Source organism: Peromyscus leucopus, chromosome 8b (assembly GCF_004664715.2).
Source record: "Peromyscus leucopus breed LL Stock chromosome 8b, UCI_PerLeu_2.1, whole genome shotgun sequence".
NCBI lineage: Eukaryota > Metazoa > Chordata > Mammalia > Rodentia > Cricetidae > Peromyscus > Peromyscus leucopus.
In genome coordinates this window covers 70,151,552-70,295,730 of record NC_051086.1, presented here as the reverse complement: position 1 = coordinate 70,295,730, position 144,179 = coordinate 70,151,552, and the positions used below count along the sequence as shown (strand labels likewise).

Here is a 144,179-nt window from a genome sequence, read left to right as displayed (position 1 = left end):
ACCTGACGGGAAATACTTAAACCACTGTAAACCGTGACTTGAGGCCATCTCTGGAAACCGAGAAATGGACATGGCCAGAGCCCACCCACCTGGCCAGTATTTAATTAATGCTTGCTTCAGTTTTGGTTTTGAATTGTGGTAGTGGTCTTATTCTCAACCACTTGGATTAACACTAATGCTGAAATTGCCTCATTTTGGGCAGAAAATGAATATTGGCCAAGAACTTGCAGTAATTTTTTTTTTTTGGAGAGATTACCAACAAATATCCCAAAAGCTAGAGACTTCAAAGAACCAATTGGATTGTCCCTCATATAGTAAAAGGAACACCAATTTCTGGAGTTTCTACATTCTATACTGATGCAAAGAAATCAGGAAAGGTGGGGGCTGGAGAGATGGCTCAGAGGTTAAGAGCCCTGGCTGCTCTTCCAGAGGTCCTGAGTTCAATTCTCAGCAACTACATGATGGCTCACAACCATTTGTAATGAGATCTGGTGCCATCTTCTGGCCTGCAGGGATACATGCAGGCAGAACACTGTATACATAATAAGTAAATAAATCTAAAAAAAAAAAGTGGGTCTTCGCTATTCTCGTGGTATTATTAGATTTTCCAGAACCTCTTAATATAGTCACTGACTCTCAATATGCAGAAAGAGTTGTTTTACATATTGAAACCTCTGAGCTTATTCAGAATTAACTTATTTATTCAACTACAACAAGTAATCAGAAATAGAAATCATCCATTGTATGTAGCACATATCAGATCACATGTAGGTCTACCAGGGCCTCAGGCACAAAGTAATGATGAAATTAATCAGCTATTAATAGGAAATGTGCTAAAAGCCTAAGAGTTCCATAAAAAAACCACAATGTTAATAGAAAAGGTGTGAGGAAAGATTTTTCCATCACTTGGCAACAAGCCAAGGAAATGTCCTACTTGTTCTTCAGATAGCCAAACTCCATTACCTGCAGGAAGTAACCCAAAGGGTACTCAAAGAAATGAAATTTGGCAAATGGATGTGTTTCATTTTGCAGAGTTTGGGAAATTAAAGTATGTGTACCATATCATAGATACATATTCAGGATTTCAATGGGCAACTGCTTTAAGTTTTGAAAAGACTGATTCTGTAATTACACATTTATTAAAAGTTATGTCCATTATGGGGATATATGTACAAATTAGGACTGAGAATGTTCCAGCATAAGTCTCTAGTAAAATGAAACATTTTTTTGCACATTACAACATAAAGTATATTACAGGTGTGCCATACAATCTTATAGGACAGATAGTTATTGAAAGTTCTAATCACACTTTAAAAGATATGCTTAATAAACAGAAAGGGGGTAATAAAGACCCCAGAGATAGCTTACACAGTGCTTTATTAACTTTAAATTTTTAAAATGCTAACAAAAAAGGGACAACAGCTGGGGGAGACATTGTGTAGTAGGAAAAACTGCTGAATTAAATCAGCCTGTATATTTTAAAGTCGTGTTGACCTCAGAATGGAAACCAGAATATGTGTTATGTTGGGGAAGTTTTTGGTTTTGTTTCCACAGGAGAGGAAAAACTATGGATACCATCAAAGATTGACAAAGATTAGACTTCAACAGGAGAGACCTCTTGGTTATAAGACTAACAAATGCCTCTCATTTGATCAGGTATGAAAAAAAAATTTATTAAAAGACAATACTTTTTCTGTTGCCAAAAACATTTTGTCTTAACAAAGATATAACCTGCCAAAAAAAGGAACTCCCCAAAGTTAGAGTTGAGCCAGAGTTTTGTTTTTGTCTTTCCAGGAAGATAGAGGTATACAACTAAGGAATATAAAGACCACTGGAAAAAGTAGACAGCTGAAGAAGAAGGATGAATCCTCAAGAGAAAATGTTCCAATAAAAAGAGTACATGTCATAGCACACCTCTAGTAGACTAGAATTTCATAAATCTTCTCAAATGCTTGTTTTTGATGCACTCTACAAACATAAAAGGCAAATTGTCCCCAGACAAACGGTAAGTAATTTTTAGAATGTGACACCCACATTCCCAAGAGGCAGTTGGGTGGTTTTTGGTCATTTGGTGGGTTATGGATGTTTGTCATTTAGGGGGTTAGTTGCAAATTGCTATTGGTCATGGTCAGGGAGGAAACTAAACAAAGGAGGTCGGATTAAAGGGTTTCTTTCTTTCTTTTCTTTCCTCTATCCTTTCTCTCCTATTTAGTGTTGAAAAAAGTAGGGATGAGGGATGAAAAGAAAAAGGGGAAATAGGAATGATAAGATAAATGGGTAGTTTTTTTTTGTTTTTGTTTTTGTTTTTTGTAGCTGGAGAGCTTTTCTCTCTGGCTCCCACCAAGTCCCACCAGTCCCAGAGCCCACTTATAAAATAAACACACAGACTCTTACATTATTTAAACTGCTTGGCCATTAGCTCAGGCCTATCATTGTCTAGCTCTTACTCTTATATTTAGCCCATTTTTATTAATCTATACTTTGCCACGTGGCTTGTGGCTTACTGGTACCTTACATCTTGCTTGTCCTGGCGGCAGCTCCAGCCTGTCTCTTTCTTTCCTTCCTCCTTCCTCAATTCTCCTCTCTGTTAGTCCCGCCTATACTTCCTGTCTGGCTATTGGCCAATCGGTGTTTATTTATATAGAGCGATATCCACAGCATTTATTTATTTATTTATTTATTTATTTATTTATTTATTTATTTATTTATTTATTTTTGGTTTTTCAAGACAGGGTTTCTCTGTGTAGCTTTGTGCCTTTCCTGGAACTCGCTTTAGAGACCAGGCTGGCCTTGAACTCACAAAGATCCACCTGCCTCTGCCTCCCAAGTGCTGGGATTAAAGGTGTGTGCCACTACCACCGGCTATGGGTAGACTATTGAACCTACTAAAAAGCAATTACTAGTTTCAAATATTTTACATTGCTATGGATATTTGTGTATTTTGATACAAATTTAAGGTCATTTTTGTTATAACATACTGTATATTTATTTCCACTCTTATTTAAGGTATTGTACCTATGCAGCTCATTTAAAAATGTTATCGAAATTTCCTCAGGGGCCTACCCTGAGGAGGTTTCTCCCACAATCCTGGGGAAGATGCTACTAATGGCAGGGGTAATCTGAGGGAATGAATCTAAGTACATCGAACTCTTTCATCTGTCCACTTTATTCCTCTGATATTTGTTTCTAAACACACAGCTTCAATTCTGTACTCTTGCTTAGCCCCTTTCTGTCCCTTTTCCTTCTGTCCTATTCTAACTAAGCTCTTTTTGCCTCATCCTCATATTCATCTTCATTTCTCTCTATCTTGGTTCATTCCTATAATACTGATCTTGGGGTCCAGATGTAACATGAATCTTAAAAGGTCTTATTAATAAAAAAAAAAAAAAAAAACCAGAGCCAGCTATTGGGGTGATTGCTGAAAGATCAGAGAAACAGAACAAGACATAGCCAACCTCATCTCGCCAATTCCTCAGCTAATCCTGTTTCCATGAATCCTAGGACTAAAATCCTGAGTCCTCACCCCTGAGGGTCTCAGTTGAACTGCTTAAGAAGCCTCTAGTTCCTGGTCCTCACACCTTATATATCTTTCTGCTTCCTGCCATCACTTCCTTGGATCAAAGATGTGTGTCCTTCCTAAGCAAAGACATATGATCTCAAGTGCTGGGTTTAAAGGTGTGTGCCACCCCGCTTGGCTCTGTTCCCAGTATGGCCTTGAACTCACCAAGATCCAGACTGATCTCTGCCTCCTGAGTGATAGGATTAAAGGCATGTGCCACCACTGTCTGGCGTCTATGTCTAATCTAGTGGCTGGCTCTGTCCTCTGATCCCCAGATAAGCTTATTAGGGTACATAAATTATTGGGGTACACAATATATCACCACATCTTCCCGTTCCTCTTCTGGAACCAGTCTACCCCTTGCAAGCAGTGATTCTCCTCTAATCCAATGAAAGACTTCCAAGGTCCCCAGATAAGGCCAGGAATAAGTCAGAAAGGCAATTTATGTGCTCAAAATGTATTCTTATGTATAAGTTAGGTTAGGTGAAACATTACTAGTCTATCATAAATGTTCTCAACTACAATCTTACTTGTGGTTAGATAAAAAGAGTCTATAAGTCATTAGAATGTAACTGCCTCTCTATTTCTATGTCAGCATAAACTGGCAGGGTGGGGTAACTCTGCTCGGAGCTATGACACCTGCCTCATAGCTACATTGCACCTGGTATGCAAAAAACCCTTTTGTTCTGAGTCAAAAGCTCTGGAATGCCATTTGGGATGTGAGAGAAAGGAGGGTCTGAGCTTCATTTGCACAAGAAATAAAGCCATGCCTAGGAGACAGGTGGTGTCTCCATAAGGGTGTTTACCTTAATTCAGGAGACAGTGGTTGATCTGTTTGCCATTTTGGCCTAGGATGCTTGAGAATTATTTCAAATAAAATAAACTGTTAAAAGTTCTTGGAACAAGTCATGAACGCACATGAAATTCATAACAGAAGACTGCTAATATATTAAAAGCCGAATAACATCAAATACTCCTTGAGATTTGGCTTAATCTTCTGGAAGGCCTTCAGCTTCTTCTAGGTATTAGCTTTGTCATAATCAGCTAAATTTCTGCTTTATATTCCTGCTGCAGCCCATTTGCATCTCCTGTTTTTTCATTTAGTTTAAAAAAAAAAAAGGAGAACTAAAATTGGTTAGTATATCAGAAAAAGGGAATTTATATGCTCAAACTACATTCCTAGAAGTGGTTAGGCACAATGTGAAGATTTTTTGAGAGGAACGACGCCCCTAATCCCATCTACCTGCTTTTTTTATAATAAGGGAAAGTCTGGAATGTAAGGATTTGATCCTTAATTACGTCATCAGCCTTCGCCGGCTTCCCAGCCTAAAAAGAGGGTGAGCCCTTTGTGGGCTCATTATACTACTATAATGTTAGTATAAATCACGAGTAAAATAAAAATGCATATATTTCTTTAGGGCTTTAACTCTCCCAGTAACTCTGCTGTGTCAGAGTGGGAATCTCTAGGCAGTTGTGTCACAGCTTGATATATCTGGTGTGCAAAAAACCCTTTTGTTCTAAGTTAAATGTCAGAAAGGAAGTTCTAGAGATATTGCTAAGGTTGTAATTGAGCGTAATTTGCACAAGAAACAAATCTATGTATCTACCATCTGCCTGACCTAGGCGGTATCTCCGTATAAATATTTACCTTAATTTAGGACATCAGAGTTTAGTCTGAAAAGCTTATTCTGTCATTTGACCTTGGATACCTGAGAGGTATTTCAGATAAAATATACTGTAGAAGTTCTTGGAAGCACACGTAGCACACAAGAAAACCGTTGCAGGAACTGGCTAATATATGTACAAAAGCTAAATATCACCAAGACTCCTTAAGCTTTGGCTTGACCTCTGGAAAAGTCCTTGACCTTCCAGGTAGCAGCTTTTGTCATAGTAGCTGAATCCCTACTGTTAGTTATGCCGCGGCGCTGCCCCTCGTGGCTGCTGTGCTGATTAAAAGAATCATAGCCATGGTTACCTTTTTAGAGCTTTATTGGGGGGGGGGAGAGGGGAGAAAGAGAGAGAGAGAGAAACAGAGAGAGACACACACAAAAAGGAGGGGGGAGGGAGAAAGGGGAGCCGACGGGAGGAAGGAGCAGAGAGGAGAGGGGACAGAGAGCCCACAGAGGGCTCACCCTCTTTTTAGGCTGGGAAGCAGCGAAGGCTGATGACGTAATTAAGGATAAAATCCTTACATTCCAGACTTCCCCTTATTATAAAAAAAGCAGGTAGATGGGATTAGGGGCGTCGTTCCTCTCAAAAACTGCTTCCAGCTGACTTTGGGACATTGGTTGGCTCTGGGGGGAATGGAGAAGCAGAGTTTTCCGAGGTAGACAGGTGTTGTGGGATGCTGTCTGTCATCCGTTTGCTCTGGAGACATGTATCCCTCTTGGCTGTGGCTGGGAACTGTCTGTTTGACAAGATGCTGGTGACATAGAAAAAACTTAGAGAGATAAAAGAATCATTATTATTTTTGGAGTTGGCATTTAGCTGAGGTAGATCTGGCCTGCCCCTATGGATTTTGAAACATGTTAAGCTTTATCAGAGACAGATTATTTTAAAGCACCTGTTTCCTTTATTAGTTTGGCATCCAGGAGACAGGTGATCAGTTGTTAAAAGCATCTCACAGTAATAGATGTTTATATTAAAGTCTTTTTATAGCACCCAGACGCTTTTGGGCCTGGAGGTGTAAATACCTTTTAGCTGTTACAGTTTCTTATTTGAGGATCTCTGGACTTTGGTTCTGTGGTGGTCCTGTACGATTAGCTGAACAGTGAGTTAGAACAGGAAACTGGGAAGAGAAAAGCTTGTGGTACATGAGAATTTATTTATTTATTTATTTATTTATTTATTTATTTTGGAATTAGGGACAAGGCAAAGATCAGGGCCCTGTCTGTATGCACGTGAGAAACACAGGCAGTGGATCTGGAGTGAAGCAATGAGCTCTTATTTTAGGTGGAAATCTTTTTTCATTAAGTAACTCTGAAGGTGCAATTAAATCTGGTGAGGTGCTAAGGCTGTCCTCTGTACCCGACAATAAAGGAGAGGTGGCATCCCAAAACTCCCAGGACTGAGTCAGTGGCTCTGGTGTCCAGAAGGAAAGAAACAGATCGCTTCCCTGCTGCGTTCTGGGTTCCCTGCCATGTCTGTAGCCAAGCCTAGGTCTTAGCTTGATGTACCCATGCATCTTGGTGCCTGGGGGCAGCAAGCTGACTGTCTTTCTAGGCGGCACTTTTAACACGGCTGTTGATGGCCTGGCAGGACATTTTCTAGCCCGTGGCCTTTTCCTCAATTAAAACAGGGACCCAACAGCTTTAGGGAGTCAGCGAGTGCCAGCACTTGGCAATTTTGTTTTCGGGCTTTTATCTCTTCCCTGGCACACCTTAAATGCCACAGATGACTCTTTTGCCTGTGGGGTCAGGAGCCTTGCTCTCCAGATGCTTAAGTTTTAGTCAGGGAGGTCTGGGGAACAAGAGATGGATTTTACTCCGAGTCCTGAACTTTTTTTTTTTTTTTTTTTTTTTTTTATGATTGGTGGCTTAAGGACAGCTTTTGGAAGACTTGTCTGAGGCTATAAGCTGATTTTTTGGCTTAAGAGCCATCCTGACTACTGTAAATTTATGTGCATGGATCTTAGCTGCTTCCAGACCCGTCTGTGTTTCTCAAGGCAGTTTGAGAATGAGTGGGTGGAGTTAAAGGTGAGTTGTAGAAACCGCCCAAGCCTGCCCACTTAAGCCCACCCACTGCTGGCGGAAGTCAGAGGTTGCACGTGGGGATGCAGAAGTGGGGAAGGAGAAGGGTTTAGTTAGAACTTTAGTAGAAAGCTTGGAGATAAAGTAACTCTTATTTGTCCATTCGCTGGCAGAAGTTCCCGCAACTCTGTTATGGGGCCAGATTTACGATGCTATGTGGCCACGTTTACTGGTGCCCACCCCTATCCGCCAATGTATCCACCCATTTGTCCCATGACTGTAGCTGAGAGGAAAAAAAAATTAAAATAACAAACCGGGATCAGACTACAATCTTGGGCATCCCCAAAGAGTGGAGAGAGATCCATGAGTCAGCTCAACTTCGCCATCCTCTTCATCAAGGGATGCGAAGAGCTGCAGCTGCACTGCAGTTGGTCCACCCGGTAGACCAGGACAGCATTTACTTTCTCATCAGAAAGGGACATGTGCCGTTGCGAGTGCAGCCCAAGGACAACCCCCAGGGTGTCCATCGCAAAGAATATAGCTCAGACCACAGCCGCAAGAACAGCGGACTTACTCTAGTGAAGAATCATGGCGGTAGTGGTGGGGGTCCAGGGACGTGCGCGATCGCAGTCTCGCTGGATGGGGGAAGAAGCGGCAGTTGTTACAGCAGGTCCTCGGTGTTCGGTGGTGTATCCATCACAGCACCAATGTTAGTTATGCCGTGGTGCTGCCCCTCCCGGCTGGTCGTTTTATGCCGCAGCGTTGCCCCTCGTGGCTGGTCACCGCCCGCAGCGACCATGCCGTTGGAGCAGCGTGCTGATAAAAAGAATCATAGCCATGGTTACCTTTTTAGAGCTTTATTGGGGGTGGAGAGGGGAGAAAGAGAGAGAGAGAGAGAGAGAGAGAGAGAGAGAGAGAGAGAGAGAGAAACAGAGACAGAGAGACACAAAAAGGAGGGGGGAGGGAGAGAGGGGAGCTGACGGGAGGAAGGAGCAGAGAGGAGAGGGGACAGAGAGCCCACAAAGGGCTCACCCTCTTTTTAGGCTGGGAAGCCGGTGAAGGCTGATGACGTAATTAAGATCAAATCCTTACACCTACGACATACTCCTGTGGCCTGCAGCAAAATGTAACAAAAAGTTCTAGTCCTTAAAGGCTATTATTACAAACTGTTTAGGATAATCAAGAAATGCAGATTAGTAGTTAGTCATCTACAACAATCAAACGTAGTCATGTTAGGTATATTTTTAAGGTTAAACAGAGATATATTTTAGATAGATAGAGGGTCTTCAAATTCTTCAGAGATCTACAGAATATGGCATTTAAAATGTTTTAATAACATAAGGCTTTTTATGACTGTGAGATATGTCTGCTACTGGCAGTATCAATATACTTCAGAGAAGATGATAGAAATTGAAGAACCTCCATATGGAGTTTGCTTTCAATGTGGCAAAGCTAGCCATTGGGCAAGAAACTGCCTTTGCCTCAACTGCTGACAGTATTCTGCCCAAATTGGATGAGCAAGACACAAAGGAAATGAACTGCCAAACTTTGCCAAGACAAGGTAGGCCAGTCCTTTAAAATTCCTGCTTCATAGAAAAATCTGTCAGATATTCTAGGCCTGTAGGCTGAAGATGGATGCCTCAGCATCGCAGAGGAACCTTGGGTGACTGTCCAGGCAGCCAGCTGTCTCTGTCATTTCTATAGTTTTGGAAGTTGCTTGCTCTGTGCTTCCTTTTTACTCAGGTAATATTTTATCTTTCTTGGGTCTCTCATAGAGGTTGAAGATTAGATAGTTAAACCATTTTCTTTATTACCAAATTCAGAAAAGGAACTTACAAAAGAGATGTAAAGTTTAGAAGGTTAAAATACATAAAAGCTAAAGTTGTTTATCTAAAAAAATGTCTTAAGGTCTAAAAGGATATTTTAGACTGGTAATATATGTTATGATAGAAATTGGTTTAGGTATAAAACTTTGGACCCATCAAGATAGGCTAGATAGTAGAGTATTTTCCCTGAATTTGCCAAATACAAATGGACTGGACATTGTGAATTTAATTCTTTTTTTTTTTTTTTTTTTTTTTTTTTGGTTTTTTTCGAGACAGGGTTTCTCTGTGTAGCTTTGCACCTTTCCTGGAGCTCACTTGGTAGCCCAGGCTGGCCTCGAACTCACAGAGATCCGCCTGGCTCTGCCTCCCGAGTGCTGGGACTAAAGGCGTGCACCACCACCGCCCGGCTATTATTATTTTTTTAAGAGCAAGACTGCTATAATCTTTTTCTTTGTAAGTTGTTAATCTTAGGGGCTTTGCTATTGTACTGGAGAGCTGACTACCACAAAAACCAACACAGTGAAGAAGACATATGGGCCTTTTCCCGTGGATGGTCTTTTCTCCTTTCTCCTTTTTTCCTTCTTCCTTCCTTCCTTTTAATTTTTATTTTTGTGTGTGTAACCTTTAGAGACCTTCCTGTGTCCCACTTACCCCATCCCTGAGGTTACAGGCATGGGTGCATAACCATGACTAATTTTTTTTTATGGGTGCTGGGGATTCAAGCTCAGGTCCTCACGCTTATATCGGAAATGCTCTTACCCGCTGAGCTGTCCTACCAGCCTTCTTTCTTTTGGCTGTCCTTCCTTCCTTGCTAGGGACTGAACCCAGGGCTTTGCAGATGCTAGGCAAGCTCTATGCTATACCCTCCCTTAGCTGCTCACCCTTCCTCCAAAAGCGTTTAAATAATTGACAACTATAAAATAATATGAGATGATAATCAACGATTTCAACAAAAATCAAAAGGAGGGAACAGACAGTTGCTGTCTAAATAATCATGCTCAGGAAAGCCCTCTTTGTGAAGGAGGCCTGCGCAAGGACCTTGGGGGAGTGAGACAGGCATCCACATGCAAATCTAAGGAGGAGCATTCATCCAGCCATGCAAGGTCAGGTCTCTTGTTAGGTCAGCTTTGACATGAGAGTAAAAAACAGAGCAAGGCAAGAAACAAAGGACCTCTCTCTCTCTTTTCATTTTTTTAAATCCCAAAATTAACCCTGAACATTCTTGTTGGGGCTGGCTGTGTTTCTGAAATCAATCAACTTAACCAATGTTGAAGGTATTGCCTTATGGAATGCAAAATCATTTCTAATCCTCTTCTAGCTCCACACTTTTCCTGGTATTATCATTCATAAAATGAACATGCCAGTCTGTTGTTAACAACATTTGCTGCCAGTTAGTCTCTATAAGGAACATTTGTTTTCATCATGGGACCTTCTTTGGTTGGCATTATTTAGGTATAATTTACATGTAATAAAATTCACCCGTTTTAAATATATAATTCTTTGACATTTATACATAGTACCCGCCACAGTCAACATACGGAGAACATAGTTTGATGTTGTGGATTCCCTTCTATTTCTTTGAAGTCAATCCCCACCATCCACCTGCAGTCCATGACAATCAATGGTTTGCTTTTGGGGAAAGATAACTTTTTTGTTTTATTTTGTCTTGTTTTTTTTTTTTTTCAAGACAGGGTCTCACTCTATAGCTCTGTCTGTCCTGGATTTCACTATGTAGATCAGTCTGCTATCCTGGAACTCACTGAAATCCACCTGCCTATGTCTACCAAGTGCTGGGATTAAAGGTGTATGCCACTACACCCAGCTCAAAAGATTACTCTTAATATGATGCAAATTCTTTTTTTTTTTTTTTTTTTTTTTTTTTTGGTTTTTTTTTTTTTTTTTCGAGACAGGGTTTCTCTGTGTAGCTTTGCGCCTTTCCTGGAGCTCACTTGGTAGCCCAGGCTGGCCTCGAACTCACAGAGATCCGCCTGGCTCTGCCTCCCGAGTGCTGGGATTAAAGGCGTGCGCCACCAACGCCCGGCTATGATGCAAATTCTTATGAGGACTTTTTGTTTGGAAATTCTTGACTAAGATACTTTGAATACAAAGATAAATAAGCATCAGTCTATGTCCTTAAATAGCCGAAAATGGAGTTGCGTTTTATGTAATTTTATTATGCTCTCTATACATGATGCAGAACTGAATTTCAGAATGAATTGTGCACACTGAAGAAGAACGAGGAAGGAGAAAGATCACATATGCTCCCGAACTTGGAGAAGACTGAGCGAAATCTTCTACCTTCATGAATGCCACAAATTATGATTTCATGAAAAGGCACGCATTTATGATCACAGGATGTTCCAGGTATTTCTGTGATAAACTTAACAAAATCAAGCAAACCACACCGACGCAGAACAAGTACAAGCCCGTTGGTGCCCAGTGACGGCTCTGGGTTATTTAATGTTCACGTGGACCAGTTTGCTGACCAGCCCAACACAAAGGCAACACCCTGAGGTCTTCTGGCTTAGGTAGGACACTTACCTCCCTGAAGGAAAGCAAGCAAGAGATAAGGGAATAAAGCCCTGCAAAGGCTCACAGAGCCCTGTGGGGAGAAGTCATGAGAAAATGGATGGCACATTAAAATTCATGAGATGCCAGTTAAGTTCTCTGAATAACAAAGTGATTATTATTATGCAAGGTCAGGCTTTTCTTTCATCTTTCCATAAAGACACAAAATCATTATCATGATCTGCCACGTGTCTCTCCTTTCTTATTTGATGCTGGGCAGGCTTATTAAATGTTCCGCATTCCCCGGGGAATGGCCCGGTGGTAAGGAATGATCACAGTGCCCATGGCTTTGTATGGTCCTAATTGTAAGTGCGGCTACAGCGGGGGAAGGAGAAGGGAGCAAGGGGACACACAATGGCAGGGCAGGCATTTTCTTGTCAGGACAAAGAAAGGAGTCTTTTCTTAATTTTACTGGTTCTTGCATGTGCTTTACATCGGCCATTTCCAGAATGCGTGGCAGATAACATGTCTGGAGTCTCTGTGGTGAATCCAACGTGGGCCATAGTTAATTTCAAAAGAGAAGTAACATATGCAAATTAAGGAAGAGTATTAACGTCAGGAGGGGAAAACCAGGAATAATAATCCTGTAAAAATGTGTATGGCTGAGGCTAGCTCAGTAAAGTGTTTGGAAGACCAGAGTGAGTGCCTCTGAACCGACGGGAAAATACCCAGTCATAATGGTGCCTTGGAGCACCTACACATACCTACACACCTACACACCTATACACACACACACACACACACACACTCACACTTATTAGCCTGCCAGCCTAGTCTGCTTGGTAAGTTTCTGGGCAGTGAGAAACGCTGTTTCAAAGGAAAAAAAAAAGGAGGGCAGTACCTAGGAAAGGCACCAGAGGCTGTCCTTGGGGCTTTATTTGTGTGTACACAAATGTGTATAAGCACACACACACACTGGCGCCCCCACACGTGTATGTATAGTGGCTCAGAAATTTACCCACATCATAATTCCAATATGCAAAGAAAATCCTGCTTTTTATTTTCTTAGATAGACCCCATTTTACTGGCAAGTCTCCCTCTCACTCTATAACGAGAAGGGAAAACCAAACAAACTTGTCAATTTAAGGAAACAGTCCTTCTTAACTCAAATAAGAAGTTCCTTCCTTTTGAGTGCTGTATTTCCTTTTGAGTGAATGCAAATGTTTACACTTCTCCCCTCTCGGCCATGCTCTTGCTCAAAATCCACTGGATGCAGTTGTTTAAGAAGGATTTGTGAGCTGCTGATGTTGAGAAGACGGGAGTCCTCAAAAACATGGGGAGTCTCAGGGTCCAATATGTCTCTGCAGCAGAGTGGCATGCCTGTGGCCTGGTGGTCCTTAGTGGGTCCTCCGAAGTGACATGTCTTAAAACCAGACTCTGTTCTCCTCAGTCACCTGCACTCTTTCATGTGTGCATATCCACACACAGACACACACACACACAGACATACACACAGACCCACACACAGACACACACATACACAGACACACACATACACAGACACACACATACACAGACACACACATACACAGACATACACACAGACCCACACACAGACCCACACACAGACTCACACAGAGACCCACACACAGACATACACACAGACCTACACAGACACACACAGAGACCCACACACAGACACACACGGACACATACAGAGACCCACAGAGACCCCCCCCACAGACATACACACAGACCCACACACAGACACACACAGAGACACACACAGAGACATACACACAGACATACACACAGACACACACAGAGACCCACACACACAGTCATACACACAGACCCACACACAGACACACACAGAGACCCCCACACACAGACATACACACAGACCCACACAGAGACATACACACAGACACACACAGAGACCCACACACAGACATACACATAGACCCACACACAGACCCACACACAGACACCTCCCCCAGACACACACACAGACACACACAGAGACCCACACACACACAGACCCACACACAGACACACACACAGACACACACATACACAGACACACACACAGACACACACACACTCACACACAGAGACCCACACACAGACACATACAGAGACCCACAGAGACCCCCCCACAGACATACACACAGACCCACACAGACATACACACAGACACACACAGAGACACACACACACAGACATACACACAGACCCACACACAGACACACACACAGACACACACAGAGACCCCCACACACAGACATACACACAGACCCACACACAGACACCTCCCCCAGACACACACACAGACACCTCCCCCAGACACACACAGAGACCCACACACACACAGACACACACAGACACACACACATACACAGACACACACATACACAGACCCCCACACACATACACAGACCCCCACACACACAGACATACACACAGACCCACATAGACCCACACACAGAACCCCCCCACAGACCCACACACAGACCCTCACACAGACCCACACACAGACCCACACACAGACCCTCACACAGATCTACACATAGACACACACACACAGACCCACACACAGACCCTCACACAGACCTACACATAGACACACACACACACACAGACCCACACACAGACCCTCACACAGACCCACACACAGACCCCCCCACACCCACACACAGACCCTCACACAGACCCCCACACAGACCCCCCCACACACCCCCCCACAGACCCTCACACAGATCCACACACAGACCCCCACACAGACCCTCACACAGACCTACACATAGACACACACACAGACACACACGCATACACACATAAACACAGACACAATTAAAAATAAAATTAGCTGGGCGGTGGTGGCACACGCCTTTAATCCCAGCACTCGGGAGACAGAGGCAGGCAGATTTCTGTGAGTTCCAGGCCAGCCTGGTCTACAGAGTGAGTTCCAGGACAGGCTCCAAATCTACACAGAGAAACCCTGTCTTGAAAAAAACCAAAAGAAAAAAGAAAAGTAGTTGTACCACTAAATATGCATACATTAAATATGTATAAAATGTAAATAATACAGAGCATGTGGAGCATGCCTTTAATCCCAGCACTCAGGAGGCAGAGGCAGGTGGATCTCTGTGAGTTCGAGGTCAAGCTAGGCTATCTTCTCAGACTTTGTCTCAAAAAAAACTTTTAAAATTTTATAATTCAATTTTTCCACTTTTTCAATTTTATAATCCATACTTAAAAGTTGTTTCGTTTTAGAGAAATAATACTGTTTAATTTTTCTTTTAAATAATGGTGCTGCTGAAGTTTCTCAAACCCAGCTTGCCACCTTCAGGCAACCGCAAGATTTACAGAGACCATAGCTAGAGATAAAATATTAATTTTTCATCTTTCTCAAAATTCCTTAGTTAATAGTATTTTGAGCTGGTAGTTCCTTTGTATTTTGCTCTGTTTTGAAGCTTTCTCTAGCATTTACTAGAATTTTCTCAACTTCCAAATCTGCGTTCATTTGTTGCTAGTTACAAAGAGCTTCCCATGGCTTTAGCGGCATTGTGCTCCTCGGAATGTCTCCTTGACAATATGTACTCTCATAACTACGACCACAACAGGGGAGCCACCTTGCTGACCCTGATTACTTTTAAGGGAGAAGAGATCTATATCTGAGGATGGCTGTTTTCTTGAATCCCTTCCGTTAGATCTTTTCTAACAACAGCAAAAATTTCTTTGCTAGCCCACTTGAGAGTTCTTTATCCTTTCTGTCAATCCTTGCCTCATTACAGCTCCCCTCTCTTTGCCTTCTCCCAAGCCCCAGATGCTTCTATCAGAGAGAACTAAGCAAACAGAGGAGGCTGGGCTTGGGCCCTTTGCTCAGGGATACCCTTGGATCTTTGTTTTCACCTTGGTGAGATTTGGGGAGGAAGACCATCACTTTGCCAGCCAAATGAGAAAAGAAGGGCTCCAACTGGATAGGCCCTCTGGATAGGCGAGACAGTTGTTTAGCTTGAACTGTTTAGGGGGCCCCCAGGCAGTGGGGTTGGGATTCGTTCCTGATGCATGAACAGACTTTTTGGTGCCCAGTGCCTATGGTGGGACACCGTGCGCAGCCGTGGTGCAGCGGGGAAGGACTTGGACCTGCCTCAACAGAACGTGTCAGGTTCTGCTGATTCCCCATGGGAGACCTTGCCTTGGAGGAGGTGGGAACAGGGGTGGGGGTGGGGTTGTGGGGGAAGGCTGGCGGGCCAGAGAAAGGAGGAGAGGGGGATCGGTGGTTGGTATGTAAAATGAATAGAAAAATCTCTTAATAATAAAAAGAAAAAAGAAGGGAAAGAGAAATACAGAGAATCAGTTTGATATTTAAGGACTGAAACTTGACCCAAATGTAAATTTATAATACCAATCTTGACAGATCTTAAAATGCGACTTCTTTGGTGCCTGTTTCAATGCTCCTAAACATACTTTCTATATCTTAAGTAATTTCACTGACCATGTCTTTTCTTTTTCAGGGGGTCTCACTATGTGGCTCTAGTTGATTTGGAACTTGATTTGAAGACCAGGCTGGCCTCAAACCCACAGAGATCCTCCTGCCTCTGTCTCCAAGAGCTGGAATTAAAGGCGTGTGTCACCATGCCCTCCCCAAGCCTTTTCCTAGTCATCACACGCACTGTGTCAGTGGCATCTTTCGTCATCTCTTTTCTCTCTTCCTTTCACTCACCTTCATTCATTCTTACCAGTGATCAACACACTCAGTAAGTACACTTTCAGTCTGTGCTCTAATTCACTTTTCATCCATGTACAGCACAGACTCTGTCTGCTTTTCTTTAGGTGACCAAGACAATCCTTGTTTTAATAAAATTAGTGAGTTAAAAAAAATCCATGTATTTTGATACTATTGTTCACTCTTTCTAAGAGTCATGAGACACCATTATTAGATTTCTACACATTACCGTTTGTCTGGGGTTCCCCCCCCTTTTTTTTTTTCTTTTCGAGACAGGGTTTCCCTGGGCAGCTTTGCACCTTTCCTGGAACTCACTTGGTAGCCCAGGCTGGCCTCGAACTCACAGGGATCTGCCTGCCTCTGCCTCCCGATTGCTGGGATTAAAGGCTGGCATCACCACTCTCTGGTTTTGTCTGGTGTTTTTAACTCTGCTTGTTATTACAGAAATAACATACATGATATTTTTGCTTCGTGTGTTACTTTTACTTTAAAATATTTTATTATTTGTTATTGTGTGTGTGAGTGTGTACAATGTGTGGGAGGGTAGGTGGTAAGTGTGCACAAGTGCTTTTGCTCAGTATACAACCTAGTGGATGACAATTGGAGGGCCCTTTAACCATCCTAGCAGGAGCCCTGTATTTCCCTTTCTTCCCTGAAGATGACGTAATCATGTTATTGCATTTTTGTAAGTCTTTACAATTGAGCCGTCAATGCGCAGAAACAGATCGCTTGCAATCAAGACCGTTTTGAAAGACTGCTCACTGAAGCAATGGCAGCAAGGTGCAATCCATACTTTTATTCTTTAGTTCCTCTTCTTTTGATCTTCCTCCTGACTCAAAGGCAACTAGACATATAGATTCAGTGTTGTTGAGATGCAGACCTTTCTTGCGAAATTCAACCCACACACTTTCCATCTTCACTCTGCATTTGTGTTTTGTTTGCTATTGTAATTTGTAAGCTCAATGGTAAAGCAATAACCTTTCCATTAAGAATAGCCCTAGGTCATTAATGGTAACATTTTACTTGGCCTTGGCTGTGAAAAGAACAGTGTTACCATTTGGGACCTTTGTTTTAATTTTCCTTCATTCTTGGCTTCCAGTTTTATTCTGGATATTTTACTTCAGTGCATAAAGTCAATTCTCTAAGAGTTACAAACATTAGAAGAAAATGCCTCATCTAGGTAATTTCATTTCTCACTCTAGTATTGTATTGCAAGTATGATTTTGAATCCCAGCTTTCTTATCTGTCTTTCTTTGTCACCAAGAGAAAGTTTTGGAAGTTTCTTTCTCACATGTGAAAACCAGAGAGTAGTAACCTCTAATCCCATCACTCTGGGCAGGCAAACCTCTGTGAGTTCAAGGCTAACCTGATCTACATATTGAGTTCCAGGTCATCCAGGGCTATATAGTAGTATATAGTGAGACCTTGCCTCCCCCTCCCCCCCGAAAAAAGAAAAAAGGAAGAATATTTTGTCTTAAACATTTAATTACAAATTGCTTTGTAAGTGGTAACCATTATTGGTTTGAAATGATCCTGCTTATTTTCTTGGAAAGTGACTTTGTGAAATAGCTGTTCCTGTACTGAGATACTGAGGTCACCAATGTCTTCATAGACTTAATACAATTGTATATTTTGCTCTTTTCTGACATAATAGTTTGAATTCCCAATAGAAATCAGAAGGTTCAGAGATGGCTGCAATGCTTTGGAGAAACCTAAGATGTTTTCTCATCACCAGGGCTATTGCTGGAGTACCCAAGCTGTTAGATGGTTACACCTAATTTGCTATCATTTGAAATCTGACAGACTTGCATTTTAGGAGTTGCTGATCAGTTCCGTTGAAAAGGAGTTGATACATGTACACTTTAATGCAACGTCTTAGATTCTAATAACCTGACATCTTTTTCAGCTTGGTCAAAGAGTTGGGTTCATAGGTGAAGTGGTAGATTTCTGTTGCTTTCCTGTAAAATTTGATTAATTTGAACAACAGGAACTACTGAAAAATGCAAGATGCAGACGGACCTGATGACATATACCTGTAATCACAGCAATTGGGTAGCTGAGGCAGGAAGATCAGGTTAGCCTGGGCTACATAGCAATCTTGTTTTGTTTTGTTTTGTAAGCGTGAGGCAGTTTTCTTCACATTTTGTTACAATTGACTCTACTTAGAGAATCAGCAGGTATTTTAACTGAAGGAGGACTGGTCCAAGACCATCTCTCCTTCCTTTTCTTCCCTTCACCTTTCTTCCTCTCCCCTCCCCTTTCTTTCTTTCTCCCTCTCCCATTCATCTGGGCCAGGGTCTCATTCTGTACCCTAATGGTGGCCTGGAACTCAGCAAGTCTCGTGCCTCAGCCTCCCAAGTGCTGGGCCATGGGTGCAAACCACCATACTCAGCTTTATAAAGTTTATGCATGGTACTGGGGACTGAACACCGAGGCCTCCCATACAGTAGGTAAGCACTCTACCACTGAACCACGTCCCCAAAGTTCCTTTTCTTAAACACACACACACACACACACACACACACACACACACCACCTCAGACATTGTGTTTCTGTAGAATTTTCAGCAGTTCTGTTTCCTAAGGAATATACTTCCATTAAAAGTCAGCTTAGTTCTAAAACAGACGTTATTTATTCATCTATCCTCACCAAATCTTGATTGCCCACCTTGAGTCACTGCTACCTGCTGGGTGTACAATGAATAATAGTAAAGTCTGGCTCTTGTTGGCCTTTGCAGCGACTTGAAGGGTATGGAAAACATGCAAATAAATGTAAATGCAGAGTTCCTTGAAGGTAGGGAAACAGCACGAGAATCTGAGTTTTGAAAACTACAGCACTAGAAGTTGGATGGAAACTCAGTAACTGTGGGTCTTGATAGGGAGACAGGGTAGTGAGTTGCCCAAGGTCACAGTGTAGGACGGCGGCAGCTCCTGGGAAAGGGCCGCTTCAAATGGTGTATGTGCAGACAGGGGAGGCTGTGGGGCCGGCGTGGCACCTAAAGAGGTGTCGCCCTGCCTTATTTCACTCCAGAGTTAAGAAGAAGAAGGAAAAAGTGACCCAGCCCCCAGGCGACCCGGCGTGGCTTCGCGGCTCGGGCGGTGGCACGTGGCAGCGGGCGGGACGCCCCTGGGGGCGGGGCTTCGGGGCCCCCGGGAGCGCGGGCCCGTGCGCGTCCAAGCGGCCGCCGCCACGTCATCGAGCCGCTCCTCCTCCCCGAGCTGCCAGTCGCACGCGCGGAAGTAAACACTCCTGCGTCATCAGGGCGCGCCCTCGCCTGTCCCCTCCCATCTCCTCAGCTCGGTGGACGTGCTCGCCTCCTCTCCGGACCGGGTCTATGTCCCGGTTTCCCGCCGTCGCGGGCAGGGCGCCAAGGCGGCAGGAGGAGGGCGAACGGCCGAGAGAGCTCCAGGAAGAGCGGCCGTCAGCTGTTCGCATCGCTGACAGAGGTGCGGTCCGCGGGACGCCGTGGCAGCTGGCGGGAGTTGTTGGCGGGGCGAAAAGTACATTTCTGGGTGGCAGAGGAGATGGGGAGCGGGCTCAGACGTTCTCTTGGTCTCTCAAGCCTGAAGGCGAACTTTGCGTCCAATGAGCACTTCGGCTTAGAGGGGGGCGGTCCCAAACTCAAGTTGGGTGAAGACCTCGCCGGGGGGTAAGAAAGTGGACCCGGACGCCCAAACGCGTTCTGCTCTTCAACAGCCTCATAAAGCCTTTGTTCTCTACCCGTTCATCCCCCTCCCCTTCGCCGGGCCGCCAGCCTGCCTTTGGGTACGGTATGAAGGGAGCCCGTTTCCAGGAGCCAGTTTCCATGGTTACCCACCACTTGGCCTTCTGGGATATCAGTCACTCTGAACAGGGACCTAACTTGAACCGTGAATCAGAAGCAAATACAGGTGGCTTCTTCTTCTGAGAGTTGTTGCGCTGTGTTCAGGTTTTTGGTCTATTGTCTAATAAAACTGAGTTTTGTGCTTCTGTGTAGGTATATGTTGCCTAGTGCTAGACTGACTTTGTCAAGTACAGTGAGTTACTCATCAACAATGTTAAAGTTGTTTGGTTTTTACCAAAAAGTTACTCTGAGTTTATAAACTTTGACTTGTGATTTGTACATTGGTGACTTAATTGAAAAGTCATGAATTGATCTCTCCAGTTGTGTGTTTCCTTTGCTTTTCTTCTTTCAGTCCTGAGACGTCGTCAGGGATCGTCACAGGACTTTAATCGCACAATTGTTTTTTGTGTTGCTACAGAAGAGAAAGGATGCACATCGCAAGAGGGAGGAACAACTCCAACTTTTCCTATTCAGAAACAAAGAAAAAAGCTCATTCAAGCTGTGAGGGACAATTCGTTCCTCATTGTTACTGGAAATACAGGAAGTGGTAAAACAACTCAACTCCCTAAATACCTTTATGAAGCAGGTAATTTTATTCTTGGATAAAACTGGAAGTAGGAAAGAAACAAAAGAAAACTTCTTTAAGGTCTAGTAAAACTGCAGTAGGGTATAAATGTCCATTTTGGCTTTACTTCCCCATTTCCCCCTCCTCCCTATGTGTTCCTTTGCTTTATTTCAGGCCCAGGAATTGTTGGTGACTTTTTTTTTCATTTTTAATTACTATAATTGTAGTAGATTATTTTAAGGTGTGTTACTTTTGTTTATGCTGCATTTTTTTTTAACTCTGAAGCTGTGTTACTGTACCTGTGTAGAACACCTGATGGTCTAATAAAGAACTGAATGGCCAATAGCAAGGCAGGAGAAAGGATAGGCAGGGCTGACAGGCAGAGAAAATATATAGAGGGAGAAATATGGGAATGGAGAGATCTAGCAGCCAGAGAAGGAGGAGGACCCCAGGGGCCAGCCACCCAGCTATACAGCAAGCCACGGAGTAAGAGTAAGACTTACAGAAGTAAGAGAACCGGAGAAGCTCAGAGGCAAAAAGGTAGACAGGATAAGTTAAGGAAAGCTGGCTAGACACTAAGCCAAGACTCAGTGTTCATAAGTAAGAATAAGCCTCTGTGTGTGGTTTATTTGAGAGCTGGGTGGCAGGCCCCCAAAAAAGTAAAAAACAAACAACAACATGTAATAATAGAAGAAGGCTGGGTGTGGTGATACACACTTTTGATCCCAGCACTTGTTAGACAGAGGCAGGGGCATCTCTGAATTTTGAGGCTGATGTAGTTTACACAGTGAGTTCCAGGCCAGCTATGGTTATAAGGTGAGGAAGAAAAAAAAAAAAAGGATAGCAGGTAGATGCTAATTTTCTTCTTAGAATAAAGTTATCTTGTTAGTCAGTGAGAACTGAAACAATTGGGAAGGGAAAAGATAGTTGATCTCTGCTGCTGACTTTTTTTTTTTATTCTTCCTCCAGAGCTTTATCAGGTGAATATTCTCAGATTCTATCAGCATCAAGCTAACAAATTACCAATAAAGTGTCTTGTCATTATGACAACATTCTCTGTCATAAGGTTGGAAAGGAGCAAAATCATTTTGGATATAATTGATATTAAAATAAAAATTAATTTTGGGGGCTGGAGAGATGACTCAGCTGCTTTTTTTAGAGGACCAGACTTGTGTTCCCAACACCCACATTGGGCAGCTCACAACCGCCTGTAACTCTTATCTTTGGGGTATGTGACAGCCTCTTCTGGGCTCTTGGGGACCTGAATGTGCACATTCAAATACAGAAATATACACATACTATACATAAAAACATAGCTTTTAAAACTTAATTTTTTTTGAGAATGGCCTCCATATGCTGTTCATGCTGGCATCCATCATGCCTGGCCCTTATATTAACCTAATCTGCCGCATTAAACCTAGTTTGACATCTGCTAAGGCATACCATTATTTTACATGTTATTAAAAAAAGTCCTGCCCACTATACGTTGCATCTCCATTTTCATAGATATTAAAATGGTTAAAATACTTACAGAAATTTATGGAAGGGTGGTATATTTAAATCCACTTTTACTTATGTGGCATAGAAAAGTTTAGGAAGTGTGTGAAGGTTCTTGGATTTCAGTTTTACAGTTCTTACGCCAGGTGCAGTGTTTACGCCTATAGTACCAGCTGCTTGGGAGGTGGGGTCAAGAAGATCAGTAGAGCTTAGGAGTTTGAGGCCACTATGACAGCATAATGAGATCTTGTCAAAAAGTAAAGCAAATAAACAAACAAACCTACAGAGTCCTTGGCTTATTCTTCTAATGTTTTTAAAAACGGAAAATTTTGAGTTTTTACTTTTAGAATGGCTGTGGATGTGTATTTTTTTTAAGTAATTTCCTTTTATATGCTATCAGTATGTGTGTGTATAGACACGTGTGACAGTGTGCATGTGGAGGTCACAGGGTGACTTTAGGGAGTCAGTGCTTTCCTCCTGCCGCTGTGGGATCTGAGATGGAACTCAGGTCATCAGGTACGTGTGTTTACCTGCTGAACCATCTTTCTGGTCCCTGGATGTGCATTTCTATTTTAAATTAATAGTTAGATTTCTTTGTAGTATATTTGCAAGTGTACTACCGTATGTTGCTAACTTGGGAAGATTTTCTTTTGAAACATTCATACTATGTGTATTGATCGACCAGGAACAATTTTAATTTGTTCCTAGGAGGAAACCATTGCTAACTAATTGTATGTGTTTCTGTTTCTGGTTTGGGTAGGATTTTCACAACATGGTATGATTGGTGTGACTCAGCCACGAAAAGTAGCTGCCATATCAGTTGCTCAGAGGGTTGCTGAAGAGATGAAATGCACTTTGGGATCTAAAGTAGGATACCAAGTTCGTTTTGATGACTGCAGCTCCAAGGTACAAACATTTCACTGGTGTACATTTAAACTACGGTAAACTTAGGTCCCTAGCCCTTACGTTTGTCTCCCTGTGATCTTGTGTGTGTACATATGTGTGGAGGTCAGAGGATAACTTTGAGTGTTGTCCCTCAAGTGCCATGTGTCTGTTTTGTTGTTTGTTTTTTAACACAAGGCTCTCACTGCCCTGGAATTCCCAAAGTAGGCTAGCTCCTTCATAAAAACCTAGCTCCTTCAAATAAACAAATAAATGAATCTTAAGGGATTTGGGTGTGGGGTGAGGTGAGACATGGTCTGGGAAGACAGCTCAGTTGGTAAAGAGCCTGCCTTACAAGCATGAGGACCTGAATTCAGTCCTCAGAATCCACAGAGAGTAAGTTTTGTTTTTTACTTTTTATGAATGTGTTTGTCTGCCTGTGTGGTGTATGTGCACCATGTACATGCCTGGTGCCTGAGGAGTCCAGAAGAAGATGCCAGATGCCTGGAATGAGAATTACAGATGGGATTTACCTTATGGGTGCTGGGAACTGAATCCCACTCCTCTGAAAAAAAGCAGCCAGTGTTCTTAACCACTAAGGCATCTCTTCAGCTCCTAGAATTAATTTTTGTTGCATATTGTTAAGGCTTTATCTCTTAGGCACCTAATACTCTATTTTCTTCTTCCTCAACTAGTTTATCCATTATCAAATGATGGCAATGTTTATTTTCCTTAAGATACTCTTTTTTTTTTTTTTTTGGATCATAAGTTCCTTGATGTGTTGGTTGTACTTTAAAAAAATTATTACTTAAAAAAAAATCTATTTTATGTGTATGGGTGTTTTTGTGCCACATGCATGCCTGATACCTGAGGCCAGAAGAGGGCATTGGATTTCCTGGAATTGGAGATAATAGATGGTTGTGAATTGCCATGTGGGTACAGGGAACCAAAATAGGGTCCTCTGCAAGAACAGCAAGTGCTCTTAACCCCTGGTTCATCTCTTCAAACCTGATGTTGGTTGCATTCATATTTATTTATTTATTTATTTATTTATTTAGGTTTTTCGAGACAGGGTTTCTCTGTGTAGTTTTGCGCCTTTCCTGGAGCTCACTTGGTAGCCCAGGCTGGCCTCGAACTCACAGACATCCGCCTGGCTCTGCCTCCCGAGTGCTGGGATTAAAGGCATGCGCCTCCACCGCCCGGCGGTTGCATTCATATTTAAACTGTTTTGTTGGAGTAATAAAATGTACATAAGATAAATATTATCATTTTAATCATTTTACATGTATAGTTTGGTAGCATTGGATACAGTCACAGTTTACAATGTTGTTTAACTATCATTGCTATTTTCAGAACTTCTTTATAATCTCAAACAGAAACTGTATTCAGTCCTTGTAGCTCTGATCTCTCTATGAACATGCCTAGTCAAAGTATGTAAGTGGAATAACGCAGTAGTTTTACTTTGTGCCTCTTATCACATAGCTGTTTTCAGAGTCTATCCAATGTATTAGTTTGGTTTTTATTAATATACCAACCAAAACTAATTTGGGGAGGAAAGAGTTCATTTGGCTTATAGGTTACAGACCATCATTAAGGGAAACCAAGGCAGGAACCTAGATGCAGGAGGCCATGGAGTGCTGTTGACTGGCCTGCTTTCCATGGCTTGGTTTCCATGGTTTGCTCAGTTTGCTTTCTCATACAGCCTCCTAGGACCATCTGTCCAAGGATGGTACTGCCCACATCAATCATTAATCAAGAAAATGCCCTAGCTGGGCGGTGGTGGCGCATGCTTTTAATCCCAGCACTCGGGAGGCAGAGCCAGGCGGATCTCTGTGAGTTCCAGACCAGCCTGGACTTGTACCAAGTGAGTTCCAGGAAAGGCGCAAAGCTACACAGAGAAACCCTGTCTCGAAAACCCCCCCCCAAAAAAAAGAAAAAAAAATGCTCTATAGACATTCCCAGAGGCTAATCTTTGGAGACAGTGTCTCAGTTGAAGTTTCCTCTTCTCAGGTGACTATAATTTATATCAAATTGACAAAAACTAGCTAGCATATCCAGTGCTGTGTTTCAGTATTCTTGAAGTCAATGGAAAACTTGATAAATAACCAAGTCAGCAAAGTGTTTTTAGTTTCTTTGCCATGCTGGGGATAGAACCTAGGACCTTGTGCATGCTAGAGAATGGGTGCACTGCTGCTGAATCAGCCCCCATATCTTGTCTGTAAGTGTTTATCTTGCCACATTCCACAGACCTCTTTGTAGCTTCTTATTGGTGACTTGCTTTATCACAGGACACTCTTTTAGTTCCTATTTATACAGGTGACATGGTTATAGTTAACCATCCTTGTTAGTTTTATGTTCCTGTTAATGTAGACCTTGGTAGTTTGATCTGTGCATTTGAAGGTGGGGAATTAGTTGACTCTTACTGAAGCTTTGTGATGCTACAAGTTGATGTACTCTGCTTTCAAACATCAGGAGACAGCAATCAAATACATGACTGATGGATGTTTACTCAAACACATTTTGGGTGATCCAAATCTTAACAAATTCAGTGTCATTATTTTGGATGAAGCCCATGAAAGAACTTTAACTACAGTGAGTATTTCAATTTTTTTTTTAAATGTAATTAACAAGAAGTTTATTTGTTTGGGGTCTCTTTTTACTGTATTGAGAATTGCCTCCTCTTACATTTTAATCTATTGAAATAGAAATTCCTTGGTTATGGGTGGGCATAATGGTATATGCCTTTAATCCCAGAAGGCAGAAGTAAGCAGATCTCTTGAGAGTTTGAGGCCAGCGCGTCTACAAAAGAGTTCCAGGCCAGCCCATGCTACATAGTGAGACCTTTTCTAAACAAACAAAAAATAAAATAGGTTAGATGGGCTAGGGATGTATCTCAGTTGGTAGAGTGCTTGCCTAGCATGTACAAGCCCTGGGCATGATTCTCAACACCACATAGAAATGGGCATGTGGTACACTCCCTTAAGCCCAGCACTCTTAGTATTCCTCATACTCAGGAGGCACAGGCAGGCAGATTTCTGTGAGTTGAAGGCCAGCCTGCTTTACTTAGTGAGTTCTAAGCCAACCACAGCTACACAGTGAGACCTGATTTCAAAAATAAATAAAAATGAACAATAATAGTAAATAATAAAATGTTGGCATTTGTGACTTACTAGATTTTCCTTTCAGGATATCTTATTTGGTTTACTGAAGAAGCTGTTTCAGGATAAGTCTCCTAACAGGAAGGAACATTTAAAGGTGGTGGTGATGTCAGCAACTATGGAGCTAGCCAAGCTCTCTGCGTTCTTTGGAAATTGCCCCATATTTGATATACCTGGAAGGCTCTATCCAGTCAGAGAGAAATTCTGCAATTTGATTGGCCCACGAGACAGAGAAAATACTGCATATATTCAAGCGGTATTACTTAGCAATCTTTTTGTGTCTTGTGTGTGTGATTTTATTTACTTGGGCAGTTTGGTAATTTATCTTGTTATTTTTACAAATTTCATTTATTCTTGTGTGGGTATGATGTGTTGGGGGTGTTCACATATGCCATGGCATGCGTAGAGTGCTCAGATGACAGTTCTATGTAGTTTATTGTCTCCATCTACCTTTGTATCAGTTCCAGAAATTAAACAAAGGTCATCAAGCTCATGTGGCAAGCACCTTACTTACTGAGCCATCTGGCCTTCATGAATGCTAGGACTTTTGGGGAGCCTGATTCAATGTTTGTTTGTTTGTTTGGTGGAGCAAGAGGGTATGGTAGTGGAGGAATGAGTGTTTTATACCAAAATATAATTATTGTGGTTTTTGCTTTTTTCTTTAGATTGTGAAAGTGACCATGGATATTCATTTGAATGAAATGGCTGGAGACATCTTAGTTTTTCTGACTGGTGAGCATTCTCTACTAGGTTTAATAATATCTATAATTTGTAAGCCAGGTATAGCATTACATGCTGCTAACCTCAGGACTCTGAACACTGAGGCAGGATGACTGCTGCAAGTTCAAAGATAGATTAGGCTATATAGTTCAAGACTAGCCTGGGCTATGTGATAAGCCCCTGTTAAAAAAACAAAAAGGAACAACAACAAACAACCCTCAATTCTTCAGTAAATAAGTAAGTAAATAAGTGATTTTGTGGTTTTTGAGCCAAGGTCTTTCTTTATATATTGCCCAGCCTATTCCAGCAGAGCAGGCACACATCACTATACCTGGTTAATATCTTCCTTTTGGAAGCAGGAAATATGACACCAGAGTGGACAGACTGCTCCTTCTCCTAGGATATGTGGGCTCGTTTTTCAACTGTTGCCTTACCTTTTTATGATTCTCTGCTAGATAACAGGAACACAGAATGCCAGGCTCATGAGGAAATACACGTGAGCTACACCACCCTTTTATAGAAAAAAATTAACTCTGGAAAGTGTTTTCTTGGGGTGAGGGAGGGTTACTGTAGACAGAGCTCTAATTGGCTAAGTAATCCTGGTTCTGAATAACTAATTCTTTTATTCAGACATTCCAATTGTCATTTCTTGAAGTGATGAGATAACACAGTATTGATAAGGTGTGGAATCCATGCATTGTGAATAAGTCTGTAGCAGATTTGGGGGGTTAAATCCACGAGTAGTATAACTTTTTAACTAGTTGTGTCCTAGCAGAAATAAGTAAATTCATTGCTGTTGGCTTACTCTGCTTTGTACTAATGTTTGAAGTGAGACATTTAAAACTGTCTTTTCGACTTTTGGAAGTTAAGTTCAAGTTTTTGCAATGTACCTGAATTCAGTATTTCCTGTACTAGTTTCTCCTGTGTGTGAGTAATTCACTCTTCTTGAAACTGTATTAACAACATAAAAGGCTTGAAGATGATAAACACTTTGCTCCTTTAGAAATTAGAAACATACTTTTGCTTGAATTTTGTTGTTGAGGTTGGGCATATCTTACATGATCAAAAAAGTGATTTAGAATAACCTTAAGCTAATTTTAAACTGAACTTTAAAAAGATTTTTAAAATTTGCAGTTCAATTCCTGAAGTTTTTCCATCTTATTCCAGGCCAGTTTGAAATAGAGAAGAGCTGTGAGCTGCTTTTTCAGATGGCTGAGTCTGTTGATTATGATTATGATGTACAAGACACCACACTAGATGGCTTGCTGATACTGCCATGTTATGGGTCTATGACAACAGGTAATTCCTTACTAGCAAAGAAAATATGACAGGCTTTTATAGACTTTTTAAAAAACGATTTAGTTTTTTTATTCATATGTTTCTATGTATGTCAGTGTATGAGTACATACTTGTGGGGGTCAGCTGAGCCAGCAGAGGACATTGTATACCTTAGCTGTAATTACAGGCAGGTATGTGTTGCTTGATATGGGTACTGAGCACCAGACTCTGGTCTCCTGAAAGAGTAGCAAGAACTCTTGACCACTGAGCCATCTCTCCAGCTCCCTTTTAAAATGTTTTTATTAATTACTGTATATATACAGAAAAAAATAGAAATCTTCAGTATTTGGGTCAAAAAATTTCACAAACTGATCTCAGTTTTGTAACTCCTAGGTCTTAACCCAGATCAGGAAGTAAATTGTTGAGAGCCATCATCCCTCTGGTGAACCAATTTTGTTTAAAGTCCTTTCACAGGAACTTTGGAGAACCTTGGAGCTGCTCAGTTTGTTTTTTGTTTTTTTTTTTGTTTTGTTTTGTTTTTTGTTTTTCAAGACAGGGTTTCTCTGTGTAGCTTTGGAGCCTGTCCTGGAACTCACTCTGTAGCCCAGGCTGGCCTCTAACTCACAGAGATTCGCCTGGCTCTGCCTCCTGAGTGCTGGGATTAAAGGCGTGCTCTCCCAACAGAAAAAAATCCTTTTGGGGATTCTTTCAGATGAGGACCTATAGCAATACTTAGTCTGCCATTGCTGCAAAATTGATAGAAATCTGAAGTCCAGGTATGTCCTACAGTAAGCAGAGTGGATTTTCATTCCCTATTAAGTAGCCATATACTGGCCTTCTTTTTAATACTGATCATTTTGTTAGGGTTTGTGTATGTATGTTCAAAGAGGATATGCAAACTTTTTTTGAGTATTTGGCTATAATAAATATAATAAAAAAACTGTTGAATGAGAGCTAGAATTTGTCCTGTAAAACTTTTTTATTATTGAATTTAACTTATAAAACTAAAGGGATGTTGTGGCTGGAGAGAGCTGGCCCAGCGGTTAAGAGTACTGACTGCTGGGGCTGGAGAGATGGCTCAGAGGTTAGGAGCACTGACTGCTCTTCCAAAGGTCCTGAGTTCAATTCCCAGCAACCACATGGTGGCTCACAACCATCTGTAATGAGATCTGGTGCCCTCTTCTGGCCTGCAGTCATACATGCTGTATACATGATAAATAAATAAATCTTTAAAAAAAAAAAAAAAAAAAAAGAGTACTGACTGCTTTCCAGAGGACCCTTGTTCAGTTCCTAGTGCCACATGGTGGCTCATGACCATATGGAGCTTCAGTTCTACAGGATTAAAGCCTGCTTCTGGCCTCCTCGTGCACCTCACACATGAGGTACACAGACATACATGTAGGCAAAACACCCACACACATAAAAAATACTGACAATTTTTTTAAAAAATTAAAAATTACATTAGTAGTTAACCATAAATGAGGTGCTATTTTGGAAATCTTTTGTGATAGTAGGCTTTTGATATAGATTAAGTAGTGATCTCCATTTTACATTTTATTTTCCATTTTACATCTTAAAGGCAGTTTTTTTTCTTTTTTTCTAGGGGGCAAGGGGTTTGAGACAAGGTTTCTTTGTGTGGCCCTGGCTGTCCTGGAACTCACTCTGTAGATCAGGCTGGTCTCAAACTCAAGAGATCCACCTGCCTTTGCTTCCTGAGTGCTGGGGTTAAAAGCATGTGCCACCACCGTGCAGCTTAGAAAAGAGTTTTAACAGTGATTCCTACCTGGGTTTAGTGAATAGGTAAAATTAATGAGGTAGATATTTTGAGACAGGATCTTATGTATCCTAGGGTGGCCTTCAGCTTGGGCTCCTTCTGACCCCCTCTTGGGTATTGGATTATAGGTATAAAACACCATATTTAGCTCAAGGTGAATATTTTCTATTTACTCTTTTTATATTTAAATATACTAGCCATGATAATGTCTTTTAAATGAAAATCTTAGATGTCTTCCCAGTTGAGACATCTAAAATTCTCATCTGTCAAATGTGGACAAGTGCTGTGTAATCACTTCTAAGATTACATGAACTAGCTCTTTGGCCTGGACTGTGCCACCTACTCCCACACTGTAGGAGATGTTTTTATAATTATGTGTAGATATGTGTATCTGTGTAGGTATGTGCACATGTGAATGCAGGTGTATGAGGAGTTCAAAAGAGGGTGTCAGATCCTCTGAACTGGAGTTACAGACTGTTGTGAACCATCCCATGTGGACGCTGGGAACTAAATTCAGGTCTTCTGGAGGAACAGTACTTGCTTTTACCCACGAGCCACCCCTTGAGCCTCATATTATTATTGTTTTGAGTCATGGCCTTATGTAGCCCTGACTGGCCTGAACTTGCTATATAGACCAGGCTGGCTTCAAACTCACAGAGATCCGCTCACCTCTGCCTCCTAAGTGCTGAGTAAATTAGAGATGTGTGAACAGCTTGAATGCAGGTATGATGTAATGGTGAAAAATCCTGTTTAAACATTTGTTAATCTGAGTTTCAGACTTTGCTTTCTGCTGACATTCCTTTAAATGTCTTACCTTACTTCAAGTTCTTGTTCTCTCACAGTTCTTTTTCTCTCTGCGTCTGTACCTGTCTTTCTCAGAGAGGAAATCCGCAAGGTTTGTTGTTGTTGTTTGTTGTGTTTTTAAATCATTCAGGCCTCTGAGGCAGAAGCAAAGCTTCAAATGGAAACAAGACCGTCAGCTCCCCTGCTGTTTACTGCAGTGGACAGCGCGGTTGCTGCGGTTGCTGCCTATTGACAGCGTCAGTCCAGTCGTCCCTGCGGGGTTAGAGCTGCACATAAGCAGAACATTCGGAGAGCAAACGTGTCCTAGAACTCAGGTGGACTATAATCGAGGGAGCTGAGTTATTGACGACTTCTTTGTTCAAGTTACTCCTGTCACATGTGTGGGGAAGTCAGAACCCATAGAAATATACCTGTTGTTTCATAAATGACAGATACGTACATGGGATTGAAAAATTGTATCACCGAAAGTACGTAGCCTTTTGGGAGAGTTAGAAGGGGTCTCAAGTTCCTTTAAATAGATGGGTGGTGGTGGCACACACTTTTAATCCTAGCACTCAGGAGGCAGAGGCAGGCAGATCTCTGATCTCTGAGTTTGAGGCTGGCTAGCCTGGTCTACAGAGTCAGTTCTATGACAGCCAGGGTTACATAGAAAGACCCTGTCTCGAAAAACAAAACAAGAAACAAACAAACAAACAAAAATGTCTTTAACTAGGTGAGGCAAACCATAGCTATTCCCCACTGAGAAATTACACATGAAAAATAGTATAAAGCCTGCCTTAACATGTAGGATCACACAGTGGTCTCTGGCCATTGTCAACTACTAACCTGTGAGAGCTTTTCCACAGTGGTCCCTTTGGTATCACCTATTTTGACCTTTGAGAGTGACTTGTCTTATTCTGTAGTAAATTGCCTATCTTCTAAAGAAAATGTGTATCTGCCCACAGACATGTTTTTATAGAATCAGACTTTTATTTTACAGATAGATACCACCTGATGTTCCTGAGATTGTGGAGTAAATCTACATTTGATAACTGGTTATCCAGGAGGGGGTAAAAGAGGACTTAGTATTTCAAGAGTATGTGCCGGAAAGGGAAGGTGCACGGTGTCAGAGAGTAACATCAGTGGCTTAACTATAGCTCAGTGGTGGTGCCTGCCTTTAATCTCAGCACTCAGGAGGCAAAGGCAGAGGATCTCTGTGCGCCATCCTGGTCACACAGAGCTCCAGGCCAGCAAGGGCCACAGTGAGATCCTGTCTCAGAAACAAACAGAAAACTTACTGTATGTGGAATCTCCTCAAATGGGAAAACTTTTGTCTTACAAATCAATAAGTAGTTTGTTTTAATATTGTTGTATTACTGTTTTTGAGAATTTCATACGTGAATACTGTATTTACATAATTTCTACCCCACATTCTCCCCTCCACTGCTTTCCATGTCCCTCCATTTCCTCTCAACTTCATGACTTCTTTGATTATTACTCTTTTATACATACACATGTATATATAAATACAGCCTTAGTGAGTCAGTATAGTGTTGATCATATGTATGTGTTTAGAGATGTCCTCTTGGGGATTATAAATAGGTGTTTGACTTTTTTAAAAATTTTTTATTTATGTATGTATGTATGTGTGTGTGTGTGTGTTTTGCCTGCATGTAGGTTTGTGCACCATATGTATACCTGTTGCCCATGGAGGTCAGAAGACAGCATTAGATCCTCTGGAACTAGAGTTAAAGATGGTTGTGAAACACCATTTAGGTGGTGAGAATTGAACCCAATTCTTCTGCAAGAGCAGCACGTATTCTTAACTACTGAACAATCTATCCAGACCTTATAAGTAGGTTTTATACAAGCAGAATATTAAAAATCACTCATTGCTGGGCAGTGGTGGTACATGCCTTTAATCCCAGCACTTGGGAGGCAGAACCAGGAAGATCTCTGTGGGTTTGAGGCCAGCTAGGGCTACAGAGAGAGAACCAGGACAGGCTCCAAAGCTACATAGCGAAACCCTGTCTTGAGGGGGAAAAAAAAATCACTCAGATTCTACCAATATAACGAAATGATAACCATCATTAACATTTTGAGATACATTTTCCTGATATATCACCTGACTGTTAGGTCATTTTGTATTCTTTGGATATATTCAGCATTTACTATTGGTCCTGTTCATCTGATTTTTCCATTCTTCAGCTCCTTTGTTAATTTTCAGTCATCTCTATTTTTTTGGTTTTTTGCTGAACATGGGTATCTTGCCTGAATGTTTGTAAGTGCACTACACATGTGTCTTGTGCTGAGGAAGTCCCAAGGTGGCATTGGCTCCCCTGGGAGTTAGGAATGGTTGTGAAACCTCCATGTGGGTGCTGGGAATTGAACTCCGGTCCTCTACAAGGGCAGTAAGTACTTCTGACCATTGAACCATCTCTCAGTCATTATTAGGATACTATTTTTGTGTGCTTGTTTTATAGTAAAATCTGGAATTTGATGTATTTTTATTTTTTTATTGTTATTATTATTATTACTGGTGTTTTTTTTTGTTTTTTGTTTTTTGTTTTTTTTTTTGGTTTTTCAAGACAGGGTTTCTCTATGTAGCTTTGCGCCTTTCCTGGAACTGCTCTGTAGACCAGGCTGGCCTTGAACTCACAGAGATCCGCCTGGCTCTGCCTCCCGAGTGCTGGGATTAAAGGCATGCGCCACCACCGCCCGGCTATTAGTGGGTTTTTTGAGACAGGGTTTCGGGGTTTCTTGTGTTGCCCTGATGGCCTAGAACTTGCTATGTATATCAAACTAGCCTCAGACTCACAGAGATTCGCCTGCCTCTGCCTCCCAAGTGCTGGGATTAAAGGTTTGTGTTACCACACACCTGACTGTGCTTATTTTTAAAATTAACTTTCTTTTCTTTTCTTTTTTCTTTTTGGTTTCTCTGTGTAGCTCTGGCTGTCCTGGAACTCGCTCTGTAGACCAGATGGCCTTGAACTCAGAGATTCCGACTTTCTTTCTCATTGTTTGTATTTTATTGGTGTTTTGCCTGCATGTATGTCTGTGTGAGGGTGTTGGATCCTGGAGTTACAGACAGTTGTGAGCTGCCACATGGGTACTGGGAAATGAAGTCAGGTCCTCTGAAAGAGCAGCCAGTGCTCTTAACTGCTGAGCCATCTCTCCAGCCCCTAAAATTAACTTTTTGAATATAATTTATATATGATAAATAATGTTATGCAGTATTATTTTAAAGCTATGATTCATTGGGTTTTGGCAGTTTGTCTACTTATGTAATCACACACATGATGAACACATCTGATGCACTCTTACTCCGGATTCAGTGCTTCGTTTCTCTTTGTTGGCTTCTCTAGTTCATTAACACAAGTCATTCTCATGTTGAACAGTTTCTGTCTCTCAAGTGTTTGTAGTTTCTTTCTAGTTCCATCATGTTTTTAAGATCTTCTCATGTCAGGAAGTTGATTTTCATGTGCTGTTAGTAAGAATACTCAAGGCATTTTTTGTGATGCATCCAGATAACTTCTCAGGGTGGACAGAGTTTCAACATGGAAATAATATTGTATTTCTTTTTTCTATTCCATAGTCATCCTCCTCTTTCCTTCTTTGGTTGGCCATCATTGAAGTTTACTACATTAAATTGTATTCCTTTTATTAATTGTATTCCTTTATTCCATACATACTGTATGCCTGGACAAGCATATTTCTGCTTTGGATTTTTTTTTTTTTTTTTCGAGACAGGGTTTCTCTATGCAGCTTTGCGCCTTTCCTGGAACTCGCTTTGTAGACCAGGCTGGCCTCGAACTCAAAGAGATCCTCCTGGCTCTGCCTCCCGAGTGCTGGGATTAAAGGTGTGCGCCACCACCACCCGGCAAACAATCAATACGCCAAAGAGGCATATTTTAAGGATGGCATATTCTGTTTTTTTTTTTTTTTTTTTTTTTTTAATTTTCTGGAGCTGAGGACCAAACCTAGGGCCTTGTCCTTGCTAGGCAAGCGCTCTACCACTGAGCTAAATCCCCAACCCCTGCTTTGGATTCTTTTGGAGAATATTTGGACAGGGAATTTCGGGAAGAGAATTCCATTGTCTTTAGTTTATATCATATCTTGGTAGAAGCTTTATTTCAGTAAGAGTGTTAAATGGTCTTTTAAAAATGATTGTATTTCTTGGTAGGATTTGGAATATGTTTCTTCCTCTGCCAGTTTCCCCCCCATCACCGCCGCGCTAAGTCCATACTTTTATACATGTCTTGACATGGAGCTGTGGCCTAAATAAAGGACATTGCTATAGGTGGTCTTTTTGTAGTAAATAATAGTATACAATTCCATATGTTTAAAAATCTGTTTGTAAAGATTTCTATTTAATTGCATGTATGTAGGAGGGTTGTGAATGTGGATCAGATGCCCTTGGAGGCAGGAGGGCTCCCGATCCTCAGGAATGGAGTTAAAGGTGGTTGTGGGCCAAGTGATATGGGTGCTGGGATTCAAACTTGGGTCCACTGCAAGAGCAGTAAGTTCTCTTAAGCTCTGAGACATCTTTCCAGCCTGGATTTAAAAATCTTAAAAGTGAAACGTTAAGAAATAGTCTTAGTTTTTGTTACTACAGTTTATATTCTAGATTATTTATGAGGTGATGAGCTGGGTGTAGTGGTACACACCTTTAATTCCAGCACTCAGGAGGCAGAGGCAAGCAGATCTCTGAGTTGGAGGTGAGCCTGGTGTATAACGAGCCAGGATAGCAGGACAGCTAGGGCTACATAGGAAAGAAAAAGTAAGAAGAGAAAGAAAGAGCAAGCTACATAGGAAGGAAAGAAGAGGTGATGAAAATACAACTTGTAATGAAAAGAAATGAGTTCTTTGAAAGCTTGGTGTTGACAAGAGCATGTTTTTAACTAGTATTTTTTTTTCCTCTGTGTATATTTTAGATCAACAGAGGAGAATATTTTTGCCACCTCCACCTGGAATTAGAAAATGTGTCATATCCACCAATATTTCTGCAACATCTTTGACGATAGATGGGATCAGGTACAGCCTTTTTAAAAACTTACTTATTTATACCTGTGTTTTTTACTAACTCCTGTCTCTCCTATTTTGTAGTGTTTTTCTTTTCTTAAATTTTATTTGAATGTGCACACACACAGGCCCGAGGGTATTGGGTATCCTCCTTTCCCATTCTCTTCCTTATTCCTTTTGAAGGCAGCGTTTCTCACAGAACTAGAGATACTGTTTGTCATCTAGGCTTGCAGGCAGCAAGCCCCATTAATTCTCTGTTTTTACCCACTCCACTAGGGCTACAGGCATGCCAAGACCAGGCCTGGCTTGTTACCTAGGTGCTAGTATCCGCATGATTGTATAGCAAGTGCTCCTAACTGATGTTGAGTCATCTCTTCAGCCTGTCTTTACCATTCTTAACTTAGTTCACTGTTTGGTTTTGTTTTTTTTTTAAAGAGTATCACTCACTATGTAGACCAGGCTGGCCTCAAACTCAGGAGATTTGCCTGCCTTTGCCTCCCAGGTGCTATGATTAAAGGTATGCACCACCATACCTAGCTCACCTTCCATATTTTATAATTACTAATTCCTTTGAGCGGGAAATGGAGTAGGAAATACACTCTGAATTATGTCATCTTTTTAATTATTTGTTAACTTGAGCCTTTTCTTCCTAAATACAAGATTATTCATAGTGCTTCCTAGGTTTCAGCCAGCTGTTTTCCTAGCGGTCATTATTAATGTACGCCTTACATGGTTTGATAAGCCTTTCTGTCTCCAGCCCAATTTGGTTAATTGTATCCATGTAATCTTTATCTGGAGGGAGTGTTTCCTCTCACTTCCTTATGAAATTGAATTATGGTACAAGTCCCTATTGCTTTTGGATGCATTCAATAATGCAGTCAGATTTTGAGTGAAATTAGTAGAAAATCATCTGGAAAGTTCAATTCTGGATTCATAACTGATGTGAAATTCTTTGAGGCTTCTGAGCTACATCCCTTTCTGATATTTTATCCAGTGTATTTTATATCCTTCACTTAGTCTGACTGCCTGCCACACAAAGGCTAGACCACAGTCTCTAAGACTCAATTATATTTCTTCTGGGTGAATGAGTAAAGAGAAATTACATTTCTTTTACTTAAAAAAACAAACAGTTATGGGCTGGATAGTTAGCTCAGCAATTAAACGTATGTACATGCTGTTCTTCCAGAGAACCTGGGTTCAGTTCCCAATCCCCACATGGCAACTCAGAACTGCCTGTAACTCCAGTTCCATGGTATCCCTTTTTTGACCTCTGCAGGCCCCAGGCACATAATGTAGTATACAGTCATGCATGCAGGCAACACACACACACACACACACACACACACACACACACACACACACACGCATGAACACACATGCGTGCAGGCAGAAAAAGAGAGATTTAAAAGAGTACTTGCTGTGCTTGTAGGGGACCTGGTTTCAATTCCCAGCATCTACATAGATACTCAAAACTGTATGAACATCCAGTTCCAGGGGTTCTGATGCCATCTTCTGGCTTTTGTGGACAGTGCATTCATATGGTGCACATACATACATACAAGCAAAACATCTGTATGCATTAAAAAACTTTAAAAAACAAAAATAATGATTTCTTATCCAGGATGTTGGAGTGTAGTATGTCTGTAATTCCAGCACTCAGGAAGCAGAGGCCAGAAGACTGAGTTTGAGGCCAGCTTGAGCTACATAGTGTCTACAGAGCCAGCCTTGGCCATATAATAAAACCTTGTGTCAAAAATAAAATACAGAGCCGGGCGGTGGTGGTGCACACCTTTAATCCCAGCACTCGGGAGGCAGAGGCAGGCAGATCTCTGTGAGTTCGAGGCCAGCCTGGTCTACAGAGTGAGTTCCAGGAAAGGCGCAAAGCTACACAGAGAAACCCTGTCTCGAAAAACCAAAATAAATAAATAAATAAAAAATAAATAAAATAAAATACAGATAGATACTTAAAATTTAAAAGAAAAAATAGTGCTTTTTCTAAAGGAGTAGAGCAGTAGAGTTGTTACATTGACTTCTGTAATTGTATTTTCCCATACAAGCAAAGGTCTAGCAGTTTTCAGAATGTTGTTTAGTAAAATTATAGGTTTGGTGCTATTCCTAACTTAACTCTTTACTGTACTTGCTCAACAGTGACTTCAAATGGGATGCTAAAGAATTAGATTTTGAATCTGTTACAGCAGTTCAGAGCTGAGTGTGAACCCTGTTTTAATAACTTTAAAAATGGAAAAAAGTTTAAATTTAGTACATTTACAATTTTGTATAAGTACTACCTCTATCTAGTGCCAAAATATTTGGTCATTCAAAATAAAGCCCCATGTCCATTAAGCAGGTTCTTTACCCACTAAGCCATCTTGCTGGCTGTGAATCTGTTAGGGTTTTTAAACAATGATTTTGTTTTTATGTGTGTTTGTGTGTGAATGTTTTGCCTATATTTATGTCTGCGCATCAGATGCATGCAGTGTCAATGGAGGCCAGAAGGTTGTTACGTCCTCTTTTACTGGAGTTTCAGGTGGCTGTGAGCAGCTACCATGTAAGTGCTGGGATTCAAACCCTGATCCTCTATAAAAGAAGCCATCTCTCTAGTCCCCAGTCTGTTAAGTTTTAGTGAACAATTTGGTGGATTTTTACTTTCTTGGCCTTTGTTGTTACTACTGGTATGAATATTCATCTACAAATGTTTATATATTTGTTTCAGTACTTTTGGGTCTGTACTTGGGAGTGGAATACCTAGATCACAAGGTAATCCTATTTTAGCTTTTTGAAGAAAGGCCAAAATGTTTCCCTCATTAGCTTTATCACCATTAATTTGTGAGGATTTTACTTTGTCATTAACTGTGTATGATGATTCCATTCTTGACTTTTAACTTTTTTTTCTTTTTTGAAACAGGGTTTCTCTGTGTAGTTTCGGTGCCTGTCCTGGATCTCGCTCTATAGATCAGGCTTGGCCTCAAACTCACAGAGATCCGCCTGGCTCTGCTTCCCTAGTGCAGGGACTAAAGGCATGCACCACTGCCACCCGGCCCTTTCCTGGTTCCAAAGATTGAACTCAGGTCATCAGGCTTGTTGGCATGTGCCTTTACTCTCTGAACCATCTCACCAAGCTGACTTTCAAATTTTATATTTAAGATAAATAATGCAGTAAACATGGTAGAAAAGGAGACTCTGAAGTGGTTAAAATTAACAAGTTTTGGGGTTGGAGAGATAGCTTAGTGGTTAAGAGCACTGGCTACACTTCCAGAGGATCTGGGTTTGATTTCCAGCACCTACTTGGTAGCTCCCAACTTTCTGTAACTCCATCTAGGAGATGCACTGGTGGTCCTCTTGACTTTGTGGGCAACAGACGTGTACACGGTGCACAGTAATACATGCGGGAAAACACTCATACACATGAAATAAAAGTAAAAATTAACACATCTCCCCTTATTTTCTAGATATTTAACTTGCTTTCATTCTCTTAGATATGTAGTGGACGGAGGCTTTGTGAAGCAGTTAAATCACAACCCCAGATTAGGGTTGGACATCCTGGAGGTGGTTCCTATTTCAAAGTAAGTCTCTTTATCAAGCTTTTCAATTCAAAGAACAGTTAGCTGAGTAGAGTCTTTCTACTTGGTTTGAATATTGGAAGTAAATTACTTGGCAAACCCACAAAACATTTTGGGAACTGTTGTTGTTTTCTTTTGTAGAAGTGAAGCATTACAGCGAAGTGGCCGAGCCGGCAGGACTGCCTCAGGAAAATGCTTTCGGATTTACAGTAAAGATTTTTGGAACCAGTGTATGCCTGATCATGTGATCCCAGAGATTAAGAGAACTAGTTTGACATCTGTAGTTCTGACATTAAAGTGCCTTGCCATACATGATGTTATAAGGTATGTGGGCTAGAGTGGAAGAAGCCAGGTTATTGCTCAGAAATCATTTTGTAATTTTTGACTGATATGTCCCCAGGAATTGAGATTACCCTATATCCAGGGTTACTTCTCTTGATGGTTGCTTTTAACCTAAACTAAAAATGCTAATCTACCTAAAATAAAAATCTGTATTTTAGCCATTTTAAAGTGTACAGTTCAAATTGTTTTTAGTAGATTCACAGTGCTATATGACTATTACCACTGTCAAATTTCAGAACATTTTCATCAGCCTCAAACTGCTGTAATTTAAGATTGAGGAATCTAGAAGTAAACAGTGTTAAACTGTTTTATTTCAAAGCTTGCATTGCTTTACTCGATGTCTTAGTTTAGGTTTCTATTGCTGTGAAAAGTCACTAAGGCCATGGCAACTCTTGTAAAGGAAAACATTTCACTGTGGTGGCTTACTCATTTATGGTTCAGAGGGTCAGTCCATTATCATCACGGCAGGGAGCATGGTGGCATGCAGGCAGACATGGTGCTGGTGAAGTAGCTGAGAGTCCTACATCTTGCAGGCAACAGGAAATGGTCAACTGTGACACTAGGAGTAGCTTGAACACAGAACTCAAGGCCTGCCTTCACAGTGACACACTTCCTGTAACAAAGCCACACCTCCTAATAGTGCCACTCCCTATAAGCTTATGGGGGCCAATGACATTCAAACTGAGAATTGATCTTTTTCTCATAGTTAAACCTTAGTTTAATTGAGGCCTTCATGCTGATGTTGATTTGACTAACTTTAGTGACCACTGTTTTTGTTGCTGTTTTGTTTTTTGAGACAAAATCTCCCTGTCTTGGAGCTCACTCTGTAGACCAGGCTGGCCTTGAACTCATAGAAATCTGCCTATCTCTGCCTCCCAAGTACTGTGATTAAAAGGCGTGCACCACAATGCCTGGTTGACCACTGTTAATTTTAAATGTAAGGCATATGACTGTATTCTAATTAGAAAGTATTTTTTGGAGCCAGATGTAATGGTGTGCATATTTTTGTTTGTTTGAGTCAGAGCCTCATTATATAGCTCTGGCTGCCTGAAACTCACTATGTAGACTAGACTGGCCTAGTCTACATAGTGAAACCTTTCTCTTGTCTCTTGTCTCTTGAGTGCTATGATTATAGGCAAATGCTACCAAGCCTGACTCCTAGGAAGCCAATTCAGATGGTTTCAAGTAAGACTACAGATTTTTTTTTTCTAGTTATGCCAATGAGAAAGAAATAAGCCATTGAAAGAACTAAATGACTAAACCAAAAACTTTCAGGCAAATCCAGATTTAAAAACAGTGTCTTGATATAGTCTCATTTAGGAAGAGGAGACTCTGAAATCAACTGCCCAGTAAGCTTGACATTAATTCCTAGCATACTCTCAAAGAACTACAGAGTACAAATAACCAAGAATGAACACATATTGGAAAAATAAGAATGAATAGGCATTAGTTCATTTTCAGTGACTTAATACTGTCTATATTGTTACTCTTCTTTTGCTCTTTTCTTTAGATTTTTATTTTATGTATATGGATGTTTTTCCTGCATACAAGTCTGTGCACCACTTGCATGCTTGGTGCCCCTGGATGTCAGGAAATGTTGTTAGATCCCCTGGAACTGGAGTTAGAGATGATTGTGAGCCACCATGTGGGTTCTGGGGACTAAACCTGGGTCCTCTGCAAGAGCATCAAGTGCTCTTGATGCTTGAGCCATCATCTCTCGAGATCCCATTGCTGTCTTTTGAGACAGGGTCTCATGTCTTCCAGGCTGGCTTTAAACTTGCTGTATAACTGAGGGTTGCTTGAACACGTGATCTTTTGCCTCTGCTTCTCAAGTGGTAAGATTACAGGCATATACTATCAGAGTACATGTCTGTAATCCTAGCACTAGGAAAGCTGAGATAGAAAGACTGCTGGGAGGCTAAAGCCAGTGTGGGATACACAGCCAAACCCTGCCTCGAATAGACCAGAAGGAAAGAAAAGAAAAAGAAGAAAGAAACCAGGTGTAAGCCTGGTGTGGTAGCACTTTATCCTCTGAACCATTTTTTTTGTAATTAAAATAAGGGGGTCAGGAGACTAGGCATGGTGGTGCACGCCTTTAATTTCACCTCTTTGGAGGCAGAAGCAGGTAGGTCTCTTTGAAATCAAGGCCAGCCCTGAGTTACTATTAGGTAACTTGAAATTTTCAGCTACTTTCAGTTGTTTTTTCTCTTTTTTTTTTTTTTTTTTAGATTGTGTGTGCACATGCACATATGTGTGCATGTGGAGGTCAAAAGACAACTTGTAGGAGTCAGTTTTCTTCCCCATGGAATCTTGGAGATAGAACTCAATTGTCAGGCTTGGTGGCAAGCACCCTTACTCACTGCTCATCTCATTGGCACTCTCCTCTATTTTGTAACAATTTAGTAAAAACAGTCATGGCCTGCAGAAAAGAAGAGAGAGTAATTGGCTACAAAGTATGAGTCAAGATTAAGATAAAGAGAAAAGATGGGAGTGTTCTAGCCAAGAAGTATGTTTTGAATGAGAGGAATGTGATTCCAGAAAAAGCAAAAATTTTCCTCCTTTTGAATGCTGACCAGGGTGCTACAATGTTTTCAGGGAGAGGAGGATTTGAAAAATGGAGCCAGGGCAGGGCATGGTAATGCACACCTCTAATCCCAGCACTTGGAAGGCAGAGGCAGTAGTATCTCTGTGAGTTCGAGGCCAGCCTGATCTACATTCTACATATTGAGTTCCAGGTCAGCCAGGGCTATGTAGAAAGAGACCTTATCCACAAAACAAAATGAAAGAAAAGTGAAACTTTTAAAAAATTTTTTATTTTATCATTTTATGTGTATGGGTATTTTTTTTAAGATTTATTTTATTAATTATGTACACAGAAGAGTGTGCCAGATCTCATTGCAGATGGTTGTGAGCCACCATGTGGATGCTGGGAATTGAACTCGGGACCTCTGGAAGAGCAGTCGGTGCTCTTAACCTCTGAACCATCTCTCCAGCCCAGAAGTGAAACTTTTTAAGGAAATTTCTATTAGGTGTGTATAAAATCCTGCTATGAATAATCCTGACTTTTTCCTATCTCATTTAAATACACAGGTTTCCATATTTGGATCCACCTAACGAGAGACTTATTTTGGAAGCACTTAAACAGCTTTACCAGTGTGATGCTATTGACAGGTAAAAAATATAATCTAAACATATTGCCAGTCTTTTTTGTTTGTTTGTAGTATGTAGCTCAGCCTAGCCTGAAACTCATCATGAAGTCCATGCTAGCCTTGAATTTATAGTCCTCCTGCCTCAACTTCTCAAGTACTGGAATTACAGATATAAGCTTTTGTGCCTGGCTTTTCGATTTGCTATTTAAAAAAAGGTTCTTAGTCTTTCTTCAGAAGCCAAAAGGAATTTATTTCAATCTGAATGAATTGTTTTATATGCAATTAAAATATGTCCTTAGTCTTTGTTTACCACAGCTCTCAAACACTGAACTATAAAGACTTTTCCTGTAGCTAAACATGGAAGTGTATTCCTGAAATCTGTGATCCCAGTACCTGGGAGCCTGAGGCTGTAGTATGGCATTTGAAGCCAGCCTTGAGAGGCTCTGCCTAAAAAAACAAAACAAAAAAACCCCAAACAACCAAAAAACTCTGTAAACAAGGAGAACAAATGAACTGCTTTTTTAAACCCCAAACTAAAGCACTTTTTCTTTAACTTTTTTTTAAATTTATTTTATTTTATTTTACAATACCATTCAGTTCTACATATCAGCCATGGGTTCCCCTATTCTCCCCCCTCCCACACCCTTCCCTTACTCCCAGCTTAACCCCCCATTCCCACCTCCTCCAGGGCAAATCCTCCCCCGAGGACTGTGATCAACCTGGTAGACTCAGTCCAGGCAGGTCCAGTCCCTTCCTCCCAGACTGAGCCAAGTGTCCCTGCATAAGCTCCAGGTTTCAAACAGCCAACTCATGCAATGAGCACAGGACTTGGTCCCACTGCCTAGTTGCCTCCCAAACTGATCAAGCCAATCAACTGTCTCACCTATTCAGAGGGCCTGATCCAGCTGGGGGCCCCTCAGCCTTTGGTTCATAGTTCATGTGTTTCCATTCATTTGGCTATTTTTTTTCAATAATTGAGTAGAACTGAAATTTATTATAAGCCATAGTCGTCCTAGGGACCTCCATGCTATATATATAGCCTCCATGGTTCTATGGGCTGTGGTCTGATTGTTCTTTATTTTATATCTAGAATCCACTTATGAGTGAGTACATACCATGACTGTCTTTCTGTGTTTGGGTTACCTCACTCAGGATGATTTTTTCTAGTTCCATCCATTTGCCTGCAAATTTCATGCTTTCATTGTTTTTCTCTGCTGAGTAGTACTCCATTGTGTATATGTACCACATTTTTTCCATCCATTCTTCCGTTGATGGGCATCTAGGTTGTTTCCAGGTTCTGGCTATTACAAATAGTGCTGCTATGAACATAGCTGAGCATGTATCTTTATGGTATGAATCAGCATTCCTTGGGTATATGCCCAAGAGTGGGATGGCTGGGTCTTGAGGTAGTTCGATTCCTAATTTTCTGAGAAACCGCCATACTGATTTCCACAGTGGTTGTACAAGTTTACATTCCCACCAACAGTGGAGGAGTGTTCCCTTTGCTTCACATCCTCTCCAACATTGGCTGTCATTGGTGTTTTTGATTGTAGCCATTCTGACAGGTGTAAGGTGGTATCTCAGAGTCATTTTGATTTGCATTTCTCTGATGATTAAGGATGTTGAACATTTCTTTAAATGTCTTTCAGCCATTTGTAGTTCTTGTTTTGTGAATTCTCTGTTTAGCTCTTTAGCCCATTTTTTAATTGGACTGTTCAGTATTTTGATGTCTAGTTTCTTGAGTTCTTTATATACTGTGGAGATCAATCCTCTGTCAGATGTGGGGTTGGTGAAGATCTTTTCCCATTCTGTTGGCTGTCTTTTTGTCTTATTGACTGTGTCTTTTGCCCTGCAAAAGCTTCTCAGTTTCGAGAGGTCCCATTTATTAATTGTTGTGCTCAGGGTCTGTGCTGTCGGTGTTTTATTTAGGAAATGGTCTCCGGTGCCAATGCGTTCAAGAGTGCTTCCTACTTTCTTTTCTATTAAGTTTAGTGTAACTGGATTTATGTTCAGGTCTTTGATCCACTTGGACTTGAGTTTTGTGCATGGTGACAGATATGGATCTATTTGTAATCTTTTACATATTGACATCCAGTTATGGCAGCACCATTTGTTGAAGATACTTTCTTTGTTCCATTGTATAGTTTTGGCTCCTTTGTCAAAAACCAGGTGTTCATGTGTGCATGGATTAATGTCAGGGTCTTCAATTCAATTCCATTGGTCCGTATGTCGGTTTTTATACCAGTATCAAGCTGTTTTTATTACTATAGCTCTATAGTAGAGTTTGAAGTCAGGGATGGTGATGCCTCCAAAGGTTGCTTTATCATATAGGATTCTTTTAGCTATCCTGGGTCTTTTGTTTTTCCATATGAAGTTGAGTATTTTTCTCTCCAAGTCTGTGAAGAATTGTGTTGGGATTTTGATGGGGATTGCATTGAATCTGTAGATTGCTTTTGGTAAGATTGCCATTTTTACTATGTTAATCCTACCTATCCATGAGCATGGGAGATCCTTCCATTTTCTGATATCTTCTTCAATTTCTTTCTTTAGAGATTTAAAGTTCTTATCAAAAAGGTCCTTCACTGCACTTTTTCTTAATGTGATTTCAGTTAACAAGTAATTTTGAATACCATTTCAATACCAAGCATTATTCTAGCTACATAAAAATACTAAGACTCTTCATTGTCATGATTGTGTGTTGAGGGAAGGTTTGATAATTGTTTTTCCTTCATTTCTTCAAGGATAGCTCTGTGCTCTGTTGAATGTTTATAGTTTTTTATATTACAGTTTTCTATCTCATTGAGTATTTTTTTGGATGTATTAAAACTTCTGGACCGTTTTTTGGTGGTGGTGCATGTCTTGAATCCTAGCACCCAGGAGACAGGCAGGCAGATCTGTAAGTTCAAGGCCAGCTTAAACTACACACTGTCCTCTGAGTTCCAGGACAGTCAGAGCTGATACACAGAAAAACCCATCTTGAAAAACCAACAAAACTAAATAGACAAACAAACAAACAAATAAATAATTTGGGCTGACCTGCGTTTGATCACTGGAACCCACAGGGTAGAAGAGGCGATCCATTTTCCTGCAAGTTGTCTTCTGACCCCCACCTATATGCTGCTTCACGGGCATGTGCACAAAAATCATTAAATATAGAAAAATACAACAAGAAAGGAGAAAGAAAAGTAAAACTTCTCACAATAGAGGATTTATTTATTTTTAGGTTTTTTTCAAGACAGGGTTTCCCTGTGTAGACCTGGCTGTCCTGGAACTCAGAGATCTGCCTGCCAATGCTTCCCGAGTGCTAGGATCAAAGGTGTGGGCAACAGAAAAGCCCCAAACTCACTCAGAGGCTTGGGGGAAAAAGAAAGGAAAACCTAGCCAGTAAGGGACTCAGGGGGGGAGGAGGGAGCCCCTGCTTGCAGCTCTGGCAGGTGCCCCATGGTGGGCACCAGCTGATGCTCTGATCTATTTAGGCTTAACAATAAAAACCCAGAGTCAGATGTTAGGGTGAAAGCTGAAAGATGAGAGAAGCTGAGCAGCAGCCACTTCTTACCTCTATGAATCCTCAGACCGAATGGGCTCAAGATCCTGTCTCTATCCACCTTATATTCCTGTCTCCACCTCCCTAGTGCTGGGATTAAAGGTTTGAGCCTCCCATGTGCTGGGATCAAAGGTGTGATCCACTCCCTGCCTCTGTTGTTAAATAGTGGCTAGCTCCACCCTCTGATCTCCAGGCAAGCTTTATTTGTCAGAATCCAAACAAAATAACATACAATAACCATAGACCACTTTTCATTGTTCTTACCAGTAAACACAGTGTCTTATTTCTTTGAAATGATTTTCTAGAGATGAGTTTAAGTAATTAAATTATATCTTATTTATTCTGAATGATGAATGTTATTTGTATTGTCCTAGAGTCCTAAGAACTTTCTCTTTGTGTTAAGGAGTGGTCATGTGACGAGATTGGGTTTGTCTATGGTGGAGTTTCCTCTCCCCCCACATCTGACATGTGCAGTGATCAAGGCTGCTTCTCTTGATTGTGAAGATTTACTGCTTCCAATAGCAGCAATGTTATCTGTGGAAAATGTCTTCATCAGACCTGGTAAGCACGTTAAAGAGTTTCTTTGTATTCCATTATTTTATCTATTAACTTATTTTTTTGTGTGTGCATATATATATATATATGCATGTATGTATGCACACACACACGCACACGCACACGTACACGTACTTGAGGACACACATGCCACAGTGCAGTTTGGAAGTCAGAACAACTTGGAGGAGTTGGTTCTCTTACTGCACTATATGGGTTCTGGAAATCAAACTGAGATTGTCATGCTTGGTGGTAAGGCCCCTTTACCTGCTGAGCCATCTAGTGGACTCATATAAGGAGTTTTTATTTTTTGTAAAGAATTTAATTGCTAAGTGTGGTGAAACATGCCTGTAATGTCAGCTGTCTTGAGATAGAGGCAGGAGTATCCTGATTCAAGGCCAGACTGGGCAGCTAATGTGACCATCTCAAACAAAGAAAACAAGACAGATACTATCTTCCTGAGCTCTCATAAACTGTCTTCTGTAGAAAAGTTTTATGTTCATAGAGAAATGAGTAAGTTTAAATAGTTCTCATCCCCTCAGCCACACAGTTTTCCCAATTACTAACATCTTTTATTTGTGAAGTATGTTTGCTGCTATTTATGCATCAATATTGGTAGATTACTAAGTAAAAGGATCACTCATTTGATTGCATATTCTATAGGTTTTTTACACATCTCCAATAGCCTATTGTAGATGTAACCAATCGTCTTATTAAAATAAGAAACACAGAGCCAATGTAAAAGAGAAAGCCGAGAGGTCAGAGCTCAGAGATAAAATCTTACCTCCTGCAGTGCTCCTAACTTCCCCGAGAGAGAGCTACTTCCTGTTTGTCTGTGTTTAAATAGTCTTTCTGTTCTGCCTTCTCATTGGTTCTAAACCCAACCACATGACTGCCTCATCACTGCCTGTAAGTACCGCCCTCCAGGTCTTAAAGGCATATGTCTCCAATACTGGCTGTATCCCTGAACACACAGAAATCTACCTAGCTCTTCTAACCATCACGCTCTTGCTATGGCTCTAATAGCTCTGACCCCATGGCAACTTTATTTATTAACATAAAATTAAAATCACATTTCAGTACAAATAAAATATCACCATAGCCTATGTCTACCATTAGAGTCCTAAACATCCCCTGTTCTCCATTTATTCATTCTACATCCTTTCCTTCAGGTTGTCCCTTGTGTCCAGGTGCACAGAGAATGTACATGCTCATACACACAAAATAAACCAACCCACCGGCAGTTGATGTTTTTACTGCCTTTATTGTTTTCCCATTTCCAGAATGCCTTGTGTTTGTGATCATATAGTATGTAGCATTTTCAGATGGACTTCTGTATTTAGATTTAAGATTCCTCCATTTTTTTTGTTTTGTTTTTGTTTTGTGGTATGATAGCTCATTTCTTTTTATTTCTAAATTGTAGTCCATTCTATTATATGGAATTTGTTTACTCACTTATTAAAGGGAATGGTTACTTTTTCATGTTTTGGCTATAACAAAAAAATTACAGCCAGGCAGTAGGGGCACATGCCTTTAAAACCAGTGCTTGGAGGCAGAGGCAGGCCAGGTGAATCTGAGGTCCCAAACAGCCTGGGCTACACAGAGAAACTCTGTCTGGAAAAACAAAACAAACAAACAAACAAGTTACAGTAATATCACTATCCAGTTTTGCTTGTTTGTTTTGGATTTTTGAGGCATGGTCTCTCTATGTAGCCCTGGCTGTCCAGGAACTCACTATGTAGACCAGGCTTGACTTGAACTCAGAGATTTGTCTGCTTCTGCCTCTTGAGTGCTGGGATTAAAGGTGTGTGCCACCACATCTACCCCAGTATATATTTTATTAAGTCTTTTCTTTCTTTCTTTTTTTCCTCATTTTTCTGAGACAGGGTTTCTCTGTATAGCCCACTCTGTAGACCAGGCTGGCCTCAAACTCACAGAGATCCTCCTGCCTCAGTCCCCCAAGTGTTGGATTAAAGGCATATGCCACTACTGCCCAGCTGTTAAGTATTTTCTTTGATTTATCTTTTCATTATTTTGGCATTGCCTTTGGCATACAGAAGATTTTGATTTTAATGAAGTCTAATATAGCTGTTTTCTTTTGTGACTCTTGCTTTTGGTGCTATATCAATGAGGTCATTGCCATACTATGTATGGCCATCTAGATTTTTTCCTAATGTTGTCATACAATGGTTGGGTATGCATTTGCTTCAACAGGCAGTCCCTGACTTTGTTCTTCCCCTCCAGCATTGCCCTTGCTGTTTGCGGTCTTTTCCTCTCCACATGAACTGTAGAGTCAGTTGAAATCCATAAAACGATTGTAGTGTGATCTGGTAAATCAAGTGAGGAGAACTGCTGTCTTACAGTGTTACGATTCTAACCATGCAATGATTTCTGGCTGTTTACTTTGGTATCCAGTAATTCACAGAGCCTTTTAGGGGGTTTATCATGTAGCTGTGGATAGGAAACAGGACAAGTGGTTTTATGTTTTGTTATCCTTTAACTTAGTTGTTTGGCATAGGGAGTATATAGCGTTCCTAGCTAAAAGTTAATTTCCCTTTACGTATAAATCTAGATAATAAGGTGAACCTTTGTTCTTTTGTGGTAAATCAGTGATATATTAACTTATTTTCTTAGAATGAAAAGAACAGGTAGTTCAGCCCTTTATCCTTAGAGTATTTCTTTTTCTTTTTAAAAAAAAATTTTTTTTAAATTTAGGTTTCCATATCCTTTTATTTTTTTCCTTTCTTGTTTCGTGGCATGTCAGTATGAGACAGTTTAATGTGTGTTGGCTTTGTTTTTATCTGGAGAAATAACTTTTTTCCATAAGGAGCTTCAGAGTAGTCACCAGACCTTGTCAACAGCTAAGACTATAACAATAGATGGTGCACCCCACTGGCCTTGCCTTTTGTGAGTTAGGAGTGTTGGGTCCAGACTGATTTCTCATTGCCATGATTATAATGGTGGGTTCCTTTTTCTGTGTTATTGAATCAGTTTGCTGCTTACCCCAAATAGACTTCAATTTTAACTGTCAAAATTTTGATTCTTGGGCCTGCAAGACGGTTCATCGAGTAAAGGCACATGCTGCCAAATCTAATATCCTGGGTCTTTGTTCTTTTTGTTTCTAATTCATTTTTATGTGCATGGGTGCTTTGTCTGCATGTGTATCTTTGCACCATGTACTTGCTTGGTGCCTACTGAGGCCAGAAGAGGGGTTTGGATCCTCTGGGACTGGAATTACAGACACTTGTGAGCTATCATGTGGCTTCTGAGAATAGCTAATTATCTTAACTGTTGAGCCATCTCTCCAGTCTTGATGTCATGAGTTCCTTAGAATTTAGAACATGATGGAAGGAGAAAATTAACATTCTTAAGTTGTTCTCTGACTACCACATACATTCCTTGGCAAGTGAGCATGCATAAACACAAAATAAATTTTTAAAATGTACTAAAAATTTTTTCACAAAATTTTAATTCCCATAATATACCCAGTTGCAACCCCTTTTCCAGTAAAATAGTATGTGCAATAATGTTGATTGGCTTTCATTAGGGAGTATCAAGGCTAAAGATACTCCAAAATTTACTGGAGAGTATGAAGTGGAAGTCAGGAGTTGAGTTTTCTGACTGTCCTATTACCTAAGTATCTGACTATGAGCCTAGCTTTCTCAGACTCCCATGTTTTTATTTATAAAACCTGAGAGCCAGGTATAATGTGCATGCCTGTAAACCCAGCACTTTATAAGGTAGCACAGGAGGACCTATGAGAGTTTGAGGCCATCCTGGGTTATATAGTGAATTTATGACTGTGTGTGTGTGTGTGTGTGTGTGTGTGTGTGTGTGTGTGTGTGTGATGAAACCTTCTTGTCTCAGAAAACCAAAAGGGGGAAACAAAACAACAACACAATAAAAAAACAGTAGCAAACTAGGGAATTGGGTTCAACACTAATTTAACTTCAACAGTTAAGGCTAGAAAAAGAATCAGGTTGAGTGACAAGATCAAGTGATCTTGAAGGCCTTCATTGACATTTTTTTGTTTTGTTTTGTTTTTTCCTTCCTTTTTCCAGAGCTGAGGACCAAACCCAGGGCCTTGTGCTTGCTAGGCAAGTGCTGTACCACTGAGCTAAATCCCCAACCCCATTCATGACATTTTAAAGGCAAAATTTGAATATAGTGAACTGCATACACATTAGTATAATTCAGTGAATTTTGTGAAATGGATATATAACATGCACTCCTATCAGAAAGAGAATGTTTTGGGCTGGTGACATAACTGAGTTATGTCATGAGCACTTGCTACCAAGACTGACAACATGAGTTCATTTCTGGGATCCACAGGGTAGAAGGAGAAAACTCATACACATTGTTCTCTGACTTCCATTTGCAGAGTGCCGTGTGTGTGTGTGTGTGTGTGTGTGTGTGTGTGTGTGTGTGTGTGTAAGAGAGAGAGAGAGAGAGAGAGAGAGAGAGAGAGAGAGAGAGACCACCACTGTCCAACATGTAAAAACATTTTTTTGTTTGTTTTAGTTTTTCAAGACAGAATTTCTCTGTGTAGTCTTGGCTGTCCTAGAACTCACTCTGTAGACCAGTCTGTCCTTGAACTCACAGAGATCTGCCTGCCCCTGCCTCCTGAGTACTGGGATTAAAGGTGTGTACCAGCACAGCCTGACTCCAAGTTGATTTCTTTCCTGGGATTATTTTATTTTAATTCCCCCCCCACACACCTTTTTTTTCTCTTGTTTTTTTTGTTTTTGTTTTTTTTTTTTCAAGGCAGGGTTTCTCTGTGGAGCGTTGGAGCTTGTCCTGGATCTCACTCTGTAGACTAGGCTGGCCTTGAACTCACAGAGATCTTCCTGCCTCTGCCTTCTGAGTGCTGGGAATAAAGGCACACACCACCACTCCCAGCAGGAATTTTTTTTTAAATGTTAGTTTTGCTTTTTTTGAAATTACAAATAGAAATATAAAGTATACAGTTTTGAGTGTGTATTTGGCTTTTGGTGAACATACTCCATGTGAAATTCATCTGTATTATTTTATGTATCCGTATTTTGATTTGTTGAGTAGTTTCCACTGTATGAACAAACAATTATCTTGTCCATGAACATGTGTATTATTTTTGTTTAGTGCTGTTTATGAGTAAAATATTTCAGATACAATCTCCTGAGTAAATTCTTTTTTGTTTTTCGAGATAGGGTTTCTTAGTGTAATAGTCTGGGTATCCTGGAACTCACTTTGTAGACTAGGCTGCGTGCTGAGATAAAAGGCGTGTGCCACCATGCCCGGCCTGAGTAAATTCTGTGAACCTTTTGTACATTTTTATTTAGCTTAATTTAAAAAACAAAAAAAACTGGGAAAGAAATTGTTGTGCTAGTGAACAAGTTTATGATTAAGCAACAAGCTAGATGTAGTACCTTTGTTTTCACTCTGCAGTTTTGTCATGGCTAATAATGAGGTTTTTGTTTTTGAAACGGGGTCTCACTGAGTAGCCCCCACTGGCCTGGAATGCTCCAACTCACAGAGATTTGTCTGCCTCTCAAGTACTGGGATTAAAGGCATGAACTACCATGCCTGGTAAATAGTGGATATATTTCATGTGTGTATTTAGTAAATTACTCAAGAGATTAGACAGGGTCTTACTGTGTAGCCATAGCTGGCCTGAAACTTGCTCTGTAGACCAGGCTGTCATTGCTCTCACAGAGATTCACCTGCCTTTTCCTCCCGGAGAGCTGGAATTATAGGTATGTGCCACCACATCTGGCCTTTGTTTTTGCCTTTCCTTTGACTCTGTGTTTGTGTGTTTGTATATGTACAGGTGTGTTTGGGTATGGAGGCCAGAGGACAACTTCAGGTGCTATTCTTCAAGCATCATCCTTGGTTTTTTTGAGATAAGATTTCTCCCTGGGTAGGGTGTGGTGGTGCGTTCCTTTAATTCCAACATTGGGTGGGGCAGAGGCAGGCAGATCTCTGTGAATTCCAGGACAGCCTGGTCTACTTAGTGTGTTCTAGGATAGCCAGAACTATGTAGAGAGACCTTGTCTCAAAAAAAAAAAAAAAAAAAAAAAAAAAAAAAAGATTTCTCACAGCCTGCAACTTGCCAAGTAAGCTAGGCTGACTGACTAGTTAATCTCCAATGTCCACTTGTCTCTGCCTCCATTTCAAGTAGAGGCTACCACATTTGGATTTTTAAATCTCTGAATTTTATTTTCATTATATGGGTCCTGAGGATCAAACTTACGTCCTCATGCTTGGCAAACACTTTACCACTGATCTTGCCAGCACTGTTTGTTTTTTGAGACAGGGTCTGTGTAGCCTTAGTTGGTTTAAAAGTTCCTATATAGACAAGACTGACTTGGAACTTGCAAAATGAATCTGCTATTTCTGTAAGATACTGAGCCAGTGTGTAAATGATTATAGCAGGCCAGTTGAAGGTTTATAGGGTTGCTTACAATGAACAGAAAAATTAGGCCATGCCTGTAAGCTCCTCTATGGCTTCATAATCCAGGGCACCCAGACAGAATAAGGATTAATCTGATAAAGTGCTGAATGGAGAATTTGGCCATAGAGCATGTCAGTCTTGAAATGGATTCAGGAGAAATAGGATCAAAGTAAGTAAAAGATAAATCTCAAAAACTTAATGTTGCACAAAAGCAACTAAATGCATCAAGTACATACTGTGTGATCCCATTCATATAAAGGTTAGAAACAAGGCTGATGAGATGGGCCAGTGGGTAATGCCTGCTACTAAGATGGACGACTTGAGTTTCATTACTGGGACCCATATGATGGAAGGAGAAAACTGATTCCTGCAAGTTGTCTTCTAACCTCCATACTGGATGCTGTGGTATGCTCATGCACACAAAATAAATGTAAAAACGTGTTTTCAAAGGTTAGAAACATGCAAGACTCATCTGTGAAGTTAGAAGTCAGGCTATGGTTACCCTTCTGAGGAAAGTGGAGAGTATTATGTGATTAGGCTTCTCTGGTGCTTGTAATTATTGATCTGTTTGAGTACATTGTTATACTGTGTTTATGACTACCTCTTGGGGTATACATTTGCAGCTTACGTGGTTTTCGGTATATCTGTTATACATTATTATAATTAGGGAATACTTGTAATAGGGAAGCTTAATGTATATGGAGGTCCTGTTTAATTACCCTCTTAATTTGAATTGGTTATATAATATCTAGTTAAATTGTGTAAGTTCTTTATACGTTTAGGCAATGCTTGGTCACTTTTTGTATCTGTATGATGTACATGTTTGCCGTGGCATTGAATGTAGAAGTCAAAAGACAAAACTGTATAGTTAGTTCTCTCCTACCTTTACATGGATTCTGGGGATTGAACTCAGGTCATCAGGTTTGTGAGGCCAGCACTTCTACCTGTTGAGTGATCCTGCTGATTCTTGAGCTATTTTGATCCCTGGGAAAGGAGAAAAGTGGAGAATATGTGGTAGAACACAAACTTACTACAGATGTTCCTTGATTTATGATGGGGTACATCCTGCTTAAATTCATCCAAAATTGAAAACATCCTAAGTCAAACATGCATTAAAAACAGTAACCTACTGTACAAAGCTGCATGGTGTACTATGGAGTATCTCTTATTTATCTTATTTATCTTTATAATTTCATGGCTGACTGGGAGCAGAAGCTCAATGTGGTACTAGCATTGGGAGTGATTCTTGTGCTGAATGTTGGGGAAAGATTGAAATAGAAAATTGAAGGTACAGCTTCTACTGAATGTAAAGTATATTGCTTTTACACCATTATAAAGTTAGATTATTCTGAGCTGGGGACCATCTATAATAGTGGTTAGCCTTGTAGACTGTTTATGTGACAAACTGTGGACATGGGACTTTTTACCTTATATCCCTTTTAACTATGGGCTACTCTTATACAATGAATTTTTTTAAGAAGAATAAATTCCAGATACTCTTTTAAAGACAGTTGAATTGAGAGGAGTAATGTGGACTATTGTAAACTTCCAGCATGTGTTTAAAAGAAGAAAATAGCTATGTGTGGTGGTACTGTTCTGTACCACCCGCTGCTCGGAAGGCAAGGGCAAGAGAACTTCAAGGCCATGGTGAATTGAACATTACAAATTCCAAGTCATCCTGAGCTGTGGAGGGAGATATTCTATCTTGCAAACAATGTGGGGAGGGTGACGGGACATGGGATGATCACAAGACTTATGGAAGAAACTGGCTGGACTCACTAAGATGAGCTAATTTAATTCTACCCCGAGAGTGAGGCATATTTTGTTGAATGTGGGGAAAAGGAAAGCAGAGTGAATGTAGGCACTTGATTTAATGTGGAACTAAACTGTCTCTTGATTTGCCTTTTAGTTGATCCAGAGTACCAGAAGGAAGCAGAACAGAGACATCGAGAATTGGCAGCAAAAGCTGGAGGATTTAATGACTTTGCAACTTTAGCTGTCATTTTTGAACAGTGCAAATCAAGGTATGTGAGCTGGTCTTTTCACACTGGAAAATGTCACTCTGATCTGCAGCTCCATTGCATACTTACTGTGTATGACCTTAGATATTAAGGATCAATGGGATAACTGACCTCAGAGTATTTTTAACATCAGTTAGATTGTCAGAAGGCTGTCATGTCATTTAGTAACCGTTTATTATAAATAGTAGCTTACCTCTTTCCTTAAATCCTTCCTGAAAATGATTTTTACAGAATTTTGTTTTATGTAGATACTTAATTAAATGATGATTAGATATTTGTTAATTCATATATGTAAAAAGAAACCCATTTACAAATTACTTTTTAAAATTTAGTCAGGGGGCCTGACAATCTTTCTTTCTTTAAGAAGATTTATTTTAGGTATATGAGTGTTTAGTCTGCTTGTATGTATGTGTACCACAGGCATGCCTGGTGCCCATGGAAACTAAAGAAGGTGTAGGATGCCCTGGAACTGAAGTTACTGATGGTTGTGAGCCACCAGGTGGATGCTGGGAACCAAACCCAGATTAAGTGAGGAGCAACAAGTGCTCTTAACTGATGAGCCATCTCTCTAGCACCTAATAATTTTTGTCAGATTTTCTAAAATGCTCTTTTTAGTGCTTATCCAGATCTCTTCTTTTGCTTATAGGTTTCCTTTGGGGTGGGTCGCTGTTGTTTGGTTGCTTGCTTGCTTTTTTGAGATGGTCTCCTATAGCCTAGGCTGGCTGCCGCAGACTTGCTGTACAGTAGATGACCTTGAACTCCTGAACCGTCTGCCTTTACCTCCCAAGTGCTGAGGTTACAGCTACCCTAACCCTGACACCACCCATGACTGGTTTCCATTTTTTGTAACGGAAATGAGGACTTCTTTTGTCTTTCATTTATAGAAGGTATTTTCAAGACACCAGTATTTTTGTGTTGCAGTGGAGCTCCAGCATCATGGTGCCAAAAGCACTGGATTCACTGGCGGTGCTTATTCTCTGCATTTCGTGTGGAAGCTCAGCTTCGGGAACTGATCAGGAAACTTAAACAGGTGAGCACTGTAGTTTGGATTGTTTTGTTTGCGTGACTGGCTTTTAAGCCTGTCTATGTCATACTGAATTTTCATGAAGTACAATTACATTTGTGCCACCTTTTCTAGTTAGCCACCTTCTGCATGCTACCTTGTACAACCATCTCTCTGACCCATTGAATCCCAATAGTGGTAAGGAAGGCTATCTGAAGAAATAAAAGTATTTAAATAGTTTGTACTGAAGAATAATTGGCACATATTAAGCTTCACATGTTAGGCTGGTGAGATAACTCAGCAGGAAGGGGTGTAAGCCAACAAATCTAAAGACTCACGTCTGACCTCAGGAATTCTTGTGTTGGAAGGAAAGAAGCAACTCCCAAAAATTGTCATCTGACCTCCACACATATTTGTGCTTTGGCATGAGCATGTCCACCTGTCCACTCACCAAGCAAATGTAAAAAAAAGTTAAAATATTTAACAAAAAGTATCCAGTTTGCTGAGTTTTGACATCTACACATACCTGTTAAATCATTACTACAGTCAGGACAATACGCCTGGGCTGGGCTTGGTGGTGCATACCCTTAATTCCAGCACCCTCAAGGCAGAAGCAGTGGATGGATCTCTGTTAGTTGAGGACAGCCTAGTATATGCTTCCAGGCTAGCCTGGGCTTACTAGAACCTGTCTAAAAAGAAAAGAAAGAAGAAAGGGTAATAGTGCTGGACAGACCAGATCACATACTGCTCTTGCAGAAGAGTTCCCAATACCCACATCAGGGGATTCATAACTGCCTGTAATTCCAGCTCCCAGGAATCTGATGCCTCTGACCTCCTTCCTATACTCACTCACACATACTCACATGGACATACATATTTACATAATTTAAAATAAATATTTCTAAAATAACATATACTCCTCCCAAAGTTTCATCCTATTTTATGTGCTTTGTGTGTGTGTGTGTGTGTGTGTATGTGTGTGTGTGTGTGTGTGTGTGTGTCTGTCTGTCTGTCTGACTGACTGACTGACTGACTGTGTAGCACTGGCTGGCTTGGAACTCCATATATATCTTAGAGCTACCCCAAAGTCAGAAATCTGCTGCCTCTGCCTCCCAAGTGCTGGGATTAAAGGTAATCCTCTTCTAGGTACTCGGTCCAAAACCAGGACTTGAAAGGTTTTTTGTTTTGTTTTACAGCACCATTCTTAGCCCTGTGAGATACCAAGCAGTCTTACCTTTTTGGGAGGTTATTTTCTTGGGCAGGTGCTTAATTACTTTCTGCAGATCTTCGGTGTTGTTTTTGAACATCTCTCCTGAACTTACTCTTTCCTGTAAATTCCAGCCACTTTGGTCTTTTCAGACTCCTGTGTTTCCTTATGAGTTCTCTGACTTCCATTTGCATTGTTTTCGTATGCCATAGTCAGAACTTTTTCTCAAGACTGGGATAAAGCTCTTATTGGTATGTCTCTTGGGTCATTGTCCTTTGTTGTTACCTGATACATAGCATTCTGTCAATTATTTTGTATTTTCTCTGTGTCTTTTGACTATTTTGGGTGCAAGGCTGAATTTAATCCTTCTTACAACATATTACCCAGAAGTCTTTAGGAATGTGGACTTTGAAAAAAGATTAGATCGAATTGTCCTGTGAATTTTGTCACTGAATACATATTCTTTTTCTACAGCAAAGTGATTTCCCAAGAGAGACTTTTGAAGGCCCTAAGCATGAAGTACTACGAAGATGTCTTTGTGCAGGCTACTTTAAAAACGTTGCTCGAAGGTGAGCATTATGCTTGAGAGAGTTCATAAACAATACGGTATCCAACTGCAGTGCTAAAATATTTAAAGAGTGAAGGTTTGGTACAGATCTGTGGTGATGATAACAATTCTAAGAAATCTTTTCATAATTGCCATCTGTAAACAGGGAACTACTGTGATTCAAATTGGGGTACTGGAGTCCAGGCAGTATAAGAAGAGAGTACATGTCAGGCAGATATATCAGCACCTAAAGCAAATGACAAGGGGTTTTGGTAGTTTCTTGGCCTCAAGTAGAGTGCAAGAGCCAAACAAGACAGAATGGTATCCCTGGGGAAGCTTAGATATGGAGATCAGGGCTTAATTAAGATGGGAAGAAGTAGGCCTGAAGGTATAGTTGCCCATGTCTTTAATCCCAGCACTTGGGAGGCAGAGGCAGGCAGGTCTACAGAGTGAGTTCTAGGACAGCCAGGGCTACACAAAGAAACACTGTCTCAAAAAGAAAAAAAAATGGGGAGAAGTAAGGGTATCTTTGTAAGGAAAGTAGCAACATTGGTGATGGGAAATTCATTCAGTAACTGAAAATGGATCACATAAGTAAATACCACAAAGATAATGTTGAAAGGAATTAGAAATGTTCAAAGTTGGCAGGCACAGTGGCTTATGCCTTTTCTCCTGGCACTATTATCTGAGAGAGCCTGGGGACAATGATACCACTATGAAAGGCAGAAGAGAATGAGCAAGTGTTCGAGTGTGAAGAATATGAAAAATAAAGGTGGTTCTGATTCTAAACTGAGTCTTTTTACTTTAAAAGATACTATTTGGACATTGGTTATACTTCAGCGGGGTCTTAGGGTTTGATGTTAGCAGTGCATCAGTGTTAATTTTCTGTTTGGTGGGTGTATCGTAACTAGGAAGGAGAATGGCAAGCATTTGGTAATAATGAGTGAGGTATTGGGTTGGCAACTTACTGTCAGTGCTTCCAGTAAAATTTTTTTGTCCTTTGCTTTGTAATTTTCTATAAATTTAGTTTATTTTAGAATGAGATTCAGGTTCAGAGAGAGATTATTGTCTTAAAAAATAAAGTGGACAGCTATAAAGGAAGATACCCCACACTGACCTCTGGCCTCCCTATTTACATGCATGGGTACATGCACATACATATAAAATTACTGAAGAAATGTGAGATGGGCTAACATGCTGAAGTTCCTTTAGCATCAAAGTATAATTGTAGGGCTGGTAAAATGGCTCAGTGGGTAAAGGTGCTTGCTTGCCCTGCAAACCTGATGACCTCAGTTTGAACCCCAGAACTGAAATATAGAAGGAGAATTGACTCCTAAGTTGTCCTCTGGTCCCCACATATGGCAAAGTATGCATGCACCCCACCCACACACATTAATATATATTTTTAAAGGTATGAAGTATAAACCCACCAGTTAAATCTCTTCTGTCATAACAGCTTCCTTTCTTTAGAATTGTGCTGAAAAAAGATGTTCTTACTGTATAGATATTCATTAGGAGAATATATAATTTGAGGACAGGCAAGTGTTTAAATGGCTCCTTTAAACCAGCTCTTGTGACATTACTGTTTGTTACATAAAGTGATTCCTCTTCCCCAGATAAATTTCTGCTTATTTGAGTATATAAGTAAAACATAGTATATCAGCTACCTTACTGCTTTGCTATTTTGGTCTTTATCCTTTGTTTTTTCTGTGTATAGATCTGTTGGTAGAACATTTTGCACAATGGATGGACGTGGAAGTCCAGTTCATATTCATCCTTCTTCAGCAGTAAGTACTTTTTTATTTTTTATTTTTTGAGATAGGGTCTCTGTGTAGCTCAGGCTGGACTCAAGCTCCTTTTGCCTCTACCTCTTAAATGGTGAGATTACAGGCTTTCACCACCTTGCCTTGCAACAAATGCCTTTGTGGGTTTGTTTTTTGTTTTATTTTCTCTTGCAGTGCCTGGGACGTTACACATACAAGGCAGGGACTTTACATCCCAGCCCTTAAAGTACCTTTTTAAAAAAAAAAAAAAATACATTTTGGGGAAGTATGGAGAGGTATACACATGTGAGTGCCAGAGAAGAACATGCAGGAGTCAGCTTTCTCCTTCTACCATGTGGGTCCTGGGGATTGAACTCTGGTCAAGTGAGCCATCTTGCCAGCCCTAATGCATCTTATGTTTAATAAAAGATAGGCGTTTACAAGAGTGTAGTACTAACATACCAGTATCTTCTAGTTTTCCTTTCCAAATTTTTACATATCTATATTATGTAGAGCTTAAGGGTATTAGTTGGCATATGACTTCTGTTTTATGGGACAAAATAGGCATTCAGAGGGTTTCAGGTTATTTTCTTCTTGTTATTTTGGAGACAGGGTCTCTGTAGTCCTGGCTTTCCTTATTTTCTTGCTCTAATGTAGAATAGGGCGGATCACTAATAGTTATCCTTAAATGAAATTTTTATATTCATTTAAGCCTTATATTTATTTATAGCTTCATGAACAGGAAACCAAACTTGAATGGATTATTTTTCATGAAGTATTAGTTACCACCAAAGTCTATGCAAGAATTGTATGTCCAATCCGTTATGAGTGGGTGAGAGACTTACTACCCAAGTTGCATGAACTTAATGCACATGATTTGAGCAGTGTGGCTAGACGTGAAATGAGAGAAGAAGCCAGAAGAAAATGGACAAATAAGGAAAATGTGAAACAGCTAAAGGGTGAGTGAATCATTTGTTTCCAAGAAGGAGTTTACTTTGTAGACCAGAGTGGCCTCAAAGTTGTGGTAATCCTTTTGCCTCAGCATCCTGAATGCTGGGATTATAGGTGTTCTCTTAACTATGAAACCACCTTTCCCAGTGTTTTTTGCTTTATTTGGTTTTGTTTTGTTTGGCAGTGCTTTTCTGTGTAGTCCTGGCTGTTGAGGAACTTACTCTGTAGACCAGGCTGGCCTTGAACTCAGTTTTGCTTGTCTTTACCTCCCGAGTACTGGGATTAAAGGTGTGAACCACCACTGCCTGGCCACTTTTTTAAATTTTATTTTTGTTTTTTTTATTTTATCAAATTTTGTGACTTATTACCTTGGAACTTCCACTTTTCCAACAGGTTTTCTGAACAGTTACGACTACAGATGGAAGATATAAACAGTTGTGGTGATGAACTAGAGTATAAAACACAATTTTTGATACAGCTTTTTGAGGCAGAATGATGAATCATATTATATTCAACATCCCTGGGAAATAGATGGTAGAAATGTTGTTCAGGAAGTCACAGAAGGGGTTCTTGTCAAGATAGTGCTTCACCATATAACTCTGGCTGACTAGACAGTTGCCATGTAGACCTAGCTGGCCTTGAATTCGTAGATCCACCGACTGCTGACTCCCAAGTGCTGGTATCACCAAGTGCATGCATCACTATGCCTGGCTCATTGAAAGGTTTGTAAATATGGTGATCACTAGATGCTTTATTACAGTATTATAATACTGTCCTATATGCTTGAATTAGGTTAGTTTTTCTGACTGGTTGGCCTTCATGAATCTTTGTTATTGTTAGCCATTACATTTATTTATTTGTGTGTTTTGTATATAAGTTTGGGCAGAGGACAACTTGTTGGAGTTAGCTTTCTCCTATCATGTGGGTCCTAGTAATCAAATTCAGGTTGGCAGGGTTGGCAGGAAGCGCCTTTCCCTGCTGGCTCATGTACTTGGTGTTATTGTAGTGGTAGTCCTAAAGCCTCGTTGGTGTGAAGTATACATTGTACCACTGAGCTCAGTATCTCCATCTGTGTGCTCCTTCAGCCAGACTTTTGACTAGACAACATTTGATTCCCTTGTTAATCTTTTTTCTTTAAAAAAAATTGTGTATGTATGATATGTGTGTTCATGTGTGAACATGTACATGTGAGGTCAGAGGACAACCCCAGTTATTGGTGCTTACTTGAGACAGGGCCTTTGTTTGCTACTGTGTACTCTAGGCTAGCTGGCTGTGGTGCTCCTAGGTATTTTCCTGTCTCCACCTCCGCTTTTGCTATACAAGTGCATTTTCCTAGTGCTTTTTTTCTTAATGTTAAAAATCAGGTTTATCTTTGCACTGTTTTCAGATGGAGTATCAAAAGAAGTGCTAAAGAAAATGCAAAGAAGAAATGATGACAAATCTATCTCAGATGCACGGGCTCGTTTCCTTGAGAGAAAGCAGCAGAGAATCCAGGACCACAGTGACACACTGAAGGAAACAGGCTAAGCAGTGGACATTCAGGAAGTAGGAAAGCAGCCAGGAAATGTGCTTCTGTTTTGCCAGTTATTTCAGACAGTACTGTCAAGAGGAAGTGGTCAGCAGTTGTTCCTAGCCTGTGAGCTAAAAGCAGATCAGGATTTATAAGTCACATCTCATCAATACCAACAAATGACATTTTGAAAGAGAAGATTGGGTTGCATATCCCTAAGCAATGGTACATGAAATCAGTGAAAGATGATCCAAGATTTTCCTCACTTCTGTTTTGCTGGCCTTAACTGGTACCGAACGCTGTCACTGAGATCTTTTCAGAGAACACTGGATTGTATTTAATCAGCGTGTATTCCATTTGCATTGAACTATTAAAGATTATTTTCCTTAAATCTCTTCAAGGCCTTCTTATTGCTATTAGAATAGTGTTGTATCAGGTATGTGACCATTTCCTTCAGAAGGCTAAACTTATGTAAGAGGTTTTTACTCAGCAATACTTAGGTGTCTAACCATTTAATTGCTCCAGAGCTTTATAGATATTTAAAGACTCAATTAGTAAATAAAATTGCCTATGGCAGGATTCTTTCTTAAATTAATTCTAATCCTTAAATTGATTTTTCTGGGATTATACAAATTCCTTTTTATATAAAATTATATTGTTTAAAACAGTAGCTATAGCCATTAACCAAAGGACAGATGTATATATATACACACACACTTACACACACATACATATATAAATACACACACACAAAGTTCTTTCTAACTGTTCCTACATACTCTGTCAGTCCATGTATGTAGGTGTGGCCGTGCTTTCAAGCGGCCCTCCCACCAGGCCTACTCTCTTGACTGCAGCTGCTTGGGTAGGACCGTTTAAACACCTAGTATGTTAATCCTGAGATGGGAGTTTCAAAGCAGCTAACACTTCACTAGTGTTTCATATCAGAACCTTAAGGCTAAAATATTACACTCAGGCCAGACTCAGCACTTGCCTACTCTTGTTTACTGCCTTGTATTGTAGTTACGTGTGTCTATGTCTGTCTTCCTCATTAGATTATACGCTCCTTGTGGGCAGGGTCTGTGTCTTTTTCACCTTTGTATCTTTCATGGCACCTAGCATAGTGCTTTGCACATAGTAGTCACCCAGTGTTTGTTAAATAAAGCTATTAGCATCACTTAAACTCAATAGACAGTATGTGCATTTATTTACTTATTTATTTATTTGTTTATTTTATTTCTGTATAGCCCTAATTGGCCTGGCATTGCTATACAGACCAGGCTGGTCTTGAACTCAACGAGTTATCCTCCTGCCTCTGCTTCTCAAGATACACACACACACACACACACACACACACACACACACACACAGGCAGAGTTTTGTATCTTTTTTTTTTTTTGGTTTTTCGAGACAGGGTTTCTCTGTGTAGCTTTGTGCCTTTCCTGGAACTCACTTGGTAGCCCAGGCTGGCCTCGAATTCACAGAGATCTGCCTGGCTCTGCCTCCCGAGTGCTGGGATTAAAGGCATGCGCCACCACCGCCCGGCTGAGTTTTGTATCTTTTGTGTAAAAATTAAGTTGAATTTATTTTATTAGGTAATTCTCTCCTCTAGTATCTAAGAAGTTTTAAGTTCAAAGGTTAGGCACTTGAAGCCTTTCTGGAAAATTGGTGATAGCCCAAATCTTGCTTTTCTTTGAAGGTAAGTAGTGATAATATCTTTGAATATTTGCAGCATTGTTAATTTGATCTTTTAAATTATTTAGTCCTTCCAGTTTTTTTTTTCAGGTATATATTGTAAGTGTATTTTCTTAGATATAGGAATATGGGTGGATTCTTGGAATGAAAGCTCTTTTATAAATTTTTTTAGATTTATTTTTATCTTATATGTATGGTGTCAATTTGTCTGTACATATTTGTCTATGTACCGTGTATGCCTGGTACCTCTGGAGGCTAGAAGAGAGCATTGGATCCCCTGGAACTGGAGAGAGGAATTCTAAGGGAGGAATATGACTAATCTTTTTTGTTGTTATTTATTAGTTTCAAGACAGGGTTTTTCTGTGTAGGCAGTAGCTGTCCTAGAACTCACTCTGTAGACCAGGTTGGCCTTGAACTCAGAGATCTGTCTGCCTCTGCCTCTTTAATCACTCTGCTGGGATTAAAGAGATGTGTCACGCCTCCCAGCTATTAATAATCTTTTAGATTTTTTTTCCAGTTTTGAGATTCAGCCAAGGATCATATGTTATATTTAGTCTGTTCTTCCTCTTCCTCTCTCATATTTCAATCTGAAAAAAAAATCTGCGTCTTCAACTTTACAGAATTATTTTAAAAAACAAAAAAAACCCAAGGAATGCTCAATCATACCATAAAGATACATGCTCAACTATGTTCATAGCGGCACTATTTGTAATATCCAGAACCTGGAAACAACCTAGATGCCTGTCAACTGAAGAATGGATTAAGAAAATGTGGTACATATACACAATGGAGTACTACTCAGCAGAGAAAAACAATGACAGCATGAAATTTGCAGGCAAATGGATGGAACTAGAAAAAATCATCCTGATGAGGTAACCCAAACCCAGAAGGACAAACATGGTATGTACTCACTCATAAGTAGATTCTAGATATAAAGCAAAGAACAATCAGACTGCAACCCACAGAATCATGGAGGCTATATATATATAGAAGGGGGGACCCTAGGATGACTGTGGCTTATAATAAGTTTTTGTTTTATTCAACTACTGAGCAAGCCTCAATGAACTATTAAGAATTTATACTGTATCAAGCTGATAATAGAAAAGTAAATTAAAAAAAAAAAAAACCTGAGTAGTTATTTTACAAGGTAACATTGGCTTGGATTTCTCTCCTCTTTCCTCAGACTGTGTATGTGCATGCAGACCAGCCCATGAGGTCAGGGGCTGACATCAGGAGTTAACATCTATCACTTTCACCTTATATTTTTGAGGCAAGGTCTCTCACAGAACCTAGAGGACTTACCAGCTGGTTAGAATGGCTGGCCAGCAAGCCCCAGAAATCATCCTATCTCCACCTCCCAGTGCAGGGACTGAGCTGCTCCTCCCGGTATTTTACAAGTGTGCTGCGGATCTGGACTTGGGTCCTCATGCTTGCACACCTGTCCACCCAGCTCCACTCTTAGACGGTTTTTCCTTGAATGTTACTTAAGCTATCAGAGTCTCTCCTAGCTAACAGTACAGAGTGTTTGCCCTTATTAGTGATATACTAATCTATTACATGGTTTTTAAGCAAAATTTCTTCAACCTACTTCTTTTACAATTCCCAAGTACTTCAGGGCTGTACAAAGAGATGGCTCTTTGGGTAAAGGCACTTGGCCCAGTGGAGGCTGAGTTTGATTCCTTGAACCCATGTAAAGGTGGAATGAGACAGCCGATGCCAGAAAGTTGTCCTCTGACCTCCATATATGTGCCATGGCACACAAGCCCACGCAAACGCATCATGCCTACACATACAGAGTAATATTATATTTTCAAGTCAAAAAGTAATTTGAGCTGGGCGGCGGTGGCGCACGCCTTTAATCCCAGCACTCGAGGCAGAGCCAGGTGGTTCTCTGTGAGTTCGATGCCAGCCTGATCCAGGACAGGCTCCAAAACTATACAGAGAAAACCTGTTCAAAAAACAAAAAAGTAATTTGAAGGGAAGATGCATTAGGGCTATTAAAATATATCACAAACACAAAGGTCTATTTCAGGTGGTGATTCTTGCTTGAATCAGTTTTATGAATGTAATTTTTTGTTTTGAAACATTGTCTTATGTACAGCGTAGACTGGCTTAAAATGACTCTTCTGATTTCATTTCCTAAAGGCTGGGATTACAGACATGCTAGCAGATCTAGTTTTATGCAGTGTTGGGGATTGCACCCAGTGCCTCATAAACACAATCATTTGACCAACCAATATCTCTGGCTCCAGGTAATTGTGTGTGTGTGAAATATATATATATAAATATATATGTATATTATATATTAAATATATATAATTATATAATATACATATATAAAGCTTGTTGGTATTATAAGGAAAAGCTTTCCTTGAAGAAAGAACTTCCAGTAAATGCATAAGTTCTAGATACATCATGGATGAACATTGAAAGCTCAAGAGACACACACATGTGACACAATTAAAAAAAAAAAAAACTTCAGGCTGGAGAGACGGCTTAGTGGTTAAGAGTACTTGCTGTTCTTGTAGAGGACCAGCCTTCTGTTCTTAGCACCCACATTAGGTAGATTACAACAAGCTGTAACTCCAGCTCCTGGGGACCCAATGTCCTTTCTTTGCTACCATGGGTTTGCACTCATATGCACAAAACCAAGCAGAGACACATCTCTACAAATAATTAACTTAGGGCTGGGTGTGGTGACACCTGTCTTTAATACCAGCACTGGGGAGGCAGAGGCAGGCAGATCTATGTTTGAGGATGGCCTGGTCTACATAGTTGTTCTAGGCCATGCAGGTTTACACAGTGAGATCCTGTCCCTCCAAAACAAACAAAAACCTTGGGGTATTTAAGAAGGGTGACTAACAGCTTTATGTGGTATATAGAATATATATGTAAGAAAGTAATGGTCTGAAAAGACTGAAATCACAGATCATGGAAACTGGTGGATTGGGAATTATGGAAAAAAATTCTAACATTTGTTAGAAGAGAATGACGTTTACAGCTTTGAGAATTGTGATGAGAATATGAATAAAAAAATCCTCTCAATTTCCATTAAGAAGACTATTAAGAGACTGCTTGACCTAGTTAAGGCATGAAGGTGAATAGAGGCTGAGAGTAAAGGTGGTGGTTTTAGAGGGGTCTGCTTTTGAAAGAATAGGAATTTGCCTCAAATTACTATACAAAGGAAACAAAAAAATGTTACAGTAAAAAAAGTACATGATCAGTCATTTCATTAAAAAGTGAGAATGAGGCCGGGCAGTGGTGGCGCACGCCTTTAATCCCAGCACTCAGGAGGCAGAGCCAGGCAGATCACTGTGAGTTCGAGGCCAGCCTGGGCTACCAAGTGAGCTCCAGGAAAGGCGCAAAACTACGCAGAGAAACCCTGTCTCGAAAAACCAAAAAAAAAAAAAAAAAAAAAAAAGTGAGAATGAACTTTTTAAATGTTCTTTTGCAAGAAAAGATCTTAATGAGATTTCCAATCTGTCTTTTTTTTTCTTATCAGACTGAGTGAGATAATACCAGGAATAAACAAACTGATGTCTTTTTTCATTTTATTTTGTGTGCTTGTGTTTGTGTATGGTCCTGTGTATGCCATGGAGTGCATATGGAGATCAGAAGGACTACTAGTGGGATTTGGTTCTCTCCTTCCAGGTTGTGGTTACCAGAAATGGGACTCAGGTCATCAGGCTTGGGAGCAGGCACCAGCATCCTCTAATCCATCTTACTGGTTTAACAAATTTAAATTGCATTCTTCAGTCTCTCAAAGATGTTCAAAATAATCCTTATTACTGTTCAATGTCCCTTTAAACTTAAAATACAAATTAATACAAAATTTTCCTGGTGAGTTTGTTAAAGATTGCTCAAAATAATGTGTCCAGATAAAACCCACCTGTGTTCCCTAATGTAAGATTACTTGATTTTCACTGAAAACATGAAATGGGATTGGTTAATCCAAACTATACTCTAGCATTAGATTGGTGTTTTGTTTATGGGAAATACTTGCACATATTCTCTTTTTTGTGGTACTGACTGAAGTTTGAGCCTTGTGCATACTAGGTAAACACTCTACAACCACTAACAGACATCCCCAGCCCCAGGAAATGTAAATGCTTGTTCTATTAAATCCAAGTGTGGTTATTGGCATGCTAACATAGTCTTCAAGTTAATTGGGTAAAATAGTCAATAAGTATGATAACTGCTGGAGAAGTAAATGAGTTTTAAGCTAGGTTATCTAGGAATAGTAGGATTTAACTGAAACAAAAAGGATAATTGTTATTGGTTGTTTTTACTCTTTACTCTTTGTGGTGTCTGCCACTCTGCTCCCAAATAAATCACACGGAGGCTTATTCTTTCTTATAAATGCCTGGCCTTAGCTTGGCTTATTTCTAGCCAGCTTTTCTTTAGTTATCCCATCTACCTTTTGCCTCTGGGATTTTATCCTTTTCTGTTTCTATGTACCTTTCTTTACTTCTTTCTCTGTGGCTTGCTGTGTAGCTGGATGGCTGGCCCCTTAAGTCATCCTCCTTCCTCTTATTTCTTGATCGTCTCTTTTTTCTTCTATTTCTATTCTCTGCCTGCCAGCCCCGTCTATCCTTTTCTGTCAAGCTATTGGCCATTCAGCTCTTTTAGACCAATCAGGTGTTTTAGACAGGCAAAGTAACACAGCTTCACAGAGTTAAACAAATGCAACATAAAGGAATGCAACACATCTTTGCATCATTAAACAAATGTTCCACAGCATAAACAAATGTAATACATCTTTAATATTCTACAACATAGTTAACCAGAGTTAAACAATGGAAAAGATTTTGAAGGTAGTACTGAGAGGGGCTTTAAAAAGGGTTTTACGGGCTGGAGAGATGGCTCAGGGGGTAAAAGCACTGACTTTTCTTCCAATTCCCAGCACCCACATGGCAGTTCACACCTGTCTGTAACTCCAGTTTCAGGGGACCCTGACATGCATGACAAAAACACAAATGCACATAAAAATAAAATAAGATAAAATATTAAAAAAAGGGTTTTACATTTTTCAGTCTTCAACCTGGATAAACACTCAATAGGTCAAGTAATGGTTTGAGTGCCACTTATTTTCTTGAAGTCGGGGTCTCATCTATCTCACACTCAAGTTCATTATGTAGCTGAGGGTGACCCTGAACTCCTGATCCTACCTCTACTTCCCAAATTCTAGGATAACAAGCATGCACTACCACACTGGTCTTCTGTGGTGCTGGATATGCATGTTTGCTAAGTAAGTACTCTACCAACTGAGCTACATATCTTCAGCCTGAATGCCACTCTTCTTACAGAGAGAAAACTTTTTAAGTCCATCTTGGCTGAGATTATCCTTTTGTAGTATGAAGTACATCTGTCATTGTGTGCCAGTGTACTCCTCCATTTAATTTCCTTTAAAGAACTAGAATTTTAAAGCCTTCCTTAGTAATGAGTCTCATCTTACCATATCTGATCATGTTGGTTTTTAGTGGACTTAAAAGAGAACCTTTTTATGACTCCTGGTGTTAATAGCACTGGCTCAAAAAAGAAACATTTGAAATCAGTAAGTATGAAGTAGACCTCTGTATGTTATTTTTCTTTTACTGTGGTAAAACACCATGACCAAAGGCAATTTAAGGAAGACAGTTTATTTTGACTTACAGTTTCAGAGGTATAAATGTCTATGTCAGGACAGAATCATGACAAGTGGCAGGCATTGCAGCAGCAGGAAGCCAAGAGATCAAATCTTTTAACAGTAAGCCTGAAGCAGAATGATGGAAGAAGCAGCTATATACTCTCAGTGTCAGTCCCAAGTGATATTCTTCCAGAAAGAATGTGCCTCCAAAACTCCCCCAAACACCACCAACTAGGGACCACATAATCAAATGTGTAAGCCTTTGAGTTATGCATTTCTCATTCAAAGTACTATAGTTTATATCATGAATGCCTCAAATTTTCCAATCATTCCAGTGTCACAGAATGAATAGTTGTATTACTGGACAATGTTAAACTCGATTACTTGGAATATGAGCAACCAGGAAAAGCCAACCATCAGGTATATAACATTTTAAAAGTTGTGACAGGGTAAGAAAAGGTCTTAGTCGGGCAGTGGTGGCGCACGCCTTTAATCCCAGCACTGGGGATGCAGAGGCAGGTGGATCTTTGTGAGTTCGAGGCCAGCCTGGTCTACAGAGTGAGTTCCAGGACAGGCTCAGGCTCTAAAGCTACAGAGAAACCCTGTCTTGGGGCGGGGTGGGGCGGGGTTGGGGGGGGATGTCTGTGTATCTGTGGCTAGCCTGGAACTTGCTATGCAGACCAGGCTAGCCTCTAAGTCACACTGCTCCTCCTGCCTCTGCCTCCCAAGTGTTGTGAATGTAGGTCAGTGGTAGAGCACTTGTCTAGTATGTGATGCCTAGCACTGCTCCATCCCCAGGTTTTCTTTCTATTGTGCTCTTGGTTTGGTACATATTGAGACAAGGTGATAATGTTAGGGGCACTATATAAAAACATCACTGTGATGAACATAAGACCTTTAAGATTCAGAATTGCTTTCCTCTATCAATTTTCTGAACTTTAAAAATGTCTCTGTGTATACACTTGCAGAGGACAGAAGAGGGCATTGGATCCCCGGAGCTGGAGTTAACAGGTGACTATGAGCTGTCCAGTGTGGGTGCTGGGAACTGAACTGATTCTCTTCTAAGGCTCTTAACCAACAGCCCCCACCATATCAATTTTTTAAAAAGCCTTTACAAAAGAATTCAACACGTGTATTTGACCTTTACAGGTGCTGAAAAATACTTAAGGGCATAAACTAGGTTATAAGTCCTTAGAACTTCATTACTGATTTAACTAAAACTTCACTAAGTTTCAGTCCTTAACTGTTCTGCCCTGAGGTAGTGAAAGTTTACTATAAGGCATATACACTGCTACTGAGATCTATCTAACCTTTGAGTATGACAAAACTGATTGTTGAAGGAACATGTTTGTGGGCCGTACTTTGCTTTGACCTGGAAACAGTAATAACTCTGGGCATGAAAGACAGTTCTACATATTTAGAACTGGAAGGAGCTTGGGAGATAGTAGAAAAAATGCTTGCTATGCAAGCATGGAGTTTGATTCTCAGCACTATATATATATATAAACAGTGGAAAGTCTGCTGTTTACCCATGAATCACTAGGGTCCCAGCCTTTTTTTTTTCTTTTTTCTTTTATTTTTTAAGATTTATTTATTTATTATGTATACAATGTTCTGCATGCATGTGTCCCTGCAAGCCAGAAGAGGGCACCATTATAGATGGTTGTGAGCCACCATGTGGGTGCTGGGAATTGAACTCAGAACCTTTGGAGGAGCAGCCAGTGCTCTTAACCTCTGAGCCATCTCTCCAGCCCCCAAATGTGATAATTTTTTTTTTTTTTCGAGACAGGGTTTCTCTGTGTAGTTTTGGTGCCTGTCCTGGATCTTGCTCTGTAGACCAGGCTGGCCTTGAACTCAACAGAAATCAGCCTGCCTCTACCTCCCAAGTGCTGGGATTAAAGACGTGAGCCACCGCCACCCGGCTCCATATTTTTTTAAAAGGGAATTTAAAAAAAAATCTGGGCATGGTGGTATGTGCTTCTAATTTTAGTGCTTGGAGGTGGGCGGGGGGTGGGGGTAGGATAGGGGTTGGGGTCTCTTCAGCTCCTGGGTCCAGGTGAGAGACAAAAATGAGGTGGATGGTTCCTAAGGAACATCTGAGGTTGACTTCTGGCCTCTATGTACACGTCTTATGCATAGACACACATAAGACATTCAGGAGGAAAAGACCTGCAACGAATCATTCCCACATTTTACCCTCATTACCTCTGCATTCAACAGAACCTCTCAAGCTTTTGTGACTTGTTACTGGGTGGGAAAGAGATGTGACTGGCATTTATTGATCAGCACAGTTAAAGTGTTTCCACAATGGTCTGTGAATTTACTATATTTAAACCAGTGTTCTAGGATGACTTTTGGGGGAGAACAGTTTTTAGACAGGGTTTTTACTCTGTAATCCAGGCTGATCTGGAACTTACTATGTAGGCTAGGCTGGCCTCAAACTCAAGACTAATCTTCCTCTTGATTTAGCCTTCCAAGTGCCAGGATTAAAGGCACAACCCACCAAACAGCCTGAAATAACTTCCTAAGAGAATGTTCCAAGTTACTTCCTTCCTTTGCAAGGATCTGTCAGAAACTATGGGAGGGACCTGTTTAATGTGACTAGACTCAAGGCTGGTTCCCACAAAGCTGGTCTTTATTTACTTGGAGCATACTCGGTGCTATTAAGGTGAATACTCTCTCTAGATCTTACTGCCACTCTGATACATTAGAAAACCTGTCCAGACAGTTGTTCAAGAGAAGCTTGACAGTGAAGGATATCTTATAAACTCAGGTCCATGTTATACTAAAATAGAAAGGCTACCTTGCTTTGCTAATGTTTCTGTCCACCCCTCATCCCTGTTGAGGAACTTGACAAATTCCTGAGACCCAAGGGATAGCTTTTTTTTTTTTTGTCTTGAGGCAGCGTTTCTCCGAGTAGACCTGGCTGTTCTGGAACTCGCTTTATAGACCAGGATGGCCTCGAACTCAGAGATCCACCTGCCTCTGCCTCTCAAGTGCTGGACTAAAGGTGTGCCACTACCACCTGGCGGGCTATTCATTTTTCTTAGTGGCAAGTGCTATGGTGTTCTTTTATCTTGCATGAAAAGATGAAGGCCCAGTCTAATCCTGCTGGGATTCCTATCAGTAGCCCTAGAAGGCTGAGGTAGTTTAGAGGTGGTTTAAATGGCAAAGCCAGTTATCTTACCAGTGTAATTCCAAAGTGTGTCTCTTACGATTCATTAAAACCTAATTATATTTGATACAAAGCATTAGTTTTAGAGTTTGGCTTTCAAATTAATCTTTGACTGAGGAATGCCTTTACTCTGTGACTTTTACACTGTAGTTAGCTCAAGCTGTTTTTAAAAGGCCAGTTTTTAAAAAGCTTTAGTTTTGGGGTTGCCTTAAGATGAACAACTATGGCTAGGTGGCGGCGGCGGCGGCGGCCGCTTTTAATCCCAGCACTTGGGGGCAGAGGCAGGTGGATCTCTGAGTTTGAGGACAGCCTGGGCTACAGAGTGAGTTCCAGGAGAAACCCTGTCTTGAAAAACCAAAAAAGAAAAAAGATGAACAACGAAGAAGGAATCCTAAAACAAAAGGTGTTTTGTTTTTTCTTTTTTTGAGACAATATTTCTATTTTAGGCTGACCTTTAACTGACATCAATTCTCCTGCCTCACCCACTCAGGTGCAGATTCCTGGCTATCAAAGTTTTGAGGCAGGGTCTCATGTTTCTCAGCCTGGCTGATACTGGAAAACAGCCTTGAATTCCTGATTCCCCTCCCTAAACCTCCCAAGTGGCAAGTGCTGGGATAACAGGCATGCATGTACCACCACACCCAGCCTAAAGGTAGTGTTTTGTCCCCCCCCCCATAGTTATACATATGAAGACTTTAGAATTCCTAGCATAAAATATAGGTACTGAGAATGTAGTTTTCTTGTGTTTTGAAAAACTAGAATTTCTCAAAGTAACATACCAAGTATGTAGTCTGTCCGTCCCCCTGCCCCCCCCCAAGGCAAGCTACCACTGAGCTAAATCTCCACCACCACCCCCCTTTTTAAGGTACTTAATATGCAAGGGGCTACTACTGATACTTCTGTAAAAATGGCTTCTTCACTAAAACATCCGAAGACAAAGCCAGGGTGATGAGTCATCCATTGCAGTAGCCTGTTCCCAGTAAAAGAATTACTTTGGATAGCAGAGTTTGTTTTAAGGCTTATTAGGTTATCTATTTTAAGGTAGGACTTAAAACCTTGCCTTTCAGGTACAGTTTAGGAAATGTGGTTTTTAAACTGGGGACTGCCCTTTCTCTTGCCTCTGTGTGTCTGAATATTTAGATAGCACAATCTCATAATATACATCTTTTATTACCACAAGTTACTGATCTTTAAAAAGACATGCCAGTTTGGGGGCTGTTTTAGTTTTGGGGGACAGGGTCTTGCTATTTGGCAGGGCTGTCTTGAACTCTCAATCCTCCTGCCTCAGAACTCCCCAGTGTGGGGATTATGGGTGTGTACCACAGTGCCCTCAGCATTATCATCTGGACCTTTTCTCTTGACTGTTTGAAATTTAAGGTGCCTTTGCTGAGAGGAATCTGCTTAGTCACTGAGTTGCTTTTAGTGCTTTTCCCCAGTTCTGTCTCTCATACTCAGGATGAGAGAGGCTTGGGCAGGCAAGAAGGCAGTTCTGTTAATAAGCAAAATGATTTGGGATATCACAATCTACTTTCCTTCCTAAATGATTTCTGAAAACAACTCCTTCTTGAAATTTCTTTGTGTGATGACACAGCAGTCTCAGGACTCAGTGCACTTTTTGGTTAGCTATTTTATACCAACTAAGTAAAATCAATTGCTTTGGAGATTCTAAATGTCCTTAAAATTACAGAGTCTGTATGAAAATGCAAGGCACTTGTCAATAAATTAAATTGTGGTGATCTGTTCATGATGTAGCTCTTACATCCCAAATTCTGAGACTGAAAATGCAATTCGATTAAGCTACTGCTATTTCTGTAATAAAACAGTAACTCCCTTAGAATTTTAATTTAGAGTCTGCCCACTTCAAAAAAAGGACTTAAAGCCTCATATTAACACGGTCATTTAAACGTTGCAGTTTAAACGTTGCAGAGCCCATTCAAGTGCTTGTCATAATAAAGTGAAATTATGCAAACACAAAGCATCCTACAATATGGTGGCAAGGCTCTTCTTCACAACCATCTCCGACTGCCCTCTTATCTGCCAGTTTCTTCTCTCAGCCTAGGTATGCAAGACAGTTTGGGGGGGGGGAGCACTAAAAGCAAGTAAAATGACTAAGCAGATTCCTCTAAGCAAAAAACTGCTTACACAAAATTATTGCATCCCCAGTGGGTTCTTATGTTAATGAAAGGGGCATTGAAAATAATTTTCTCAAGAGTTTTCAGGGGAATTAAAAAAACACAAAGATGAAAGGCATGGGATTGAATTCTATAAACCTTCCCTATATTGGTGCTATTGTGAACCATTACATCTTATACTTGATCAGGGGCTCGGAGGCGGCTATAATCGCCAATGAATGCTGCAGACACCTTAAGGCTGTGGGAAGACACCGTGCTCCGGGTCTGAAGTGCTTACACTGCCCACAGGCAACGGCCCTCCAAACGCGTACGACTAACAGTCAATCCCTCCGTCCCAAGAGACCGGCCCTCGATCTAAATCTCTAAGACTCACTCCAAGGCCAAGCTCATCCCTACACTAGGTGGGTCTAAATCCACTAAAATGTCGGCGGGCGCGCTCTCCAGGGCCAGCCCGGGACACTGCCCACATGGCCTCCTTCCCTGTCGGGCCTCGGAGAGGTGGTTTATCTGAGGAACTCGGAGAGCCGGCCGGTTCTCCCCGCGTCAGAAGGGCGTGCGTCAGGGCAGGGAGGCTTGCAGCCCGGCATGATCCCCCTCCTCCCCTGCCTGAGGTGTCAGCAACCACCCACTGCATGAAACCGGGCGGGCGGGGGAGGCGCGCCGCAGGCAGCCGCCCCAAGAGCGCTGCGGCGCGGCCGTTTTCCTGAGTCACCCCGGCGCCCACGCCGCGGCCTCCTCCTCCGGCGCTAGCTGCCCTCCCGCCCCGGCCGCCACGCCGGCAGGGGGCCCAACCGCCGCCTCATCCCCAGCAGCCGCGGCCATTCCCTAACCCTCGTCCTCCGCTCTGGCAGCCGTCAACCGACCCTTCCCTACCCGCATCACGTGCACCGGGAAGTGCGTGGGTGGGGCCTACAGCGCCTGCGGAAATGACGTCGGTCGCCCCGAGTCGCATGATGTGGCAAAATGTTAAAAAAAAAAAAAAAGAGGTGGGGGGAGGGGAGGAGGGGGAGAAACCGGAGCCTTGGGGAAAGTGATGAGTCGAGAAAAAGTAGTCCCTCGGTTCCCCCCGCTTCCCCGCTGTCGCATCCGCGAAGGGCGCTGCGCGCGCTGCGTCCCCGAATTCCTACGCCCGACCGCGGCGCGGCGCTCCGTGGAAGGCTACATAAGGCGGAGGGGGTGAGCAGGCTGGGCGGAGTTCTGCCCCGGGATCCTTCCGCAGGGCTCAGCCGTTTCCGGAGTCTGCGCTGCTCCCGGTTCCGCCATTGCGGCTCTCCCGGCCCCTGGAGCCTCCGCCCCCGACCCGAGCTCTTTCGTCTGCCTGCCAGTTTCCTGCGTCCCCGGAGAGTATCCTGCTGAGCCCAGCCTCCCCCCCTTCCCCTTCTCCTCCTCTCCCTTGGAGAGCCCGGGCAGCCACTGCCCCGCAGCCCCAGTGACAGGAGGAGACCATACCCCCCGACAGCGCCATGGCCCAGATTCTGCCAATTCGTTTTCAGGAGCATCTCCAGGTGTGTGTGGGTCGGGGCTGCTGAGGGCCTTTTCCGAGGGTCGTGGGAAAGAAGCAGCTGGCGGCTCGGCCTGAAAGGAATCGAGAGGAGGGGAGTCGGGGGGGGGGCGGCTCGGTATTTGGCATAGATGGAGGAAGGGACAGCCTCTCGAAAGCCTAAAGGGTTAAGTGATATTAGACTAAGATGGAAATGACGAATTGGAGTGCAAAGGGCGGCGAGGCCAGGCCTTGCGTCTGACGGCCTCTTCATCTGCTTCCTGAATTGCAAGAACTGCGCATACTAGACTAGATCCCCCTTTCCATTTTACTCAGTCCATTCATTTGGGGAGGGGGGAAGCGGGGAAGCGGGGAGAGATTCTCGCACGTTCCCGGAGCGAGAATCCTCGTTAACCCCGGGCCGATGCGGGGCTGTCACCTTCCCTTGGTCTATTCCCATTTTCACAGTGAGTCTGCACCCAGAAATTGTGTGGCGGGTGGGTTGGGGAGGAGCAACCTTTCTCATCTTCCCTCTGCAGTTCACGACTGAGAAAGGCACCTTGGGGTTGGGGTAGCAGTGGCTTGTGTCTTGCCTTCCCAGACTATAAGGAGCCGAAGGTCACTCACTGCAGGAACAGAAAGAAGAGATGGAGGGGCGGCTAGGGGCGGTGTCAGCCTCAGGGTGCCTGGGGTCAAGGTCCCAAAGGAACGCGCATATGCGCATATTTTTCCTTTCTTGGTTTCTTCGTGGGGTGGTGTAGCTCTTAGCCTCACTTTGATTCTAGAAGGTAGGGAGAGTTATTTAGAGGTTATTTGTGGCCCACTGGAATCTAGCAGGTAGTTGTGGGATTAGGGCAGGTGTATGTCTCACAGGACTGTGTGGAATGCATCAGAGCCTGTTAGTAAGTGTATAACTGCTCTGAGTCAGTACCAGACCAGTTGATCTGTAACTGGCTTCTTTTCAGTAGGTTGGGGCGACCTTCCCCGCCACAAAACCTTATCATGGAGTCAATACACCATTGTCTAGCATGGCAGCATGCCAGTGGTTGGCCTAGGCAGGTGACCATTAGAGGGCTTCGCTGAATTAAGCTTCTTCTGAACTGCTGATTTTCCTCGTTCACTTGCCCTGGCTCCTTAACATCATTATTTGGTCATATTAAGTTACTTCCTCCCAAATATCCCCATAAAGAAGCCTGCTTTCAGCTCTACCTTCTGAAGGGCTAATTTCTAGAAGGAAGGTGCAATGGTCCAAATCAGATAATCCATCTGTTTTGGCATTAAGATCACAGTTTTGAAAATGACAGTGCTGCTCAAGAAGTGAATTTTTGTCCTCAATTCAAATCTGTTTGGGTTCCCTCTTTTAACAACGAATATGAAGAGTTCGTGCCTTCACACTGCCCCTGGATCCTAGTGGACAGTGTACTTGTCCACATTAAAGTGCACCAGAAATAAAAACCTTTCTGCAGACATGTTTATAAACCATACACAAGACAAGCAAAGGCAATTGCTAATCGTTCCACATGACAGTGGTTTGCCTCTTGGTAAATGTTATTTCTTGATCATTGGTGATTATAGTTTTTCATTTCTATTAAATACACTGGTCCTTGCCCAGTGAGACTGTCCCCGTGGGCTTTTGCCTCATGTGGAGACCCACTGGACAAGCACTCATATATTGATCCAGTATGAGGCTGTATGGTTCCCAACACTATATATTTTCGATATTCCTCACATGGGACAGAATTGTACACTAGCTAGCTAAGAGTGATTGGATATACAGAAAAGGAACACTTACAGTCACAAAGTTCAGTTGTTTATTTGTTTTGTTTTGTGTTTGTTTTTTGGAGAGGGGTGGGGAGAGACAAGAATTGTTGAATGGTCCTACAGATTGGAATCCAAACTTAACCCAAATTAAAATAAATTTAATGGAGGTGTGGCACGTGAGTAGCAATTTCTGCAAATAATTGAAACTGTTTCCTTCTCAAATGTGAAGATTTTGGATATATACAAAATTGCTTTACAAGTATTCTTGAAGATGTCTGCTGTTTATTTTTTATAGGGCCATGTTACACTTGAAGCTTATGCTGGGCTGGTAGGATTCCATTCCAGTAGATAGTGATCAGTTGCACAAAAAGCCCCCATCACCTCTTCTAGACAATGTATCTCCTGACCTCAGGTTTTTATCTACTCTCTTTGAGCACATTATTGGAAGGAATATTTCAGTTGTCATCTGATCTCCAAGCCTCTATACCATTGTGCTTAGTAGAAAACAATTTTCTAAGACACATAGGAGAAGAACTGGAAATAAGGAACTAGAGAGTGTAGAGTTAACTTGTGAAACTTAACAGCAAACTCTAAGTTTATTTTAAACTTTTTTGTAAGAATGTTGCAAATAAAAATTACTGTTTTCATGAAGATCTGTCATCAAGGCTTGGAATATCAATCACATCACATAAATGTTAATATTTCATGTTATGAAGGAGTTTTTGTCAGAGTTGCAGATTCTGAAGAAATTCTAGGCTGCAGAACTCAGTAAGTTCGGTGCTAGCCAGCAAAACCCTGTCTCAATAAACAAAACTCCACTGCCTGAAATTCTCAATTCTTGGCATATTAGGCATCTTTTCGATTGGCACATTCTGTTGAACACTCTGGTACTTTTAGTTTTCATTTACAAATCTCCCCACCCTGTTCTTCCTTTGATCCATAAATGCAGGCATGCAGTATGTTGCTGAGTTGAATAGTTGACTCCTGCTAAGGTTTTGGTTTTCCTGGGAGGTAATACATGCTTAGGAAGACTAGAAGAGCACCTCACCTGGAGTTACACTTTAGTCTAACAGGGAAAGAGTTTCTAAACTGAAGACAGGGTTTTTTTTTGTTTTGTTTTTTGTTTTCAGAATTTTTTAAAATGTTAATTTACTCAGCTTTAAGGAATTGGTTAATTTTACTGAAAATGCTTGTGCTCTGATTGGGGAATACTTGAGGGAATGTAAAACTATAGTTTTCATTTTAATGCAGTGAAATCTGTAGTCTTTAGGAACTTGGTAGTTTGCTGTTGGAGCAAATCTTTCTGATCATAACTGGGATGTGTATCTTCAGGGACCCGGTGATGATGAATGAGGTAGAGAATGCAGAGAAGAGCAGATTCCGACTGTCTTCACTCGATCCTTGGTCCTCTCATTAACAATGAAGAAAGTGAGACTGAAGTAGTGCTCAGGGACCATAGTCAGAATGGGATCTCCATCTAGGAGTTCTAAAACAGTATTTTGAAGAATGGAATAATTCTTGCCCTCCTTTCTTCTCTTCCTCCTTTCTTTTGAAGCAGGGTCTTACTGTGTAACCCTGTCTGGTCTGGAACTCACTGTGTAGACCAGGCTGGCCTTGAACTCTGGGAGAACTGCTTGCCTCTGGCTCCAGAGTACTGGTATTAACCACCACACCTGGCCATAAATCATATAACCACCACACCTGGCCATAAATCATCTGTTTTTGAGACAGTATCTTGCTAATGTTAATGTTGCTCAGGGTGTTTTCAGACTCAAAAATCCTCTTGCTTCTCAGCCTCCTCAGTGCTGGGACTCTAGGCCTGCTACCATGCACTGCAGCAGTGATTGCCTTTGAGAGATGCCACATGGTCTGAGATGCCTCCATGCTTGAGAGTGAGGACTACTCTCTCGGCAGAAGATGACAACTCACAATCATCTGTAACTCCAGTTCCAGGGGCTCTTCTGACCTCTGAGGACACCAGGCACAGGTGGTGCACATATGTATATGGAGGCAAAATGCTCATGTGCATAAAATAAATCAGTCTAATTTTTAAAGAGAGAGGAAGAAGCTACATAGACTTCCTACCGCTTTTGTTGGACTTTGTCCTTACCTGTTTAAAGTATGATTAGTGATGTGAGAGGGTGAACAAAGGAGGCCTTGGGGGGGTGGAACAGATGCTGACGGACAGAAAAATGGGAGCCACTGATTTTGCTAAAAATAGAGGTGGAATTCATGTTTGATTTAATTCATTACACTGGAAATACTATTTATTATGTAATCAGTGTAAAATTTACAATCAAGGTATTTTATAATTTTTGAACATTTTGGTTTACTTTAAAATTTTATTCATAATGTCTGGGTGGTGGTGGCACACACCTTTAATCCTCACACTCAGGAGGCAGAGGCAGGTGGATCTCTGTGAGTTTGAGGACAGCCTGGTCTACAGAGTGAGATCCAGGACAGGCACCAAAACTACACAGAGAAACCCTGTCTGAAAAAAACAAAAAAAAATAAATAAATAAATTCAAAATGGGCATTTTTGCATCTGGGTCTAGACCTCATCTTCATTGGAAGTACTTGATATGTATTTAGAGATTATATGCTTTATTGTAAGGACACCAGATTTGCACACTAGATTATTTACTTTGTTCTGTTTTGATTTATCTTGGTTTATTTTTTATTTTTATTTTTTGAGACTATATAGCCCTAAGTGGCCTAGAACTCATGTAGACCAGGCTGGCCTCAAATTCAAATCCATCTGCCTCTGCTTACCTAGTGCTGGGATTCCAAAAGCGTAGGCCACCATGTCCAGCTGACTTGATTTTCTAATAGTTGACTCAATCATCAACTACTAGTTATTTGATTTGAACTACTGTAAAATGAGTCACAGTATCCCAAGTTGCAAGAGCTCAGTGTGAGGTGTTGCTTATGGCCATGTATATGAATAATACAGATTGCATCTTGGATTCTTTTCTTGTTTGTAACCATAGGTGTTGTCTCTCTGTAGATCCTTTATATATCTGAACATTTGATATATAGGATTTAATATAACAATGGTTTTAAAAATTAGTGATCTGAAGTTGTGTCTCCTTCCAAATCTATGATTTTTTTTTTTTTTTTTTTTGAGGCAGTGTCTCACTGTGTAGATCAGGCTAGCCTGGAAGCTGCTATAGTCCTGCATTCAGAGTGATAGCAGCCTGTGCCCCACCACATTCTACTGTTTTTGTTTTTTTTATTCCTTTTTGTTTGTTGGGTTTTTTTTTAGGCTAGGGTGTCTCTTAGCTGTGTAGTCAAGAAGGGTGGTCTCAAGCTCATGGTCCTCCTATTTCTACATTCTTTAAGGTGGTGTTGGTGAAGTGAATATATTCACTGAGGTGGGACTACATTCATAGATTCATAGTTGATAGTCCTTTTTTTTTTTTTTTTTTTTTTTTTGGTTTTTCGAGACAGGGTTTCTCTGTGTAGCTTTGCGCCTTTCCTGGGATTCACTTGGTAGTCTAGGCTGGCCTCGAACTCACAGAGATCCACCTGGCTCTGCCTCCCAAGCGCTGGGATTAAAGGCGTGCGCCACCACTGCCCAGCGTTGGTAGTCCTTTATTTATATGGAATGAATTCATTTGACATATGTGCCATTCTAACACTACATGAAATCAGCTTATCTTGTAAGCCAGTGGCAATCATAGTTCTAGGTGTCTACCATCAACTCTAGTTAATGTTATTAATTTGTAGGGATGGCCAAAAGCTTGGATAATTGCCCTCAAATTTAAGCTACAAAATCCAAACTCCATTTTTACAGCTACTTAAATACCTACTATGTTCTTACTAAAAACCTGCTAAATGTTTTATGTTCATCCCCCTGGAAAGTTGGGATTACCCTTCCTTTATAGATGGGAAAGCTAAAGTTATAGCAGTAAACTTATCGGACCACACAGTTAGTAATTAGATTTTTAGTATTTATATTTTCAGTTGGCAAGGTGCTTTCTTCAATGAATAGTCTATATAGGTTTTTTTTGTTGTTGTTGTTGTTTTTTTTTTTGAGACAGTTTTCTCTGTGTAGCTTTGGAGCTTGTCCTGGAACTCTGTAGACTAGGCTGGCCTCGAACTCACAGAGATCCACCTGCCTGTCTCTTGAGTGCTGAGATTAAAGGCATGCACCACCACCGCCCAACTAGTCTATATAGTTTGAACTGCAAACTATATCACAATTAGGTTAGTGGGATGGCTTAGCTGGTAAAGGCACTTTGTTTCGTAAGCCTAGCCACCTGAGTTCAATCACTTGACTTCACAAACTAACTCTACATCTCACTGAATGCACAAAGTTGTCCTTTGACCTCTGTATACATACCATGGCATGCATGGGCATGCACACACATTATAATAACATTTAAAAACAGTCACTATTGCTTGTTCTGTACTGAGGTGTTCTTTAGTTCATACATTTAGTAGTGTTTCTTTTCATGCATTTAAGTGTTTTGTCTGTGTAGGTGTATGTACCACATGTGTGCAGTGCCCACAGAGGCCAGAAGAGGGCGTTGGATCTCCTGGATCTAGAGTATAGACAATTGGAAGTCATCCTTTGGATGCTGGGGATTGAACCCAGGTCATCTAGAAGAGTAGATAGTGTTTGTTCTTAACTACTGAGCCATCTCTCCAGCCCTAGCAGTTTTAGTTTATTTAGGTAGTTTTGTTTTGAAGATAGGGTTTTCCTATGTATGTAGACTAAGTGCCTTGAATTCTTCATCCTCCTGCCTTAGCCTCCCAAGGGCTAGAATTACAGGCATGTGCCACTGTGTCTGGTGGCATAATAGCTTTTATATGAGCAATCATTTTTTTCTTTTTGTCTTAATTATTTAGATGATACTTTTTTTTTTTGTTGGAGCTGAGGACCGAACCCAGGGCCTTGCGCTTACTAGGCAAGAGCTCTACCACTGAGCTAAATCCCCAACCCCTAGATGATACCTTTAAAGGGGATTTTCTCTGAGTTCTCAGATAAAATACCCAAAAAGGATTAGGATTAAGTTAACTTGTGACCAGGATTATCTGTATCTCTCTCATAAAGTAGAAGTTTTGGGACTTTCCTATTGCCTTTTCCTTAATGACAAGAATGAGTGTGTTCCATTCTGAAGCCACTGTTGTCTGTTTCACTGTATGGTCATGATTTTGGGTTTATACTAATGTAAAACTTGAATTGGGAGACATTGTACTTGAGGATCAGGGAGGGAGGGAGGAGTAGAATATGCTTGCTCAGCTTGAGTAGCATGCCGTAGGAAGGAAAGTGGATGCACATCTGTAGGGTTGTGCTTTGGAGGCAGAACTGACAGCTTTATTCTTCCTTTTCAGACTTAATAGGGAAATAGTTTTTGTTTGTTTGCTTGCTTGCTTGCTTTTAAGTTGGGTAAAGTAGGCTTTCTTTTCCAGTTATTTCTGCAAGAATAGGAACCAAACTCATTAAAACCACATTTCATCATACTGTGAAACTTTAAACTGCGGTGTACAGTTCTGGAAAATGCTGGTCTGGGTTTTATTTGATTATGTCAGGATTTTAGCTCATCCCAACTTCCTCATTTATTAGTATACTTCTCGGGAACTGTGAAGTTATACTGTAGTACAGGTTGTGTGTATAGCATAATACTAGACCTTATTGATCCTTCTCAACTGCCTTCGAGAAGTGTCCTTTTATCTACTCAAGGTACACATGTACAGCATGTTGAAGAAGAAAATTACAGTCTGCCCAGTTATTGAAGCCACGATCTTGGAGTTCTGCCAGATTGTTTTCCATTTTCTATATAGGTATAGAAATTTTCTATATAGGTATAGAAATAGTCTAGGGACTATTTCTGGAGTAGGGAAGGGAAGAACCCTATGGTGACGCACACCAAAGGGTCTTAGAGATAGCAGTGTTTTGATGATCTTTATCTATTGAAATGGGTAATCATAGTAGATGAAAAGTGGGAGTTAACAGTTGCTTTCTTTCATTTATTTATTTCTGACCAGCTGGCTTATCTGAGAATCCACCAAAGACTCCTGCTCAACCTGTAGAATTTATAAATGTATAGGCTTAGAACTTTGAATACACTTTAATTTGAGGATGGTTAATCAGGTGAAAAGAAACCCGTAAGGGGCACATGGTTTATAAACCCATCTCTTTCCCACTCTGCAGTGATCTGTATTTGGGAATAGTGAACTGTGGATAAGATGGATTTGTGATTGATTTTTTTGAGGGGTGGTGGAGTATGGTGGGGTTTGAGACAGGGTTTCTCTGTGTAGCCTTGGTTGTCCTCTAACTCACAGAGATCTGCCTGCTTCTGCTTCCTGAGTGTTGGTATTAAAGGTGTGCACCACTACCACCCTTGATTTCTAACCATAAAACATCTTTCAGGAAAGAATTTTTTTACTAAGAGTCTTACTGAGGTCCTGCCAGTTGGCTCAGCAAGAAAAAATGCTTGCTGTGGAAATCTGATGACTCGTTAGTCCCTGGAACTCACAGTGGAAGGGGAGAACCAGCTCTGCAGAGTTGTCCTCTGACTTCCGTACAGGTGTCAGGGCACACAGGCACAAACACACTCATCTCACACACAGTTGTAGACAGTATTTAGTTTACAGTAAAAGTGTTGCTGAGCCTGACAAGGTAGCAAGAGGAATGTTCCAAGTTGAGACCAGCTTGCCCTGAATATTGAGTACCAAGCCAGCCATGATTATATAGCAAGGCCCTGTTTGGAAAAACAAAAGTCTGCATGTTATTAAGCTTCTTACAGTTACTTACTTGAACACTAAAATGTTATTTGACAAAAACTACCATGTGCCTGAAATCACCTGTATTTGTATAAGGCTACTTTATATATCTTACAATTTATTCTTCTTCATGTGGCCTCACAATTGGAACTCTTGGATGTCGCAAACTTCTTAACTATTCCCTGATAATTTATATCCTAAGACAAATGGGAAGAAATTTCCTGCTATGCACATGAAATTTGAAGCATGTCTAAAAGTTTCGTGGTTGTGCCTTAATTAAAATTTACAGTATATGAGTGTTTTGCCTGTATGAGTATCTGCACTACATTTGTTCAGTGCCTACACAGGAGATGAAGAGGGTGTTGGATTCCCAGGAACTAGAGTTAAAGATGATTGTGAAACACCATACGAATGCTGGAAGTCAAACCTGGGTCCTCTGGAAGAGCAGCCAGTGCTCTTAACCACTGAGCCGTCTCTCCAGTGCTACCATAATGGATTTTTAAAAAGCATTTTGGCATAGAGATGATTTTTCTGGTACTAAAAAAAGGCACTGGTATTAAAAAATGCTTATGAAAATAGTATCTGTTGATTTTTGTTGCTAGTACAGAATACATGAGATCATTTAATTTATAAAGACCAGACATTTATTTGACTTATGGTTCTGGGAGGTGACAGGTGCAGGAACATTGCTTCGCCTTTGGTGAGGGTCTGGTTACAGCATCTGGAGAAGGCATCACATGGCAAGAGGAGACTAGGTTGGCTTGGATTTGGCTCATATCGAGCACTGTCAGCTCATCAAATCTTTGTTGCCTTCCTTCTGTGTTATTTTTTTGTGTAGCTGTGACGAAGATGTCTGTGAACATGACCTGAAGAAGGAAATGGGTTTTGGGGGGTTCAGTCTGTGGTTGTTTGGTTACACATACTTGGGCAGAAAATCATGGCAGTGGGTATCTCCTCCTCATGGTTGAGGGGGTTCTTCATGTCATGACTGCTAGAAGCAGATGGTGTCCCCCTCAAGTCTCCAGAATTCTAACATGAAGCTACCAGGTAGCTGAGGACCAAATAAGCCAACATATGAGCCTGTAGGAGACATTGCATATTCAAACCATAATACCCCCAAAGGCCCCCCCATTACAACCATATGATTTACATATGATTTCGGGTTGCCCAAACATGAACTTTGTGGGGGCATACATTCAAAACATAACAAAGAGTTAAAGTTTCTACATTGTGATGTGTAAAGATATTTTTCAAGTTACTGCTTTTTAAATTTTTTTTAAAATTTTTATAAATGGGGGTGGGTGGGTTGTGGGTACACATGGAGGCCAGAAGAGGCCCTGTAGAGGCACTTGTGAGCCACCCACATAGCTGCTGGGAATTGAACTCCGGTCTCCTGGAGGAGCAAGAAGTGCTCGTCCTCGGCACCATTTCTCCATCACAGGTCTCCTTTTCCTATATATAAAGTCAAATGACTGAATCATAAGTCCACCTAATCTGAGTTTATACTTTCAAAGGGGCTAAAAGCTTTTGCAAGTGAATGCGAGTATGTATATATGCTCACTCACTGGCCATAAAAACCCAGGGCCTTGCCCCTGCTAAGTATAATCTCTTATTTCTGAGCTAACACCCTGGCCTTTTTAAGCTTTTTTTTTTTTTTTTTTTTTTTTTGATAAAATTCACAAAACTTAAATTAACCGTTTTACATGAACATGAATGTGAACAGCATACTATGCCGTGTTTGTGGCACAATCTTGGAAACCCAGCACTCACCTGTAATCTCAGCTCTGCGGGTGCTGAGGCAGGAGGATTTAAGTGTGAGGTCAGCCAAGACTTTATAGGAAGACTTTATTTCTAAATAGATAAAGCAAATAAAAATTGAATGACTTAATGTTTAAATGTGACATCACTTAGGTGTACTTTTTAAACACGTTTTTTCATTGCCTGAGATGGAAATTCTACCCATTGAACAATCTATCTTCCTCTCATTTCTTTCCATCCCTTGGCAACTGGTAACCTGCTTCTGTCTCTAAGGACTCAATTTTGTGGCTATTTTACATGAGTGGAATCCTACGTTACGTTTTGTCTAGGTTCTGCTGTGTGTATAGGCAGGGCAAGGCAGGACTTGCTGTGTGACCCAGTCTCTACTAACTTAGTCTCTTCCGAGCTTAGCCCCTTGAGTGCTGGGATTCCAGGCATGTACCACCATGCCTAGCCTAGAACAGGCTACATATTTAGGAACTGAAGTGAACAAAATAAATGGAATAAAAGGTATTTTTAGGTTGTGGAAACAAGCTTTGCTTATGTGAAGGAAGCAAGATTAGTTTGATAAATTGGAACTTATTCTAAGCATTAAGGATATCCCATCTCTTTGACCAAACAAAAACAAGATACCTTTTCTTTTTGAGACAGGGTCCCACTGTTTAACTGGCCTGAAACTTGCTGTGTAAACCACTCTGGCCTCAAACTCAAGAGATCCACCTGCCTCTGCCTCCCAAGTGCTAGGAGAAAAGGTGTGTACCACCACACCCAGGATTCTTCATTTTTTTAACCTGTTTCAGTGACTCTACATTACTAAGATGGCTTTTTTTCCCTTTTTGGAGAACATTATCTACAATTTGAATACAAGTCTCTAAAAGCCTAAAAATCTGCTTTTCCCACCTCAGTAATTAGATAAAATTACAGTTTAATTAAAGTAAAAGTTTGATACAAAAATTATACTTAAAATACTGGATTGAAAATGGACATGGGGAGGGAGGGAGGGAGGGCGGGTGGCAGGAGAAATGGCTCAGTGGTTAAAAGCACTAGCTATTCTTCCAGAGGTCTGAGTTCAGTTCCCAGCAACCACATGATGTCTCACAGCTGTCTATAATGGAATCTGATGCCCTTTTCTGTATTACAGGCATACATGCAAACAGAGTACTTGTACATAAAAATAAATATTTTAAAACAAAAAAAGAAAACGGACATGGGGACATATGCTTGTAATTCCAGTACTTGGGAGGTTGAGGCAGAAGGGTCTCGAGTTGTAGGCTAGGCTAAACTAAAAATTAGGATCCTTTCTCAAAAAAAGAAAAGGAAAGACAGAAATCAAGTTTCCAAATAATAGGTGCTCAATTGGCGTTAAATGAAACTATTTAGTGATTACAAGCTAATATTAAGTTGTCTTGATATAGCCAGTAACTCTTCATGTTGAATGCAATTTCATTCATTCATGTGAGCTTCAGATTTGTGTCATTTGTGCCACAAAGAAATATTTCAGTAATTTGTAAAATAAAATTATCTGGTTTTGTAAATTCTAGCAACTGGTAAATTGGTCATGCTATAAATTAGTAATCCAAGCAGAAAATGAGTAGTGCAGCATGATATCTAATTTCTTAACAGATCTGATCTGTCAGCATATTGTAGAAAATTCAAATGAGTATGTACAGCAGCGTACTGTTGGGGTTGGACTGAATACAACCTGATGCTCTGGCTAAAAAGTCATGGACTTATGACATAGAAAAATGGTTTTAGCCGGGCAGTGGTGGCGCACCCCTTTAATCCCAGTACTCGGGAGGCAGAGCCAGGCGTATCTTTGAGTTTGAGGCTAGCCTGGTCTATGGAGTGAGTTCCAGGACAGCCAGGGCTACACAGAGAAACCCTGTCTCAAAAAACAAGCAAACAAAATCCCCAATCAGTAATAGGTTAGGAACCATTCCTTAGGTCTTTAAGAGACTGAAGTACTATCAAGCTAAACTGTCTTCTAGTCCTTGTCTCTGGCTGTGGTTCTTTGCTTGTGTTGCATTCAATTTGTAGTTTTTGCTAAGAGTCAGAATTTTTCCCAAGAAATAGTGGTTCCTTTAAAGACACACCTGGGGTAGAAATAAACCTGTATGGTTTTTTTTTTTTTTTTTTTTTTTTTTTTGGTTTTCCGAGACAGGGTTTCTCTGTGTAGCTTTGCTCCTTTCCTAGAACTCACGCTGTAGCCCAGGCTGGCCTCGAACTCACAGAGACCCGCCAGCCTCTGCCTCCCAAGTGCCGGGATTAAAGGGCGTGCGCCACCACCACCCGGCTAAACCTGTATGTTTTAAGTGTGGGATCAGCAAAGGTTAAAAGTGTTTTGTTTGTTGCTTGAAATTTGTGGAGCCAACAAAAACAATGGCTGGTATCCTGTTGATGGAATAAACCAAGGAATGCTGCATTCTCAGCATTCTTTATTTCCTGCAGACTACAGCAACTGCAGTTTTTGCATTCTTTCTAGTTTCCAGGAAGGTCCCAGCGAAGTGACAGCTCAGCATTTTTTTGTATGTGTTTAGGTGGAAGGTAGAGGATGCTTGGTGTTTGCAGAAGAAATTAGGCTAATGAAATACTTAGACTAGGTAGGAAGTTAGCCAAATATCGAAACTCGCACTTAAAACTATCTGTACTGGGGAAGTATTGGTGGAATAATGACTATAGAATAGCTATAGGTATCTAAAACTTTTGACCTTTTAAATTGGTGGCTCTACTTAGTAAGTCCTTCCATGCTAAAAGAGTTTAACAGAAGCGTACACAGAGCATTGAGAACATAGCTTTGTCTGAAATGCAGTAGCTCATGCATACTTGCTGACGTTGTCACTGTTCAAATGAAATAAGGAAGAAGGATCTGAAAAGTGTGGTGCCAAGCACTAATTGTGAAACATAAGTCCTAAGTAATGCTGTCAGAAACACAAGCTTTCATGTATTTTAGTTTTCAGCTGATGTAGCTACTAAGGAGCTCTGTTCCAAGTTTACTAGGCATTTAGTGGGACGCATCTTGCTTGGGTGTACTTGTACAGAAGATGGTCTGCTGGATGGATGAAGCAGAGCAGACCTACTATTCAATAGGCACAGATACAGTTGCAAGTGATGGCAGAGATTGAGCCCTTATATTAGTGGGGGAATTGTCTTTTACCATTTGACAGTAGCATGGTTTTATTTGGTTGTGTGCTTTCTGCTGGCATTTTGTTTTGCATGTATATATTGCGTATGTTTATGGTTTATGTGGTCCTTTTTTGTTGTTGTTGTTGTTGTTTTGAGACAGGGTTTCTCTGTGTAGTTTTGGTGCCTGTCCTGTGTAGACCAGGCTGACCTCCAACTTATAGAGATCCACCTGGCTCTGCCTCCTGAATGCTGGGAGTAAAGGTGTGCATCACCACCGCCTGGCGGTTTATGTGGTCCTTTAACAATGTTTTCACAGTTTTGACCAAACTATGTATTCTGGTGCTGGTTTACCCACACCAAGTTTCCTGCTTCCTTGGCTTATCAAGGTTTTCCTGTTCTGTTTAAGAAAACAAGAACAAAGCAATTGTCCCAGCAAAGTTTACTTAGGAAATGGTAGAATGACATTCAAACCAGTTTCTTTCAGAATAATATGCATCAAACAAGCTGTAATTCTAGAGCTTGGTAATGCTGAAGACAGAGCTCCCTAAAATACAAGGTCTGTGTGGTAAGTACAGTTACAGTTATTAGAAAGTGATGAATTAGCAGAACGGTGATCTCAGTTATTCCAATGATGTTGACAACATCAAAAGAGAACTCAGGCCGGGCATGACTTTTAGCATCCATTGATTTTTTTTTTTCCTGAAGCAATTAGTGTGATGATTGTCTACTTTTTTTTTTTTTAAGATTTATTTATTTATTATGTATACAGAAGAGGGCACCAGATCTCATTACAGATGGTTGTGAGCCACCATGTGGGTGCTGGGAATTGAACTCAGGACCTCTGGAAGAGCAGTCAGTGCTCTTAACCTCTGAGCCATCTCTCCAGCCCGATTGTCTACTTTTTAAAGAATTTTGTTGTCCTTCCAAATTTTGGAGAGTGGCTTACTGTGTAGAATCCCAGGCTCGATCCAACCTTGAGATTCTCCTGTCTCAGCCTTCCATGCACTGAGATTATAGGCATGTACGACTACACTCTACCCTACACTTCACCACTTAAAAATTTGCATTTCAGTATTTATTTGTGTGTATATGTGCATGTGTGACATGGATATGGAGGTTGAAGGACAGCTTGTGGGAGCGGCTTCTTTCCTTCTGCCAAGTTGCTCAGAGACTCAGACTCAATAAGTTTGGTGGCAAGTGCCTTTACCTGTTGAGCCATGAGGCCACTCCTTTTTGCCACTTTCCCCCCCCCCCCCCCCCCCCCCCCCCCCCCAGACAGGGTTTCTCAGTGTAGTTTTGGTGCCTGTCCTGGATCTCACTCTGTAGACCAGGCTGGCCTCAAACTCACAGAGATCTGCCTGGCTCTGCCTCCCGAGTGCTGGGATTAAAGGCGTGTGCCACCAGCAACCCCCAGCCTTTTTTGCCACTTTTTAGTTAGCTTTCTTCTGTAAGGGATTAAGAAATAGGGGCTGGAGAGATGGCTTAGCAATTGAGAACATTAGCTACTCTCCCAGGGGACCAACATGACAACTTACAAATGTCAGTAACTCCAATTCCAGGGGATCTGACACCCTCATACGGACATAAACGTAGGCAAAACACCAATGCACACAAAATAAAAATAAATAAATCATTTAAAAAGAAAAGAAAAAAAAAAGAAATTCAGACATGACAGTCTCCTCCCTTTAATGTGCATGGGTGTTGTGCCTTCACACAGGACTGAGCGTTAGTTGTTCCTCTGGTGCCTATTGGAGACCAGGAGAGGATGTTGGATCCCCTGGAACTGGAGTTATGTAAGATGTGAACTACCATGTAGGTACTGGGAACTGAACTCAGGTACTCTAGAAGAACAGCCAGTATTCCTAACCACTGAGCCATCTCAGCTTTTCCTCCCTAACAGGTTTTTTTGTTGTTGTTTTTTGCTTTTGTTTTTTAATGTCAACTTTTATCTTTTCATCTACAGTTATCTTGAAGATTTATTTAGGGGTCTCTGTGTAAGAAGGTTCTAGACTAATTTTAGAAAGGCATGTTAAAGATCAGTGATAGAGGGGGTGGAGAGATGACTCAGCAGTTAGTTACGAGCACTTGTTCTTCCAGAGGACTTGGGTTCAGTTCCCAGCACACACATGGTAGCTTACAACCATCCGTAGCTCCAGTTCCAGGAGATCTGATGCCCTTGCCCTCTTCTGACTTCCACGGGTACCAGGCATGTAATTGGGGCACAGACATACATGCAAGCAAAACATTCACACACATAAGAAAAAAGAAAAAGCTCAATGGTAGATTTCTAAAGAAGCTGTTTTATTTGTGGAGGCTTAAGTTGAATTTTCTAAGGTAGCCTGTAATTGTGGGGCATGGGCAAATCAGGAAAACTAGCAACAACTGGTTTTTAGCAGCTAGGCTTTGGACCAGATGGCTTCAGTCAACTCTTGTCTATCAGCAAGAAAAATGGAGTGGCTACTTTCCATTTGCCCTTCTTAGTCTTGAGTGTTTTAGGATGAAAGAAACTTTGAAACTAAGCTCATGTTAGTTTTAGCATTTCACATTAAATCCTCACAACTCAGAGAATAGGAACTGTCATTTCAAATGTTTGAGAAGAAACAATACACAGATACTAACTTGTCCATGGTTATTTTAGTGGAAAAACTAGGGCTATAACCAGACATTTGGGCTCTTTATGAGGATTCCAGCAATTAATTTTAGATGCCACTTGAACTTCATAATCAAGTTGTGAAACGTACTGTAATTGTCTACTTGAATGACATTAGCTTTGCCAGCTTCCATTTCCAGCACAGGTATTTGAGATATTTATTAGTCTTGATAGAAGACTTTAGCAGTGCTGTTCTGTATGCTATTGAAAAGTTAAATGGGGTTACTTATCAGGAATATGTGGCAAGGCTTTGAAGATTGTGTTCTTTGAAATTTAATAAGCCAAATAGCAGAATTACAAGTATAGTTTCCTTCTCAAAAAGAAAGAAAAAAAGACTTGGGAACTCATGCTTGACATCTATCTGCTCTCAGGAAGTAGAAGAATCAATGTCCCTCACTGTCCATTCAAGGCCAACCTGTAGTATACAATATATTGTAGTACAACTAGGGGCACATAGTAAGATTGTCTTAAAAATGGGGGGTGGGGTGGGGAGGGGAAGAAAATTTCAGGGTCTTGAGGAAGATTCCGAGAGCCTATTAACTGTTATCAGTGTGGTGAAATGAAATTCACACCCACACCTATGGACAGCTGAACAACGCAGATAGTGAAGTGCAATGAAAGACAGTTGACATGAGCTGGGCCCACAGTCCTCTGTGTTGTAGTTACTGGTAGTGTCTCCTGAGGGCCTGATGGTGCTGGGCATTGTGGTACATGAAGTCCTCACAACTCTGAAAATATTGTTGTTCCAAGTGTTTGAAATGAAGGAACAGTGCACAGATACTAACTTGTGAGTGATTGTTTTAGTGGAAAAACTAGGATTTGGGCTCTTTATGAGGAACCCAGAAAGCAATTAATTTTAGGTGCTACTTGATAATCTTAAAATTTACTGTAATGTCTCTTGAATTAAGGAAATGTCTGCTATGGAAAATTTGAATTATTAATCTTTCTACTACAGAGTCTTAGACTGAAATGCCCCCTCCCCCAATTTGGTCCAAATTGAAGCAAAGAGATGCTTTTTGCTTTTTTTTTTTTCCTCCTCCAAGACAGGGTTTCTCTGTGTAGCCCTGGCTATCCTGGAATTTGCTCTGTAGATCAGGCTGGCCTCTCAGATCCACCTGCCTTTGCGTCCTCAGTGCTGGGTAAAGATGTGCACCCCCACCTCTGGCTCATGCATAAAGGGAAGGTTTACATACTGTTTATAACTGGGGATTCCAGAGTAGTCAGGAGTTTTGAGTTGGTTGATAACCAATAAATCTGTTTATGTTTTGTAAGCTAAGTTCAAACTTGAGTCCTAAAGTAATGCCACTTTGCAAACCAAACCTAGCCTGGAAACCAAATTAGGGGTTACAGAAATCATGTGTTTCTTGGGAAGAAGTGGTCGATAATTAGTATGTTTTTGTTCGTTGTACTATTAATTTTTGTTTGGAAAAAACGAGAATGGAATTGTATTCTTAATTGTATTATGGAAAAATATCCCTAATTGCTTGAATGAGAGACTGATGGGGTGAGTAGCTTCACAGGACTATAACGAACCTTTTTTTTTTTTTTTAACCATTTGAATGCTGTATTATATGCATGTGAATCCAAATTCATTTTCTATAGATTCTCAGAACAGTTAAATAAAAGCTCTTTGTAGTTTAAAAAAAAAAAAACCAAAACTTCATAATTGACATTTCTAAGCTTCATTTCTGTTGCTGTGATATACCCTGACTGGAAACAGTTTGGGGGAGGAAGGGGCTTATGGGCTTACAATTCCAAGTTACAGTCCATCACTGAGGGGGAACCGAGACAGGAACTTAAATAGCAACTCACATCACAGCCACAGCCACAGAGAAAGGACCATGTAGATACTACTTGGTTCTACTCATCTAGCTTCTTGTGTTCTTCAACAATTCAGGGAATGGTGCCAACCACAGACAGGGTCAATTAACCGTGCAGATGATCCCTCACAGGCTAACCTGCTCTAGGTAATTCCTCAGAGAGCTTCCCTCTTTTTCAGGTAGCTCAAGGTGGTTTCAGGTTGATAACAAAAACTAACGGCAGACAAGCATATCTCAGTGTAGACTATATTTAGCTTCAGTGGCAGTGTTTTGTCAATTAAGACCACTAAAACCTGCTACAATTAGGGTATTGCGGTGCGTCTTCTGAAAATTGATGCAAGTTTGTAGACTTGTGCTGTCTGAATTCATCAGTTTCTCTGCCATAGACCATATACCATCACACCTTTTATAATTGACTTAATGTTTTCTGGCTGTTTTGAAAACAAAAACTTCAGCAATATTGCTACATTTTGAAAGATTTTATCTATACAAATGTTATTAAACATAGTTATCTAGTATGGTAATCTTTTATGTGTTGTTATTCTAAGGATACATTACCGTTAATGGTGGCTGACCCTATTCACTACTGTTACGGTATTTTTCTGTTTTGCTTATATTATAGGAAAATATGAGCAGAATTGGTGTGTAATCTTGGCATTTGCCTCAAGTAATACCAGGAAGGGAAAAGAATTTGCCAACCTTGTTTAAAGAGGTGGAGGCAAGTGCACCTTCCTGCTACCTAGTAGGATCCCGAGGGTCCTGTCTTTTGTTAATATCCAGGAAAGACTTTCTAGGAAAGAGGAGCTTCTTGTTTAGTTATACAAATGGCTATAATTTAAGTGTGTTTTTAAACATATTTAAATGTTTTCATTTCAATTTAGTCCACCTGCCTCCACACACACAAAACTCTCTCTCATGCTGTCTCTTACACTCCTCTTCCATGCTTGCTCTCCTGTCCTCACTCTTTATCTTTCTGTCTAGGTCTCTTTTTTTTCTTCCTGACATAAGTCTTGTGATATAGCCCAAGTTGGCCTTATACTTAATGATCCTTCTGCCTCAGCTTCCTCAGTTAGTAGGATCACCGGTAGAAGCTACCAAACCCAGCCAGCCACTTGGAGTGTTATCCAGTCCTTTCACACATTAGCCTTAAAATAGTGAGTCATGTGCCTCATTGTTGTTTGATGATGGATTTCCATTAGCAGTGTTCCTCTTTTCTTATAAAAATGCCCTTACTTGTGCCTTGATACTAGGCTTAACCCCTTAGTATCCTAACTGAGCTCTGAATACTCCATGCCAAAGTACCCTCAGGGATGTTATTCTCAAACTTACTACACCCTTCTTCCTTCCTTCCTTCCTTCCTTCCTTCCTTCCTTCCTTCCTTCCTTCCTTCCTTCCTTCCTTCCTTCCTTCCTTCCTTTCTTTCTTTTCTTTTCTTTTCTTTTCTTTTCTTTTTTCTTTTTTTTTTGAGACAAGTACTTGGATTTCTAAAGGGAACTAACAAGCCTCCAGCTCTTTAGCTTTACTGTTTTTTCTAATAGTGGCTTCTTATACTTGTCTTGGAGTTCCCTTTGAAATTGAAGGATAGGAAAGGAGTCCTGTTCTGAGTACAATTAGTAATGTCTGACATATATTTTTTGGATTTTATTGAAACGGGGTTTCTCTATGTAGCCCTGGTTGCCCTGGACCTCACTTTGTACACCAGGCTGGCCTTTGAACTCACAGAGACCCACCTGCCTTTGCCTCCTGAATACTGGGATTAAAGGCCTATGCCACCTCCACCTGGCATCATTTTTTTTTTTAAATAGGAAAAAGTGTTACGTGTATGGATGTTGGCCTGCATGTATGTCTATACACCATGTGGATTTCTCATACCAACAGAGGCATCGGATCCACTGGAACTGTGGTTGACAGATGGTTGTGAGCTAATGTGGGTGCTGGGAATCAAACCCAGGTCCTTAATTCAGAGCCATCCCTCCAGCGTCTTGTGTGTAGTCCAGGCTGGTCTTAAACTCCTGACAATCCTGCTTATCCTCTGTATGCTGGCATTGCAGGTTATCAGTCACTGTGTCCTGCTACTTACATTTTTTTGTTTTATATAAGTCTGCATTTCTCAGATACTAAAGAAATTAAACAGTGATCCCTGAAATTCAGAAGTGCAGTAGGTGAAGACTTGGTTGAGAGAGTCCTACAATTCTCATGGAGTAATTCAGAAGCTAGTGTGCTGTGTTTATAGAGCTATATGAACTCGGAGCCATTGGAACCCTTTCTCCAACTATTGAAAAGGAAACTATCCACATGACTTTCTAGAGAGCCTAATGGCTCTCTATTCTGAAAAAAACAGATATGTAGTCCTTCTCAGGAACTAGGTGGATAACTTGGTCTTAGTTTATCTAAGGAAAAGACTTCCTCTCTGAATCCCAGTTATGGTCCATTTGTACGTTCGGGACAACTTCCATTCATCTTTCTCCAGTTCTGAAGTTAAAAGTAGAAGTGTACAAGCCTTTAATCCCAGCACTTGGGAGGCAGAGGCAGGCGAATCTCTGATTTCTAGGAGAGCCAGAGCCACACAGAGAAACCCTGTCTCAAAAAAAAAAAAAAAAAAAAAAAGAAGTAGAAATAAATTCATAGTGTTTTACTATAACCACATTCATTCTAAGTTACCTGCTGTTTTATAGCTTCTGAATTTGCCTGGCATTGGAGCGTATCTTGAGCTTATAAAGCTGGTTAATGTTCTACTTTAATGCTGTGTGTGTATTAATGGTTAGATAGTTGCTTGGCTCTTTGCCCTCTGGTGCTGTGTCTGCATTATAACTATATTTTATAACTGGTTATACCTATAGTATTTGAGGACTTATAGGGAAGTGAAAGGAAAAGAAAGCTCCTCAGCTCATTCTGGACCTTGTTCAGATCCTGGCCTGTTTATTTGTAGCACAGGGGTTTGACAAAAGAATTCCATAAAATACAGCTGACATTGCTCGGCCAGTGCAGTGAAGGGGAACTACATAGCTGGAGGACAAGAGCTTTTTCTCAATTTCCGCCATGAGAATTTACTACCAGGGAGGGGAAGGGGGATGGGGAATGCTCTGGCCTGAGTGAGCAGAGCCAACCCTTCAGGCAGTCTCTTTTAGAAGGATTTAATCACCCAGAGACTTAGTGACCTGTTAGAGACCCTTTCTAGCGGTCACAGGTAACTTCTGTACTCACACACTGGTTGCTTTCAGAGAGTACCCTCTGCAGATCCGCTGTTTACTGAACAAACACTGTAGGATCTGCCGTTCATACGGAGCAAAAAGTCCCTTATTTTTGTTGTGGGTTTTCAAGACAGTTTCTTTCTGTAGCCCTGGTTGTCCTGAAACTTTCTCTGTAGACCAGGCTAGCCTCAAACTCAGCTCTTCTCTTGCTTTTGCTTGGATTACAGGCATGTGCTACCATGCCCAGCTGTTAAAATTCTTAAGTAGCTCTTTCTACCTATATTGTAAGTTCAGGATTCTTAGGAGGTAAATTGAGCTTGTCGCACAAGCAATTCTTTCTTGCTTCTCTGTATAATCTTTATTCCGTGCTCAGGCTTTCCCTAGGCTATCCTCGCTTTGCTGTGCATTAGCACATGCTTCTGAAGAGAATTCTCTAGACTGGCTCATTGAAGGGACTGCTCATTGAAGGCATCTGACAGCATCGCTCCTGTGTAGTCTCTTCTGACTCTTGGTACAGCATAGCTTTGTCTGCTTGTGCTAGCCCATGTTTCTTCAGATTGAGAACTCTGACGTTTTAAATCTTTGTCTCCTTTTTAAAATATTATTGTACCTTAGACTACAGATCCCTGAAGCCTAGTGCAGGAGGATAATTAAGTGTGCTAAGTTGGGGGGTGGGGGTAAGAGAGGGTAAGTCCAATAGTACAAAGATTTACAGTTCACCAAGAAACATAATGGTTATCAATCCCTTGAACCATCAACACTAGCACGCAGAAGTTGTTCTTTCCTTTAACTTCATCTCTAACCTCTGTAGTTGTAATGTGAATGCCACAGTTCTTAGATAATAAAGAAAATCTATTACCTTCCCAATGTTGTCACTGTTGGCCGGCATTGAAGGTTAAATTAGCATTATACTGATGACAATATAGGAATGCCAAATTTTCTTGCACATTTGGTAACATGATCTATATTTTTTTTTCAGCTCCAGAACCTGGGTATCAACCCAGCAAACATTGGCTTCAGTACTTTGACTATGGAGTCAGACAAATTCATCTGCATTAGAGAGAAAGTAGGAGAGCAGGCCCAGGTGGTAATCATTGATATGAATGATCCGAGCAATCCAATTCGAAGACCAATCTCAGCAGACAGTGCCATCATGAATCCTGCCAGCAAAGTGATTGCACTGAAAGGTATAAAAGATTGTGGATGTTTTCTTGAAATTCTTATTTGTATTTTATGCAAATACAGTTGTTGGTGTAGTATGTTGAATAAGTTTAATTAAATCTGTAAAGTTGAGATTAATCCTAAACTTGAGTTAGTGTTCATGACATTTACATGGAATGTTTCTGTGAAATGTCTTAGAATAGATGTACTTGGAATAAGTTTTAAGTTTTAGGATAAATACATTGATATTTGATGAGATAAAATGGCTAAAAGCATTTCTGTATAGGGGAATGAAAGCAATATTCTGTAATAAGTCATAGCTTAATATCAGAACTTAAACATTTCAGAGTTTATTGTGATAATTAGCTTCTTCATTCTCTGCCTTTTTATCCTTTAGGCTTCTTTTACCTTACATTCCTCAAGCTCTAAAAATGGCTTGAATTGACACTGGGTAGAGAGGGTAGGAGGAGAAGGAGAATGAGTGAAGACTAAGCTTTGAGTCAAGGATGTTTGCATTTATTCAGACTGTACAGTTTTCTTAGATTGTAGTTATATAGTTATCTCTCTGCCGATTTACTTATTTGCTTACTTATTTTGAGCTGAGTCTTGCTCTGTTTCCCAGGCTGACTTTGAACCTCTTGCCTGAGTCTGAGTAGCTGGGATGATAGGTGGACACAACCAGGCCCAGCCAGACTAACTTGTTTCCATGCGGAACTATACTGCCTATCAGTTGAAGTAGAGTTAAACAATCTCATTATCTGAGAACCTATTTCCTTTTCCTTTGAACTTTGAAATTAAGGTAATAGAAGAATCAAAGTTACTAAGAAGGCTAAGTGCCAAACTGCTGGACCCTTGAAATGGCATTTAAAGCTGCCTCCCTCTGTTTCCTTTCTGCTGTAGTTAGGGACTGAACCCAAGGCTTCACATGCACTTAGCAGGTGTGCGGATGGTTATCACCGAGCAATTAGATCCCAGCCCTTGTTTTTCTTGATAATAAGAAAAAGAATTTAGTTCCAGTCATTTATAGAAGTGCGGATGAGTTTTTAGAGGTGCTGAACTTTTAACCAGTCTTTTCTTCACGTCATTTAAACTCTGTTTGGGGCCTTGTTTTGGTTGTTTTCTGTTTTGTTTTGGTGAGATAGGTCTCTTTGACAGTAGCCTTGGCTGTTCTGGAACTTGCTATGTACAGACTGGGTTCAAACTCACAAAGACCCACCTGCCTCTGCCTCCCTAGAATTGGAATCAGGCATGCACCACCATGTCCAGCCCATTTAATCTCTGGTAATACATGTTGAATAACACTTATTAGAAATGCTCGGGTCTAGAAGTATTGAGTTTTTTGGTTTTGGGGAGTTTTTAGGGTTCTTTTTATAACATTTTATTTGTTTATTTTGTGTGTTTATGTGTGAGGGTGTACATGTAAAGGTCAGAGGGCAACTTGAGGAAGTCTGTTCTCTCCTTCTACCATATGGATCCTAGGAATGAGTTGGCAGCAAATGCCCTGCTGAGCATCTCATAGGCCTGGATTTGGGAATCTTTGCATAGATTTTATTCTTGAGTATCACTAATGTGAAGGTCGAAAATTAGACACCCCAAACTTCCTGGTTTCATAGTACAGGTTTTGGAACATTTTGGAGTGTCAATTTGTAACCTCTCGTACTGGCTGGGAAATAAATGGTGGGCAGGTTGGGAGCTAAGAATAGCATAGTCAACAACTCATCAGAATTTGTCTCAGGCAAGAGTTGATCTCATCATCAGGAGCCAGATGTTTTGTGACAGCATACATTTTACTTCTGTCTAAAGTATACTACATTTTAAAAGTCCTTTAGCTTCCTTAAGTAATTTGAATTCAAGTGCTTAGCATCCGTCACACTTCTTTTTAAAGGGCATCAACTAAATTTTGCCAATTTTTTTTTCTATTTTTAATGTTACTGTTATCTTATCACATTTCTTAATGCTTTCTTATGTGTGCAGATGGTGAGTTACCTTAAATTAGATTGTGTTAGTCATTGTCCTGTTCTATAAAAAGAATAATTGAGAAATTTTTATAGCTTTGTAAAATAGTATGCTATACTTTGTGTCTCTTGGTCTATATCATGGCTGTTATCCTTTGTTCCCTTCCCTAGACCCTTAAACTTACACATTCTCCAGCCCTTTGTAAAACAATAAAAGTCTAGTTACCTGGAGGTTGGCGGATGCAGCAAAGAAAGTCAGATCCTTATAAAATTCTGTTTCCCTCTGAAGCCAGTTTAAACTTCATGCCTTCTTCTTATAAACAGGACTATAACTTCCACAATTTCTTGAAAGTCTGGTTGTGGTTTATAAGCTGTGTGGGATGGGAGTCCTATACTTTGCCTTACAGAAGAAGGCTTTGTTTCGTAGTAAGACGGGTTGTGGTACAAAGCTCTTAGGCTTTGTCTGTCTCCTACCTACCCTGTCAAACCCCCCCCCCCCCACTTTGACAATTTTTGTCCTTTAGGAGCCAGATTCTCTGTGGCTCAGGAATGGAGTTATCCTCAGTCTCTGAGGACTAATCTTCATAGCTTAGTGATAGCTGTGGGCTTGGACCACTGTTGATTTCACTGGCATCACCTTTCCGACTGTGACCGGTTTCAAATGACAAGTATAAGCCCTTGCATCTGACTCTGGACTTTTAACATTTGAGGCAAATTTTACCCTCCTTTTACTAAGTGCTTGCTGTCTTAACTGGATGAAGCTTGAACTTGTTCTCACTCCAGTATATATATTAACAGCATCTGAAACCATCCTCCTTCCTGTCTCCCTTTCCTTTCTCCAGCACTCTTCTTTCCCTTTGTTTCTTAGACCAGTTACATGTAGCATGCACTGTGGTGACATGGCAAAGTTGAAGTACAACTTCTTTTCAAAACGCAGTTTCCACAAAATTGAGTTGGATGAGAGATGACTGCATTTTAAAAAGTAGAAATTTCCTCCTTGTGTTTCTCTTAGATTTGCTTTGTCTTATGTATATGCAGCTACCTTAGTTTATGTGTGAACTAACTATGTGATGAAAGTTACAGCTTTGTTTTCTATCAGTAAGAAAGCTGTTCCTTAGTCTCATTTTCATTTGGGATGTAGAGTCCTGTAGAAGTCTCGTGTTTATAGTGTTGCAGACATGTCCGTGAGAGGTAAGAGTCCTGCTGAAGGTGTAGATTGGTTTGCTTGATCTCAGCTCTTAGCTCCTCAGTGGCTGTAGCTCCAGCAGTGTGACTCCTGTAGTTAGTTATTAGTCTCAAGACAGAACTACATTATTTGAAAGTTAAAGGCTAGTCTAGGTAGGTATTAATTCATTTTGAACTTTGCTTTTTTCATTATTCTTTAATTCTGTATTTAGCTGCAAAAACTCTTCAGATATTTAACATTGAAATGAAAAGTAAAATGAAGGCCCATACCATGACTGATGATGTCACCTTCTGGAAATGGATCTCTTTGAACACGGTTGCTCTTGTTACGGATAATGCAGTTTATCATTGGAGTATGGAAGGAGAGTCTCAGCCAGTGAAAATGTTTGATCGTCATTCTAGCCTCGCAGGATGCCAGATTATCAATTACCGTACAGATGCAAAGCAGAAGTGGTTGCTTCTGACTGGCATATCTGCACAGGTAACACGTTTTAGTTTTTGATAAAGAAGTTGTCTAAGGAAGTGTTTTGACACACACTTTAGTTAGGTCTTTAATCCTAATATTGTTGAATTTGACTGATTTTGAAAGACTTTTCCTTTTTAAAAAATTATGATTATTGGCTTAAACCTTTAACCTGACAAAATTTCAGTACTCTTATAGGTTGTTTTTATTTCTTGCAGATTAAGTAGAGATTGATTTAGAATTTATTATGGAATCAGTGTGCTACAAAATGAATACTTCTGTATTGTATTAAGATGGTATAAAGAGATAATTAGGTGTGGCATGTCTTATACATTCACATTAAGCTCTAATTAGATAATGTTTGGAGTTAAACTTGAAGATGTATGAACTCTATACTGAGAGATTCAATACAATACAGCTGAAAAGTGGCAAAGTATTATAACTATTTCAGTAATTGAATATGAGATCTACTGGGTCATTGGACCTATGAGTTTATTTATTAATTTGTTTGCTTGTTTCTTTTTTATTTTTTTGACCCTTTGTAGCAAAATCGTGTGGTTGGAGCTATGCAGCTCTATTCTGTAGATAGGAAAGTATCTCAGCCTATTGAAGGACATGCAGCTAGCTTTGCACAATTTAAGATGGAAGGAAATGCAGAAGAATCAACGTTATTTTGTTTCGCTGTACGGGGTCAGGCAGGCGGGAAGGTAAGTTTTGTCTGTGGTAATTAGTTTATTGAGTCTGTTTTGCTCTTCTTTGTGATCTAAGTTCAAAATAGTCATCTTTGTTCCTTATTAATTTCATAATATTCATATTTGTGGTGACTGACATGGTATGTATAGTAATATTTGTAAAATGATAGCATTCTTTTAATATTATTTACTATTCTGTCATCTGGATCTTCCTTTAACAGTGTCTTGTTATATAATCTAGGCTGACTTTGAAGTTGGTCTTCTTGCCTCAGGCTCTGAGTGCTGGGATTGTAGCTCTTTATACCATTGTGCCCAGCTTTGAGCTCTTTGTATTCTTTATTTTAGTTGCCTTCTTATCAAAGGCTTTTTGTTGATGTCTTTTACTTTATTCTGCATAGACTGATTAGAGTTGCAGAAATACCCATTTGTGTGTGCAGTACATGTCTAAAGTCTGATTCATTAAGTATTGCCCAAGATGAGGTCTGATGTCGTTAAGCGCTGTCCTTTTTAAATCCCCTAGGTAACTTGATGTCGATGGAATGGACAGCAGCTTAAGTTGGAGAGTCTCATCCCTAGCTGTACATTGAAATTACCTAGACAGATTGAAGCACTTTGTGTATTAGAATTCGTAGTTGAGGACAGCAGAAACAAGGTCTGGTTGATTAGAGTATAAAAAATTTATTGACAGGATACTGGATACCTGGCAGTAGCTAGGACAGCTATATCACTAAATGTGGGGAATGAGAAATGAGCAAAAATGGGTAGTAGCCAGGGTTTCAGCCAGAAATCATGCTGCAGATCTCTGAACTGCTTTTGTTGCGCCTGCACTGCTGGATGCCTGGTGACTCAGTTTGCTGCTATTTTCACTGCCAGAGTAGACTCTCCCTCAGTCTTAAAATAACCTGATGTCCTGAGCTCCCTCCTTAAAGTCCAGTATAGGCAAAGTCACACGGCTCACATCCTAGCTCAGAGAGACACGGAAAACAACTGTTTGCTGCTTCTGAAATGGAAGAGTGGCTCTGCTTGCTACTAGAACTTGTAGACTCCTGTCCTCTGTGTCCCTGAGTCGGGAAACCGAATCTTCACCTTTGTTTTGTGCTCCTCCACCCCATGTCACCCTAGTTAGTAGTTTTCAAGAATAAAGAGCTTGCAGTGATCTGAATCCTAGCACTTAGGAGGCTCAAGTGATTCCCCTGTTTTTTACCTTTCATGTAGTCCAAAGAGGACAGCAGTTACAGAGGCATCTGGCTTGTTTACATGGCTTCCAGGGATTGAACTTAGGTAGGTGGTCAGGCCTAGTCCATAATTGCTTTTACTGGCTGAGCCATCTTGCCAGCCCCATCATGACTTTAGAGTCAAACCCACTCCCTACCTCTAGAATTTTGCCACTTAAAAGATGGCATATAGCTGGGTGTGGTGGTACACGCCTTTAATCCCAGCACTCAAAAGGCAGGCAGATCTCTATGAATCCAGGCCATTCTAATCTAAATATTCATTTCCAGGCCATCAGAGGCTACATTGTGAGACCTTGTTTCAACAACAACAAAAAAGAAATCATATAGCAAATGTGTGACTTTGAGGTCAGTTACCTCCTAGTCAGTTTTAATTTATGGAGGAGCATCCCACAGTGTAGATGGATCAAATATGGTTCACTGATTATAGAACATTTTGGTTATTTCCATTTGGGGGCTTCAAAGAACTTGCAATGACCAACTGATAAATGACTTAGATTAATAGTAGATTTTATTTTCTTTTGAACAGTTACATATCATTGAAGTTGGTACACCACCCACAGGGAACCAGCCCTTTCCAAAGAAGGCAGTGGATGTTTTCTTTCCTCCAGAAGCACAAAATGACTTTCCTGTTGCAATGCAGGTATTTCATCGAAATAAATGGATTTTTAAAAATCTCAAATTAATTTAAATACTGTTCATAGTTGATATGAGTAGTGCTTAAAATAATTCTCTAAAATAAAAATTATTAGTAAAACTTGGTAAAATAACACTCCTATTCTCATGTAATAAGTAAATTGGGTTATCTTAAGTTGTCTTATAGAAAGTGTTCATTTTCTCTTCAGATAAGTGAAAAGCATGATGTGGTGTTCTTGATTACCAAGTATGGTTATATCCACCTCTATGATCTTGAGACTGGCACATGCATCTACATGAACAGAATCAGTGGAGAAACGATCTTCGTTACTGCACCTCATGAAGCCACAGCTGGAATAATAGGAGTCAACAGAAAGGGACAGGTAAGGAAACTTCTACCTTAAGCATCTAAGTAACAGATTAGCATTAGCGTTTTTTTTCAAAAGGTAATTTTGGATGTCAGAAAAGAGAACATCATAGGGGAAGGCAAAGAGAAGGAATGAGGTGAAGGTCACAGGTGTCAGTTTAGACATCTCCTGTTGAAGGTGAAGATGGAGAGTAACAAAACTGTGTTAGGGTGTGTGTGTACATCTGCACATGCTAAATAAATACAATTTAAATAAATAAAAAAGATGGTTCTATAGAATCTGGCAGGAGGTGCACACCTTTAATCCTAATACTTGGAAGACTGAGGAAGGAGGATATCTGTGAGTTGGAGGCCAGCCAAGGCTATATAGTGAGAATCTGTTTCAAAAAACATAAAACAAATAAGATAAGATAGAAAGGTTGTTTAATTTGTTTTTTTTTTGCATTGATTTAATCATATTTACCTTGATCATTATTTTTAGGTCTAGTAAATGGCATGAATCATTATTTAGTTTTTGTTACGTTATATGTCTGGGTATTTTGCCTGCACTATGTCCATGTGCCACATGGGTGCCTGGTACCTATGGGGATGAGAAGAGGGCATCAGAACCCCTGGGACTGCAGTAATTGTTATGAGCCACCATGTGGGTGCTGGAAATCAAACCATGATACTCTGGAAGAACAGCCAGTGCTCTTAGTCACTGGGCCATCTCTCCATCATCTGTATTTAGTTTTTATATGAAATTTCATCTTAAATTTTTACCACTAGCAAAAAATGATTATAATATAAGCATTCCAGTGTATAATTGTAAAATCTTTTTAATAACTGTTTGGTTTAGAGCCAGTTAGGTATATATTTTTATTATCAAAAGTAAATCTGGATGAAAAAAAATGTTTGGGTTACACATTTGACAAACTCCCTTTTCTAGGGGTTTCTTTACTGTTATCTCCAAGACAGGATCCATCAGCTACAGAGATAAGAATTCTACCTAATCCCACTTCTTTTTTTTTTTTTTTTTTGGTTTTTCGAGACAGGGTTTCTCTGTGTAGCTTTGCGCCTTTCCTGGGACTCACTTGGTAGTCCAGGCTGGCCTCGAACTCACAGAGATCCGCCTGGCTCTGCCTCCCGAGTGCTGGGATTAAAGGCGTGCGCCACCACCGCCCGGCCCTAATCCCACTTCTTAACATCTTAAGTATTACTGAATATTTAATGTGAGGTCATGTTAAAGTACCTATTGTGTCTGTAAAGTTGGGTAATATATCATCCATTTGAAAGTAGCTGTTCTGAGTTTAAGACATTTGCCAAGTCTTCATATCATCTAGCAAGTGGTTCTATGTGAATGTTGGAACTGAAACAAGAAAAATTCTCCCATGAGGGATTTTATTTTCTCCAATGGTTAAAGTTCTTCAAAGTTAGTGTTGTATTGCTCTTGTCATTTCCTGCTTCTCCTCCAGATTAGTATTCTTAAACCCAGATAGTAAACAAAGGAAACAAATGTTTGTCATTTAATTGGTTAGTCTTTGAAGAGTGGTGTGTTTATGATGAGACAGTCTGTCTCTTACCTCAGCTCTAGGCTCAGGTGCTTTGAGTCCCTGGACTGGAAGTATCTGTCCTTGTAACATTTTTGACACACTGAAGTAAAGTTACTTGCTGTCTCAGTCATCAGTCTTCCTTAAGAAAGGGGCTCATCTTTGTTGAGTTGTATTTCTAGCACCACCCAAAGGTGATTTTTGAAAATTAAGTAATTCTCATCTATCTATTCAGTTGTATGTGTCTCTCATTGGGGAAAAAAAAAGTCAAGAATGAGTCGGTTAGGGATGATTTGATAACAATCAGGAGCCATGGAGCGGGGAGTGTTTTCTTCTTTCTGCTATTGTGCTGGGGTTAACATAGATCTCCTTCTGTGATTTTACCATATACTGTAAGCATTGATGATGAAGGTTCTAGAAATTATGGTAGCAAAACAAGCAAGTGTCAGAATTTCACAAAAGTAACTGATTACCTTTGTGACTTCATCTAAAAAGATTTAACACAGTGTAATGGTTCTCTAATCGTTAAATTGCAGGTTCTGTCAGTTTGTGTGGAAGAAGAAAACATAATTCCTTACATCACCAACGTCCTACAAAATCCTGATTTGGCTCTCAGAATGGCTGTGCGGAACAACCTAGCTGGCGCTGAAGAACTCTTTGCCCGGAAATTCAATGCTCTTTTCGCCCAGGGAAACTACTCAGAGGCTGCAAAGGTGGCTGCTAATGCCCCCAAGGTAAATAGTTGGAAACTGAAGTTGTGGTGATTGAGGTATTGTTAATACTCTGTTTCTGATATTGCTAGAAGAAGAACTGGCTTTGTAAGAGTAACTAGACACTTTCTAGTTATATTTTTCCTTTAATAGAATATGATAATTAATTCTCAGTGTTTCTAGAGTTGATGGTTAAAAGCCCAGAATCTTAGAAAGGATATGTAGCTATAGGCCTACCGTGGATGTAGGTGTGACTATGTCCAGTTACTAAAGTGTAACACTGTTTGACCTCATAAATGATGGCTCTTCATATTAATTTGAAAAGTTAATCACTAAATAAATGCTCTTGAATTTGTAATCTGAGAGTTGTCAAAAAATGAACTGAATTTATTCCCATAAGCCTTTACATTGGTTTATGTTGGACTGAATTAAAACCTTGCATTCCTAACTAGTGTTAATTATTAAATTTGTACTTAATTGAACTTGTGATTTAATGACTAGTGGTTACCATTTCATAATTATGCTTATCCTTTTTTTAAACTTTAAATTTTTTAATTTTTGAGATTATAATGTAATTACGTCATTTTCCTCTTCCCCTTTCTCCCTCCAAACCCCCTCATGTCCCTCCTTGCTCTATTTCAAATTCATATCTCTTCATTAGTTGTTACATACATATATGTGCATAAATCCAACCTACCCAGTCTGTAATCCTGCCTGTAAGGACATGTTTTCAGGACTGACCATTAGATAGTAGAGAACCAATGGATGTGCTCTTCCCTGGGGATGACTATTTGTGCTTATTGTTTCATGCATTGACATAATTAATTACCTTGGCATGTTTGTGATTTTGAATAATTTTGTAACATTGAGGCAGAGATGTCACACACATTTATTGAGTTTGCACTATGTGGTTAATATTTGGAATGTGGCGTTAATAGGTCAACCATGCAGTTCAGATTGACCAGAGACTTACAGGGTTAGTAGTGTGGTCAAGCCACTGAGGAGTCTTTAATATTTCTTCTTCTTAAAGGGAATCCTTCGTACTCCAGACACTATTCGTCGATTCCAGAGTGTCCCAGCTCAGCCAGGTCAGACTTCACCTCTACTTCAGTACTTTGGAATCCTTTTGGACCAGGGCCAGCTGAACAAATATGAATCCTTAGAGTTGTGTAGACCTGTACTTCAGCAAGGACGGAAACAGCTTTTGGAGAAATGGTTGAAAGAAGATAAGGTACGTCATATGGATAGACTTTTCCTTTGATTAAATACTGTGTTAACAAGTTAAAATTGCTGGTTTCCATCCGAGTATCTCTGTCTGTTATTTGTTGCTTGTGGAAATAGAATGAGAAGAGACCTTGCCATTTTAAAACAGGATCCAGGATTATTTCTTGGAAATTTTTCCCATGAGATGCTTACCTCATTGTACAGGCATATTTGTCAGTGTATTTGACATTGCTCAACATGTGATCTTCCATCCCACACTTGATATGCATCCCACACTTGCTATGCATGCCTAGTAGTTCCTGTTTTCTCTCTTCCTCTCTCTCTGACCCCCTCTTTCTCTTTGTAAGAATTATAAACTGTCATCAGCACTGTAGTTTTTTATGCTGGTAAACATACTTGGGTATGCAGGGAGAACATGCTATATAAAACATAAGATCACTCATTGTTTATAAGACAGCCAAGCTGGCTATATTTGATGTAGTGAGGTAGTGTTTGACAGTGATTTCACAGAATGTTAAGTGGTGTTATATCAAAAGGTATTTAAAAGGTTTCAATTTAAGAGCCTTTTGTAAAAAATATTTACTAGCTTTCTATACTGTAGGATTTCTTTGTGTTTTATATTCATTCAGCACATTTTCTTTATACTGTTTTGCAGAGCATATTTTTCTATGTAGTCCTGGATGTTGTAGCCTCAAACTCGAAGTTCTGCCTCCCAAGTGCTGGGATTAAAGGTGTGGGATACCACTGCCTGGCAGAGCACACTTTTTTCTTTTGACGTAGAATGACTGAAAAGCAAGCAATAAATATTATTTATAGGGCAGCAAACAACTTTTAAACAATTTATCATTATTATTTTTATACATTTATACAAGAAAGCCTTCCTACCTAAAGTGACAGTATTGAGTTGTCATGTTTTATGCATTGTCAAGAACTAAGGTAGCACTCTTGTAGTGAATTTCTTACAAAGATATTAAACCTTTCAACATTAGTGTGTATGTATTGGTACATTCTGGAGTCTAAGTTCATGTTTCTTAACCTGGCTTCTGCTAGTCTTGTCTTACAGGATACTAGAGGATAGTACTTCAGACTTGAGAAGCTTGGCCAAATACCATTCTCTACTAAAGAATAGCTAAGCTAACACATATTTGAGAGCTATTCTAATTGCATAAGATAATAGGATGGGAACAGCCAAGATAACTGAGTTGACCTATGTAATAGGGTATTAATTTCTTGAATATCAGTACCTCTTGTTGATAACACAAAGGACTCATTTGTAGTAAAACTGGTTCATTGACCATTAGTTAGCATGTTCAGTTAAGATGTATAGATAGATAGAACTTCTTTGAACACTGAGCCATAAGGGCTACTCTTTTTAAAAAGTTAGCATTGGGACTCAAGAGATGGCTCGGTGGTTAAGAGTACATATTGCTCTTGCAAGTTAAATTTCCAACACAAATGTCAGGCTGCTCACAGCTGCCTGTAACTTCCAGAGGACTCTGATAGCTTAGCCTCTATTGTCTCTGGCATTCGTGTGTGTGTGTGTGTGTGTGTGTGTGTGTGTGTGTGTGTGTGTGTGTGTGTAGAATAAAATAGAAAATTGGACTGGGAGTATGGGTTAGTGGTAGAGGACTGACTTACTTAGGATATACAAGGCCCTAGTAGGTTCAATTCCCAAAACTGCAAAAAAGAAAAAGGGAAAAAAATAGAAAAATAGGAACTCATACAAAGCAGACTTCTTGTTTTTTTTTTGTTTTTGTGATTTTTTTTTCAAGACAGGGTTTTTATGTGTAGCCCTGGCTGACTTGAAACTCACTCTGTAGACCAGGCTGGCCTTGAACTCACAGAGATCCACCTGCCTCTGCCTCCTGAGTGCTGGGATTAAAGGTGTACACCACCACAGCACATCCTCAAAGCAGAACTCTTAGGAATGTGACCAGAAGATGTATCTGCTGTGTACTATCTGGAAATTTTTTCATTTGTATATGTTTGATTTTGTAAATGTAGTGTCCTGCCTTTCCATCTCAAATCCTAAAACTCAAAAAAGATAAAAAGATGAATCTTAGGCTCTTGAAATGTAAAGGTTGTATCCTAGTTTAAAAATTATCCTTAGAGTTTTAAAATAGCCCTTATGTAAGAAAGGGCCATTTGGCTCAGTTTCTAAAATTAATTTACTTATTTGGAGACAATGTCTTTATTTGGGGCACAGGCAGGTATTGAACTCTTGCCTTAGTCTCCCAAGTGTACATTACAGGCTAACTGACATTGTCGATTTTCACTGACAATACTAGTGCTTCAGAGCATATATTAAACTCTTCCAGGGGACGTGAGTTCAGTTTCTCGCACCCGTGTCATGTAGCTTACAACCACCTCCAGCTCCAGGGGGTCTGATGCCCTCTTCTGATCTCGATGGGCATACACACAAATAGAAAAAACAGTGACATTATTTTTGAGAAGTTGAAAAGGTGGCTGTAATATGTGAATCTTTGCAGTAGATGTATAAGATTCTGCAATAAAGAAAAGGTATATTCTTAACAAGGTAGTTGGAAATTCCTAAAAGCAAAGTCTCGTGGCTGTCTGTCCTTGTTAAGGAGGAATTCTAGAGAATCATTACTGTGAGTACAGTATCAAGACTTCTCTAATCACAAACGCTGCATATTTAGACTTTTGGAAAATGAGTAAATATTTTGTATATGAGTTGTATTTATACTAACCAAATTCTTTTTCCTTTGGACAGCTGGAATGTTCTGAAGAACTGGGTGATCTTGTAAAGTCTGTGGACCCAACGTTGGCACTCAGTGTGTACCTCAGGGCCAATGTCCCGAATAAAGTCATCCAGTGCTTTGCAGAGACAGGTCAAGTCCAGAAGATTGTTTTATATGCTAAAAAAGTGAGTTCAGTGGAACAAATTATCAACACAAATTCATTTAAAAAAAAGAAAAACTTGAGAGAAAGTAGCCTTAATTTGCTTCATTTTTGTTGGTTAATTTCTCTAAACTTTGAGCTGCTTGGAAAAGCATAAGAAATTCCTTAACTGTTAGAGTCCATACCTAGTGTTAATACGTGAAACAATTCAAAGATAGTCATTTACTGACTAGAAGTAAATACAATTATATAATCTAGGCAAATATGTCATCATAAAGGTCTTATTGAATGTCTTAAATTATAAATAATGTTTTATACTCATCAGTAGTTCTGTTAATAATATTGTATTATCGAAAAGAATTTAAATATGAAACTTGGTGGCATGACTGAAGTCTGTCTATTTTTAGGTTGGATATACTCCAGACTGGATCTTTCTCCTCAGAAATGTAATGCGCATCAGTCCAGATCAAGGACAGCAGTTTGCTCAAATGTTAGTTCAAGACGAAGAGCCTCTTGCTGATATCACACAGGTAATGGCACTTTAAACTCTGTAGTTCATAGAGATGGAGCTTGTAGGGAGTCGGACTTTTACAAACTTTTCAGAAGAATAAATTAAACTTTCAGCTGACAGAAATTATGTGTGCCTACATGAATAAACCCTGAGTATCTTACCAAGACATACTGCAGAAGAATAGATTTTCTAAATATTTACTATTTCGCGTCTATTAATGCAGGTACAGGCATGCCATGGCCTGTGTCTGGAGGTCAGGGACAACTTTTGGGAGTTGTTCTTTCCTGCTACCTGGTTGTTGTCCTCAGGTAGTCAGGCCTGCATACACATGCTTCTATCCACTGAGCTCAGTAAATAGTTTTCAAATAAATGCCATTTGGATTAGGGAAGGACATATGAAAATAATATACTCGATCTTGTCCAAAAGGCCAAGAAGTAATATATAAATGATAAAACACAGACACTGGTGTCTGCTGCTGGTGAGGAAAGAGGGGCATATAGAAAGTGTCAATCAGTTTTCAGACTGTCTCCTTTTTTTTTTTTTAACTTTTTTTATTTTAAACCATTACTCAAAGTAACTCAGTTTTTAATAACTTTTATTTTAGGTTTAGTTTGTTTTGAGACAGTCTCACTCTGTAGCTCTGTAAACCTGGAATTCATGTGTAGACCAGGCTGGTCTGGAACCTCCTACCTCTGCCCCCTGAATACTGGCATTTACAGGTGTGAACTGACATATCCATACACTTGGTTTCTCCAATAATATAAGTATGAGGTCAGGTTGTCTAAATAATATTCTTTAAATCTGGTGTTTAGGGGGTCCTGGAGAGATGGCTCAGTAATTTAGAGCCATTGTTGCTCCTGTAGAGGATCCAGGTTGAATTCCCAGCATCTACATGGTGGCTCGCAGAAATCCTTAATTCTGATTGCAGGGGATATGTTCTCTTCTGGCCTCTTAGCACCAGACATTCTTGTGATATACATGCATGCAAAAACTCAAATCACAGCCAGGCAGTGGTGGCACATGCCTTTAATCCTAGCACTCGGGTGGCAGAGGCAGGTGGATCTCTCTGTGAGTTCGAGACCAGCCTGGTCTAGAAAGTGGGTTCCAGGACAGGCTCCAAAGCTACACAGAGAAACCCTGTCTTGAAAAACAAAAACAAAAACAAAAAAACAAAACCCCTCAAATCACATATGAGTATATGTGATATACTCATACCTATAAAGTAAGTAAATTTCAAAAAACTGTTAAAAATAATTAAACCTTATACTTTGCATTTTTATATATAAAAAGATATGTTGATTTTATATATGTGTTATCAATAATGTTTGGGGAATTTTTAAATTAATTTTTATTAATGTAAAAAAATTAGTTTTAGCATGACTTTTTCATACATACACATGGTAGTTCTTAGTTCCCCCAAACTAATCACCTTCTTTGTTCCTACCCCTTTCCCTACACTAGTGTCTCATATCTTCTGATTTTTCTCTTTTAATAGATTGTGGATGTCTTTATGGAATATAATCTCATCCAGCAATGTACTGCCTTCTTACTTGATGCTTTGAAGAACAATCGCCCCTCTGAAGGTCCTTTACAGACTCGATTGCTTGAGATGAACCTTATGCATGCACCTCAGGTATGTGTTGCTGTCTTAGTCAGGGTTTCTGTTTCTGTGATAAAACACCCCTGACCAAGAGCAACTTGGGGAGGAAAAAGTTTATTTAATCTTAAACTCTTCACTCCATCACTGAGAAGTCAGGGCAGGAACCTAGAAGCAGGAACTGAAGTAGAGGTTATGGAGGAACACTATTATTGGGTTGTTCAGCCTGTAACCCAGGACCACCTGTCTAAGGATGACACTTTTCCTGGTGGGCTTTCCCCCTCCTCATCATTAGTCAAGAAAACGCCCAACAGAATTGCCTATAAGCAGTCTGTTACAGCCATTGAACCTCATTTTCAAAATTGAGGCTCCCTCCTTAGTCCAGATGACTTAGGACAGATGATTTTAGTCCATGTCATGTTGACATAAAACCTAGCCCGCACAGTTGTTGTGCTTTTTAGTCATGCATCCAGTCCTGTTCTTGTCATCAATTATGCAGAAGTTCAGGTGGTTACTCAGAGTTTTGGGGTGTATTTTCTTAATCAAGAACATTTAGCTATACTTTCCTTTATCTACTCAGTATTGAATGTTAATGTATTTTCTGGGTGTTGTGTATGCTGATGTAAAGGAGAAAGTGAGACCAGCTCTTCCTGTCTGTGGTTTTCTAGGTTGCAGATGCTATTCTAGGGAATCAGATGTTCACCCACTATGACCGGGCTCACATCGCCCAGCTGTGTGAAAAGGCGGGCCTACTGCAGCGTGCATTAGAACACTTCACCGATTTGTATGACATAAAACGTGCAGTTGTTCATACCCATCTTCTTAACCCTGAGGTATTTGTTTATTACCTGTTAGTTGTGGTTAATTGGTATGTTAGCACTGGATGATAGTAAATTATTGATTTGTTTTTTTCCCCTCTAGTGGTTAGTGAATTACTTTGGCTCCTTATCAGTTGAAGACTCCCTAGAATGTCTCAGAGCCATGCTGTCTGCTAATATTCGTCAAAATCTACAGATATGTGTTCAAGTGGCTTCTAAGTATCATGAACAACTATCAACTCAGTCTCTGATTGAACTCTTTGAATCATTCAAGAGTTTTGAAGGTAATTAGGAATGTAAGACTTGGTAGTTAAGAGACATATCATTAAGCTGTTGGAAATTGTCTTTATAAAATTAATTTTATGGGACTTGGCCTCTGTGCATGAGATCCTATGAATATACAGTGTAGAAGACCATCTGCTTGGGTATTTTATAAGTCAATTAAAGGCAGAATTTGGGGTAAAATATGTATGGTCTTTGTGTTGTGTAAAATGAAAATACTAATGACGAGTTACAGTAATATTGCATGCGTAGATCAGACTCTTGTAATAGCAAACAGTTCTCATAAGGGCATTTTGTGCTTCATTGCCCCAGCAGTGCTTGGCTAGGTTGGTACTGCAGGTGCTTAGTGTTGGGTGATTGCTCACTGTGGCAGCTGCCTGTGTGCCAAGTTAGCAGTGTCTGCAGCTTCGGCCATTGAGGCCCAGCGTCCCAGCTGCCGCTGTTGTGCTCATTTAACCACTTGTTGGATGGCTCTTAGGGCATTGGCTGAACCCTGGTCCTCCCTAACCTTTCCTCTGTCTTGGTAGTGGTCGTGCTCTGCGGTAGAGGAGGAGGTTCTTTAAGTTCCCTTGGTTTTGGTGCGCTAACAATATGTAGAATTTACCGTTTAGCATAGTAGCTACTGAATTTCTGTCGTCAGTCTAGCTGAGCTTGAGGTGAGCCACAGGAGCTGAGTGGCTGAAGCAGGCAGTCTAGGTGAGAAAATTGTCATCACTGCAGAAAGCTCTCATGAACAGCACCACAGAAAGTTCTTTGCAAACTGCTTTTATGTGTCTTCTCTTATTTGTATTGATCTCTTACTATTTGAAAACTTTAGGGCCAGGCATACTGCAGGAGGGTCACAGGTTTAAGGGCAGCCTGAACAAAATTGTCCCCAAAAAACTAAAAAACAGAAAAACACTTTTAAAAAAAATTATTTTTTTATTGCATTAGTATTTTGCCTGCATGTGTGTCTGTGTGAGGGTGTCAGATCTTGGAGTTAGATACAGTTGTGAGCTGCCATGTGAGTGCTGGGAATGGAACCTGGGTCCTCTGGAAAAGTCAGTGCTCTTACCCACTGAGCTATCTCTTTAGCCCCCAGAAAAACACTTTTAAACAGAATTTTCTGTTCTGTAGGGTTTGAAGCTTAGGACTGTTTTATTGAACTGGTTTCTAGATTAATTTGTATTCTTAATGAACTTTTTAAGTAGTCAACTTATATTAGGGACATTTACTGTAACAGTTGCTTCTAATTGCTTAAATAATTTTTAGTTCTCAAAAGTGTCCATGTAGCCAGGCTTGGTGGCACATACCTTTAGTCTCAGCAGTTTAGAGTCAGAGGCAGGAAGATCTCTTTGAGTTTGAGGCCAGCCTGGCTTACATTACAAAATCCAGGACAGTCTAGGACAGCCAGGAGAGATATTGCCTCAAAAAAAAAAAAAAACAAAAAAACAAAAAAACAAAAAAAAAAAAAACAAGCCGGTCATGGTTACACAGTGAGACCTTGTCTCAAAACAAACAAAATTGCTTATGTTACTTATTTTCAGTTGTTTTTGTTTCTTTCAGGTCTCTTTTATTTTCTGGGATCCATTGTTAACTTTAGTCAGGACCCAGATGTGCACTTTAAATATATCCAGGCGGCTTGCAAGACTGGGCAGATCAAAGAAGTGGAGAGAATCTGCAGAGAAAGCAACTGCTATGATCCTGAGCGAGTCAAGAATTTTCTCAAGGTAGGTGGCTCTGAGCTGCATGCTTCTGCATGATTGAGGGTCAGCAGTTGTACAAGGGTTCAGTCATGCTTGGAAATAGTTTCCTTACATTTAAAAATCTTAGCACTCTCAAATTCTATGCTGGGTTATTTTTTGCTAAACATAATAATACTCTGTGGTTTCTTAAGAAATAAGGAAGGAAATTAGCAAGTAGTACTGAAGAACTACCATCTGTTTAACAAGAAGGAAAGACAGTTTCATTTCCACAGAATTTCTTTTCTTTTTTTTTTTTTTTCAAAAGGAAAGCACTTTATTTTTTTGTTTGTTTGATTTTTTTTTTTTTTTCTTCCTAAGACAGGGTCTCACTATTTAGCCCTGGCTGTCCTGGAACTCACTATGTAGACCAGGCTAGACTCTGAATTTATAGAGATCTCCCTGCCTCTGCTTCCTTAGTGCTGGGATTAAAGGTGTGCACCACTATGCCCGGCTTTTTGTGTTTGTTTGTTTGTTTTTTGAGACAGGGTTTCTCTGTTTGGCTTTGCGCCTTTCCTGGAACTCACTCTGTAGACTAGGCTGGCTTCAAACTCACAGAGATCCATCTACCTCCCCAGTGCTGGGATTAAAGACATGTGCTACCACCACCCGGCAAGAAAAACTTTTTAAGAAGTTGTTCTTGATACATTTTAGGATACTTAGATCTTTCTCCCTGTGGTGACACACAGGTGTAATGCACTTTGGAGGCAGAGGCAGGCAGATCTCAGAGTTCAAAAGCCAGCCTAATCTACAGAGTGAGACCTTGTCTCTAAATGGGTGTGCGTCCTTTGAATGCTTTAACTTCCTTTTTTTTTTTTTAATGCCTTTAAAATTGTTGGTCTGGGTAGAGGGGTGTGCATAAGAGGTCATTTCCTTCTGTCATATAAGTCCCAGGGAGCAAACTCATCACATTTGGCAGCAAACACCCTTATCCTTTGAGCCATCTTAACATACCTCCTTCCTATTTTTTTGAGATAGTCTAATTCTGCAGTGTCTTGGCCATTCTTGAGTTTATGATAGCCCTGCCTCATCCTCCAGAATGCCAAGATTATAGGTGGTGAGTCACGTGCAGCATTCCTGGCTTAGTTTTCTTCTCTTTTACCCTCTTTTTAAAAATATTTATTTATGTTTTCATTTTGTGTTGGTGATGGTGTTCCTGTGCCCAGGCAAGCACATGGAGGTCAGAGGTCAGCTCTTGGAAGTCATTTTGTCTTTCAGCATGTGAGTCCTAGGTCTAGAACTCAGAATGTTAGTCTCAGTGGCAAGCACCTTTACCTGCTGAGCTATCTTGACATCCCCTGACTTAGATTTTTTTTTTTTTTGGTTTGATTTTATTGGTTTACTTTTAGTATCATTTTCAAGATTCTTTATCGTTTGTGAGAAAATACCCAGGTTTACTTCTAGCATCAAATCTGCCAGAATTTGGAAATGAAAACATTAATCATGTATAATTCATAAATCAAGAAGGTCAAGGAAACTTGGCATTGTGACACATGAATTCTGTAGGAGAGGAGTAAAGACTTCCTGTTCTGGACTGGAGAATAATACATTAAAGAATGCTAAATTATAGACGCAGTGAAGAACTGGAAACTTGTTTAATATTTAACTTGGCTTGTTAGCAGTATTCTTATACCTACCAGTTATTTTGTGGGGAAAAATAATTATTTGTAGCTATCTATGAAAAACCAGGAAAATTACAAAACCCACAGAGTACCACCTGCCCACTGTCACACATAAGAAATTATTTTACTTTTGACTTATGGGAGAATTCTAGATTGAGCACAATTATATGAGAACTGCATTTCTTACCTTTCCACCTGTTATCACTTGGAAATAGTTCATAGCTGTATTGGCTGGTTCTCCTAAATTGATCTGGGCTCTGTGTTACATGGATAAACCCATAGGGGTTTTTAATGTAAGAAATGCTGAAATTGTCTTACATTGTAGAATGAAAGGTAAACATCTTAGCCCATCTGACTTTTCTGGGGAGCCTAGCTAGCATAATGCTGAAAGTCAAACTTTCTAGAGTTCCCAAGAAACTTGTTGAGGCGAGGAGTTGTGGGTCCGTGCTGCTAGTGCACCCCCACCGTCTCACAGGCCAAGCTTACTTCCTTTTGAACATCCTCACTTGTTCTTTTTTAAGAACAAGTTTTCTTTTTAAAACAATCATATTCTTAGTTGAATTTCTTTTTGTTATTAAATTCATCTTTTCATTTCTCTTCAGCCTTGGGATATACTGTTTGAGTTATCTTTTATGTTAAAACAGAAGTAAACTTAACAATACAACTTAAGCATGACATTCTCAAGTTTAAAAAACAACACCTAGCTGGGCAGTGGTGGCACACGCCTTTAATTCCATTATTTGGGAGGCTGAGGCAGGTGGATCTCTGAGTTATTTTACAGAGCAAGTTCCATGACAGCCAGGGCTACACACAGAGACCCTATCTTGAAAAGCTTTAGAAAACAAACAAAAAACTTAGCATTTAAGCCCAATATGGGAAACTATTTTCAGACCCATGATCTACTCCTTGTTCCCTTTATCTTACTTTATACTATGCTTTGTCTCTTGGAATTACCTCAGTCTCCCTGGATGACTCACTATCCCTGGAACTTGCCTTTTGGAAGCTTTGCATCTGCCTCAGACCATTTTTCTCTGAGACCTTCATGATATCTTCCTTGACTTTGAGGTTTCTGACCTAATGTCATGAGAGGATTTTCCTGTTTCTCGACCTAAAGTAGAAACTACTAGAGCTAGGGAACTAGCTCAGTCAGTAAGTTGCTTGCCATACAAGCATGAGGGCCTGAGTTAGAGCCCAAACCCAAGTGAAAATGTTGGATGTGGTGCCTTATGCTTGTAACCCTTGGCAAGGTAGATCCCTTGGTGAGTTCCAAACCAATGAAAAGACTGGCTTGAATAGGATGACTAGTATTCCTCAGGAATGACCCCTGAAGTCCTCTGTCTCCACATTACATAGGCAAACAGTAGAATGTCTGTACCCAGTTCCTCCTCTTGTCCTGCTTCATTTTCACTGTAGTACCCTCTGCTGTGAAGGAAACATGTCTCTTCTCACTCTGAGGCAGTTTCCTTGAGACACACAGGACTGTTTACTTTAGAGCCTGATACATAAGTACTCAAGAAATAGTTGTTAAATTTGTGTTGTAGAAAACCTCTACATGTATTTTCACAATTCCAGTTTTTGTCTTAAAATGGTTGCTAACAAGAATAATGGTTGATAGCTTAGAAAATAGTTGAAAATGTATAGATAGCATGGGGCTGGAAAGATGGCTCATCAGTGAACAGTGCTTGCTGCTCTTCCAGAGGACTCAAATTCAGTTCCCAGTATCCGTGTGTTGGATTGCTCACAAACTGCCTGCAACTCCAGGGGCATCCAATGCTTTTGTGGGCCCTTACATCCATGTGCACATCACTATACACATAATTAAAAATAAAACATTTAGAAATGTATAGCATTAGTTTTATGCATGTTGTGCAGGTTTAGACAAATAAGAAAATACAGTTCTTGTCAAGAATGAAATTGCTAAGTGATCTGCTTGTATGTTTTTCCACAAAGTGATGAAGCTTATATTTTCTGTGCACAGAAGATTCGTGTGATACACTGAGTTTTTTAATGTTTATTTAGGAGAGAAAATTGTCCTGGAAACTTTGCATTTGTAGAAGCAGACACATCCTTTCTAGAAATGATTGATGCAGCATTAGTAGTGTTTTCATTTTTTTTTTTTTAAGGTTTATTTATTATGTATACAGTGTTCTGCCTGCATGTGTCCCTACAGGCCAGAAGAGGGCACCAGATCTCGTTATAGATGGTTGTGAGCCACCATGTGGTTGCTGGGAATTGAACTCAGGACCTCTGGAAGAGCAGCCAGTGCTCTTAACCTCTGAGCCAGTTCTCCAGCCCATGTTTTCAATTTTTGAAATAAATATTCATACATTGTCTTCCCTTAAAGTGAACAACCTGCAGTTGAACTTCAACTTCAAATTTATAGCCATTTTTATTTTTTCAATTTAGCTTAGCTCACAAAATTTTCTTGGTATTTTCTGAACCTTTCATGGATTAATCTTATAATTGGCGAGCTAGAGCCTAATCTTAAGAACCATTTTATGGTCTGGGGATGTTGCTCAGTGGTAGAACACTTTTCTAGCCTAATCCTCAATACTGGAGGATAAAAGAAAAGGAAAAAAACAGAAACAAGGACAAAAGAACTATTTTATTCTAACCTTAAAAAGAAGTGGCTACCATTGGGGAAAGTTCTATCCTGCTTAGTTTCTGTTTCCTTAGTTGTCTCTTAGAGGAATCATTTATTGAGGGATGTATCACTGTGTATAAATGAATTCCTGATGGAAACTGTTGTTTTTTGTGCTGTACCTTATGTCTGTGGAATATAACAGGACATGTATCAGGTAACTGCCCCACGCAGGTCTTACCCTTACCTGTCTATAACGTCTCTGTCAGTCTCTAAGTCGGACTGTAGCTTCGTCTTTGTAATGGTGAAGCAGTTGGCAATTTAAAGATGTCTTTTCTTTAAATTCTTTGTTGTGTTTAATTCATGGCCATTATCACAGTGCTCTTTGTAGACTTAATTATAGTAGATTGTTAGAGCCTGAGTGTATCGCTTGATTTGGGGGAGGACTAGAAAATAAATCATTAGTTTGAAACAAATGTGAGCATTTGTGCCACCGATGTGAGGATAGTTACTAAATCAACTGCCAAATTCAGCTGAACTGTTTAGTATTAATGAAAGTTCCAATGTAGTGATTTTCAAACCTGTGTGCCTCTGCTGGTGGCTCACAAATCTTGATTTGTTAAGTTTTTTATTAAGGATGTGTGGGGAGGGCTTGATGTTTTGCTTGTGAACCTAAGCTTTGCTTAATAAACTATATTGAAATGGGGAGATGTACACTCAGCTCTGGGGGTCATTTCTTTCTTTTAACAGCAGGGGAAAGTTTGTATAAACCTCTCCCATCAGCACAGAAAGGATTCTCATATTTTACTTAATGCAAGGAGAAAATTGAAGCTTTTTTTGTTTTTTCCCTCTTCCAGGAAGCAAAACTAACAGATCAGCTGCCTCTGATCATTGTCTGTGATCGATTTGACTTTGTCCACGACCTCGTGCTGTATTTATATAGAAACAATCTTCAGAAGTATATAGAGATTTATGTCCAGAAGGTAAACCATTTCAACCTCATCACTGCAGTATTCTGAATTGCTCTTGAAACTTTGTGCCCGTTAAGAATGGTCTGATAGAGTAGCTTCCAGTGGTTTTTGTCCCAGCACAAACCTTTGATTAAAATTTTACATCCATGCCTGTATATGAAGTGTGAGAACAGAACCATTATAGTCGAACAAGTTGTAAAGTCTAGGAACCAAACCCCAAACAGATGTCTTAAACAATGTTAGATTTGGGTGTTAGAAGTTTTATTTCTTGAAGATATTCTAGCAGGGCAGCTTTGCCGTAGCTGGAGCTTTGCACTTGCTGATCTTCCCTGGTCGTCCTGTCTGCTGCTGTTCCTGGACTTCAGCACATAGAGCACTCCTTAGGTAGAACTAATTAAGCAAACCAACATGGGAGACTATGGTGCAAGTGCTCCCAATGCTTGTGAGACTTGTGAGGCCTTCCTAGCTGGACTTGTGCTCAATTCCTTCATCTGACTATACATTTATATTCACAGTTTATGGGCTTTAAAAATAAATGGTCTTCTAAGTTTTTAACTCAGTTTTGCTTGTTAACGTAATGCTGTGCTTTTTATTTTCTTTTTTACAAACCTAGGTAAATCCAAGTCGACTCCCTGTGGTTATTGGAGGGTTGCTTGATGTTGACTGCTCTGAAGATGTCATTAAAAATTTGATTCTTGTCGTGAGAGGTCAATTCTCTACTGATGAGCTTGTTGCTGAAGTTGAAAAGCGAAACAGGTGTGGTCCTGTTTTCCCGTGACACCAGATGAATCTGTAGCCCCTCGTAGTGTGGTTGGGAATAGTTGACTGTGTCTGGAGCTGCTCAGCAGCTGGTGAGAAGATGACAAGCTATCTGGCTTTCAGAGTTGAAATTGGATTTGAGTGTGTGTGCGTGTGCGCGCGCGCGCGTGCATTGTTTGTTTTCCGAAATGTATTTCTATAGTTCTGAAAGGATCGTGCTGTTTGTAACATAGCCTATGGGGGTTTTGTTTTTCCCACTAGATTGAAGCTGCTTCTACCTTGGCTTGAGGCCAGAATTCATGAGGGCTGTGAGGAGCCTGCTACTCACAATGCATTGGCCAAAATATACATCGACAGTAATAACAACCCAGAGAGATTTCTTCGAGAAAACCCCTATTATGACAGTCGTGTTGTTGGAAAGTACTGTGAGAAGAGAGACCCACATCTGGCTTGTGTTGCTTATGAACGTGGCCAGTGTGATCTGGAACTCATCAATGTAAGTACTACTTCCTGAGCTGTAGAGGCACCTGTAACTCTTTAACTAGTTGTATCTCTGATTAGCAAATTTTGAATTTCTATATGATTTTAGGTATTGAGCAGTTCTGGGCAGATAAGGCCTTTTTTAAAACTTTAATTAGAAACAGTAGTAAACCTAAAAGTGCCCAAAATGTAAAGTCTGACTACACTCTTCCTTGGCATGTTAACCCCATTAGCTTTACTTGTTCCTGTACACACGGTCATAGATACCTGAACATAAGCATTTTAACTGTTACATACCATGTGGACTTGTGTCCTTTGGGCTCTTATTTTCTAAGAATAAGTAGATACTAGCCTCAGTCAATATGACATTAATAAGGGACTTTGAAGAATCTGGTTTTTTTTTTAGTGTTGTCAGGTTTTTGTATAGTTTAGGATCATAATTGTGTCTTCTCTCTTTAGTCTTTTTATTCTGAATCAGTTCTTAGAAATGTATGGCATTTGTTTGTTGGTTTGTTTGTTTTTTTGAGACAGGGTTTCTCTGTAGTTTTTGGAGCCTGTCCTGGAACTCACTTGGTAGCCCAGGCTGGCCTCTAACTCACAGAGATCTGCCTGGCTCTGCCTCCCGAGTGCTGGGATTAAAGGCGTGTGCCACCACCACCCGGCCTAAAAGAGGTGGGTTTTTTTTTTTTTGTTTTTGGTTTTTCAAGACAGGGTTTCTCCATGCAGCTTTGGTGCCTGTCCTGGATCTCGCTCTGTAGCCCAGGCTGGCTTTGAAATCAGAGATCCGCCTGCCTCTGTCTCCCGAGTACAGGGATTAAAGGCGTGCGACACCACCGCCTACCAGAAATGTATGTTTTTAATGACAGGTATCTTTGCTAAAACTCCTTTTTTATTTCTATTCTGTTACAAATTTTGCTGGTGAAATAAATGCATAACCAGATTTTCCCATTGTGAAGTGAAGAACCTAAGTGGCTGTTAGTCAGTTCACAGTTGCATCGCCACTACTCTTGCCCCCTTCCAGAGTCTCATCCCTGAGGAAGAGACCCTCTTTCCATACTCTCCCTTCCCACAGACCTTCACAGATCCAAACCACACTCAACCCCTGTGGATTTGTCTGTTCTCTATATTGTTTCAACTAAAAGGTTTACATTGTGTGCACATGTATGTAGAGGTCAGAGGACAACTTGTGGGAATCTGTGGTCTTCTTCAACCATATGGATCTCAGGAACCCCACTCAGGTCATCAGCTTTGGTGGCAGGTGCCTTTACCTAACTGAGCCATCTTGCCACCCCCTGGACATCTCACATAGATGTATAGTCTCCTTACTTCCCTCTCATGCCGTGCTAGGAAAGCACTGCATCATCTGAGCCTTGTGCCTGGCCGAAGTAAAACAGTTCACATTTTGAGTTTCCCTGGATCACTTCTTAGCTTTTTGCCTAAAATCAAGTGCTTCTGTAATGGTTCTCTGTGATTGGATTTAGATCATACATTTCTACTCAGAATCTACTTAAATGACATTTGGCCCATGCTTCTGAATTCAGAAGCACATTATAAACAGGTGAGCATGCTCTGTGGGCCATGCACATATCCTTTTCTCCTCTACCCTGCTTAGCCTCTGTGAAGCTTCAGCCCTTTCTCCTGGTTATTAGTTATGTGTTAAGAATTGAAGGGTAGCCGGGCGTTGGTGGCGCACGCCTTTAATCCCAGCACTCGGGAGGCAGAGCCAGGTGGATCTCTGTGAGTTCGAGGCCAGCCTGGGCTACCAAGTGAGCTCCAGGAAAGGCGCAAAGCTACACAGAGAAACCCTGTCTCGAAAAACCAAAAAAAAAAAAAAAAAAAAAAAAAAGAATTGAAGGGTAGAACACTGGGCTGTTGTGAGCAAGGCCCTGGGTACAATCCCAGGCACTGGAAAAAGAAAAAGATTTTGTCATTTATCAGTCAGTATTCTTAAATTCCTGGATTTATAGATTCTTGTTTTACTCTTTGAATTATAATCCATTAGTATTTGTAGTTGGAATTTTCTAGCTCCCAAATAAAGAAACAGAGGCTTATTATTATCAATTATGGATGCTTGGCCTTAGCTTAGGCTTGTCCTACTACCTCTTTTAACTTAATTTAACTAACCTGTTTCTATTCATCTATATTTTGCCTTGGGGCTTTTTACCTGTCATTCTATATGTCCTACTTTCCTGCTTCTTCTGTGTCTGTCTGTCTGGCCCTGGGCCTCTCCCTGGTGTCTTTTTCTTTTTTCTTTTTTAGCTTAAATTCCTCCTCCTACTTACTCTCCCTGCCCAGAAGTCCCACTTATACCTCCTCCCTCGCTATTGGCCATTCAGCTTTTTATTAGATCAATCAGGTGCCTTTGGCAGGCAAGGTAAAATAGCAACACATCTTTACATAGTAATTAAATAAGTGCAACACATCTTTACATAGTTAAACAAATATTCTACAACATAAACAAATGTAACTCATCTTTGCATAGTTAAACAAATATATATAAAAAATACTGTTATTTATATTGGAACTCAGATTGTCACCTGGTTTGTTGGGGCACTTCATTTCTGATTAAACAATAGAGCATGCACATTGTGTAACTTTCCCAGCGTAGAGTTGCTCATTTTTCAAGGGGAACCTCCCCTCCACCTCTTTTATCGAGGATGCCATTAGTAACCAAGATCTGTACTAGAGATGTGTTTACTTCTAGAATCAGTTCAGTGATCATCAGATCTAAAAAACTTATGTATGTACATACTTTCAAAGATTATGCATAAGTATATGGAAAAGTAAGTATGCAAGAATAGTTTAATAAAACACTGAAAGTTTTGAAGGTAACCAGCCCTGTATTAGAACATGATGCAAAGTCTATAATTTAATTTAAAGTAATATAATACTAATGTTTGAACATCGAAAATAAGCTGAGTATGGTAGTGCATGTCTGTTATTGCAGCCTTGAGAAGTGGAGGCAGGGGGATAGGAATTTGAAGCTCTAGTACATGAGACTATCATCCCCCAAAAATAAAAAAAATAAACAAATGCAATAATGGATAATGGAATCAACCCCAACCCCAACCACACACCCCACACCGCCCCCACCCCACCCCCCACCCCACCCCACACCCCCGCCCCAAGACAGGGTTTCTCTGTGCAATCCTGGCTGTCCTGGAACTCACTTCTGTAGTAGAACCAGGCTGGCCTCGAACTCACAGAAATCCACCTGCCTCTGCCTCCCAAGTGCTGAAATTAAAGGCATGTGCCATCACTGCCTGGTTCAGTGGCGTGCTTTTTTAAAGCCCCTAAAAATTCTTGTTTTTTTTTTTTTTTTTTTTCCATTGTTGAGTTTCTGAGAAAGTCTGACTGTAACATTCCCAAGGTTCTATATAAAAGTAATAGATTTCTTACAAGATAGAGTTGACATGATTGCAAATAATTTTCAGAGTCTGTAGTCTTTACTTTTAGTGTTGAAATTAACTCTTGCTATTTCAATTAGGTTTGCAATGAGAATTCCCTCTTCAAAAGTCTTTCCCGCTACCTGGTCCGTAGAAAAGATCCGGAATTGTGGGGTAGTGTGCTACTGGAAAGCAATCCATACAGAAGACCACTAATTGACCAGGTAAAAATGGCAAAAAATGTTTCCCTTCTTTTTGATTTGGGATACTTTCATTACATACCCAGATATATTCAAATGAGTCATATTTAACTATAGCAGAAAGCAGAAAAGGTGAAAAAAAACATTAAAATTATGCTATGTAAATGTCAAATTGTGCATAGATATACATTAAATATAAGGAAAGTGAAATCTAAAAACATAAAATTATCTTAAAATCATCATCATTAAAAGGAAATAAATTAGGATTGACTACCAATTATTACCTGACCACATGGCTTTAAAACACTTCTTCATGGAAGTCAGCACACAGTGAGGATTGATAATACAAAATACGAAAGTCCAAATGATTTTTTTTCCGGGGGTGGTGGTGGTGGTGGTGGTGGATTGTGGGGTGTGTATGATGACTTATGCCTGAAGTCCCAGCACTTAGAAGTTTGAGAGAGGAAGAATGTGAGTTTGAGTTCACTTTGAGCTATCAATGTGTCATGATCCTATTATCTCTTAATTCTTTTTTTAAAAGTCCAAGTAAGCATCATGGAGATGTTTCCATTAACAAGCATGAAGACCTGAGTTCACATCCCTAGCACCCACATACAAGCTGGGCTTATGTGCCCCTGTATTTAACCCGAGTGCTGGGTAGACAGAGACAGGAAGATCTCTGGGATAGCCTGGTCAGCTAATCCAGTCAAATGGATGTCTCCAGCTTCTTGGAGAGACTTCTATCAAAAATAAAGTGGAGAGTGACTGGGCAAGACACCTGGTATCAACCTTTGATACGTGCACATACATGTACCCGCACACAGTCAGACACAAAACCACAGGAATAGTACATAACCGCACACACAGTGTCCAAATCAGTAATAGCAAATCTAACTAAATAACCACAGCACCACAGTTAAGTTTTTATACCTCTATGATCTGAAAGCATGAATTTAAAGTGCTAATTATTGCTTGTTATTATAATGATTCTTAAATTCTTCTGACAAGCAGGTACAGCATTTTGAAGACTAGATTACTACCTCTGAGTTTTTCCTTAATCCTAGGGAAGCAATTCCAAGGCCCATTCCCAAGTAGATACACAGCTTCCTGCAATCATTGTGGCATCTGGGCATATGAAAGTAGCCAAAACCAGGGTATTTTTATAATCTACATCTAGAGATTTGGAAATAAGAAGCCGTTAAAGTAACAGTGATAAGTGTTAGTATGAATAGTGTTTTATCAGAGAAAGTAAAAATTATATAGTTGCTAATGTTAGTAGCAAAATTATAAACAATGTGTGTTCATGTCTATTTGTGTACAAAGATCATTGAGTAGTGAGTTAGAGGTAGTTTTCCTCCTATTTGAGGTTTTCTAATGAGAAGTTATATAACTTATTCTTACTAAGCAATGTCTTTTTTTAAAATACCTTGATTTTTTTTTTTTTTTTATATCTGTTTCCTGTATACCCTCTGTAGGTTGTACAGACAGCCTTGTCTGAAACTCAGGACCCAGAAGAAGTGTCTGTAACTGTGAAGGCTTTTATGACAGCAGATCTTCCTAATGAACTCATTGAACTGCTGGAGAAAATTGTCCTTGATAACTCTGTATTCAGTGAACACAGGTATGCTGACAGGATTGCTCTGGCTTTCTGATCAGTCTTTCATTGTGGCCTATCAGTTTAGGGAAGGAACAGAAAATAAAGATCAGAGGCAATTTTTTCTGAATTTACTCTACTCATACACCTCTTCTTACCCTGTCCTCTGAGACAAATAACCCTCTAGTGCCATAGTGGTTATTCCTTACCACTGATAGGCTTTTTAAACATTGTGGTTGAATGTCTTGTTTCTAAAGGAATCTGCAAAACCTCCTCATCCTCACTGCAATTAAGGCTGACCGGACACGTGTTATGGAGTATATTAACCGCCTGGATAATTACGATGCTCCAGATATTGCCAACATTGCCATCAGCAATGAGCTGTTTGAAGAAGCATTTGCTATTTTCCGGAAGTTTGATGTCAATACTTCAGCAGTTCAGGTAAATCTTGAAATTAGATAAATTGAGATACTGACTATAATTCTCTTGGTGCGAAGAGAGCATTGTCCTATGAGGGTGTGCATAGATTGCTATCACAGTTGAATAATCATGAAATGCTATCAGTGTAGATGTGTAAGATCCATTTTACTGTAACACTAATTCAAAAATGTTGCCCAGGTCTTAATTGAACACATTGGAAACCTGGATCGTGCGTATGAGTTTGCTGAACGCTGCAATGAGCCTGCTGTTTGGAGTCAACTTGCCAAAGCTCAGCTGCAGAAAGGAATGGTGAAGGAAGCCATTGATTCTTACATCAAAGCAGATGATCCTTCGTCCTACATGGAAGTTGTTCAGGCTGCCAATACTAGTGGTATGACTTCTAGTCTTTATGTCTTTGATACCTCGGAGAATTACTAAGCCAAGCATTTAGGTATCTTAACTTTTAATTGTATAGAGGTTAGATAGTTCCTGATTACTTGTGAAAACTTTCTGCCCAGCATCTTGATCCAGTAAAGACTGACTGCATTGTGTGAATTTAGAAGGTCCGTGGAGAAGGTTAATTTTGTTTTGAGATCTGATAAAATTCTGATAGAGCTGTCATATATAACTTTAAAGGAAGAGTGTGGGGAAAGTATCAAATATTCTTTGGGCCAATAGCAATAATACAGAAGTATAATGGAATTTTTATACTTTCAGGTATAGCAATTTTTATATTTGTCATTCTCTGTAATGTTTCTTTGAAAAGGGAGTTAAGCTGGTTAAGTGATGTACATCTGCCATCGCAGCACTTCGGAAGCTGAGGCCTTAAGTTAGTTCTTGGACAGCCTGGGAATAATAATAATAATATTTGTGTGTTTGTGTTTAGTGAGATGCTTGTGTGTAGGTGCCTGTGAAGGCCAGAGGACAAGCTCTGTTTTTACCCCTCATGCACTATCCATTTTTTTAAAAAAAAGACAAGGTCTCTTGTTGGCCTGGGTGTCACTAAGTAATTTTAGGCCAGCTGGCCAGCAAGTATAAACATAAACATAGCATGACACTCTCAAAAAAAAATTGCCAGGGGTCTCTAATAGCAGATCTTATATATTTGGTTGGAAATATAAAATAAGGATGCTAATCTATGGGCTTATTTGTCCTTTTATTTAGGAAACTGGGAAGAACTGGTGAAGTATTTGCAGATGGCCAGAAAGAAGGCTCGAGAGTCCTATGTGGAAACAGAATTGATATTTGCACTGGCTAAAACAAACCGCCTTGCAGAGTTAGAAGAGTTCATCAATGGGCCAAATAATGCTCATATTCAGCAAGTGGGTTGCTTATTTAAGTGTGTGTGTGTGTGTTTAGTGGGATGCTTGTATGTAGGTGCATATAAAGGCTCTGGTTTCACTCCTCAGGCATTATCCACTTTTTTTTTAAAAAGGCAGGATTTCTTGTTGGCCTGGGCGTCCTTAATTGATTTAGGGCAGCTGGCCAGCAAGCATAAAGGATTACTCTGTCACTACATCAGTGCTGGGATCACAAACACACCGGCCTTTTTTTGTGGGTGGTGGGCATTAAACTCGGGTCCTAATTTTTGCAAGGCAAGTACTTTTCCAACTGAATTATCTTACTAGCTCCACATTTTAAACACATGTCAAACTCAATGATTGAGCAACTTTATTACTTTGGAAGAATCAACATGTTAGAGCTAAGGAATTAAATTGTCCTTAGGAGAGACAGAGTATCTGTTCATTCATTTTGTTTGTAATTTTGGAGATAGAATCCCTCATGGGCCTTGAACTTAGGGTGCTCCTGCCTCAACTTCTTGGGTGCTGGATTACAACATATGCAACTGTCTTTATCTATTCCTCAGTATAAAGATATGAATTGAAAAAAGATTGAGCTGAGATCTGTATTTTACTGATCATGGATTGTCTTTTCCCCCTAGGTTGGTGACCGTTGTTATGATGAAAAAATGTATGATGCTGCTAAGCTGTTGTACAATAATGTTTCTAACTTTGGACGCTTGGCATCTACTCTTGTTCACCTCGGTGAATATCAGGCAGCAGTTGATGGTGCTAGAAAAGCTAATAGTACTCGAACATGGAAGGAGGTAATCTAAACCCAAGTTTGAATGATGACTTACTTAAGATTCTCTTTGAAAATTCTATTTGTACTGTTGAGTTGAAATAACTGTCAGCATTTACATTTGGATTCTCATAGTGGAAAATGTTTATTCCAGGTCTGCTTTGCCTGTGTAGATGGGAAAGAGTTCCGTCTTGCTCAGATGTGTGGACTTCATATTGTAGTACATGCAGATGAATTAGAGGAACTTATCAACTACTATCAGGTAATGTACACCGGGCCTGTATATGAATTGAGACCTTTGTATACATAATCTCTCCACTAATTAATTGCACATTTCTCTTATCTAGGATCGTGGCTATTTTGAAGAACTTATCACCATGTTGGAGGCAGCCTTGGGACTAGAGCGAGCTCACATGGGAATGTTTACTGAGCTAGCTATTTTGTATTCTAAATTCAAGCCACAGAAAATGAGGGAACACCTGGAGTTGTTCTGGTCAAGAGTGAATATTCCTAAGGTAGCCAATCTTCACCACTGTGAGGCAACTCTAATAATCTGAAATTACAGCAGGCTGGTAGCAGAAGTCGGCTTTGTATCATGAGCAACTGGTCTTTGTTATGCAGGTACTGAGAGCTGCAGAACAAGCTCATCTTTGGGCAGAGCTGGTGTTCCTGTATGACAAGTATGAAGAGTATGATAATGCCATAATCACCATGATGAATCATCCAACCGATGCATGGAAGGAAGGGCAGTTCAAAGACATCATCACCAAGGTATATAACCTCAGAAGTATGGGCTATGGAAGGAGAAGGCTCATTGGGGAGGAACTGGCTTTTGATGCATGGATTTGTCCTAATTTAGGTGGCCAATGTGGAATTGTACTACAGAGCAATCCAGTTCTACTTAGAATTCAAGCCTCTGTTGTTAAATGACTTGCTCATGGTGCTGTCTCCACGCTTGGATCACACTCGTGCAGTCAATTATTTCAGCAAGGTAACCATTTTAAGTTGAACTTGATAGTGAAGATTTCGATGTACTTGGATAAGAGTACATAGACCTTCAACTATGGCTACCTTTCTAACAAACTTTATTTTAAAGGTTAAACAGCTGCCACTGGTGAAACCATATTTACGCTCAGTTCAGAACCACAACAACAAATCTGTGAATGAATCACTGAACAACCTCTTTATAACAGAAGAAGATTACCAGGTAAAACCTTTAGATTCTTATAAATACTTAAAACATCAGGTTTTGATTAGGTTTAAAGTTGGCTTTAAACAGGTTCTGTAATAAAAGCTACTGTTACCCTTAGCGTTTATTAAAAAGCAGGCACATGAATGCCTAGGCTTTTCCAATTAGTCCATAAAATTTTCTTGCTATTAAGTGGAATTAACTATTTATTGCTTTCCTTGCTTAATGTCTTAGTATTTGTCTTTTAAATTTGCTCTTGTGAAAGATAGCTTAACCTAGACAGTTTCTGTTTATGTGCTAATTGCCTTTTTTTTTTTTTTTTTCATGTACTGTTGACCTGACTGGAATTTGCCTAGTAGTGCAGGCTTGCCTCAGACTCAGGCATCGGGCTCAGCATGATTTTCCTTTAGGCTCAGAGTCTAGTCTGTAAGGCTGAATATCATGTAGAAGTCTATGACTAGTTTCCTGGCAGCATGAGTTTTTGCCCACATTACATATTCTCCCAGTTTTATAGCTGTTCAAGTTAGTATTGATACTGGAAACCTCGGAGAAAATTGCACCTGTAGGAAGTGGTACAGTACATTTGAGGATTTTATTTATTGTTTTAGAAGTAGATGAAGAAAATTGACACCTGAACATAGGCTACAACTTCTGTAGTTTGATGCTTGAGTCTATGTTGTTATAGTTCATGCTGTCATCTAATTGCTTCCATCAAAATGAATTGTGAAAAGTAAATGTTAAACTGAAAGCCTTTAGTTGACTTTTGAATGGCTTTGTCTCTTCAGGCTCTGCGAACATCAATAGATGCATATGACAACTTTGACAATATCTCACTTGCTCAGCGTTTGGAAAAACATGAACTCATTGAATTCAGAAGAATTGCTGCTTATCTCTTCAAAGGCAACAATCGCTGGAAACAGAGCGTAGAGCTGTGCAAGAAAGACAGCCTTTACAAGGTTGATAAACTGGGGGTGGGCTGTCCAAGCAACTCAAATGGTATCTTACAATTGATCTTATCGAACTGTTAATTTCATGGGTATGAGGGTTGGTAGTGTGATTCCCTTTTGTGAATATGGTCTTTAAGTCAGTGGGGTTTTTTACTTTCAGGACGGGTTTAAGTCAGCATGTTTGGGTTAACCTCTGCCCTTCATTGTTTCCTCTGAATAGGACGCAATGCAGTATGCCTCTGAATCTAAAGATACGGAATTGGCTGAAGAACTCCTACAGTGGTTTTTGCAGGAAGAAAAGAGAGAGTGCTTTGGAGCTTGTCTCTTTACCTGTTACGATCTTTTAAGGCCAGATGTCGTCCTGGAAACTGCATGGAGGCACAATATCATGGATTTTGCCATGCCCTATTTCATCCAGGTCATGAAGGAATATTTGACCAAGGTAATGATGCTCAAAAGTATATTCAGAGCTAGTAATCTTGAGGGTATATGTAATTCTACATGCATATTATTTTCATTATTTTTCTCTAGTATAAATTATTTAGTTGATCATAAAATGTTCCTATTACATGGAAGTTTTCCTAAGATCTGAGAGATGCTATGACTAGGAGGGTAACTCAGCTTATCATTGTTTACCCTCTGTGTTCTTACAGTGAACAGCACTCTCTGTTTTAATACATGAAAACCTTGAGCATTTTACAGTTAATTCCTGTAACCCAGATTTCCATGTATACATCTGTAGATTTCCCTTTGTTTGGTTCCTGACTTCATGTCTTTACCTGTTTCCCATGGGGAAGCTGCATTATATTAACAGCCTGCTAATCATCACAGATTTGTTGATAATCAGATACCTAATTTAAAAATACCATAGGAAATTTGCAATTAATCATGTTTCCTAAATACACATTAAATAAATTGAGGATACAGCCACCTTATAAAATTTACTGTTTGTCTTAGCATTTCTTTTTTGATGTTAGAATAGTTTTTGCTTGCCCTGAGTTACTAGCTAAGCATAGAAAATTTAAATGATTTTAAAAGATCCATTTTGTCAGAGCAAATCAAGCTTAAAATTGAAGTCTCACTTCTGATCTCTTCAGCGTGCCTGAGTACAAGTACAAGCGGGGAAACACTACTAACAACCCCTAGCTTAGAGAAATTTCCTTAGGAGGACCACTTAGATTCTTTAAAGGAGTAATATTTTATATGTAAATTCAGTTCATTGTGATTAAAACAGTTACCACAGCGTAGCCACAGGGGAGATGAGCTTCTTTTCTTATGCATAATTGCCACCTTTTGAGACCTGGCTGCTGTTAACCTAAGTGCTGTACATTACTAGCCATTAAGCTGCTTCCTTTCACACTGACTTAGCATAAATACTTCTGCAGTGAGCTTGAAGTTAAAAGGATTCTCAATTTTGCTTCCGTATGCCCTTTACTTCCACTTCGCTCCTACCTTTTTTAGTGGGTACATGTTTCCCCCCTGAACCTTTGTTGCTGATTCTACCTTTTTATGCTCAATATGGAATTTGATTTTTTTCTAAGCTGCACCTTCTGAATTCCTTTGCAGGTTGATGCAATAAAGGAAAAGGTGAAAGTTGATTCTTTTCCATCTTTAAGTCTGGAGGACTAAGTCTAAGGAATTTGCATGATTTTTTTCCTTCCTTTTCTACACTGCTGCTGCTGCTTTCCCCCCAATAAATTTTCACTAAGCCTCTGCAAGTCCCTTGAACATAACTATAATAGAGCTGTAGGACATTAGTAGATGTTTGCTACTAATCGGCTAATAGGCTTTAGGAAGGGCAGGAGGCTAATCAGTAGTTGGTTCACAGTCTCTCTTTAATATATTGTTAAAACTGAGCATGGTGAGTTTCAATATTAATTCCAAACTACCAGGAAATTTCTTTTCCCTGTCAGGGTATCTGGACCATAGTAGGACTCTCTGAATATTTGAAATAAATTAAAACATCTTCTTTTTATTTTTTATTTTTTATTTTTATTTTGTGAGTTTGCCTGACAGTTGTTGAATTTATATCTGTATGTACATGCCCTAAGAGGCTTTTGGAGTTCTGTGGGGCCTTTTTGTTTGTTTGTTTTCTGGGTTTTTTGTGGTATTGAAGGACTGTGATCCAGTTTCTGATCTCTTGATTCTTACTAATTTTTTTTGCTGAAAGTAGATACAAGAGATACTAGCTGCTTCCGAAGAGACTTTCCTCATGTTTCTCCAGGTGTCCAGTTCTCATGGTGCTAGTCCATTGTTAAGAGGAACCAAAATCTTTTCAATCATGAGAGAGCCAAGCTTGCTGTAACTGTTGCTAAGCAACATGGATTGTTTATGTTTATAATAAGGCAATATTAACACCTATCTGAAATAAGGCATGCCTTAGAAACTACCTAAAATTTGCTCTCTTGTTGAGTAGTTGGCTCATCATCCAAGAATGCCAAATTTGGGCACCATTTGGTTGCTGCTTCCTCCATTGGCTTGTCCTCCGTCCCAGTATAAATGAAACGACTCTAAAACATATGCCTGGTGTAAAATGATGGCTAGAAAGGGATGGGGAAGTAAAGGAGTGTTAAATTGAAGTGAATTTGGGTGGGGCCAATGCCTTGGGATTCTGTTGATCAGACTGGAGTCACCACTGGAACTTAGGGCAAACCTGAGTAAAATGCATTGTGTGTGAGACCCTTCAGCAGCTAGTAAGCAAGGCAGTTAGAAAGCGTGTGTGTGAAAAATGGGTAATTGAACTGTAGTGTTATGCGTTGTTTTAAATCAAGCATGTCCAAGTCATTGCAATTACATCATACTACTCGGAAACATAGAGCATTGCTGTGGGCTGTGTGTGTCTCTTGAGAGCCTGTATGGCACCAGTCATCTTCAGACCTCACTTCTTGCTTCAGTACTTTTGCCTTTTTTTCATGCACACATACACCAAAATAACTGACTGCATGTTAACTTTTACTCTGCAGCAAGTTGCAGTCTTTGTGGAAAAGCCTTTTGCATTTTAGTGATTTTTCAGTATTAACAATGGAACTGATTTCAGGGACATGATTATATTTAATTTTTCTTCTTAAACCCAAGGATCAGAAACTTTTGTTACAGCTCTTAACAAAAGCTTATGTTCATAAAAGCCTTCTCCGATTTTTCTGTTTTGTGCACTCTAAATTGGGCTATTAAACAAAAATTCCTGTGCCAGAGGCCGTCCCATTATAAAAAAAAAAAAATCATCAACATTTTTGCTTATGTTGGTGTTTCTCCTCTGGAATTTGTGTTTTCCTCCCTCCCTGCCTGTGTCAATGACTGGGCATTTGGATAATGCTGGCTCTTCTAGTCTCCCATGTGCTTCTGTAGCAGACCTGTGTTCAACATTTAATCAGACATTGACTTTTATATGTGTCTGTTTACTTAAGTTTTTTTTTCCTTGAAAGTCTGGAGATGTATTATGCAGTGCTGGGTTTTTTTGGTTTCATTTTTCTTCTTTGTCTTAGAAATTATTTGTATACAGGCATCCATGTTTCCTGTATAACTTGTAGACCATTCTCACAGATTCGCTAGGTTAGCCAATTCCAAATGACCTTGATGGCATATCTGCGCTTTAAATTCTACAGATGAATAATTTTTCTTACAAATTTGGATGCCAAATAGTGGGTATTTCACATAATCCTAACATTCCATGATAGTCTTTAATTTGATAATTAGGATAGTTTATAATATGATCATATAGGCTCTAAAATAAGAAAACAGTATATAAAAGCAAACCATCACCCAGGGATACACAATGAGACTTTTTCTTTCTCCCCCCCCACAGAAACAAAACAAAAAAAAAAAAAAAAAAAACAACCCAGCAACCAACCAACCCTGAAACAACACAAAGCAAACCCATTTTCCTAGGGTAGACACACTACTGAAGCTTGCTTCTCAATGTCTGTTAACAGGACTGGGTTAGACCCAGATTGCTTTTCACATGGAGCAATTAGAGTACGTGTAAAACATTGTCTTGAGCTGTCTCACCTGGGACAGGCACTTGCTGCCTACCTAGCCTGACACTTGATTCTGTCCCTGGAACCTGCATGGTAGAACGAGAAAACTGACTTCTACACATTGTCCTCTGACCCCCACACGCACAGCACGGCACATGCTTGCCGTCCCTGCCCCCCAGTAAATACATGTAATTTTTTAAAGTACAGAAGAATACTGTCCTAACCCTCTGTGCCTGTGTGTACAGTCACAAGTGCTATTTTAAGTTTCCAGTAGAGCACGGGTACTGCTTTAGCATTTAAAAAGATCTAGTTTTTACAACTTACCCATGGATCTGTGTGTCTGCTCATGCACCTCCCTCACCCCATGTCTCCACATTGCCTTTTGGAGGAATGTATGAGGTTCCTCTCTGCACTCACATTCTTAGCACGCTTTTGGTCTTAAAAACAGTACATAGAACACTGAGATTTGAAATTTAGTTGTAGAGAAAAACTGGCTCAGACTCCAACTTTTAAATCTAGTTTAAATACAAGTATAGGCTAGTGTAAAGGCAGTGGAAGAATATGGTACACAAGATTCTGTAATGCCAGGTTCCTGTTATTTTTCTCAGTGTGTGTCAACAGATTTAGAGAGTGAAATTCTGTTAACCCCACAGGGAACTACAGCTTCTTTCAGCCTCCTTTGCCTGAGAGGGAAATCCAAGGGCTGAAGAAGTGGTTTGCCAAAGCCCCCACCTAGCTCTTAAAGGAGCTGATAATAGCCATTTTGCTCTTCCCTCACACACTGGGACTGATACTATCTGATATTGCCCATTTTGGTTAGTTAGTATACAATAGTCATTAGTTTCTTTGGCTTCATTAAAAGTTAAACTTTCCTCTCAAAGTTGGAGCCAAGTCAGGCAATCCTATTTACTTCTTAGAGACATGTACCATTAATCTTTGCATTTTGTCTCAGGCAACTAAGGAAAATGATGTTATACAGTAAGATTGAAAATGGAGCTCCTTAGACTCAGGTCTCTGTCTGTGAACTCTAAGCCTCAGCAGGAGCCCTCCACAGTTGGCGAGGCGGCTTGTCCTGGTCAGGTACTTACTTAGTCTAGCCCATAGACTGCACTTTTTTTTTTGCAAACCTGTTCCCCTGGGGAAGGAAGTTTGATGGTTCGTGAGTTCCTTATTACCTCTGATAGTATGTACCCTTCCTTCTCACTTTCTCCCTTGCTCAGGCTGCATCCCAGCATGTCCAGTCTTACTTAGCCTGGCGTGAGCTCTAATGCATTTATAAACCCTCCTTCCTGAGGGGTTATCACCACAGTGCTGAAAACCACCCTTACTCAAGTATGAATATTGCCGTTGAATTTGACGGGGCCTGAGAATGTTCTTGCCAGTCTGTTTTATTTTGACAGAATTTAACATACTAAGGCTTTTCCACTCTCTGCCATAAACCTAAGTTTGTAATGCTTTTGAGGTTTTAACTCACGTGACCTGTTTTTCTCTAGGTGGATAAATTAGATGCTTCGGAGTCATTGAGAAAAGAAGAAGAGCAGGCTACAGAGACCCAGCCCATCGTTTATGGTAATCTGTCTCTCTTTAAGTTAGACCTTCTTAAATGGAGCAGGCTTTGAAAGGGGCAAACGATTTGCTGAGTTAAGGAATAGCCCTCTCAACTATTAGCATTTTCTTCTGAGGACCATTTAAAACTCTTTTTGATGGTTTCCACTATGATAATCTTCCATGCATAGAATATAATATATATAGTCATTAAAGATGGCCTGGGTTTCCCTGTTGCCTGATTGGTGACTGGGCTGTCTGCTCCTAAGTCACTAAGAAAGAAATAACAATGGATTCAGTTTGCCAGTATGCCATGGCTGTCGTCAGTGTGCTTTGCAGAAAGAAGGCATAGTCATTTTAAATCTATCTAGGGCAGAGAACGGATGTTGAGTTTCCATTTGAGAACTTTCCAGAGAGAGCGTTCAAACCCTAAAGTAATTATTTAAAGCAATTTGACTTCCTCTTATACTAGCCTGTGTGGGTTACTTACCCTTTGCATTTCATACTTGGTGAGCATTGGATTTGAGGAGTATGATTAAAAGTTTTACAGCCAGATGTTTTTTGGAAGGAACTATAAAATGATGACCATTTTGTCTCAGGCAACTAAGGAAAAGGACAGTATAGGAATCTTTATTCTTATTATTATTACAGATAAACTGTTTGGAGCAATTTAGGGGAGAGGGTAGTTTTTATGAAGGACTGGGTAGACATAAATGTTTCATGAGGTTTGACATATGTGAAACAGGAAAACAAAGATTGTTGTGGTTATTTAGTAGGCATCCACAGACTACTGGGCCTTCATGGTGTTTTAAGTAGGTTGAACTAGGGTTAGAATTTTCAAGATAATCCAGAGATGATTCTTTGGTAAACCAGTTTCGAAAAAAACCCAAAACTTCCTTACTAAAGACAATTTTGGTTTTACTACAAGAAGGGGACACAGTCTGTTGTACTGGGAGAAAGATAGCTTACATTCTAGTGGGAGATGATTTTCAGGGCTAGGGAGGTATTGTGTTTCTCTCTCTAAAAGTTCTTTACATGTCATGTTTTCTTTATGTGGTCAGCAACTATTTCAGCTTCATCAGCAAGTATTTGATAGAAGGTATATACGCTGTCATGTTTTTCATACCTAATGCATTGCATTTTTAGTGCATATTTGAATGTCTTTTCTATTGCTGTCTCTAAATTAGCGCTGGATTCTTTGCTAGACCTGTATTGGTTTTCATTACCATTCAGATATTTAGAATCAGAGATTTAAATTAACTTTAACAACTTGTAAAGTTTTCCTGTGCTAAAATTTTAGTCACTAAATGTAATGTGTATTATGTGATAGGCTTGTTGGCAGATGTATGGCCTGATAATGGCAAATGTGCATGTGTTACTGCTTTAAATATAGGATGTTGTGGCCCTCAGTCCTGCACCGTTGGCTTTTCTTAGGCAGGAACCTTCTCAGGGTCAGACTACTACAAAATGGGACAGTCAGAAGTGCCCCACACAACTTACTCAGTGAATTGTGATTGCGCTGCTAGAGTGGGGAAGATTATAGTGTAAACCTGGGTGCTAACAGATTCTCCTCCTCTTTGTTACCTTAGGTCAGCCCCAGCTGATGCTCACAGCAGGACCCAGTGTGGCAGTCCCTCCCCAGGCACCTTTTGGTTATGGTTACACTGCACCACCATATGGGCAGCCACAGCCTGGCTTTGGGTACAGCATGTGAGATGGAAGCTGATCCTGTAGTCTCCTATTTTCATACTGAAGCATCGTCTACCCACTTCTCATTTAATAAACGGGGAAACAGGCACCGTGTTCTTGTAACCTTTATTTCATGAAGGACTACTTTTTTGTTTCTAACTATAGACTTGGATCGCCTATGTTAAAACCTTATTTTCACATTCCGCATCCGTTAGAACTTCTTTCAAAGGGGAATAGTATTCATGTGGGCTTTTTTCTCCCCCTCATTCTTTGAAGAACTGCTTACTATTCAATCTGTTGTGAAGAACTTGATTTGCACTCTGTAGTGTTTAAAGAAACAAAGAAACTCTAATACTGAATCTCTTAAATTTAGTGTATGTAAACAGCTTTCAATATGTATTGTCTAAATGCATTTAAATCTCTTTTATTCAAAGAAAAGCTAAAGTGAAAGAATTGGTATGTGACCATGCAAGACTGTCGATGCCAACAAAGACAACACTAATCATCATATTCTACATTGGATCATAGCACTCTCCAAATTATTTGAAAAATGCATACAGACAACTTGCCTGATCTTTAAATGAGCATAAAAGGCCCTTTAACCTATGCAGGTTTCCCCATTGCGCATATAGAAAATGCTAGTGTGTTTTGCTCACTTCATGTGTAACAGGTGCCCTCATGTTGTGCTGTATCCTGTGCTTTTTCTGTGGGACCATTCCATTCAGGAACAAAGAGCACCATGATTCCACACGTGTGTATTTACTAACCCTTCCCTGAGGTTTGTGTATGTTGGATATTGTGGTGTTTTAGATCACTGAGTGTACAGAAGAGAGAATTCAAACAAAATATTGTTGTTCTTCAGTTTTGTTTGTGGAATTTGAAATTACTCCAATTTAAAATAAATTACTGGACTGTGGAAATAACATGTAGAATTGCAGTTTTAATTAAATACATCTCAAACCAGAAGAATGGTGGTTTTCATAGTTTCATACTGGATACTGCTAGAGCATTACAGGGAAGCAAAGAGGGAAATTATGAAAAAGACATGCATTATGTCACTTGCATGCCTATAGTTTAGAAAGTATATGCAGCAGTCTTAAAAGCAGTTACTTAATTAAATAGTGTGCTTCGTCTCATGTTTCCAGTATTTGAATCAAGTGGCATCAAGGTTTTTAAGTATTTCACCTAACTGAATCATGTTACATGAACTTGAAATAAAGATGTATTTTTTAAAGTAGTTAGCATGGCATTTCTTATCATGAGCTTAAAGGGCACTAAATGTAAATCTTTTGCCATGGCTAAGAATATTGAATTTATTTCATTAGGACTTGATTCTCTAGTTACATAGCTTACTGCCTAGCTTATGTTGCTCTTATAACTCTCAGGCAAATAACCTAAGCTTCACAAAAATATTTTTTTAGAAAAACTTAAAACACACCCATAGCAAATTAGTATTAATGTGAAAGTCATTTTGGTTTGTCATAGTGAAAATGTGGGCTATTCAGGCCAAAGCTACACTGTGTTCCAAGATTTCTACCTACCCCTCATCACAAGGAATCAAAAGATATATCATTTGTTCTTGACTTTTCCTGTACTTGTAGAATGATGCTGTCTTTTCCTTTCCTTAATAGAAGCAATTTTAAATACCCAACTTATTTTATGTGTATGGGTGTTTTGCCTATATGTATGTCTGTGTACCACGTGCATACAGTGCTCTCAGAAGCCAGAAGAGGGACTCAGATCCTCTGAGCCTGTGGATGCTAGGAATTAAACCTTGGTCCTCTGTAAGAGCAGTCTTAAACAGAGTCATGCTCCATCCCTACTGAATTTTCTTACTGTTTCATTGAGGATTATTTCCCCCAACAAAAATTAACTGTTTTAATCATGTATTGTTGTCCTGTGATGCCAAGTTGCCAATGAAACCATCCATATTGGGCAACACAAAAAACAAACCTTGGTGATGTGCCAGCTAGTAGGCAGGCTGCTGATTGTTTTCTTCTCTGCATACCAAGTGCTTTTCAGAATTACTAGGCAGATTATTTTATGTGTATGGGTGTTTTGCCTTCATGTATGTTTGTGTATCATATCCGTGCCTGATGATCAAGGAGACCAGAAGAGGGCATTGGAGCCCCTGGAACATCAGTCGTTGTGAGTCACCATGTGAATGCTGGGAACTGAACGTGGCTCTTGATTGTTGTAAATTCTCTCTAGCCTATTGGTTTTTTGATTCAGGGTCTCCATACATAGTCCAGGCTGGCCTTCCTTGAACTTGAGATCCTTTTTTTCTCAGCCTCCTGCATGTGGGGATTATAAGTATGCGCCACCTGTCAGGTTATCCTCAAATCAAAATGGCCAGCCAAGGACTGGGCTGTGATGTGTGCACCATGATGGGTGGTAGATCAGCGGTAGTAAACTGTTTTACACAGGGTGTCTTTACTAACATTACTCTGAGTTTATCACTGGGGTAGGTTCTAGACAGAGAAACTGAAAACTGCCCAATAGTTGTTACTCTAAATGTTGTTGAACTAGGAGGAAATGGGGGAGGGAGACTAATGGGAAATTCATAAAAATAGCCACTGTATGAACAAATCTGTGCCAGTGGTTAACGACTGTTTAATCCCAGCCATATTAGTGCATCAGAAAGCAGCATTTCTTGGTCTTTTTCTAGTGCAGCCATCTCACTCTGTCTGCCAGACTACTGGAGTTTAGTTGGTCATTTCTGTCAGTGACAGTGAAAAACACTTCGTATACTGATACAGAAAACATGCATTTGCTATGTGGAACCAAGGAGCGCTTGCCTAGCCTGTGAGGCCCAAGGTGCGATCCCTGCACTGTAAAGATGGTTGGGCTTCCTTCTTTTGGACTGTTGTGGTTCAGTTCCAGCACCCTGTACATGGTAAGTGCTGCAGCCCCAAAACTGATGTGTGGGGAAAGCTCGGGGACAGGCTGAGAAAGTTCTCCAAACTTCTCCCAGTTGTTTTTCTTCAAGTGGCTGGTGCATTTAGTTTTTGAGGAAATGTCTGCCGCACACTTGGGTTTGGGGGCAATTATAGTCCCTTTTTGTCTTGTTCTAGAGACAAGAGCTAACCTGGAACTTGCAGATATCCTCTGGTCTCAGCCTTCAAAGTGCTTGGATTACAGGAATGAGCCACCACACCTGGCTAGTTTCAGTGTTAGTTGGTTTTTTAATGTGTATTTATTGTCAGTGTAGGCACAGTGCCATAGTATTTATGTGGGTTCCAGGGACCAAACTCAGGTGCCAACTGAGCCAACTCAATAGCCCTAAGTTTATGTGCGTAAAGTTTTAATTGTACATATGTGTGCTTGTCTATGTAGGTATGTTAACTTGAGCGTGGGTGCCCATGGAGGCCACAAACGGGTTTTGGATCCTCTGAAACAGGTAGTTGTGAGGCAGAAACCAAACATGGGTTTTCTGTAAGACTTTAACCACAGAGCCATCTCCCCACCCAGCTTCTCATTTCAGCTCTTATAAAATTAAAAATGTTCCATGAAATAGAGTTCACAAATAAGTGACAATACACACTAGCCTTTTAGACAACCAGACATTAACACAAATAGTTATGGTTAAAAAATGCTTTTAATTGGTTTTATTGCAAATTTCATCCATGTATACAATGTACTGTGATCCTAGCACCCCTCCCCCACTCATCTTACTCCCAAGTTAATCTTTGTCATAACAATGCACTGAGTCCAATCAGTGCTGACATTATACAACTGTATGTTGGACCATCTTGGGCAACCTACCAGGGAGGACTTCCTGAAAATACTCCCTCTATCTTGCAGCCTTTAGTTAACTACTTCATCAGGACAAGTGAAGCTTTACTATGGATGTGGGATGTGAAGGCTATAATGGCTACTTGTTCAGAGAGATCATCAGTGGTAACACACTAGAGAAAAGAAAGTGCCTTTCATTCAAGTTAATAGAAACAGTTACACAGACGCCTTGGGCTCTGCAGAGTATGATGTGAGGACTACTTGTTAAGTGCCTATGAAATACATACCAAGAACAGGTGAACAAATACTGTGATTTGTTACCAGAACATTTTTCACTGTCCTTGTAGGTAAGCCCTGGCTTATTACAGGTCTTTGAATCAGCTACCCCAGCCATCCTGCTGGGAAAGCAGTCTGTCAGTGTGGAGTCATAACCATGTATTTAATATTTAAGATTGAGTTCAACTCAGTTACATGTGGTTGCATCACTTTTGACTCCTGTATAAACATTCCGTTTAGAAACTGTT

At 40.2% G+C, this 144,179-nt stretch overlaps 2 protein-coding genes across 6 annotated transcripts; both read left to right on the top strand.

The window, feature by feature from the left end:
• Positions 1–19,565: 19,565 nt before the first annotated feature.
• Dhx40 (DEAH-box helicase 40) lies at positions 19,566–63,575 on the top strand. The gene is made up of 18 exons (XM_028878275.2): positions 19,566–19,760; positions 20,556–20,723; positions 22,960–23,105; positions 25,554–25,673; positions 26,268–26,495; positions 26,905–26,971; positions 28,127–28,258; positions 35,729–35,828; positions 39,293–39,379; positions 39,518–39,700; positions 42,809–42,889; positions 46,815–46,972; positions 55,303–55,417; positions 56,336–56,444; positions 58,099–58,193; positions 59,889–59,958; positions 60,665–60,893; positions 62,273–63,575. Exons 1-18 carry the CDS (start codon positions 19,649–19,651, stop codon positions 62,410–62,412), a joined length of 2,340 nt encoding a protein of 779 aa, XP_028734108.1. The 5' UTR covers positions 19,566–19,648; the 3' UTR covers positions 62,413–63,575.
• A 12,625-nt stretch (positions 63,576–76,200) lies between these two features.
• Positions 76,201–140,843, top strand: Cltc (clathrin heavy chain). 5 transcript variants are annotated; one of them, XM_037201445.1, is made up of 34 exons: positions 76,201–76,525; positions 98,515–98,722; positions 100,671–100,673; positions 102,049–102,317; positions 102,845–103,006; positions 104,753–104,866; positions 105,069–105,242; positions 107,292–107,489; positions 108,496–108,696; positions 111,424–111,576; positions 111,959–112,081; positions 113,559–113,696; positions 114,329–114,493; positions 114,582–114,762; positions 116,306–116,469; positions 121,542–121,667; positions 122,269–122,411; positions 122,676–122,910; positions 126,382–126,504; positions 127,956–128,101; positions 128,332–128,515; positions 128,693–128,885; positions 129,659–129,816; positions 130,437–130,601; positions 130,731–130,838; positions 130,924–131,091; positions 131,198–131,347; positions 131,436–131,567; positions 131,673–131,783; positions 132,551–132,721; positions 132,933–133,154; positions 134,279–134,299; positions 138,180–138,255; positions 139,293–139,339. In XM_037201445.1, the coding sequence occupies exons 1-34, from the start codon at positions 76,484–76,486 to the stop codon at positions 139,322–139,324; spliced, it is 4,959 nt and encodes a 1,652-aa protein (XP_037057340.1). In that variant the 5' UTR covers positions 76,201–76,483; the 3' UTR covers positions 139,325–139,339. The 5 variants fall into 5 exon arrangements, with proteins under 5 accessions (XP_037057340.1, XP_028734109.1, XP_028734112.1 ...); XM_028878276.2 differs by lacking the exon at positions 139,293–139,339 and adding an exon at positions 139,821–140,843 and having other exon boundaries at positions 76,202–76,525; XM_028878279.2 differs by lacking the exons at positions 134,279–134,299; positions 139,293–139,339 and adding an exon at positions 139,821–140,843 and having other exon boundaries at positions 76,203–76,525.
• Positions 140,844–144,179: the final 3,336 nt, after the last annotated feature.

Bases quoted from the DNA above. Each gene is read 5' to 3' on its own strand.
- Cltc (XM_028878276.2), top strand. From the start codon at position 76,484: ATGGCCCAGATTCTGCCAATTCGTTTTCAGGAGCATCTCCAG. The intron at 126,505-127,955 runs GTAAAAATGGCA...TACCCTCTGTAG, and splicing joins GAAGACCACTAATTGACCAG to GTTGTACAGACAGCCTTGTC. The intron at 131,568-131,672 runs GTAACCATTTTA...TTTATTTTAAAG, and splicing joins CAGTCAATTATTTCAGCAAG to GTTAAACAGCTGCCACTGGT.
- Dhx40 (XM_028878275.2), top strand. From the start codon at position 19,649: ATGTCCCGGTTTCCCGCCGTCGCGGGCAGGGCGCCAAGGCGGCAGGAG. The intron at 39,380-39,517 runs GTAAGTCTCTTT...TTTCTTTTGTAG, and splicing joins GAGGTGGTTCCTATTTCAAA to AAGTGAAGCATTACAGCGAA. The intron at 55,418-56,335 runs GTATGTGAGCTG...TTTGTGTTGCAG, and splicing joins TTTGAACAGTGCAAATCAAG to TGGAGCTCCAGCATCATGGT.